This window comes from Rhipicephalus sanguineus, chromosome 1 (genome assembly GCF_013339695.2).
Source record: "Rhipicephalus sanguineus isolate Rsan-2018 chromosome 1, BIME_Rsan_1.4, whole genome shotgun sequence".
Taxonomy (NCBI): Eukaryota; Metazoa; Arthropoda; class Arachnida; order Ixodida; family Ixodidae; genus Rhipicephalus; species Rhipicephalus sanguineus.
The window spans coordinates 8,753,604-8,897,782 of NC_051176.1; the positions used below are offsets into that span (position 1 = coordinate 8,753,604).

At 47.4% G+C, this 144,179-nt stretch overlaps 1 pseudogene; it reads left to right on the forward strand.

The window, feature by feature from the left end:
* The first annotated feature begins 34,862 nt into the window (after window positions 1-34,862).
* Window positions 34,863-101,258, forward strand: LOC119379622 (uncharacterized; annotated as a pseudogene).
* Window positions 101,259-144,179: the final 42,921 nt, after the last annotated feature.

Genomic DNA, 144,179 nt, shown 5'->3' on the forward strand with positions numbered 1-144,179 from the left:
TAGGTAACCGCCTCTAGTTCTTGGAGTATTCACTAGATGGCGCTGTCGTAGCCACTTCTAGTTTTCAGAAAGACCCCTAGATGGCGCGGAGGCGCTCTCTGCGGTGCAGATGCGTGCTCTAGTCCCCCCCCTCTCTGTCGCCTCGCGACGCCGACGCTCCGCGCTCACTGCATTGCAGATGCTTGCTCTAGTCACCCCCCTCTCGCGCAGCGAGGCCTACGCAGGCAGCGTCTGCTAGCGAGTTTCTTGATTGAAAAAACCGACTGCCCGCGCTGCACAACCGTTCACTGACCACCCCATATATATAGGCACTGGATTTTGACCTACAAGGTTGTGCCTGTGTGAGATTCCTCCTGTGCGTGATGAAGCAATAAAAATTCACAGCGTACATGTAAAATTGCAGTGAGCTGCAAGTCGCCATGACTCGCATCGACCCTTTAGTATAAACGCGTCCGATCTCACGTCGTTGATGATGTACTGGGCAGAATTCACGGAAGATTCACATATGGCGCGTGTCTTTGGTGGAAGGCAATCGTTCGATTTAGTGCGGCAACGTACGCTAGGGGGACCGTTGTAATAAAATCCGCTCGCTGTTGGCGCGCTTTCGCTTTCGCTCGGAGTATTCACGGTTTACCGATGATTTCCTCCGGAGCTTCGCCCCACTCATCATTATTCACCCCGTGGATGTGCTGTGGACTTTTTAATGTAAATACGAAATATAGAGTGTTCTTGTTTCCACACTTTTCACTGTGCGTTGAACTTTTGCGCACAGCTAAAACTTTTTCCGTAATGCCCGTTGTCAGCATTGTGACGGGGTGGCGCGGTTAGTGAAGCTGCAGATAGTGTAGCTTTTACCCTGGCGTCCTCACCATAAATGGTACATACCTTTCTTTTTCTTTGTTAGAAATGTTCAGATGTTAAATAAACAAAAATAATTTCTATGGGGAATCGCAGCTACTCACGGAGGAGGAACTCTCCTTCTCACACAGCAATGCGACCAGAGATGAAGCGCTTGCGGAGCTCAGAATTCCGCCACACGTGCCCGTCGTGGCATGAGCCTGCGAAATGCGGGTCGATGGACAGGATTTTCATGTTCGAGTCTCAAACCTGCGAAATGGATAACATAACAATCCGTTAGCGCTCCACATTTGCATTGATACAATGCTTCATAATTACTACATCGATGTTTCAAACTTACCACCAGGTGTTGAAGGCGTAGTATCCCTTTCTGCATCAAAACCATACTTTCGGCGCAGGAGCGAGGCACGGGGCAGCGATGGCGATAAATGTGCCATCCACGCAACCCATCCCACCGCCGAGCCTGCCGCGCTGCAAGAAGCTTTGCTTGACGGCTGCTCGTTCACAACAATGCCTGTGCAACCCGTGCAATACATCTACTGACGGAAGGCTGAGACATGCTTATCGTCGCCTCGCTGCCGACTGACGACAGAAAGCTCCCAGTGGCGAAGAATCTGAGTGCGCAGAGAACTTGATCCTCAACACTCAGGCCTCCAGCAGTGCGGTGCTCCAGCAGGTGGGCCATCTTGCTGCACGAAACCGCACGGTGTTGTTCGACATTCGGAAATGCCGCCTAAAACGTTCTTCTGGCATGTCGAAGGGGTTACGCCACTGGTCGGGGTTGGGCCGGCACGGGCGATCAACACGGGGTTCATGCTGCTGCACGTTCAAATGACTACATAACGAAATCGCGCGCACAAAACAGCTGTCACCGAAGGCACAATGCAAAAATGTTCTCTGAAAACTTCAACTAGGCCATCGACAAAGAACACTAGAAACTACCGTCTATGACACTGGAATGCTAGACTTCCCCACCAACCGACGGTTTACGGTGTCTCCGTTTATTGCAAATATGTCGAGAGCACCGTCGAGCACAATGACACAACATTGACGTCGGCGGAAATACCAGATGGTGCCCTAACTTTTCTGGTTTGCTCAATAGCCAATCAGCGCGCACCATAGGCGATACTTTTGCGATTGTCGCCTTTTGAGAATACGGCGCCTGGTGACTTTAACGCGCATAGTATCATCTGGAGCGATTCTCGCTGTGACGCTCGAGGACGTCTTATTGAACAGCTTCTCTTTTGTCTAGGTTTTGTCCTTTGAATACGACGGGGCCTACGTATTTTGGCCTCGCAAACAATTCATACCCCTCCATATATCTTAGCATTTCATCACTGTCGATTTTAACCTATTTTAAATTAAATGTTCTTAAAAACCGTTATGAAAGTGGCCATTTCCCCATAATTCTTAGTCGCCGTACCAAAACGAACATCGTCTACAGGCTCCTCGATGGAAGCTCGACTCAGCCAATTGGGCATGGTTCCGAACTATTACTCACGTGACGTGGATTGAGATGTCCGGCCTAACGATAGAAGATGCTGTGAAGTGTTTTACAGCTCTGCTGATTGATGCCGCTTCTAAATGTATACCCGAAGCCAGCAGCACTGGTTCGAAACGGCGTGTTCCCTGAGTAAACGAATAATGCAGTGAAGCGCACAACAAGCAAAACAAAGCTTGGAGGTTGCTCCGGGATTCTCGTAGGAAGGAGAATCTCAATGAAGGGGGACATGCCGGCAGGCTTCAAGAGAGATTTGGCAGATGTTTTTGTCAGGAATAATGTCGTACACAGATTAAGGCAAAGTATGGAACAAGACGGTGAGATGGGCTAGTTGGTGAACATTCTTGTTAAAGGACAAAGCTAATAAGCGCACATAAAACGAGGACCGAAGATTTAGGAACTTGACAGGACAGCCTTTAACCCATAACTGAAATTTTTATTGAACAGAATAACATTTAAAAGCACAAGAGAACCAATTGCGCATGGGTAGTCGAACAAGAGGCCTAACTTCCGTCAGGACCGGAACAATGATAACAGCTTAGTGAAACTAACAATCTTCACTTTTCAAGAAAGTAAAACTCCTTATCGTGTGACGTGATCGAAGGTTGACTAACACAGTCACGGCTCGTTTTTCTCATATGATATGCCTCCACTATTTCACGTGTTGCCTGATCACTGTACCGATACAGTATCTCGGTTTCATGCAACACACGATAAGATCAGCATTTATGGCAATGCATTGCGAGATGCGAATGGGCTGAAGCTTTCAAGGAAGCGTGATGTTCCATAAGACGTTCATTTACGCACCTACCAGATTGGCTTATGCATGCCTTACCGCAAGAAATCGGAATCATATAAACAACTTTCAAGGCTCACTCCACATAATGGTTCGGTTTTCGATGTTTCAGGTTACAGCCACTTAACAGCTTCGGTTTGTTAACCCTAGGGCACAAGCGTGCCAACTTGTGTCTAGCTGTGAACTTCACATCCACGCTATATCTTTTTCCTATATGCTTCAAGTTGTGTGCCAGCCCGTGCACGTAGGGAATGAAAGCCGTTCTGTGATTTTTTTGAAGCGGCTTCTTGCTGTGTGCGTCCCCTTTTCCCCTTCTTAACTTCTTTGATTAAACTGCGACACACCGAATTCATCAACTGATGGGGGTAGCAAGATTTCTGGAATTCGGAATTCGGGTATACGTATTGAGTCGTCTGTCGCACCCATCCTGAGTGAAATATTTTCGAGCAAATTCGACAAGGGAATTGAATGAAGCCTCTCTGGTATTGCTAATCACATCTTTAGGTATGTGGATGATTTTCTTATATTCACACCGGGGAGGGACTCGTCCAGAGAAGTCGTGAACGTGATTAAGATTTTCAGGGAAAATAGCATGGGCCTTTGCTTCACTTCAGAGCGGCCCTCGAACAAAGAATTGCAATTTCTAGATTTACGGCTGGTTTTTAATAATGATCATGTGTGATAGGGTCACCAACCAAGAAGTGTCAAACCAGTGCTAGACTACAGGTCCGGGCATTCCAAGTTAGTAAAAAGGGGCATCGTGAAAGCATGTTTCATGGCAGCATTGCAGAAATCGTGTGTGCATCTCGTAAGCGATTGTTTCCCAAGCCAAGAAGTGAAAAACAGGAATCTGGCTACCCCAAGCAGTTGATGAATTCAGTGTGTCACAGTTTAATCAAACAAGTTAAGGAGGAGAAAAGGGGACGCTCAGAGCAAGAAGCCACTTCAAAGAATTGCAGGATGGCTTTCATTCGCTACGTGCACGGGCTGGCACACAACTTGAGGCATATAGGAAACAGATATAGCGTGGATGTGAAGTTCACAGCTAGACACAAGTTGGCACGCTTGTGCCCTAGGGTTAACAAACCGAAGCAGTTAAGTTGCTGTACCGTGAAACATCGAAAACCGAACCAATATGTGGAGTGAGCCTTGAAAGTTGTTTATATGATTCCGATTTCTTGCGGTAAGGTATGCATAGGCCAATCTGGTAGGTGCGTAAATGAACGTCTTATGGAACACCACGCTTCCTTGAAAGCTTCAGCCCATTCGCATCTCGCAATGCATTGCCATAAATGCGGATCTTATCCTGTGTTGCATGAAACCGAGATACTGTATAGGTACAATGATCAGGCAACACGTGAAATAGTGGAGGCATATCATATGAGAAAAACGGGCCGTGAATGTGTTAGTCAACCTTCCATCACGTTACACGATAAGGAGTTTTACTTTCTTGAAAAGTGAAGATTGTTAGTTTCACTAAGCTGTTATCATTGTTCCGGTCCTCACGGCAGTTAGGCCTCTTGTTCGACTACGCATGTGCAATTCGTTCTCTTGTGCTTTTAAATGTTATTCTGTTCAATAAAAATTTCAGTTATGGGTTAAAGGCTGTCCTGTCAAGTTCCTAAACCTTCGGTCCTCGTTTTATGTGCGCTTATATCCTTTGTCCTTTAACAAGAATGTTCACCAACTAGCCCATCTCGCCGTCTTGTTGCAATACATTTCTTGTACCCAGGGCTCTTTACAACCTAATGTCTTTTCGGACCCGGCTGCCATGGCTTGGGTAATTGCCGTGTGTGTGTGCAGAGCAAGGGTGGCATCATGGCACATTCGCCAAGGTTCTTGCCCACCTGACCTTCAGAGCCTCTTTGGATGGATGCAGCCTACCGTGGGGCATACTCGAAGGGTGTGCCGCATCATCAGATCTGAACTGTGGTGGCAGGTTTGTTGCTTCAAGGACCATTTGAAACTTGTGTGTGGTCAGAAGACAGGACAGAATTGGCACCGAGAATACAGGGAGTGGTGCAGAATGAGCGACATGACGGCGGAGAGCTTGTGTCGTGTGGTACTGCCTCAACTGCCGCGAAAAGTGAAGCCGCCAAGAAAAGAATGAAAGGTGTTGAATTTGTCAAAGACTACTGTGCCTCAGACATGCTCCAGTATCCTCTCCTTTGGCCCCAAGAATTGCATCGCGCCTTTGCTTAACCGCGCCGAGAAGCTTGCAACTGCGAGCATAGTTTGCAAGCACGTTCAGACGACGAAAAAGCAAGGTGTGTTTCAGAGTGCATGGATGAGATTGTGGCTACGGGTAATGTCAGTAGGAACAGGCATATACTGAAACCTGTCTGTGAATTTTTCACTAGGAATGAGTTACGTTTAGCGGTGGCCGAGGAGGGATTTGTTGTAATTCTTGATAAAGGCGCGTTTTTTGAAAACGTGACCGCAGCTGTAAAAAGAATTTTGTACTTTCATCGAAAGATAGCAAAAGTGTGATGAAAACCGCAAGGTCCCGTTTAGTCGATATAAACTTGCTGGATTTGGCTTCTGGGGTAAAAAAGGCAAAAAAGATGGAACTAGACGTGTTCTTCACCATCAAAACACACAAGCCAGAGTTGCCGTTCAGGGCTATAATTTTGGAAAGAGACACCTCGAAAAATGTGGTGTCAAGTTATTTACAGGAAAACTTAGAAACCCTCACCCTGAGTGATGCCTTTCGACTGAAGAACTCGGATCGTTTAGCAGACTTCCTTTCGGACCGCAATCATGGCTGTAGCTACGCTTTCAGCCTGAATATTCAGGATTTGTTCTACTCGATCGCGCAAGACAAATTGATGATGACTGTAAAATAATGTATAACCAGTGAAAACGGTGAAATGAGGTTTTTGGAAAAGGCCCGTGTTAACGTGTCAGCGTTCTTGGAATTGCTTTTGTTCTATTTACGGTCCACGTTTGTTTCTTGGGAAGGAAGCTCGTTCCTCCAACGATCGGGTATATGTATTGGGTCGTCTGTTGCACCCATCCCGAGTGAAATATTTTTGAGCAAATTCGACAAGGGAATTGAACGAAACCCCTTTGGTATTGCTAATCGCATCTTTACGTATGTGGATGATTTTCTTACATTCACACAGGGTAGGGACTCGTCCAGAGAAGTGGTGAACGTGATAAAGATTTTCAGGGAAAATAGCATCGGCCTTTGCTTCACTTCAGAGCTGCCCTCGAACAAAGAATTGCAATTTCTAGATTTACGACTGCTTTTTAATATTGATCATGTCTGCTGGGGTTACCAAGAAGTGTCAAACCAGTGCTAGACTACAGGGCCGGGCATTCTTAATTAGTAAAAAGGGGCATCGTGAAAGCATGTTTCATGGAAGCATTGCAGAAATCGTGTGTGCATCTCGTAAGCGATTGTTTCAGAAGCCAAGAAGTGAAATTCCAGGAATCTGGATACCCCCAGCAGTTGATGAATTCAGTGTGTCACAGTTTAATCAAAGAAGTTAAGAAGGGGAAAAGGGGAAGCACAGAGCAAGAAGCCGCTTCAAAAAATCGCAAAACGGCTTTCACTCCCTACGTGCCCGGGCTGGCACACAACTTGAAGCATACAGGAAACAGATATAGCATGGATTTGAACTTCAGAGGTAGAAACAAGTTGGCACGCTTGTGCCCTAGGGTTAACAAACCGAAGGAGCTAAGCTGCTGTATTGTGAGACATCGAAAACCAAACCAATATGTGGAGTGTGCCTTGAAAGTTGTTTACATGATTCCGATTTCTTGCGGTAAGGTATACATAGGCCAATCTGGTAGGTGCGTAAATGAACGTCTTATGGAACACCACGCTTCCTTGAAAGCTTTAGCCCATTCGCATCTCGCAATGGATTGCCATAAATGCCATGACATCCCATAACATCCCTTCTTCACATGTTTCTGTTGCTGCTGACCTCGAAATTGTCTGGGCATCAATGAATATTCACCACCAGAAGTCAATTATAGGTGTGTGCTTCCGATCTCCTTCTACCTCACCCACATTCATTTGCGAATTGCATGATATTATAAAAAATGTTATGTCACGGTTTCCATCATCTCCCCTATACTTGCTAGGTGTTTTCAACCTTCCTAACAATAAATGGGACACTCAACCACCTTCATTACAGCCTTTTTCATCTCAGGCCAAGGAATTTTTAGATTTATGTTCTATTTTTTCGCTTTCACAAGTTGTAATGCAGCCTACTAGGGACACTACTAGTGTCTGAAATACACTTGACCTAGTACTTACAACTGAACCCAAGCTAACCGACAACTTCACACTTCTTCCGCCCCTAAGTTTATCATGCTGCTATACATTTCATCATTACTTCAAATCTTACTAAAAATACCTCGAAAAAGAAGACCATACTCGACTACAGGAAAGCTAATTTTGAGGCTATAAATAACAAGTTGTGCACGTTACTCGACAGATTCCTGAATAACTTTGATGATCGTTCTGTCCAAACTAACTGGGATATTTTTGCTGATAAAGCTAACGAACTATTGCACAAATATATTCCTAGCCGTACCATTACTTCTAACCCACAAGCTCCCTGGTATAGCGCTCATATTAAGCGTCTTTCTAATCGTAAAAAGCGGGTGTACCATACAGCTAAATTTTCCCAAAGTGCTTCTCGGTGGACTGCGTACAAAACTGCTGCTAACGAATATATTCAAGCTTTAAAACATGCAAAACATTCTTTTCTTGCTGTCACTCTTCCATCTATTTTACGAACTAGCGTTAAGAAATTTCGGAAAGTAATTAAAACTTTTTCGGATAACTTGATGTTATTAGATGACTCTAATGGACAGCCCATCCCTAAAGGTGGTGCTGCAACTCATCTTAACCAAGCATTTGTTAGAAATTTTTCGTCTACTGCAAATAAACAACTTCCCGGCTTACCTAACTATGATTACGATGTAATGTTTCCACTAATATTGATACACATGGGGTTGCTAAACTTATTGATAAACTCGACTGCAATTCTTCACCGGGCTTCGACTCAATTAACACTAAGTTTTTGAAAAGCACTTCTGTATTTAGTTCTATTACTCTAGCCAAAATTTTTCAACAGTCACTCTACGCAGGTGCTTTACCTTATCAGTGGAAGGTCGGGAAGGTGGTTCCACTCCACAAATCAGGTAACAAAAACTTAGCAACCAACTATCGCCCCATTTCTCTTACCAGCACGTGCTGCAAAGTACTGGAACATATCGCATTCAAAAGCATCCTCGATTTCTTTGAAGATAACATCTCCTTCTCACCTTCACAACACGATTTTAGAAATCATACCCATGTGAGACTCAACTCGTATCTTTCATTGATCATTTGCATCGAATTTTTTATCGTTCATCATCCGCTGACTGAATTTTCTTAGATTTTGCAAAAGCATTTGATAAAGTTAAGAAAGAAAAATAGACAACGACTCGTTTGTAGCACGAAGCCACAAGGAAATCCCTACGGATTTCTCAGAAATAAAGCTTCTTAGTTGCCGAAAAATTCGTCCTGGTCCGGGGTTCGAACCCAGGACCAACGCCTTTCCGGGGCGGTCGCTCTGCCAACTGAGCTAACCAGGAAGCTAGCAATTGGCAGCGCGAGGGCGAATTCATCGACAACTCGAAGCAACTGGATACGTATTGCAAATCAGTTCTGCGGAATCCCGCAAGGTGGCGGAAGGGTTAAGAAAGGGAAAATAAAGAACCACCCGTTTGTAGCACGAAGCCCCAAGGAAATACGAAAACTGGTATGACGAGACATTTCTGTATGACGAACATAAGTGACACGTGGTAACATGAAAATCATGACATGCATGTCATGTATGACATGATTTACATGCCACGCTCATGGCGCACTCGCGGTCGTTTCGCTAGATTGATATACACCAAAATTGTTATTGTGCTCTGTGACTGTATGAAGAACATAAATAACAGGTGGTAGCATGAAAACCATGATATCCATGACATGTATGTCATGATTTACATTCCACGCTCATGGTGCATTTGCGGCCGTTTCGCTTGCATGATACACACCAAAAATTGTATTGCGTGACACGACCGTATGACGAACGTAAGTGAGAGGTGGTAACATGAAAATCATGACATGCAAGTCACGTACAACCTGATTTACATGCCACGCTCATGGTGCGCTAGCGACCGTTTCAGTAGATTGATCTACACCAAAATTGGTATTACGCGAAGTGACTGTATGAAGAACATGAATAACAGTTGGTAGATGAAAACCATGATATGCATGTCATGTATGTCATGATTTACATGCCACGCTCATGACGCATTCGCGGCCGCTTCGCTAGCTTGATGTGCACCAAAATTGGTGTTGCGCGCAGCGACTGTAGGACGAACGTAAATGAGACGTGGTAAAACGAAAATCATGATATGCATGACATGTACGACATGATTTACATGTCATGCTCATGGCGCATTCGTGGCCGTTTCGCTTGCATGATATACTTCAAAATTGGTATTGCGCGACGCGACTGCATGACGAACGTAATTGAGGGGTGGTAACATGGAAATCATGACATGCAGGTCATATACGACATGATTTGCAAGCCACACTCATGATACATTCGCGGTCGTTTTCCTAGCTTGATATGCCAAAATTGGTATTGCGCGACGCGACTGTATGACGAACGTGAATAACAGGTGGTAACATGAAAACCGTAACATGATGTCATGTATGTCATGATTTACATGCCACGCTCATGGTGCATTCGCGGCCGTTTCGCTTGCTTGATATACACCAAAATTGGTATTGCGCGATGCGACTGTATGACGAACGTAAATGAAAGGTGTTAACATGAAAATCATGATATGCATGTCATGTAAGGCATAAATTACATGCTATACTCGTGGTGCACTCGCGGCCATTTCGCTCGTTTGATATACACTAAAATTGGTATTGCGCAATGTGACTGTGCGACGAACATAAATAAGAGGTCTTAACAAGCGAATCATGTTATGCATGTCATGTACGGTATGTTTTACATGCCACTGTCATGGTGTGCTTCTGGCCCTTTTTTTAACTAGATATATACCAAAATTGGTATGGCAAGACACGAGTGCGTGATGAACATAAACAACAGGTAATGCATTGTATATACCAGAATATGCGTTTCATTGGCATGTTGTATACTAGATTGTGCATGCATGCGTGCATGGCAAACATGCGATATATGGTGGACTAGATGCCATGGCATGAATGATTTCATTTGGCTCAAAGACAAACAAGGCGATGTATGCAGCTCTTTGCTGGCTGCTTCGCATTACATCGATTCCCACAGTGCGTGGGATCTGCCGAATTTTTTTCTCAAAGTGAATGAAAACAAGGAACACCTTTGACACTCTACAATTAATAATTTGTCCACTTCTGCACTTTTTCACAGGCGTCCGGCCACGAGACAGCCCCCTACGCACTTCGTGTGAAGGACTTAGCTGAACAAATGGGCGTGCCACTTCTTGAACACCGTTTGGTGGCTCCTGCTCCATATCTCCCGACGTGACATTGGCAGCTCATAGATTGCGATACATCCTTCGTGGAAGTTACGAAGCACGCGCTTACTACACATATCCGTATGTACTTCCTCGAACTCCAGAACAAATACACTTGTCCAGAATTCTTTACCCATGCCTCAAAGACACACACTTGTGTGTCCTACGCAGCGGTCGGTCCATCTTTTGCAGATGCCGGCGTTCTGCACCCTAATACAAGCATCTTCACAGCAGAGGCTTATGCGATACTTGCAGCCATTAAACGCATCAAAGAATTAAAGCTTCAAAGTACAGTTATACACACAGATAATTAAAGCGTGGTAAAAGTTTTAAAAACTATAAAAAAAGACAGAAATCCTGTCCTTGCCTCGCTGTATTCAGTTTTATGCAAGACTTACACACTCAAAAAGCATGTGGTAGTGCGCTGGGTGCCTTCGCACCGCGACATCCAAGGAAACGGGCTGGCGGGCCAGATAGGTGCATCCGTCCATGTAAACGCTGCCGATACATCCATAGCTGTCCCTGCACTATGCATAAAACCCTTCCTGAAACGAAAGCTGAGGGCTTATTAGCAGCGCTCATGGGACAGGCTGACACAAAATAACTACACGTTATCAAGCCGCAACTTGGTAATTGGGCGCCAGTATCGAAGTCATGACGCGCAGAAGTAACACTTACCAGGCTAAGAACAGGACTCACACACAGCACACATGCATACCTTCTCGCTGGTGGTGATCCACCCATGAGTGAGAAATGTAGAGAAGCACTTACCTGTGTATCACATTTGGATAAAATGCAATGAAGTAGATCTTAATAGAAAAAAAACACTTCCATTGCATCCATCCATGTTCATAGCTAGGTAACCGTTTTTTAAATACAAGTCATGCATGTCATGATTTTCATGTTACCACGTCTCATTTACGTTCGTCATACAGTCGCTGCGCGCAACACCAATTTTGGTGCACATCAAGCTAGCGAAGCGGCCGCGAATGCGTCATGAGCGTGGCATGTAAATCATGACATACATGACATGCATATCATGGTTTTCATCTTACCAACTGTTATTCATGTTCTTCATACAGTCACTTCGCGCAATACCAATTTTGGTGTAGATCAGTCTACTGAAACGGTCGCTAGCGCACCATGAGCGTGGCATGTAAATCAGGTTGTACATGACTTGCATGTCATGATTTTCATGTTACCACCTCTCACTTACGTTCGTCATACGGTCGTGTCGCGCAATACCATTTTTGGTGTATATCATGCAAGCGAAACGGCCGCAAATGCACCATGAGCGTGGCATGTAAATCATGACATACATGTCATGGATGTCATGGTTTTCATGCTACCACCTGTTATTTATGTTCTTCATACAGTCACAGAGCACAATAACAATTTTGGTGTATATCAATCTAGCGAAACGACCGCGAGTGCGCCATGAGCGTGGCATGTAAATCATGTCATACATGACATGCATGTCATGATTTTCATGTTACCACGTGTCATTTATATTCGTCATACAGAAATGTCTCGTCATACCAGTTTTCGTATATATCCCTTCATCTTAATGGCCGCGAACGCCCAGAGACCATGTCATGTAAATCATGCTGCACATGACATGCGCGTCATCATTTGCATGTTAGGGCCTGTCATTATGTTCGTCATGAATTCTTGTCACGCCGTACCAATTTTGGTGTATATGAAATAAACGGAACGGCCGCAAGAGCCTAAGGTCGTGAAATGTAAATCATGCTATTCATGACATGCGTGTCATGATTTTCATGATCTGACTTGTCATGTATGTTCGTAATAAGGCCATGTTATGACACACCAATTTTGTTATACATCCGATTAACGAAACGGCCAGGAGAGCACAAAGTCGTAGTCGGCTAGATAGATAGATAGATAGATAGATAGATAGATAGATAGATAGATAGATAGATAGATAGATAGATAGATAGATAGATAGATAGATAGATAGATAGATAGATAGATAGATAGATAGATAGATAGATAGATAGATAGATAGATACGCTCAAAGTCGCAGAAGTTCGCTAAGAAATGCTTCGCATTTAATACAAAGGTTATGTAGGATCTCTGCAGGCGAAGCGACCACTCGTTTGATTCAACGTAGAAGCTTTATAGGGAGCTCGTGCGAAAAGCACCCGTAGAAAGACAAATGCCTAAATGGTGGATAGGGTCAAGCGTCTTCAAGGTTCTTGGCGTCGCAGATTGACAGATTATCGCCCCGTAATCTGGGAGCGTGCGTATGAGAATTTTAGACAGATTCATCAGACACTTCTTCTCACAACCCCACGGGGTACGTGACAACACTTTTAGAACATTCATTGTTTTATGCACTTCTTTTCGATATACTTGATGTGTGATATGAAGGTCAGCTTCATGTCTAGGATTAGGCCTAACATTTTATGCTCCCTCTTTAGAGACAGACGCAGACCATGCGGGCCAATGTCAGGATCGGGATGAAGGCCTCTCTTCCTCGAGAATAAGATGCAAGTGATTTTTTCCGGATTCAATTTAAACCCACTCTCGTCTGTCCATTTAGAGTCCTGGTTCAAACGAAGCTGAACTTACCGCTCACGCGTTGAAAGATTACAAGATTTCATGCCAACCTCCACAGCACCCACATACGTGGAATAGAACATGTTACGCGGGATGCGCAGTCACAGGAAGTCATTTTGGCAATAAAAAGTGCACAACTCAGGACACCACCTCGGGCACTTCAGTTTCCTGGACAAATCTTCGGGACAAAAACATTTCCCACTCAGGCACGGAACGTGCGATTGGGCAGAGAACTTTCTATTATGGTCAGCATCCATCCTCGTACACCTAATTGTGAGAGGTCTTTCAATATGCCAAAGCACCATGTGGTCTCATAGGCCTTTTCTATATCGACGAACACCGAAATAAAGAATTGCTTGTGGACAAAAGCGTAACCAATTTGTGCCTCGATACGTATCGGGTGGTCAGAGGTAGACCTACTCTCTCGAAAACCGCACTGGTATGGGTCAAATGATTTGTTTGGGACAAGGAAATGTAGCAGCCGCTGATTTATCATCTTTTCAAAAACCCAGAACAGACAACTTGTTAGAGGTACTAATAGGCCTGTAATTGAAAGCTCACGATGAATCATTGCCCTGTTTTAGAATCGGAATCATAATGGCTTCTTTCCAAGCAGAAGGAATCTCGCCGGATGACCATGCAGCATTATACAGGGAAAGGGAGCCTTTTTGGGTTTCAGGGGGAAGAGTTTCAACATTTCACATACTACACGGTTCAGAACCTGTGTGGATTTATTGCAGCAGTTTGCGATGTCTTAGCTCACCTAAGCAGAATGGTTCGCTGTGTGCCTCGTATTTTGTGCATTTGCACTCTAGTTTCTGGTTTCCTATTCTTGTTTTGTAGCGGTGGAAAGCCCCAGAGCAGTCCGACGAGCTGGACACCTGCTCCAAGTTTGCACGCAGGAAGTACGCCGGGTGTTTCAAGATGTCACTTTGTGGGTTTACCAGAGTTAGCGAATATGCTTGTCGTCCTACTACCCTACTAACCATGTTCCAGACTTTACCCTCTTGTCTATATGAACCGATCCCTGTTAAAACCTTTCTCCAACTCCCTCTAGCCTGTCGGCGTGTCCTCCTGCCTTGAGACTTTATGTTTTCCGCGCTGGGAAAATCCCGAAGCAACCTCCATGTTTTCTTTCGCTTGTTGCGCCCCTTTCGACACTCATTGTTCCACCATGCGACACGACATTTTCCAGACTGTCCACTTGTTTGTGGTATACACTTGGCTGAAGCATCATCAGAAAAGCTGTAAAGTAGCCTACAGCTGCTCCTACGCTTAAGGCACACATGGCAGTCCAACTTAAGAGTGTCACTTTTCAAAACTCTTGCCAGTCGGCCTTCGCAGTCTTCTATTTGGAAATTTGTGGAGGTCATTCATTCGTTATTGTTGTGCTCAGAGCTATTATAGAGGGTTCACCTCCGTAAGAATTATCGATATCATTCCATTTAGGTAAAGGTAGAAGCGATGGATATGTAGTGCTGAGATCTATGGACGAGTAGGTTTTGTTTGCGATGCTGTAAAATGTTGGTTGTTTATGATTCAAGAGACATGCGCCAGAAGGGAAAAAGGTACTTTTCATTTAGACGACCTCGCGCATCGTAGCGAGAGTCACCCCATAGACTGCTTTGTGCATTGAAGTTTACAAGGAGCACATACGGCCCTGGTAGTTCAAATATTAAGTAATGTAATTCATGTTTATGCCGCTGGTGATGAGGAGGTCTGTAAAGCGAGCAAATTGTGATGAGCTTACTTAAAAGAACGGCTCTAATGGTCACTGCGCCAAGAGACGTTTGAAGTGGTAAACGTATACATGCTATTCCTTGATTAACTACAACGGTTACACCACCAGATAACGTCACAGCATCATCCCGGTCCTTTCGGAAAATAAGATAATAGCGTTTAAAAGAGTACTAAGCCGGGTTAGTTGGTAAGCGTTCATAGTAAATTTACAGCGCGAAGGAACCGAGAGACAGAAGAAGAAATAATACACAGGACAAGCGTTGACTGCCAACTACAACATTTATTGCGCATAACCCGTGTTCTAACAAGATCGCTGCGTACCACGTGAAGATTAATGTGCGACTACGTGAGCACAATAATTCTCTAAAAAACCAAGCTAGCTCGCACCTATCGCTGCACTGTCGCGATTGTGGTTGTGTGCCTTTATTTGGTAACACGGCCATTCTATCGACATAGGGGGCAGAAGCAGCGGGAAATCGTGGAGGCTGCGCTCATAAGCTCTCTGTCAGATGTGTGCGTCGCGCAGGCCTTGATCAGCTTAATTCAAAAAAGAGATAGACTATCTGGGCATACGATGATAGTTAGTACGCCTTCTGTTTGTTTGGTCTTTTTGTAATAGGTTTTTACCTTTTCGTTCCCTCATGTCCACGTGGTACGCAGCGATGGTATTTAAGCAGAGGCTTATGCGCAATAAATGTTGTAGTTGGCAGTCAGCGCTTGTCGTGTGTAGTATTTCTTATTCTGTCTCTCGTTTTTTTCGCGCTGAAAATTTACTATAAAGATAAAGGCAGAAAGTTCGTGTGCGGGGATTTTAAGCGGGTTTCTTGTTCACAGAGCACTTTTAGATTGAGTTTCCAGAGCAGTTCTTCTATGTTATCGAGGTTTTGAAGAAGGCCTGGAATGCTACATTGTAATGTTTGTGTCCGCATTTTAAGCATAAAATGTCCCTGTGTATGCAGCAAGAAAGTGTGGAGCGTTCATGTGAAATATTTTCTTTTTCAGGAAATAGGACCGTCGTCTGGCCCCGTTATTGACTTTTAACACGAAAGTGTTTTGTGACGGCGTCCACCACGACTCCACTGACGTATTTCCGTCACGGATATGACGTTGTAAAATATAAACACTCACAGTGGGCAAAGAAAAAAATTCCGTCACCGGGAATCGAACTTACCACCTCTCGCTCCGCAACGCGCAGTGCGAAACGATTCGGCCACGGACGGCACGTTCTTCGCAATACTAACGGCGAGCTATTTATATACACCATTTGCCGGTGGCGGTACTCAGAGATCGGTGTTACAGCGTGTTTTCGTTATCACTAGCGAGATGGCGCGAATGGCTCGAAGAGCGCGCTTCAAAGGTCGTCCCCATTGCGACGAGCGCCCGCGTCTATAGGGCGTGATCGCTTGTGCGTGCGCTTATCTCTTGATCGCGGTGGCTTGTACGTCTCGCGTTGAGAGCATAAAAGTCACTTGGCTAAGTGCGGCCGCTTTTGCGAAAGGAGCGCGGTGCTCACCCAGAAATAAGTTACAAATGTGAGTTAGTTCGCTCTCAACCTGTGTATGTTCGTTCCGTGCCTCCTTTCTGCATGAGCAGCGCGTTGCGAGTTTCCAGCTGCTTGCCGCTCTTCGCGTGACATTACAATTTGTTGCTGTAGCATTCAGTCCTTCGCCCTTGGGGCGAACGAATGCGCAACAAACGCTCAACTACGTCTGTGAAAACACGTTTCACTTTCGTGTTATACCGATTCCTATGACAGAGGGATCAGCCATGTTTTTTTTTTCGTTTTCTTGGCGCGGTCAAGAGAACTGCGCCGGTCTTTCTGCACCTGAGGTACCAATGTTGTGTCTACGGCCTCCTGGGCGGCACTAGATGCCCGCACATGCGGGCTGGAGGCGGGCTGGAGGCTGGAGACGAGGCGTGGATACCCGACGGCCCTGGAGTAACCGGTGTCTGTTCGCGAGTTGGCGGAGTACACTGAACTACTTCCGCCATGAGGACCGGTGCCACAGCCAACGGCTCGCCCTGTGCAGGCCGGAGAAATGGCGGGGGCGACGCTGCCCCCCGGCACGCCGCATCAGCCTAGGGTGGGGTGTGAAAGGGTGAGCACTATTAACGGGCTCATTTGAATGAAAAGTTTTCTTTTACTTTGAGACTGATTACGTCCTCCTCCCTTTTTCAATTGCGACCGGCCTGCGAGTGAGCTGCGTGTTCGCCGTCACGGTTGACGCAGTGAGGTGTGCTCGTACAGTTATCAGAGTGCTGGCCTTGGCCTCCACATCTTGCGCAGGTTTGCTGGCTTGGGCAGTTCTGCAAACCATGGCCAAATCGCTGGCATTTGAAGCCTCGCCTTGGATTTGGTGTGTACGGACGGACGGCTAGTTTGATGGACTTTGTTTCAATGGTCTGTGGTAGAATGCTTGATGCATTAGTTAGTACATCATGTTTGGTTGGAATTTCTTTGTTCTTGTTCTTCACCGACTCACAAGCAGCTTGCGGGAATTATCTGAAGGGCCGTATCTCAGCCGATGCGCTTAACATTTTAAAATGGCGAAGCACTCCACTCCCATACACCTGCGTAGTATGGGTTCCAGGACACGAGGGTCTACAGGGAAATGAAGCGGCCCATGCCGCTTTCCGCGAGCACGTCAGCCGGGCTGTCCTGGACTCACAGGTTACCCGACCCGTGGCTGAAGATGTGGAGGCCGTACAGAACACCTATTCGTCGCTACTTCAACGCTGAGACTGGAGCGACGGGTGTATCCTCCACCACATCCAAAACTGACTCAAGAAGAAAGCGTGATCATCAGACGCCTGCAAAGCAACACAGACATACATGGAATATTTATGCACCGTCTCTACCCAACGAAACATAGCTTCATGTGGCCGCTGTGCAGCGCACCGGACACCCTGGCACATTTTCTCATTGAATGCCCGTGTCATGTGAACCGCGATATGCAACCAGAGACGGACGTCAATCAAGCACCAAACACGAACGACAACCACCTAACCGAAACGTGGGAGGCCAAGCTCGCCCTCGAGGACCTGGAAGACCAGCGACAACTTGTCACCGGGGCCAAGAGGGCAGTGGAAGCCAGAGGGTTCCTGAACTAGTCGAGCATCGCTCGGAACACTGTTTCGCAAATAAACGTTTATTTTTTTTCTCTCTCTCTCTCCCTCCCGTCTGATGGGGATGTGTTTTACACTGGTCACGTTTTGATCTTTCCATCCTTTTAGTAGTTCATCTTCAGACAGTTCGAGGAGGTCTGTTTCTGACACAACTCCGCGTGAGCTGTTCATTGATATCTGACATAGAAACTTGAGCGGCTTGGTACATCTTCATCACGCATGACGTGCAGCGCGACAGACAAAAGAGAAGAAGCAAAGAAACAAATAGTTCTAGGACACAGCGCTAGTCCTGTTTGCTTCTTCTCTTTCGTCCGTCGTTTCCCGTGTCTGCTGTACTTTACGCGTGATCATAGATGCGAGAGAGATAGTTGAATGCTAACAATGTGACACGACAGCCAGGCTTCTCATATTGTCGCCTCTCAGGCAGCTCAAGCAAAATGTTTCTGCTGGACATTTTAGTCACCTTACAGCCCGCTCCTATGATTTCAGTCAAAGACTTCGCTCCCACAAATGGAAAAATTCATCTTGCTTCTTTGTATTTGCGCTGTGTAGAACATGGAATTTCGGGTAGGTTGTTCTAGGTTGGTTGAAAGAGGATAGCTGGTTGGTGCGTACCCTCTTGTGAGTTTAACGCTCGAATGGACGGGGAAATGCAGATGTTCCCGTAGTAATTTTTTTATATTTTGGCAGCAGTGGCAGCCACCCACCATGGAGTCCAACTAGGGGACACTGAAGTACATATAAGGCTGCAGACGTCAGTCGTACAGTGCCGCTCTAACCTAATATATCATGTCCTCGAAAGGACACATACACACGGTTACCCGAGCCGCCTACGAAAATGGGGAGCAACAGAAGAGATTAGAAGGCAGTACCGAAGAGAAAGAAGACAGTAATGAAAAAGGATGAAGAGGGGGATAGGAAAAAGGCGACCCCCAATTTCCGCTGGGTGGATAAGCCCAGAGGTGCCGTCTACGTGAATCAGAGGCCAAATAATGAGTTGCCTCCGCCAGGGGACCTTAAAGGACCAATCGCCCGGCGTCATCTCAACCCCAAGGATCCCCCTTTTCCCGGACACGGTACAGCCACGCACAGCTAAGTGTAGCAGTAGGTCGAACCCCCCCCCCCCCCCGTTGGCTCGGCTTCGTGATGATGCCCCTCACCAAACACCTGCTTTCGCAGGCGCCTCTGCGGGAGGTAGTAGCTCAACAATACATTTAAGATAAGTTAGCCCTATCGGAAAACCCAGTGGCACTGTCCCAGTGCCATACCTGATTATTGGACCAGTGTGACGCTGTGTACTGGGACGCTGGACGCTGGCGCACTGCACGCTGCACACTGGGCCACCCGTTACGGGCCGAAATAGGGCTTTTAAATTGTTTTTAAAAACGGTGGTCATACCCAGACCGTAATTAGGGCTGATACGCGCGCACTGCGACAAAAAAAACCCTCAAAAAAAAAAAGAAAACAAGAGCGAGCGGGAGTCGAACCCACCACCTTGAGGCACCATGTATCCTGAATCTGACACGTTACCGCTACACCACTCCTGGAACACGAGGGACAGAATCTTTTTAGCTCACGTTTTAACTACGCCCGGTAGCCAGTATTTTCATTTTTCTCGTTTAGAAACGCAGATTTCAGTCTCTTCGTGCTCGCGAGAACCTAAGCGAATGTACTTAATTTGTTTTTTATGTGCTGCCTAGATTTAGAATGTCTATCTGGCACGTTTTGCCGCAAAAAATATTAGCGTAACCGCAGATGTGTTGCGGCAATCGCACTGACTCGCTAAGCAGTTAGCCATACCTATGTAAAAAACAATGTGCAACTGACCTGCACACTGAAAACTTTAGTTTTCGTCACCCGTTTGAACATATTTTCTTTCCTTTTGTTTACGTTCCGCGCACTATACATCCGCAGCACTTTATCCTAGCCGAACCGACCGTTAGGCTTAGAGCTGTACTCCGTGCGCCACGATCGCTGTGAACAACGTGGATATTCAATTACGAAGAATCTAATAACCGTTCAAATGTAATTTCGATCATACCTGACTCATGCGAGGCCATATTTACACCTTCGATTATATGAATCAGAAGCTAAAAACGCCGAGATTCGGCGTTACATTGGCTCACTGTTGCCGGTGGCGTGCGGCTTTCAGCGGTACGCGCCCATATGGAAGGACTGGCTGCTAGAGTAGGTTTATGGAATTATCAGACTGATACTAATGTCATATTGTGTTGCGAATGATAAGTTCTTTCGATGCAGTTATATGAACTACATTTACGACACTCGATCACACACTTCTGAGAAAGCGCGCGCGCAGGCGCTCGACAGATGATTGCTTTAGCGTATACGTACGTCCGTCGCTTAACTAAAAGTAAAGCTGGAGATGTGTAGGACACAGAATAGAATAATATTGTCAAGGCATTCGATAAATTTTTCTTTCGGCTTCTCGCGACCCAATACCACATCTTATATGAATTCCACCCAGCGCGCCCAGTTTTTTCCAATGTGCTGCCAGTGTTCCCAATGCGCGGGCAGACACTGTACAGCGTGGCCAGTGCCTCCCAGTGCGCTGTAAGACACTGGGCCACACTGTACAGTATTCCCGGCGTCTTCCAGCGCACTGGGCGGCACTGGCCACGCTGTACAGTTTGTCCCAGTGCCTCCCAGCGCGCTGTAGTACACTGGGACACACTGTACAGCGTTTCCAGTGCCACCCAGTGCGCTGAAAGACACTGGGAGGCACTGGGAACGCTGTTTTTTCCGATAGGGAGTATTGAATGGCATGTGTTTGAGTTGGGTACAAAATAAGCAATTGAGGAATATCTTCTTTACTAAACTCTCAAGCAATTGCGACCAACGTCACTTGCGAAAATTAAATAAATAACTATGCGGTTTTGTATGCTCAGAACCACGATTTAATTATGAGGCGCACCGCACAGGAGCAGTTCTGAAAGATTCTCAAAACCGAGGTAAATCTTAATACAATGGTGTTTTTACATGCCACCATCATCAAAGTGCAACCGGATTGCCCGGGAATCGTAGACACGCCTACACGATTAGCGGCGCACTGCCGCAGCCGCTAAGCGACTACGCCTTGTTAGGTGAAGTATTTTGAAATGCGAATGATTACAATAATTCGTTCCACTACGAGAGAAGTGAGTGAATAAAATTTTTATTCAAATCACGATTTGCATTACAAAATTGCATAAAATCAGCCAACTGCGATTTCGAATACTTGCGATGCATGCGTTATAATTTCCTAAATAATTTGAGTTAGTTTCAATTACAGTTGCAATAAGCCGCTACAGTTTACAATTCAGTTACAATTTTTATTGCAGTTACAATAAGTCATTGCAGTTTACAATTCAATGACAATTTTCTAAATCATTTCAACCATAAAGCTTATAAGAAATTGATATTTATGAATGACAAAAATGATTTATTGGCCTTCAATTTTTTGTTATATTAAAGGAGCTTATACGATACACCTTATTGATGAATTCGAAGTAGCGTACGACAAAATGGTTGATGACGCCACCGCTTCACTGGCCTGCAAAACGGGCTTGCCTGTGTTCTAAATAAGATGACCCCTAAGGCAGTCCGCATATGCTCATGACGTGAAGACCAGGGCACTTTATTGCGACGGTGACTTCCTTTGCTCTTTTTCGTAGAAGCTAGCAATATAGCTTTGGCAATGCAGCGAATTGTGTTTCCATGCCCTCTAGATTTCCTCGCTTAATTGATTTCTTGGTGTTGGCTCTAAAACAACCTTTATTTTTTCTACGGAATCATTTTCCACCAGGCTTGTGAAGAAGAAAGAAAAGTGGTGTACAGACTCATTGCTGTGCTTAGTGCAACAACTGCCCCAGGGAGTCCATAAACTTGTTCTCCGGCACACACTTCAGGTTGGTCGATCTGGATTCGGCACAGCCTTAAAAAGCTAGATTGGCCATGTTCCATGCAAAACGAGCGCCTGGACACTGGATACGAGCTCTCGGAGTACGGTCCTCTTTTTCAAGCGCAGGAAATGGGTGGTGTAGGTGCGCTTCTCCAGTGAAATACTTTCTGTGCCTGCAGTTAAGGAGAAGCAAATAAAATCAGCGGCTCGTCAGACTTCGAAACCGGAGAAACATGTGAGAACAAATTGCCTAAATAAAACAATGAATGCACTACCGTACTGTCAATACGAGAGGAAATACCGAATTTCTTTTTATCTTATTAGCAAGTGCCGAGAAAATAAGAGGCTTGCAAAGGTTGCGCGATGCCACTTTCAGCTTCGACAGAGCTGAATGAGAAGCTTAATGACCTCCCCGAGAAAGATTCAACAGCTCCATCATGACTAGAAGACAAGTCCCAAAGCAAACCATCGTTTTGTGCCTTAACACTACCTCTGCGCAAATTCGAAATAAACACACTCACCCAGTCCCGTACATGGAGATTTTCCGCACTCATGTACATTTTCTTTCATTCTTTTTTTTCCTTTCTATTTATTATTCCAGTGTCGTTCTGAAATTTTAAACATGTTACTCACGTGACCATACTGCACGTGAGCTTATCGAAGCTTTCTTTATTGGGAAAGGCGGTGATAACTGCGTAGCAAAGCCTTCTCTTGCTTTGAACAAAGTTCAGATAGAGTATATGGATGCGCACATCTGAGGTTTGGGTTCTGTGCGTGGTGAACGTGTGGTTTGCTTGGTATAAATATATGTTTTTTAAAAAAGTTTCAGTTGTTAGTATGCGCTTGTCCTGTTGCTTTGTTCTACTAGTCCCACCTTTTTTCGCGCTATTTGTTTCCAGAATAATCATGTTACCAACTTTTTCCCTGCACGAGCCAGACAGCTGAAAAATTTACGGGCAAACGAACTGTTCTATACAGCTGACTATTATACACTCAAAGAGACATCTAGCACACATAAATATGTATGAAAGTAGACATGATAACAGTGCTGCAGCAGCTGAATTGGTAACGCTATCGCACCCATCCTACCGAAATGCGAGTGCTATCCCACGTGAGCCATGTGGTTGTAGCGCCTATAATAAATTTCCTTTATGGTAAAATATAAGTTGAAGTAACTAAAACAAGCACTGCTCCCCAGGATTTGCTTGAATTTCACTGTCTCACAGCTCTCGCTTTCATGTGAGTAGGACTAACAGAATGCAAGCTCTTGGTTTTCTTTGTCGTTTGTTTACACTCATCTATCTATCTATCTATCTATCTATCTATCTATCTATCTATCTATCTATCTATCTATCTATCTATCTATCTATCTATCTATCTATCTATCTATCTATCTATCTATCTATCTATCTATCTATCTATGCGGTTGCGATAGGAGTGTCAGCAGAAAGAGTCTAGGCGTCATGAGAGGAAATAAATCTCTATAAAAAAGGAGGAGAGGTCGACAGTAGTAGGGCCGCATAGCTTGCTGCTCGACACTGGGGTAGGTGGAAGAAGCCCAAGTATGGCCATAGCGAGAGGTATATGACGAGCCACTACGGTATAGTTCAACGAGTGCGTGCGTTTTCCTGTGCAGCCGTGTCCGCTGTAGACACGCTACGCGCAGGTGTGTTCCCGTCCCACATGCGCCAGAGACGTGCGTCTAAGCATGCCTGACTGAAAAAGTTCGACAGTGATTTGAAAGAACGTTGGACGCTGTCGACACTCCCAGAAACTTCTCCTCAAAGACGGGCTGGGAGTCGAGACATTAAAGTGGCATTCGTTCTCAGCCGCATATTGGGGACGCACACAAACAATGTGATGTATTGCGCATCGAGGGTGACACACGCAACTGTCAAGTTTTCCTTTCCGTACTATTTTGGGAAGGTAACAGCCGCGTGTATGCTATACCCACCTGTAATATGCGCAGTAGTGTCTCCTGGTCCATTTGCAGCCGAATTGGAAGCCAGAAGCGCAAACTGGCGTCATGTATACGCAGGTGTCCTTGTCGATGGTCAGGTTCATCTCATGGTCCCGTCGTAGAGGTACCTGTTGAGCTATAGAGAGCAAGGTGCTGTGTTACACCGGGAAAAGTGAAGTGATATTACCACCGCATTCGTATCTTTCATATCACCTTCTGCATGACTACTCAATTCCAGCTACTGACACTGACAACAAATACACTATAGTGCGATAGGGTAACATCGAAAAGCCTCCGTCAGAAGAGTCGTAATCTGTCTCAATATTGTTACGGGCAGACGATAGAAGAACATATTTACACGACCACAGTGATCTCTGTGACAAAAGAGTGACAGAAACCTTCGTTGAAATCCTGCTTTGTGCGTCTATGACGGTGTATCCGACCATCGATTGCTATCTTTGCGCATTCCACTGCGCATAAGGAAAGAAGTGAAGGAAAAACGCGTAGTACCAAATTTCACTCGTGCTGATGACGTCACCGTTCTTGACTTGTTAGATATATCATTGTCTGATTTCAGTGATATTTACGAGTCAAGTAGTTGCTCTGTCGAAGATTTGTGGGGTTTGTTGAAAACTCTTGTTATGAAATGCGTGTCAAGTTATGTCACCTCAAAGATTATCAGAACACAATCTGTTCGCCCTTGGATGACGAGGGAAGTAGTGCGAGCGGGACGCATACTAAAGAAGACGCGCAAACTGCGCCAGAACCCGTCGTCGCCTGATGTATCAAGATTTTCTAATATGCGTTTGCAGTTAAATGAAACCGTAAAGAAGGCAAAAGACTACTTTTTCAACATATCATTGAAAAACTTTTTGCTTTCTGCTCCTGCGAATTTCTGGCGACACTTGTCAACTAGGAAGCAACAGGCATATAAAATCCTCATTGACGGAGAATTAGTCACTGACGAATCACTTCATGCGACATCGTTTACCAAATTCTTCTGTTCAGTCTACACAAATGATGATGGAAAACAACCCAATTTTCCGATTTCTCAGGACGTACCTAAAATTTCTGGCTTAATGATAACTGAACAGTCTGTTTTATCACTGCTGCTTAAAACCTACGTAAAGAAAGTTGCCAACGCGTAGCACGAAGATACCACAAAGAAATCTGGCGTCAGTGAGCCGAAGTGGTTAATGATCTTGCGGAGAGTTGTGTCATGGCGTTGCTCAGCAGAAATGTTGAAGAGGTCAGATATTTCGAGCACACATGGAATGATATCGTTCGCCGAAGGCTCTGGTGGGTCTACGGAGTACCGGTACAGGCAGTCGGCGTCCTGACGCAAGCGACCAGACTTGTAGAGGACAGTGTACATGTACTCTTGAAGTCGCACTGCCCAACGATCAAGGCGAACAGCAGGATCCATAAGAGAAGACAGCCAGGAGAGACGACGGTGAATGTTCTGCCGTACTGATAAGGACGAAATTTTCCTACGGCTCATACAAAAGCCAGGACTCTATCTCTTTCTTATGGAATATTTCCGTTCAGCTGCGGAAAGAAGGCGGTTGGCAAATGCAATAGCACAATCCTGACCACGTTGAGAGTGGCCGAGAAAAGCGCCGATACCATGACCACTAACATCGGTGTGGTGGGTACAGATTCGTCAAAATGAGCCAACACAGGGGCGAATGGAGTAGTTAGACGAGATGGGAAAAGCCGACGTTTGGGCAGGACCCGAGGAGAAGGGCAAGTCCTTTTTAAGAAGGTCCTTCAGGGGCTGCGCTATCACTGCTAAATGTTTAACAAATCGGCGAAAGTATGAGCATAGGCCAAATATGAGCAAACGTTCTTGAAAGATCGTGGAGCTGGGAAGTTCGTAACAGCGCGTATTTTTGCAGGGTCAGGGCGTATACCCGCAACGTCAACAAGATGGCCAAGCACGGGGACCTCTAGGCGGCCAAAATGGTATTTCGAAGAGTTTAGCTGAAGACCTGCGCTGCGGAACGATTGCAAAATAGCCAACAAGTGTTACAGGTGACTTGCGAACGTACGTGCAGAAACGATGATATTGTCGAGGTTACAGAGGCATTTGGGCCATCTGAAACCCAGAAGTAGGGAGTCCATCATGCCCTCCAATGTTGCTGGCGCGTTACGCAACCCAAAGGGCATGACTTTAACTTGGTAGAGATCATCCGGTGCAATAAAGTTTGGCTCCTCATGATCATTTTCACTGAGAGCAATTTACGAATAGGCTGAGTGAAGTACCATGAAAGAAAACTACCGTGCGCCAGTAAGAGAATCAAGGGCGTCTATTCGCGGCAAAGGTAAACGTCTTTCTTCGTGCTCTTGCTGAGATGCCGATGGTCGACGCAGAACCGCGAGCTGTTGTTTCTCTTCCTTACAAGCACCATATGGGACGCCCAAGGACTCGCAAATGGTTCGCTGATATCCTTAGCGAGAATCTTGTCGACTTCCGTTTGAATGACGCCGCGCTCGGTCGCAGACACACGATAAAGACGTCTATGAATGGGTCTTGCGTTCCCGGTATCAATATAGTTGGTTACCAGAGTTCCTTGGCCAAGTTGGGGATAAGCAAAATCGAAAACTTCGCGGTATGGCCTCAACAAAAGGTGTAGGTTCATGCTCTATGAGGAAAGGTCCGAGGCAATCATGACGTCAAACGGATACTTCAGTGTACCGCTAGCAGCAGGGCTTCCTGAATACGACTATGGAGCATCAATGGCGAGGGCCACAGGGTCATGTGCGTCTAAAACAGACCCGTAGCCAGGAAGTTTTTCGGGAGGGGGGGGGGGGGCGCTTGCTTAAAACCCTGACTTTTTGAGAAAAAACACGTATTTTTATTATTTATTTTTGGTAAGAACACCTCCTTCAGCAAAATGTCGGGGGGGGGGGCGGGCCTCTAGGGCCCCCCCCCTGGCTACGGTCCTGGTCTAAAGGTGATATACTGCCCAGCGTGATGTCTTCAGGAAGCAAATGTGCGGAACATCCAAAGATCATTACAGGTATGCATGTGCAGTTCGCAGAAACAGACACATGTGAGTGAGGCGGAGCTACACGTCGCGTCAGGAGAACATCAAAGGAAGGGGTAATCAAGTAGTCGCCATGACATACGGCAGGATCTGGGGTCAATGCGACATAAGTCGCCATACCTGGTCGCAGGCGAATAAACTCTGTAAGAGTGAAGGCGGCGCAATGTTGATGTCTGGCACAGAAGGAAGCTCTAAGTGTAAAAGACCATAAGAACAGTCTACAAGGCAGAATGCATGCTCAGAAAGCCGTGGCCATAGATGACGTCAAGGGGGCACTCGTCCAGAACGGCAAAGAGAACTGAGGTCTTGTGGTCAGGAAAGCTGACACGTGCAGTACACATGCCAAGAACACAAGGTGTGCCGCCGTCGGCAACATGAACGACATGTAATGAGGCTAACCTTGCAGAGATGGCGAGAAAGGTGAGAAGCCATTACAGACAACTGGGCGCCAAAGTCTATGAGCTCTGAAACAGGCACGCCATCTACTTCTATGTCCAAAAGGTTTTGTCGGGTAGCAAGAGTCAACATGGGATTTCCGGGTCGGTAGGCCAATGCAGCAACAACTCCAGGAGCTGCACTGATCAGTTTCCTGAGGATGGACGGCGAGGGCATGGCGAAGGTTACCGACGGCGCAAAGCTGACCAGGAACGCTGCTGGTTCTGCGGGGAGAGCGAGCGGTCGTATCGCGGAGCGGAGGTTCAGGGAATTAAAGTTCGATGGGCCTTCGCGGGCTATAAACGTGAGGATCGGTTGGTCTCTGCAAGGTACATTGTACGAGGAGACGATGGTCGATGATAGAGACAATGGTGAGAAATGTTGCCTACCCCGTTGCAATTGAAGCTACCGGCCTGTCATCACGTGTGAGCCACTGGTTCGGATCATGAATTTGGGATAGGTCGGTGGTGGGCGGTAGACGGAACAGTGCTGACTACGGGACGACTTTGGGCACACATGGGCTGAATGTCTGCGTTTGCCAGTTCTCCACGCACGACAGCCTGAATTAGCGATACCGTAGGTAGGGGCTCCTCGTAAGCACGGGCCTGCGGTGCGTATTAAGATGCTGCCTCGATCGCACGCCGCACAAGGCACAGGAAGTTTTCGGTACCCGCACGACGACGTGGCGGCGGTGTTGGGGAGCCGGGCAACTTCTATGGCTCGACGGCTCTTCGCTTCTTCTAATGGTCGGTACTCCCTTATAATGTCGTCAGTGGTGGAGCAGTCCTTGTATACGAGTAAATTTATGGCGTCATCCGCGATGCTCTTAAGAACTTCGCGGACTTCGTCAGCACTGGGCATTTGGTCGTCAACCCACCGGCATAAAGCTAATACGTCCTGGATGTACATGATGTACGGCTCCACCGCGGTTTGTGCAGGGTACGAAATTTTATTCTGGGCGACTCGTTGGCGTGAAATTCGCTTGCAGAAAATGTCTTTCATTTTTGCTTACACGTATCCCAACTCGTCAACGCCTCCTCGTGTGTATCGAACCACACATGTACCATAACCCTGAGGTAGTAAATGACGTTTGCTAGCATCAAAGTTGGGTCCCAGTGGTTGCTCTTGATGTCACGCTCGTAGTCAGCCTGCCAATTTTCGACGTGTGCGTTATGAGTTCCAAAGAAAGTATCAAGGCCTCGGCGATGGGTCACAGCAGCGCGGCTGGGTTCATTTGGCGTAGCCGAGGCTGGATCAACGGGCCTGCCTATCGAAATGATGTCCAAGAAGACGCGCGCTGCGAAGTTCCGGGTGCGCTCCTCCACCAAATATGTAACGGGGAGACGACGGAAGGGTGTATTTACAATACTTACACGAGTACAGTGATCGGGATGATAGCAACCAAAACGGCGAAAGAGGAACCAACCCGTCCACCTCTTCTTCGTCCCTGCTTACCTGTTCTCCTACGTATCTGAACTAGAGGTGTGCACGGGCTCCGGGTTACCCGAAAGCCCGAGCCCGACCCGGCCCGCGGGGCGGACTTGGGCGGGCCGACGTACTTTCAGTTCGGGCCCGGGCCGGGCTCGGGCTACTTGGAGTTTTATCGGGCCGGGCTCGGGCCCGGCGCAAAGCCCGACTCAAGCCCGAAATATATAGAATGAGCGGGAATTGTTTTCCACCACGCATAAAGCGCCTTTTCCGCGACCGCCCTTTACCGCTTCTTTTTTTTCCATTCGCTACTTTACACAAAAGGGGAATAGGTAAAGCACTGCCTCTGTTGCACTCCGACAAACAGAGAAGTAACACAACCTGAGCTAGTGACGGCGCCACGCGACTGTTCGCGTTAGATTTAAGGCCAAATCCCATATGAGTGAAAATACATGCGACAGCGACGAGCGACTCGACGTAGATCGCCTTCGTGCTAGCTGACGCTTGCATGGACATACCCCATACACGAGACGGCTTTGGCGAGCGAACTCCATTGTTGCTGGCATGAGGCCGTCCTTGTATAGTAAAAGTGCCGCGCTGTCGCAGGTATGCGATGCAAATAAAATTCCCAAGCTTGCCAGGCTGGCAATAAAGATATTAGCAATTCCGGCGACGATTGCAAGCAGCGAACGTAACTTCAGTTCGGCGGCCTACATTATGCAAAAGCGCCGCACTTCGTCAAAACCGGAATCGTTAGACTGATCGCTGTTTTTGCATGACAATTTGTAATCTGTGTAATAGAGACTGTTCGTCGTCTGTAGTTTGATCATATCTGATATGCTCAATAAAATGCCAAATTACCGGAAAACAGTGTTTTGTTTTCGCAGCGAACCTTCAATTCAAAAAGGCGGGCCGGGCCGGGCCGGGCCCGGGATTCTGTTTTCGTACATCGGGCCGGGCCGGGCGGGCCTTCGACAAAGTCAGCGGGCCCGGGCCGGGCTCGGGCTCGGAAATACGGCCCGTGCACAGCTCTACTCAACTCTGCGTGAACACGAACATTGGACACACGTCCACAGCACAGCACATGGATGAGAAGTCAGAGTGAGAAACAAGGGAGCCGGGGCTTTACACGAATGTCTCCAATATGAGAAAGCTCTGCCGTTACAAAAGCGCCATATGTTGACAACCCAGCCCCGTTCCTCAGACCAACTGCGAAAGCATTCTCCTTCTCTAAGCTGCAAGCAAGAACGAATGTGAGCCTCAACGACAACAGATATATTACCACGATAGTGTTTTATACGGAGGCCCACCAAGACTTTACTGATGTATTTCCGTCACGAATACCACGCTGATAAAATGGACGCTAACGGATGAGAAAGAAAGGACTGTTAGAAAATGTTCCTCCGCCGGGAGTCGAGTCTGCGACTTCTTGGCCTCGACGATAAGCGCCCGGCTCTCTACTGACAAAGCTACCGAGGCAGATGCACGCCACTCCACAAACGCGCCTTATATCTCTCACACATTCTCTCTGTCACGGTGCTCTCTGTTGGCGGGGCTAGGCGGGGCGGGGTGGCGCCGTCGTCTGTGAGTAATGCGGCATGACACTTACTAATACTTCATCGACGACGCAGTTAAAGCATGGCCTCGGAGATTGTGCACTGGCGCGCAGTCTTGAAAGTCATTGTTAAAGCGTCTCAATGCCAGCGGAAAATACTGGGCGCGCTAGCATCGGGGAGTAGCCCTAGACGCAGTTACGTTATTTGCCTTTCGCTTCGTGTTAACCTGTGACGGCTCGTTGTCGGAGTATGAATGAATGAATGAATGTTGTTTATCGCACACATTTCTTATACAAAACAGGCACAAACTGTATGGTCCCTAGCCACAGGCTAGTGCGGGTCCCATTGGAAGTATACATAACTGAAACTGTAATACTTCTAATTAAAATAAACAAGAGTAAACAATTCAAATTTGATGTTTTCATACAAGAATTAATGTTTTTCTGCTAACAATAGTCACTTGACTTCGATTTTGCAGCTTCCACATGCACCAACGGTGTTTCGTCTCCGACTGCTTCGAGTGTTAAAGCACTGACTAGTAAAACTGCTGCAGTAAGTTCTGCAGAAAGGCAACGATGTCGACGCGCGAATGTCGTGCCTTAATAGAGCGAGAGAGAGGCCAGCGGGACGTGGAAAGTCTGCGCACGTTCGCGGCTCAAGCTGCGAACTTCTGCCTCTTATGTTGCTGAAGGGCAGTGTTGTAGTGTATGCATGAGCACAGGCGTACGTTACCCTATTACTGGGGAGCGCACACCGTGCCGTTTTCCTCCTGAAATGACGACACTATGAAGAAGTGCATATCGAGTAGCAGTGTTTTTCATGTGCTTGATGATGTCATCTTTGCGTGGAATTCGTCCCCCCCCCATACGCTGTGTCCAGGTATATGTTAAAAACTTCAGCTACCACAACAGTACAATCATGATCATGGGCGTTTTTCATCGCGATGAAGACTTGTTACTACGCGTCAACGTGGGTCCATCCACGTCAAACGGTGCTATAGCTGCCAGTTTTGTAAAAATCAGCGCGAACAGGACGGAACACAAGACGAGAAGGACACAGCACGCCCTTCACGTCTTGTGCTCCGTCCTGTTCGCGCTGATCTTTGCAAACTTGTATCGTTTCCAACTAACCCACCTCTCTACCTTACTGCTACAGCTGCCAAATACCAATAGACATTGTACGAGCTCTCGTATATCACTGCACAATGAGCACTACCTCTGTGAAGGCACGCTTCACTTTCGTGTCATACCGATTCCTATGACGTAGGGATCAGCCATGTTTTTTACAATGAATCCCAATGCTCCAAGCATCTGTCAAAGTGAAACCTGATACCAAATAAAGTGCAGTTTATAGATTTCGCCCTGTAACCGGGGCTGTCAAAGCCACCTCTGAGTATCTCGTATTTTTGCCAATCACATATACAAGGGACAAGAATTGCTTGTCAAGAAAGATGTTTCAAAACGCAGATTGGCAATAGGTGCCAGCAGGCGTCAGGAAAAGTTGTATTCTTTCAGCCTGTTTATTTATACACAGAATATGTGCTCAGGAATTGCTTTTTACTCCAGGAATATAGGAGGGAGAAGGCCGGTACTTCGCTAAGCATAAATAATACTAACGATATGAGAACATATAAAGAGAAGATAACCAGATAAACAACACATGTTGTGGAACGCTATGTTGGTCTAGGATCAAGAATCAGCAGAAATGCCAGATCTACGAAATATTCCATTTGCCAGTGAAGATTGCCGAGGTGACATTTTCAAAGGCAGTTCAATTTCTTCTATATCCTCTTAAATATACCGATTAAAATAATCATTCCCTAGTACGATCCACTGTCGACCACTTCCATTGTATTGCGAACATTGTGATCTAATAAGTAAATCAATTCATTTGTAATTTAGGAAAAGTATGGACTTAATTCATCAGTCTTGGCACTAACATTCATGCACTTTTTGTCGATAGCGGGTCATTCTTACATTGCAATTTAATTGAGGCTCACAAACATCATCGCTACGCATGGTGTCCTGATGCGAATGTAAGAGAATAAAATTTAGCTATGTGAGCATAATATTTTACGTGTTTTACGACGCTCAGTGTGGGTTGCTTGATGTCCCAGGACGCTGACTCGTTTCGTACCTACAATCGCTACTGCTGGTATGCGTGAGCGCAGCGAGAAGAAACGCGCCCACTCATGTTGCCTTTTATAAACACTCCCAAAAATTTATTGAGGTCTTCAGGACATCAGCGAATATCCACGTGTCAGAAAGAGCTAAGTGCTCGTCGTCTGGTTTTTCGCTGACTTACGGTTAATGATACGTGTTCAGATAATGCACGTGACACAACAGTGTCGCGTTGTTTCCCCGAATTCAGAATTATGAGGCGTTACTTTTAGCGCTTCTCTAATATTGAGCTTAACCCGCGTTCATTTTCTGCCACAGTATGATGAACTACCGACACGCCCAAACTTTCTCTCTAGTCTAGCGAAAAGGTGCACTTTCAATAAAAAGTCGTTGAAAATGTACTTGCTGCGTTGTTCTACGAGTGTAGGACTGCAAACCGTCGAGAGAAACCGTTACTCTGAGCGCGCCGCTACATTACTACACTACGCGGCGCTGCGCCGGCGAGAAAATGGCGAGAGAGTGAAAAAAAAGCACGAAGCAAAACAACTTCTGGTCGTACGTTGCCCAGGCGACGGCGCGAGAGCCAATGAACGCGCGGAAGAGCGAGAGGAGGCCAAAGAGTTGAGCGAGGAGGTGACGGCGCGCGGCGGCGCGGGAAACTAGGCAAAGTTCCGAGAGCGCCGCTACTTTCCACGATCCATGGGATTTACGGCAACCTCGTGGTCAGCGCCGCCAGTCCCGGCGTGCTCGCGGACGCAGCACCGAGGTCTCTCCTGCCGTGCGCTGCCGGCCGCGATGCTGGCAGCGTAGCGCGATGTGCCCCTGACACGTCGCGCGCCCACCACCGGCGTCGTCCAACCCGTTGTCACCTTCCTCTCTCGCCGCTCCGCCCGCACCTTCCCGGCGCGCCGACCCGGTAGGCCTCCGCCTCTGCTGCAATTCACCATTCTATACCTGTCGACTCAATCGCCCAGGTTTGTGCCCGCACCGGCACCGTAGCCAAGTGATCGTTCCGGAAGCCTCTTCCGAAAGACGACCCACCCACGCACGCTTTGTTGCCGCACACCTTCGGCGCATTTCGACGTGCGACATACCTATCCTATCGAGCGCATTTTGTCACTTGCTAGAAACACCAGCGCCTCACTTGTCCCCTGTAGTGGATTTGCGCCAGTTCTGCGTACGGTCCTCGACAACGTGGATAGTACATGTATTTACTGCCAAGAAGTATTGTTGAACGCTCAGCAATCTTTGCGTCAAAAGCACGCCTTCTTTTTGATACGTGTGTGACTGGACCAAAGTCACCGCACCGAAAACTTTGAGTGTTCGGCCGGAAGGCTTCCCACGTTTTCTGTGACACTGAGAATTTCGCACCTCCAGAATATTTTTTGCACATCTACAGAGCACTGTCTCTCAGATATCCTACTTCTCCTAGAATTATTACACGAACTTTCGTCGAACTCTTGACCAATTATTATCTACAGTGACTCCCACGCATCCATTTTCATGAACAGTTCAGGCTGCGTAGCCAGAAGATTCCACCTCACTTGTCAATCATTGAGCCGACGACTGATGATTGTGGGGCATAAGACTAATGTTTTCAGCGCACGCTATCACCTACTGGCCGACCCATTGCTGGAGGCACTGCATCTGTCTTCCCAGGACTCCGGAATCGATTAGCTTCAGAGACTGTCGAGCTATCTCGCGCTTCAGTGCTGAAAAATAGCGTTTTCGAAGGCGCTTCCACCAGTGTGTGTGCACCCTGATAACCATCGCGTTGTCGTCGTTATCGTTCTGCGCTTGCCGCAGCGGCCGCATTAGCACGTCGGCCAACGCTTTCGCCGTGTCGCGTCTACCTTGCCCCAACTGCCAGCCGCAGCCGGTCGGGACCAGCACACCGTTGGACGGAGAGTGCTCGTGGGCTTCGTTCCGGGCTTCTGCATGGTGCTGCAAGCCGTGGATCGTTTGGGGCGCCTCGTCGTCCAAGGCTCGGCGGGAGGAGGTCCCAGCGTGCGGGCTCGGTAGCTGCCGACACGCGGAGAACAAGGCTTGCGTCGTCGCGCTCTCCCCTTTGACTAGAAGGACTGAACAGGAGCCGTACTGCTTGAGGGACGACGACCAGATGGGTGCAGCACAGAGCACAGTGGGGCACGCCACGGCGTCGTCGGGCAGCCCGGGACTGGCAGTGCCGGACAAGGGCTGCTCCAGCCCGTCTTTCCACCAGCAGCAACCGCGGCTCAGCATTGGGCGCCGGTCGTCCTCCGTCGCTCCGGGCGCCGTGCTTGCCATGGAGCTGGAGATATCCAAGCTCAAGGCGTCCCTCGAGCGCCGCGACAGGGAAATTGTGCGTCTCAACAGAGAAGTCCACAAGCTGCAGGTATGTTTTTATTTTATAGGCGTGGCCTTGATCACGAGATTCGCGGTACCTCTCAAGGGTTACACGCTGCGTAGTGGCCAAAAAGCGTTAGTTCCGTGAATGAGGTTGATATCAGCCGCTAAAATGAAGTGAATTCCAATGCGATGTGCAAAAAAAGAACTGAGCATGGGAGAAAAGGCGCGACCATGGAGTGCGAGAAAGTACGACACTTTGGGTTTCGTACTTTGTCGTATAATTACTGGCGCCGCTTTGCCCGACAAATATATATATATATATATATATATATATATATATATATATATATATATATATATATATATATATATATATATATATATATATGTGTGTGTGTGTGTGTGAGTGTGTCTGTATATATCTATAAGAGACATGATATTTCACTTTTATCCCGATCCACATCACCCCGTTATTTTACTCTAGGTATAGGGTTTTATTTGGCTTGAATGGTTTGCGCTGACCGTATTACACGAGTCATGCGATTTGGGTCTGTCATATCAATGATAAATGGTAAGATGAAACTTCTTTTTCTTAGCAATGCACAGAACTTCAGTCGCTGCGCTACCTCGCTCCCTTTTGACGTCAAAAAAAAAGAAAGAAAGGAAACAAACCTACCCGACATACGGATTATTCACGAACGTTTATGCCATTTCCAATACACTGCGCGTACTTACATGCGCCTAAATCTCCAACAACATATTCTCAATATCTTTTTAAGGTTGTTTTAAGCCAATTTACAGTCAAGTAGTTTTGTCAGTTTTCGAAATTGTCCATATATGCGTTCACTTACACATTCATGGGCCATACTAGTTTTCTGTATTTTGTTACGTTTGGGTCATAGATCGCTTCACATGGCGATCACTTTTCATTCTTGTTTTCTTTATAAAAGCGGCAAGAACAGTTGGACAGCGCGAACACGCTGCATGCTGATTTCACCAAATTGTTAACTATAATATTCAAACTGCACCTGCAGTACTGATCGAACCTGCAGAAGCCTATCAATAAGCAGACATGTTTGCCGATACTCATTTTTTACACACCTTAACCGGCACCAATCGTCAAAACGCTGTTGGATGTTTTCATTGTCATCTACAGCGAAACACGGAGCAAGTGTTCATTTGTCTGCGTGTTCGCCATGCCAACCAGAAGTTTCCGATCGCGAGTGCCGAGTTCCACATTGGATGAGTCACTGCAACGAGATTGCAACCGCGTAAACAATTGTTCTTTCTCAAACACCCACGAATACTAATGCGTTTCGTCATGTCAGCTCCCTATAACGTCACGAGCCAGTGGCCACGATTCTCGAAAAACCTCTTCCGATAGAATTATTCGTAATGAAAAATGTGAGCCAATCGTGATATCATTGGCTGACCAATGGCGAAGAGCACTTGCGAATAAAGGGTAGCCTATTGGGCTCAGTCCTGGTAAACCTCCCTGTCTTTCTTTTATCTCTTACTTGTTAATTCGGTGCCTAATACGTGTATTACAGCTAACTACCTTCCTGTAGCGAGCGGTAAGACCTGATGGCAGCTAGAGTGGCGCGTTTGATTGCGTTCACATGTATTAAATCGTAAGGACTTTTGTGAAGAGCACCAATAAAAAGCTAATCTAACTGGTTCCAGGAAATAACCACAAAACGGTTGACTGACAAGTTGGTAACACTGCTATTTCCCTGCGCTCGCAAGGCATTTTTTTCATATGGAAGAAGAACAAAAAATACAGCGCGCAGGAAATTTTGGGAAACTGTTATGCCGGCCCGTTTTCGCTAAACAGTAGACGTATTGCTTGCAAAATGTTAATTCTTACATCTTTAGACTGAACGCTTTCTAATGCGAATTGACTCTGAAACGTCAGCCTGCCCTTAGGTTATTTTTTTTTCGTGATGGCACACTAAAAAGAAACCTACGCGATATCTTTCAAGAATTGAGGCATTAAGCTCATAGGTACTTCAACCATCGAAGGAGCCTTCGTTTCCGCAGAAGAGTGTACCGCGGGGCAACACGCACAGCCGAAAGATTTTCACCGCTGCTAACCTACCGATCCCGCACACAGTGGCGGTTCCATGCATGAACGAGGATTCCAAGTGAAGCCGCTTTCTCTGCGTTAATCCCGCGTGTTTTGCCCCAATCGATTCTGTGGCCGTGTAGGCACAATCCGCGACAGCATTTCAGGGGCCTGGCTGTTTTAGTTCTCTTTTCGTCCCATGGGGACTGCAGAGGTACTTGCGAAGTGAGTCTTCGAGGCCGCAAAATCGATGACAGCGTAGCACGTGTGACTGACGTCGAATAAGAACTCCCACGACACTGTCGCTGAGAATATCCTTTGTGTGGGGCGGCCACCGCTGAGTCCAACAGATCGCAGTGACGGCCGACTAACCAATGTCAATTGCTGTAATTGCCACTGCGCGGCGGGAATGGAGACCCGCGGTGTGGGAATGGCTCTTTGTGTGCTAAGGAAAACGTCCTAATCAGGGCTCCTATGCTCTTATATATATAATATATATATATATATATATATATATATATATATATATATCTGCATGTGTATGTGTGTAATACATAATCTTCGAATTCGTTTACGGTGGCACCGGCTGCTCCTTCTCACTTAGCAGACGAAATATGCAATAAAAGAATAACGATAACAACGGCACAAAATGTCCTACAGTAGAACACAAAATGCGCAAATCCAGTACAATCGGACACCACAGGACTCACAAGTGGTCGAGCACAACTTCAGGTAGGTAAAATAAGTTCGCATGCGCACGTCCAAACTCATATTCTTTACGGCTTGACGTAGACAGGAAAGCGCACAAAAGAGAAATAATTACACATAACACGAAACACACGATCACAAAATTATGCAGTTCTGAACATATACCAAGGTTAATGTTACACATTTGCTTTTGGTATGAAGTGTACGTTGATGTTTATATAATATATTTGATTCTCCAAGAAACGTCTCGAAGGAAGGTGACAAGCGCGCTTCTCTGAAGGCCCGGTGTGATCTCTTCGTGGGATGCAAGATGTTTCGCATTGTGCTCACTTGCGCGAAGCGTGTCGCATAGTTTTTTGATTTGGTTTTTCCACACACCCCACTCGCCAGCCATGGCGGGATCGCGCAAATTAGTGTTGCCCGCGCATGGGCTTCGAGCTGGCATCGCGGTATTGCAGGATTGGACAGCTATTCGAGTCTGCATTCTCTGCTGCGTTCACACTGAAAGACTTCCGGTCGGTGACATATTCCGCGACGCGTCGCGCGATGTCGCCTGTCAGAAGAGACCCTCGTCGCGTCGACCGGTTCGAGACCGATTTTCTCGCCTGGACAAAAAATTGAGCGTCTTTTTTTGCAGTCTAACGTGAGCGCGGTATTACGAGAGACGGGAAGGGATCTCCTGGACGACCGGAAACATTTGTGTGTGAAGAGCGTTCCCGAATGCAATAGTGCCGTGATGCTAGTTACAGGCGAGAGAATACAACCTCAGAAAAAATGCCAGCTCGGTCCCTCGCACAGAGAAATGCTCCATCGAACAGCGCTTTTTGGTCACGCCACGCATCTTCTCGAGCCTTCCAGACTTTCCTATGTAGGCGCACATTTGTGTCACTGGTTTCAGGTCGGGAACTTGAACGTCCTGGCAAGTTTCGTCAGGAAAGCTGGCGTTGCTCTTCAGCGAGACGCGATGTTTTAGCAAGTAACGGCGAAACTTCACCTCCCAGTATGCATAGTGCTTACATCAGTCGACAAACAGCACTGGGAGCGGAACCCAGCTTCCACGATTGTCTTTCACTGGTGAACTCTGTGGGTGGGGCTTACATTTTTTTTTCATCTTGTAAGCAGCTATGGTTCACGTAATCACGCCAGCTTTGCGATAAGTGTGGGACCACAATGTGAAGGCGGCTGAGGTGGTTATTAGACACACTGAACCGGCGAGCGGAGCACCCAACAGTGGAAGCGCGTTCAACATGAGCTACGCGACACGCACAGCACGATGATGTTAGTGGTGATAATGACTGCAGAACAACCGGATGTGTGTGTGTGAAAAACTTTTATTCAATAAAATCAGAGTTTGCAGGCCCAAAAGGACCCTTTACATAGGGGGAGTCCTTATTGCGGGACTCCGTTGGACAACGCCGCTATCCGCGCCTGTTGGACTAGAGCCCGTTGAGACTCCAGGCCTGAGCAATTGAGTAGGGCTGCCTCCCATGCCTCTCTAGTAGGGGAATGGTTAGGGGGAATGGAAGGATTGAAGTGACATGCCCAAACCATGTGAAAGTTATCGGAGTCTTCCCCACAGTGAGGGCACCGCCCATCAACTTTCGGGTCAAAATGTTTTACTATTGCAGGACACAACAAGGTGTTGGTCTGCAGGCGCCTTAAGGTTCGTTCATCGGCTTTACTCAGGCCATTAGCAGGGACCAGGAAAAGCCGATGGCATCCGCAATAGTGAGCCAGAATTTCTTTGAATCGCAGAAGCGGTTGCATCTCTGAGCCGGAAAAGCCTGGGTGAGGTGCCCGGGGGATAGGCGCGCGGGCTGCCGCGTCCGCAGCCTCGTTACCTCTAAGGCCCTGGTGGCCCGGAGCCCAAATGATGCGTTTCGGTGAGGGGTCCGAACCTCTCACGGCTCGCTTTAGAATTTCGTAGGCTAAAGGTGAGACCTCGCCCGCCAGGTAGTTTTCTCAGGCTCTGCGCGAATCTGTCATAAGGTACCACTCTTTCGCGCCTTGCGTTATAACTACCTAATTCGCAATGCCCACGAACTATAGGTGGCGCGCCGTGCTTTTCAAGATGGCGCCAGGAGGAGGGTCAACCCGTTTGTTAGTATAGGAACAGATAGGACGTGCGGACGTACGGACCGTGCCACTTTCACCGGATGAAGTCATGAGCTGCGCTGAAATGGATATGAGACTAAAATACTTTCCCAAACCATGGAAAGTGCTAAGTACTCGCCACCTAATTATTTGCTGCGAAGTGAAAGGTTATATTTCAGCTCCGTTACCGTGCATTGCTTTGCGAAATCCTGTGCGTGCTACATGAACCTGTATGAACTAGAACAGACGTATGAGCTGAACGGCACTCCGAGGTAGTACGTACCGAGCCTGCCTCACGGATTTGCCGCTGTAGTAGGCCGCCATCGAGTAGCGCCATCGCTGCTGCGCGTGATGATGGCTTGCAAACATAAAAGTGTTCTGTGATAATACCCCGTCGTCATTACTTGCGCAGTCGGAAACGCGGAGTTACGTCTTCAACGGAACACAAGCATTTAACATGCCATTCAGTAGCGCTTGTGTCACAGCCATGCTGAGACTCTAGCCATGTGTACTTCACTCGCATGTTGCAGGTTCGATCAGCACGATCGAAACATGAATATCGAAAAGAATGCACACGTATGCTTTTCGCAACGTCGAAGAAGTTCGCCGAGAGGCGCGGATTGTGGCCGTGACTGCACGTTCCATCGCTCTAACCATTTCGCTTCGCTGGTCGAGCTCGAGCGTGTTGGCGGCATGCGGCGCTCCATAATATCCACAATAATTGATACATGCAATGCACAAGAGGAACTATGCTTTTATTATGATCTCGCTCAAGGATATTATACATTAAATACAATCAAAGTGACTTACGAGCGTAAAAGAACATTAACGCACGAGGGGACGTGAAGTGCAACTCGCTCCTCGTGAGTTAGCAGCTGGTGGTTCATCGTCGCTGTCACTCTCGGTGCTTTCACAGTCTTCTACGTCCAGTGAAAAATCCTCGTCGTCAAGTTGGTTTCTTTCAACATCACTGCTGAACGCAATCTGAAGAATTTCCTCCGCCGAACGACTTCGACCACTCCGCGTCACCACGTTTATAATTAGAGACTTAGAGAGACGACTGGGCGCGGAGAACGTTTTGCCAGGTTTTGCTCTCAGACCGGTCAACAAGCAAATCGCTTGCAGTGTGCTGCCACCTATCAACAAACGTACAAAAACAAGCGGCGCAGCGGTGGCTATGAAACCCAACACACCGGCGAAGGACGGCGTGGATGGAAAGCGTTCGCTCCACAAAAGGCGTCGAGCAGACGCGTCCTCGAATGATTGAAACGTCGCTCGCACGATTCGTAACACCGCTTCTCTGACAAAGGATAGAGGCCCTATTTTAATGTATCGCCAACTTGAGATCGCTCAGTTATACATGAGCACATCGCGAGCCCGCGCGACCTCCCTCCCGCGTACAGTGTTATGGGACTCATGCACTACAAGAAACACTGACCAATTATATATGCAAGTAAAACAGGGTGAGCTTCAACTGAATATGTCAGACGATAACATTTAACTTACCCAGGTGGTTACAGAAAGCCTCGCGAAGCTGATTGTATGTGTACACTGTGGGCTAGCATTGAAAGCGCGAGTTGCCACGTATTTTCACGAAAACTTCGCGTCTCGCAAGAACGAATCAGATTTCTCGTGTCACGGAGGGCCCGGTTTGTTCACTGATGCAGGGAACATGCAAAGTCGCAGTGTTCCTTTCTTGCCAACGCGTTAACAGTGAGGCTAGCAGAGCCGAACAAGGGAGCGACTGCATAGTGCCGCCATTTTGTCGTCTACTAACCCTCCTCGAGAGGACGCTCCTGAATTCCGCTCGGTGGCGCGACAGTCTATGGGCATTGCGAATATGATGTCGACTCTTGTATCTGTGGGTGACGCAGATCTTTTAGTAGCGTCTACGACGCCAAACTGCGCACACAAGTAATCAGAGACTGATGAAGGGGAAGCAGCTATTATACGATGTAGCAATACGCTACACAAAAATTAATAGTGAATTATGATGAGGGTTAGAAGAATTTGGTATTTGAATAGGTAGGAAGGAGTAGGCGATGACCTGACAGCCTAAACAGCGAACGAAACGCCGTTAACGTAGGCCAGAGCAGCATTACCAGGAACGCTTGCATGAACTGAAGGACTGTAGTGTGCGACATTGTTACTAAGGAGAGAGAGCGAGCGGAGGAAGATGGAGGAACAACTTGGATGTGAAAATTCTCCGTCAGAATCGCAGATGCCTCTTAAATATATGTATCTACGTAGATTATGAAGAGCCGTAAAACAAGTAGGAAAAAGGTGTACGCTTCCGAAAAACTGTTCATTTGTCGACGCTTCGATTCGAGACCGATCTTCACCAAGACCGATCAATATCTGTCTCTGCCCGAAACGTCGACAAAAAAAAATTACACCATCTCCCGCTAAATGGGACCATGAGTCGATGCGAAGCCGGAGCACTTGCACGATCGCGTTCCGTTGGCTTTCGTTCTTTCGTTGGGCATGCTACCGACCTCGCGTCGTGGAACGCGAAGAGCAACGCTACGCGCGTCGTGTCTTCCCTCTCGCCTTGCCGTTAATTCTCACAGGGCGAGCGCGGAACGCGGTCGTCAGGCGCGCGAGGGGGGGGGGCGTCGAAGAGGAGAGAAAGCGGGAGGGGACGCGCATGCGCTGGCGCTCATCGTGGCGTTACGCAGGAGAGGGGCGATGCGAGAGGCGATGCCAAGCAGCGTTTCGGCATGTCGAGCCCGCGTTTCAGAGAGGGAATGGAGAGGGGTAGAGGCGGAGGGGAGAGGGGAAGTGTAGAGGGGGACCGGAGCAGGCGTATGGAGAGGAGGTAAGTGGAGAGGGTTTACGCATGCGCAGTAAGGGTGGTCACGCCGCACAACCACCGGTTTGAGCTCCGCTAAAAGATGCTTCGCATCTAATAAACAGTTTTTTAGAAGCGTATACTTTTTTCCTATGTATGTATGTGACGCTGTATCGGACCTCAAGTTGAGCATCGTCGAGCGAGAATGCCGCTTCAGACATTTTCCGTATGAACCTTCTGCCACAGTTGATTATGACATTTCCATGGTCACAACGTGAAAGTTGGAACTTTTCTTGTCAGAGCCTATACTCATGAAAGGCGTAAACTATTATAATTTCTTTTCGGCTTCGTGCGTCGGGAACACGGTTGTTTGCGTAAAAACCAACCAATTCAACATTTTTCAGTTCTCGGAGAAACGCACTTTCTGTAAGACAAATATTTTGTCACATCACTTCAGTGTCACGTGTTTTGCAGGTACACTCTTAGAAAAAAAAGGAGCTCCCGGAACCCACTTTGTGAGAGTTTTCGCTTGTCTCGGAGGGCACTCTATTTTCCACAGTGAAAGAACTCTCTCTAGGCAGAGAATGATCCAACGCCTGTCAGGGTGTACGGTACTTCTGCATAGAGGGAAGGCACTCCTCGGTGCGAGTGAAGCTATCGCATCCAAAGAGCTTTGGTATCAAATTAATCGAATGCAAAAAATGACACTTCCACGCAACCAAAACACGCAGAGAGCTCGCAACTAAAACACGTACATTGAAACAACCTCGCCACTCCTTTAGGGAGAGATGTGAACGAAGATGTGACGTTTGGGAGCGTTTCGCTACACTGTTAGTCAAGTACTCGCTAGAATCGCCTGCACCAGGAAATCCGTTCTAATCACGGCCGCTGCAAGTCAGTTCATTATGCAACTCCGTAGACGGACCCAAGAGAAAGCACAGTAGCCTTGAAGCAGCTTTTGCAGGTGATCATTTTCCTCGCTAGGGATGTCCTACGTATCCTGTCAATAGGCAACCCTAAAGCGGCTACGGAAAAGAAGACATTTCGGCACTATAACAGCATTTCACGGACCTGCAATACTCGACTCTGTCCTGTGCTGGTAGGGACCGGGACAGCCGGTATTGCCAGAAGCAAAGCCTCCGAGAGATTTCCTCAGGGGGAAGGGCGCATGCGTCGGGGCATCGCGAAAAAGGCCGACTAGAAAATCAATGCATTTACGCACAAATGTGACATCAGCATACAGACGACGCAGGAATCCAACTCATGACCACAAGCACCGAAAGCAGTCAGCATTCTTTTCATTTTACATGAACCGCCGTGATAGACGTGGGGGAGGTGTTTCAATGCTGGTTTCAAATTCATTTACCTCTGAGCTTCTTTCTGAATTCTGTTGTACTAATCAGCACTATGACGCTGTCGTAGTTAAATGTAACAATGTATTCTTTTGTGTTTGCTACAGGCCTCCATCGGGAAATTGTTTGCTGTTTTTATCGTATTTAGATTCTCTGTTAGAATTTGTTAACAATAATAATTACCAAATAGTTCTTGGAGGTGACCCAAATATAAATATGATTACCCAGAATAAGATGAAATTAGAGTTAGAATCTCTCCTAAATATTCATCTCTGTCAAAATGTTATAACATCGCCTACGCGAGTTACGCCAACATGTGAAACTGCATTAGACTTGTTCTTGACTAACTTTGATGTGTCTTCTGTAAAACCTGGTGTTTTAGTACACGCAATTAGTGACCACTTACCTGTGTTTATTTTGATTGCTACCGCAGTTGAAAAACAAAAACAAGTACATCAAGCGTTCTCTTATCGGCTCGTAAATACTAACACCTTGAATGCATTCCGAGAACGTCTTGCAAGTGCCACATGGGATGATGTGTATAGAGAAAAAAATGCAGATGCGGCTTATGATAAGTTTATGCAATTATTTACGGAAATATACTACGCTTGTTTCCCGGTAAAAACTTTAAAGCAGACAAAGAAATGTCGCAAACCGTGGATAGATAAGCACCTGCTTATGCTTATAAATAAGAGAGACAGGTTGTACGGCTCATTTATAGAAACTAAATCACCGGAAGCATTAAAAGCACTTAAAGAATATAGGAACTACGTCACAAAACAATTAAGGGTTGCTAAGAAGCACTATTACTTTAATATCTTCAACTCACCTGCAGGACGCCCTGATAAAATTTGGAGGACACTTGCTTCAATAACTGGGACTGAGCTTGAAAAAACTACCACAGTCATAAAAGATGGCAATGAACTAAAAGGGGTTGATCTTGCTAATGCTTTTAACGATTTTTTTTTTGTCCCTTGGTCAGGCATGTGATAGTATCGGCGTTTCGTACATGAATTCACCTAATAAGCAGTCATTATTCCTAAGGGGTGTACAACGCAAGAGGTTGTTGCTTCATTCTTGTCACTACGTAACAGCAGAGCCAATGATGCATTTGGTATTCAAACAGCGCCGGTAAAATTCGTCATAGACATAATTGCATCTTGCCTAGAGTATATTTTTAATCTGTGTTTGTCAACAGACGTTTTTCCTCGTAGCATGCAGACGGCAAAGGTGACAGTAATATTTAAAAAAGGCGACAAGAATAATCTTTCAAATTACCGCCCTGTAACAGTGTTGCCTGTTTTTTCGAAAGGTTTAGAGAAGGTGATTTTAGCGCGGTTTTGTTCGTTTACTGACCACTTTGGTATCATAAGTCCTGCACAGTTCGGTTTTCGTAAAAACAGGTCAACTGAATTAGCCCTAATGACCTAAAAGGAGTTTATATTGCAAAAATTTGAGGAAGAGAAAATGGTGCTTGGAATTTTCTCGATTTTTCTAAGGCCTTTGACCTTATCAGTCATGATGTTTTGCTTAAAAAACTTGATCGCTACGGTATTCGCGGCGTAGCTCATTCTCTTATTACGTCCTACCTTCTGCACAGATCACAGTTCGTAGCTATAGCCGGGGACCAATCGGAGTTGAAATCTGTAAGAACAGGCGTCCCACAGGGGAGCATATTGGGTCCGTATCTCTTCATATTGTACATCAATGACATAGTCAGTGTTGATCCATCTGCTAAGTGCGTAATTTTCGCAGACGATACAAGTCTGTTTTTTGATGGAGTATTAGAACGTTTAACTGGGCAAGTTGGTGTGATTCCATCTCGAATGATGTCTTAGGTTCTGAAATGTCAAATCGAGCCAATAAGACGCTTGCAAGTATATAAAAGTGGGCGACAAGTAATTGTCCTAAGATTAATGTAGAAAAAACAAAGGCGGTGATCTTTCATCCACGTAACAAACAATTTCAACTAACCCCCATTAAATTAAATAATACTGAAATAGAAATACTATCGTCCTTCTAATCGCTTGGCGTATATTTCTCTGAAACTATGTCGTGAGATTGCCAAGTGAATCACTTAGTTAGTAAATTATCTAGAGCAATAGGTACTATGCGTCGCCATCGTAACTATCTTCCTACATCCATTATTATGATGTTATATAATTCAATGTTTCTTTCCCTAGTTCAATACGGAATTCTAGTCTGGGGGACGACTTCAGCTGAGAACATTCACAAGCTGATGGTATTACAAAAAAGAGCAATACGCCTTGTCTCCAGGGTGCCATATCTTTGGCATACTGCTCCTTTGTTTACAAAGCTTAGAACTATAAAAATTGAATCCTTGTACACATATAGGCTTTGCCGCATGTATAGAATGGAAAAAAGTAAGAGTGATAACGCTTTAACAAAATTGGCATCCTTACAGCAACATAATTCTTTTTATAAATTTCGTCATTTAGAACCTTGGATCGTTAACAAAACCAGAACTAAATACGGTGACCAAATGCTACAGTTTTGTTTACCTACTGTTCTAAATCAATTATACAAAGAGAATGGTCTCAGTGTATCAACTGTCGTTAAAAAGGCTAGGCGACGTATTTATGTGATTGCTTGTGCTGCCATGGGTCCATTTGTTTGTCTTTTTATATGTCTTTAACACTTCGCCTAATTTCTTCCCCTTGTTTTCATATGTTTCCACAATAACCTTGTTTATTTATTCCGACCGTGGATGTTTACTGTTTTTCTGTTTTAGTTAGTCCATTCGTTATGTATATCGTGTGTTTGACCGCTGTGAAGCCGCCCAGTGTATCACGGTGGCCAGGTTCCCCATAAGCTGCTCAATGTAGCTTTTTTGCCTGGTCATCCTCGCAACCTTGTTGTGAATAAACACAATTCAAATGCTTGATCAAGTTTGCAGATGCTTATATATTTATCAAAATCACTTGCAAACAGTCTGCTCAACTTGCGAATTCTGTTCTTGTGTTATCGGCGTGTGTTTGCGCGCATTATGTTAGTAAATGGTTTCCGCGGCATCATGAACTCAGGGAGACCACAGCAAACACCTTCCGCTCCGACTTCGGTTGGTCGTTTGTCGTGCCACAAGAGAAACGATGAACGTGTGTCCATTTGAGAGTTCACCATACATCGTGGATGTCTCGCTCGCCAAAAATTCATGGAGCAATTACGTGTCTGCAGTGGCAGCAGGTCGTTCTCAGCTGGACCATCTGCATTCGCATAGTAATATTACATACCTAGATGTCAGAGTTACAAGGTTATTTTAGCGTGCACCTATACAAACGTGTGCATTTATTGCGCGTGTTGCGAGCTGCACGCACGCGCAGCGGTAGCTTCTGAGCAGTTAGACGAACATTTCCGCAATTAGCACTAATTCGCTCCACGGCACGATATACAGTGCTTCTCAATTAGTCAAGTCCGTATTTAATTGCTGTTATGCTAGGAGACCAGCTACCTTTTACTGAGTAGCTTTTACTCTACAGTTTCACGCCGCCGTTAAAGTGAGTGTCGAATGCGCGCACGAAGGTTAAGCACAATATCCACTAATTTTGTGTCGTGAGAGCAAGGAGTTGTGTGTGTACTCCACGCCAATCTCATGCGGCAAGTACTATGCCGGACAAACGGGCAGGTGTCTCAATGTCCGTCTCAGAGAGCACCAGAAAAACCTGTCAGGGGTCGCCTGGAGTCATTTAGCGATGCACTGCCGAGACTGCGGCTGCTCCCCGCATTTCGAGGGATGCAGTGTCTTAGCCAGCCATGGCGAGCAAATTGATAGAGAGATTCTAGAGGCAGCCGAAATTCAGAGGCTGGGTGACACATGTGTCAGCAGGCCCTCCATTTCCCTCTCAAATAAGGAAGTAAGCTAGCTACGGCTCATGCCTTTTCAATTATTTTTTACCCGGTGTTTGAAATATTTCTTATATTTCATTTTAATTTTTAACGTTTTAGATCTTTTTTATCTCTCTTGTGTGGCTGCCTTGGCTTCTCTGGCTTTAACGTGTTTGCCGGTTTGTTTTAGGATCAATTATACTTTTCACTTCTTTTATATCAGGGGCGTACTTTGTGGCGTAAGAATTTTCGACTGCGCGGTTACCTTCGGTTGTTCGTCTTTTTCCGCAAGCAGTGTCACGTGGTTTTTCATCGATTCCTTTCATTATGTTATCTTTCTGTTGCTTCGATGTGTGCCTTGAAAAAGGCCTTGCGTTCGAAGTAATAAATCAGCTGTGAGTTCAGCGCCGTGTGTGTGTTCCTTCTTAAGTGCTTCGTCTTTTTGCGCTGGTAAATCTATCTTCATCAAAACATCTTACACATAATTGTGCAGTTCACTTTCTCGCATAAAGACCTGTGTTGTCAACGATATATAGATCCACCTACCAAGATCTGTAAAAGCATTCAGTAATGGACCCTTTTCTTAATCCGCAAGTACGTTTTCCTCTGCTGCTGCATACTCGCCCAATTATTGGCGGCAGCTGTCGTCCTGCAAGTGGAGACGAGGTCCTAGTTGCACGTGCTGGGGCTTGTCTGTTATTCGTGTTTACTTCAAGCGAGCTGAGTCTACATGTTCCGCATAGTAGCGCAATAAAATCGCGCTTGAACACGGTGTTTCCACTAAGCGACTAGCCGGCAGTAGCTGTGCTAACTGCATCGCAGAAAAGCTAGCTTTACAATTTTGAAAATGGTCTATTTTCACAGATATACAAGGTTGCCTTTATTCACACATATTTAAAAAAATGTGTATATTTCTAAAATTAGGCTTGGGAACTTTGCACTATTTCACAACCATGGTTCGTCGGTACTAGTATGCGAAAGTAGTACATCTATGGTTACAATATTTCCATGCCAGCTAGCGCCATCAACTGCGACCGTAAAAGTACTTTCTCATCATCTTTAATAGCTCAATCTGCGGCTCATGCATAATTACATGTTAAATTAATCCGAATAACATGACTGGAAAGTTACCGTGGAGTTAGGCAACAACATGCCTTGAAATAAAAATTGCCTATCAATTGTGGTGGTGGCTTGGCACATTAACGCCAAGAACTGGATATGCCATAAGGTTGAAAATTGAACAGGCATGTACAGAGGCTGTAAAACAGTCAGGAATTAAGCTTTCCCTGTTGAGAATTTATCCACCATGTGGAATGGTGGATTCCACCATCCATCATTTGGATTATAGTGCTGGAAGATGGTGGCATATGGTGAAAGCTGGATGCTGGCGTAGAATAACGGAGTGTAAAAAGGCTCTACAGCGTCAGGACGAGCATGCCTAGCTGTCACACATAAATAATTGTCTAGAAGGCGATGTAGAAAGCACTAGTACAAAAAAAACCGTACGCTAAATAAAAAAATTCTTCCACTGGCGGTCGAACGGGCCACCTTCGGATCCCGAGCCCAGTACTCTACCACTACGCCATGCTGACTTTTTTTTCTCTTTAATGCATGGGAATAATGCCATCAAATCTCGCACACATGTTTCGCTTTCTGTAGAACGACTAGTCAACATACTAAACACCGTTTGGCTTCAGCTTTGTATGTCTCATACTCGAGACAGACGCGATCTTCACCTACGGCTAAAATTTCCATAGTTATTAAACGCAAACTGCGGGCGGTAACGAATCGCGCGTCGATAATCGCAACAGCGCTAACTTTCTTTTACAATTCACAACGTCACTGCAAAAAAATATCAAGTGGACCGAGGAGCGGGTATAGTTTATCGGCTGTTACTGCCAAGTTTAATATTCGTTTCTCGCTCTTTCCCAAGGGCGACATGTGCTTTATGTCGACACTAATCTCATTCGATGAATACAATTGATTGAGTAATGCATGTTGAGTCGGTCGTACATCATTAAACAAGGTGCTGCGCAAAGGAGGAATATACCCGTTGCGCCCGTCCTCGTTCACTTCCTTGTCCGTTTTTCCTTGCGCAGCACCTTGTTTAAAATTGATTGAGTATTGTGATGTTTTTTGCGGGCAACGTACAGCGCGTCCGCGTCAGCGCACTGATCTGACGCTGTATCATTAGCTACAACTGCATAACAGCTGGGCCAAAAACGAGTGCAGTGCGCGGGAAAAATATGCCATCATATTGGTTCAGTAAGGCGTACGAATTGAAAAGTCTATGTTCTCGCATACGAGTCAGAGAAGTGCCGGCGAGTGCGACCGGCGGCGGTTGGTGACCGAAGACGTTTGCTGGAAGCGCGTCTCATCGATGCTCATCGCTTCTTGTGCGGACACCGTACACAAGAAAAAAATGCTTCATTTATGTTAGCCGATGCCACAGCAGTGCTATAAAGTCATTCGTACTCATCGGAATCGTGTACCCTGAAACCCAGAAGCGCCTATGACACGTAGACGGACGCGATCGGTACGCTATGCCTAACCTTTGCTGGTAATCATGGTGGTAGAATATCATGGTGGAAGTCATACTTGGTGAGGCTTATCTCAACGCAGGCCGAAGATAAAAGTTTGTGCATTTTAGCTTCGCATGCATTTTTACTGTTACCTTAAAGTGCCGCTGAGGTAAGTGAGTGTGCAAGAATTGCCACAGTTGCGTTTCTGGACTGGCGGTATGAAGCGGTGGCTGTATTCCGGTCTAGCCGCTGGAAGGGGCAATTGCGCAGCCAGAGCTCATTTACTTCTCAACAACTGCGCGGCGATGTAACGCAGTTACTGTCGCTGTTCACACCAACGCCTCTTGACTTGTAAACATCACAATACAGCAAGACATCACGGATGTCAGCCTGATAAGTACGTGCGCAAAATGTAAACATTCACGGCTGCTGTGCTCCACAAAACTTGAGACGGTTATTGACACCGCATGAATAACAAAAAGCGGGCTAGAAAGCGTAATGATTGGCGTGGGCTTCTTTGAACTGTAAACATATTTTTCTACACTTTCAACAGGAAAGCATTAGAAGTGACGGTGATTTCACATAATATTACATGCATTTCCATCATGCCACCATCATCGAGCTTGTTCACGAAGTCATCCACCAAAACATTTTTGTAGCGTGAGCTACACTTGCCTAGCCGGAGCCGATTTAGCGTGGATCCTCATGAGCCATGCTGCGCATGCGCAAGGTTCAGAGATGTCACACAGCTGGCTCACCGCACTCCGCGCTTTCCGCCACCGCGATCTCACGCGCCCTCCGCCACCGCCGCGCGCGACTCACAGCTGCTGGCCTGCGCATTCGAGAGGAATGACGTCGTAGCCATGGTAGACACACTGGCGCTAGCGCGCACGCAGCTATTCGCCTTCGCTGTGCAGTCGCCGTCTGACACAGCGCTGGAACCGCGTGATAGCGCCTCTGACTGGCGTTTGCAGCTGGGTAACGCCATGGAGAAGGAGAGCGAAAATGCTGCTCAACGGCGCAGAAGAGGCGAGAAGCTTATCTCGTCGGATCCCGAAGTAGTTGCCTGGCAATTATCGGTTCAGCGTACGAAGAATGAACAAAAGAAGGCTAATAATCCTAGAAAATCTGGAAAGCTGAAAATAATCAGCTGAGCCTTTGCTAACGCTATTTATATCCTCGCATAGCCGAGCTAAGCCACTGCATTTTTTTTCCACCGCCACCATCAGCCAGGATTTTCTACCCAACACCAAAAGAAGCTCGCCACCACCACCACCACCATCTGCCAGCATTTTTTCTACTCTCGCCATCATCAGCCATTGTGACTACCACAGCTTCCACCAGCGTCCACTATTGTTTCCACCATATTGCCACGCCCACTTCTTGTCTTGTTTTGATGTATTCGGGTTTGACCGGCAGGGACGGTTATCAACGCTCGACGCTGTCCGCGAAGTAGCGTTCTAGAAGCGTCGTGATTGTTGTAGATCGGTTTGTTAAGATTGCGAGCCGCACGCGAATGTTCCAGCTTTGTCTAGAGATAACGCCGCCACCAGCGATATTGCTGGAAAGTTCGATAGCGCCTGTATAAAAGCCGACGCGCTTGATCGCTTGTCAGTTGATCGACGGACGACGCCCTGTTCGCCGCTATCATTGTACAGCGTGTATTGCTGTAGTTCTAGTTCTCAGTTTTCTCGGCCACAAGTTCGGCCAAATAAACAGTTCCATCTCGGACGTGCTGACTGTTGTCTTCGTCGACGTCACGACCACGTGACATCTGGTGGAGGTGCTGCTTCATGATCCGGACGTCACCGCGGAGCGCTGACCCAAGCCCAAGCCGCGAAGAAGACGACTCTAAGGACAACCCGGATCCTAGAACCAGCCGCCGGCAGAAGGGACTGCAACCAGAGTACGGGCTCCTTCCCGAAAACGCCAGGCAGCCGAAGATCGTCACATCGACCGCCGAGACGATGACTGACGCAGTGCCCCCTACGGCGATCGTGATGCAGCCACCCAGGGAGCCGCCGACGTTCCGTGGTTCGCCATGTGAAGACCCCGAGACTTGGCTCGAGACCTTCGAAAGGGTCTCAACATTTAATAACTGGAACTGCGAGGACAAGCTGCGCCACGTATACTTCTACCTAGAAGACGCCGCGAGGACGTGGTTCGAGAACCGAGAATCCGCCCTACAAACATGGGATCTCTTTCGGACGACGTTCCTAAGCACGTTCACGAGCGTGGTCCGCAAGGAACGGGCCGCGGCTTTGCTGGAGACCCGTGTGCAGCTGCCCAACGAAAATATTGCCATCTACACGGAAGAGATGAATCGCCTGTTTCGACACGCCGACCCAAGTATGCCCGAAGAGAAGAAAGTGAGGTTCCTCATGCGGGGTGTCAAACAGGAACTCTTCGCTGGATTGATAAGGAACCCGCCGAAGACGGTCGCTGAATTCGCATCGGAGGCTTCCACGATCGAGAAAACGCTTGAGATGCGAACGCGGCAATACAACCGCAGCTTCTCGGCTACAAGCTACGCCGACGTTCAAGCCCTAGGACCCGCCGACCTGCGTGAGACGATTCGAGCAATCGTGCAAGAGGAGTTGCGAAAAAATTCTGCCTCCGTCGCAACCTCAAGTAGAGTCCATCGCCGACGTCGTGCGCCAGGAGATCCAGCATTCACTCGGCGCGCCTCAGCTAGCAGAGCCGCAGCCGCAAGCTATTAGCTATGCTGCTGCAGCCCGCCGTCATGCTCCTCCTCCACGCCCCCGCCAAGACGCCACACCGCCGCAGTACCGTCGCCAGACGCCGCCGCCTCCACCGACGCCCTACCGACCACCTGTCGGCCAGCGCAGCACCCCGAGGAAGACCGATGTCTGGCGTGCCCCCGACAACCGCCCGCTCTGCTACCACTGCGGAGAGGCCGGCCACACGTACCGCCGCTGCCAGTACCGACAGATGGGACTACGGGGATTCGCTATCAACGCGCCGCGCCCGCAGCCAGGCGAACGGCCGCGCGACATCGACGACTACCTCACCGGAACACAGTGGCAAGAACGACGACCTTCCCGCTCGCCGTCGCCCGGCCGCTACATGTCACCGCACCGCCGGCCGTACACTGGCCCAAACCGGGGCCGGTCGCCTAGCCCGTGTCCGGAAAACTAAGGGCAGCAACCAATGGAGGTGCGGTTGCTGTACGACGAACTACCGAAGACCCTCCGCCGCCGACGACGACGCCGCGACGAAACCTTCAGAACACGACGCGAACCAGACAGACCCCTGACGACGAAATCTCGCGGACTGAAGAAGACCCGACGACGCAAAATGGAAGCAGCGGAACACACCGACGCAGCCGTGACCCCACGCCACGACCTAACTGCAACGCGAGACGACGAACTAGCGACCTCGACGTTCTTATCGACGGCCACAGTATCACAGCCCTCGTCGACACCGGAGCCGACTATTCTGTCTTTAGTGGACCGTTCGCCACCAAGCTGAAGAAAGTAAAGACCACTTGGAGTGGACCCGAAATCCGGACAGCTGGAGGCCACCTGATAACGCCGATTGGTGTCTGCACGGCGAGAGTCACCATCAATAACCGGACTTATCCTGCGAGCTTTGTAATCCTACAAAACTGCTCCAGGGATGTGATACTTGGAATGGACTTCCTAAGTGACCACGGCGCCGTCATCGACCTGAGGTCTGAGTCGATAACACTGAACTCGGACAAAGCGCTCCCGTCCCACGCGATGCCAGGCAACCATGCATTGAATGTGACAGAAGAGCAGGTGACCATTCCGCCGCGCTCCAGCGTCATTATTTCCGTCGGCACCGAAAAACCTGCGAACCTTGAAGGCGTCATCGAGGGTGATCAGCACCTACTCCTGAACCGTCAAATATGCGTCGCACGAGGTATAGCCGAGCTGCGTGACGGTAAAGCAAAAGTAGTGCTGACAAACTTCAGCCACGAATATAGGCACCTCAACTTTGGTACGACGGTTGCCTACATCGACGAATGTGTAGCCGCCAGCGATGCTTTCGCCCTCTTCGATGCTGCCGAACCTGCTTCGACGAATAGAGGTCCCGAACCGGATTTTGATGTCAACCCGATCCTTTCGAAGGCCAAGCAAGACCAGCTCAAAACCCTGCTCTTGCAATACAAGGACTGTTTCTCGTCGTCATCGCGGGTCCGACAAACGCCCCTCGCGAAGCACCGCATTATAACAGAAGAAAATTCTCGACCACTCCGTCAGAGCCCCTACAGAGTTTCTACTCGAGAGCGCGACGCGATAAAGAAACAAGTCGACGAGATGCTACGCGACAACATCATCCAACCGTCCAAGAGTCCGTGGGCGTCACCCGTAGTGTTAGTGAAGAAGAAGGACGGGACACTGCGCTTCTGCGTTGATTATCGGCGCCTGAACAAAATCACGAAGAAGGACGTGTACCCCCTCCCACGCATAGACGACACCCTGGATCGACTTCACAACGCGACTTACTTTTCGTCGATGGACCTCAAGACCGGCTACTGGCAAATCGAAGTCGACGAGAGAGACCGAGAAAAGACTGCCTTTATAACACCCGACGGCCTCTTTGAATTCAAGGTCATGCCTTTCGGTCTTTGCTCGGCACCTGCGACGTTCCAGCGTGTCATGGACACCGTACTGGCCGGATTGAAGTGGCAGACGTGCCTTGTGTATTTGGACGACGTCGTCGTGTTTTCCTCGACCTTCGACGAGCATCTCCGGCGGCTTGAGGCAGTACTTCAAGCAATCAAGACCTCTGGACTGACCCTGAAGCCAGAAAAGTGCAGATTCGCGTATGACGAGCTCTTGTTTCTGGGTCATGTGATCAGCAAGTCTGGAGTGCGCCCAGACCCGCGGAAAACAGCTGCCATCACCGAATTTGCGCCACCCACCGACAAGAAGGCCGTGCGCCGATTTCTCGGTTTATGTGCCTATTACCGACGCTTCGTCAAAAACTTTTCACGGATCGCCGAACCACTGACGCTTCTCACGAAGAATAACGTGGAATTCAGGTGGGAAACGGCGCAAGTGCAAGCCTTTCAAGAACTTAAACGACGCCTGCAGACGCCACCCATACTTGCGCATTTCGACGATTGCGCCGATACAGAAATACACACCGACGCAAGCAGCGTAGGACTCGGTGCCGTCCTTGTGCAAAAGACTAACGGGCTTGAAAGGGTTATCAGTTATGCTAGCCGGTCACTATCCAAGGCAGAAGCAAACTATTCCACAACAGAAAAGGAATGCCTTGCCATTCTCTGGGCTACCTCAAAATTTCGCCCCTACCTCTATGGCAGGCCCTTCAAAGTTGTCAGTGACCATCACGCCTTATGTTGGCTAGCTAACTTGAAGGACCCTTCAGGTCGTCTCGCACGATGGAGTCTCAGGCTTCAAGAATTCGATATTACCGTCGTGTACAAGTCCGGACGAAAACACTCTGACGCCGACTGCCTGTCTCGTGCCCCCGTCGACGCGCCACCGCAAGACGACGACGACGACTGCTTCCTCGGAACTATAAGTGCCCACGACTTCGCCGAAAGGCAACGGGCCGACGCGGAACTGGGGGGCCTTATTGAGTACCTCGAGTGCAAGACCGCCGTTGTCCCGAAGGTATTCAAGCGAGGACTGCCGTCGTTTTTCTTACGGAACGGCGTTCTCCTGAAGAAGAACTTCTCGCCACTTCGAACCGACTACCTTCTCGTCGTGCCCTCATCATTGCGACCAGAAGTCCTCCAGGCCCTACACGACGACCCGACGGCTGGACACCTCGGTGTTTCCCGCACGCTCGCCAGAATACAGGAAAAATACTACTGGCCACGCCTTGCTGCCGACGTCGCCCACTACGTCAAGACTTGCCGAGATTGCCAGCGACGGAAGACACCGCCGACTAGGCCAGCGGGACTTCTGCAGCCAATCGAACCACCTCACCGGCCGTTCCAGCAAATCGGAATGGACCTACTGGGGCCGTTCCCGACGTCGACTTCCGGTAACAAGTGGATCGTCGTAGCGACTGACTACCTCACCCGCTACGCCGAGACAAAGGCCTTGCCCAAAGGCAGCGCCGCCGAGGTAGCCAAGTTCTTCGTGGAGAACATCGTCTTGCGACACGGCGCCCCAGAGGTTCTCATCACCGACAGAGGTACGGCGTTCACGGCTGACCTAACTCAGGCGATCTTGGAATACAGCCACACAAGCCACCGCCGCACCACCGCGTACCACCCACAGACCAACGGCCTCACCGAGCGTCTAAACAAGACTATCGCCGACATGCTGGCCATGTACGTCGACGTCGAACACAAGACGTGGGACGCCATCCTTCCGTACGTGACCTTCGCGTACAACACGGCCGTACAGGAAACGACGCAGATGACGCCATACAAGTTGGTCTATGGACGGAGCCCGGCAACGACGCTCGACGCCATGCTACCAAACGTGACCGACGAGGAAAACATCGACGTGACCACCTACCTACAGCGCGCCGAAGAAGCACGACAGCTCGCCCGCCTACGGATCAAGAACCAGCAGACGACTGACAGTCGCCGCTACAACCTTCGACGGCGCCACGTGGAATACCAGCCCGGTGACCGTGTATGGGTATGGACGCCAATACGCCGACGAGGACTTAGTGAGAAGCTTCTTCGACGATACTTCGGACCGTACAGGGTACTTCGACGCCTCGGCGCACTCGATTATGAGGTTGTCCCTGACGGCATTACGAACTCTCAGCGGCGCCGTGCGCGACCTGAAATCGTCCATGTCGTGCGCCTTAAGCCGTTTTTTGCGCGTTAGCGAGCCTGGGGACTCTATTTTTTTCCTTTCTTATTGTAATTTAGTTGTGTATGCACTTGTTTTTTCCTCTTCTATGTTCTTTCACAAGCATCGGGACGATGCTTTTTCAGAGGGGGGCAATGCCACGCCCACTCCTTGTCTTGTTTTGATGTATTCGGGTTTGACCGGCAGGGACGGTTATCAACGCTCGACGCTGTCCGCGAAGTAGTGTTCTAGAAGCGTCGTGATTGTTGTAGATCGGTTTGTTAAGATTGCGAGCCGCACGCGAATGTTCCAGCTTTGTCTAGAGATAACGCCGCCACCAGCGATATTGCTGGAAAGTTCGATAGCGCCTGTATAAAAGCCGACGCGCTTGATCGCTTGTCAGTTGATCGACGGACGACGCCCTGTTCGCCGCTATCATTGTACAGCGTGTATTGCTGTAGTTCTAGTTCTCAGTTTTCTCGGCCACAAGTTCGGCCAAATAAACAGTTCCATCTCGGACGTGCTGACTGTTGTCTTCGTCGACGTCACGACCACGTGACAATATCCACCAACAATTCCAGCATCCATCAACCCAGGATTTTCAATAGGGATTTGTAAATTAAATGAGTTCGCATTCAGCATCTTTTCAAGCCATGCAATATTTTCAAATGTGTACTGTTAATGGAAAATTTCGACACAGCATCGTGCATAATACAGGGCAGCAGTCCAAGTGCTGACAATCCCAAATGCTGAGAGATGTACAAGATCGTCAATATAGTGTACTGTAAGGCACAGGAGTGTTCGCAGAAGAGACTGTCTTGTAGACAAACAGATGGATAGGAACTCGTGCATCGTGTGTCCGGTTTTCCTTAAAGGGATATCAAATAAAGAAGTCCATTAGGCTTTCTCCATCTATACAAATGAATGTCTTACTAAGGACTAACTCGACTTCTCTTATTGCAGACGTGAAAAAAAAAGGAAACTGCAAAATTGAGATCAAGTATTTTCATGCAGGATATGGAATGGAGTGTGCAGCGACTTTTATTATTGTGATATATAGGAATGTATGGTACTGAAATACAGGTCTCGTTAGCTTGTCGATCTTTTTCTAACACGTTTCGATACACATAGCAAAAGAACAAGGTAAAATGGCTTGCGTGCAGTGTTGCTTGATGTTTGGAGGAGACAACTCCTATAAGAACAGTAATTCGTTCGTCCTAAAAACATACTGCAAGTTTTGCCAAATAAATTATTTAAATACTTGGCTAGACGGGACAGAATATAGATGGGTCGTTCCATGCCAAGTGTTTCAGAGGTGGCGCCCGCACATCGCGGATTTTGCTGATAAAATTTATACCTTATTCCTATACACCATGAAGTATTGTGGCAAAACATTTCTTCTAAAAAAATATTTTCAAGACCGTGGTGGCCGCTCAAAGTTCGGTTGGTTTTGATTAACTGTGCCTAATAGAAAAATGCATATCAAATCCATTTTTGCGTGTTGAGCTTCGAAACAGCGCTCGCACTACTACAGAGGTTCCGTTGAGTTGCGCTATTAAACAATTCCAAGGTTTTTCTGTTTAACTGTCAGCTACGTATTTTGAAAGACAATGAAAATCACCATAGTCCATGGTTACTTCTTAAGCTAACTTGAACTCTCCCTAAGCAACCTTAATATTTGTATAGTTGTCAGGAAAATGTATTTCGGTACAAAAATGTTTATCGGTGAAATAGACTTCAAATCTTCCCGATAAAATTGCGCAATCGGGCAAAATATGCGATTTGTCACATATTTCACCGTGTTTTTTGTACTGATCCGATCCAAGTAAAAGTCTTCTTGATACGGCATTTGATAGAAGACTTTAATGCTAAGTAATGAAGAATGTCTGATCGAGTCATTTTTTGTTTTAAGGAAGGAAATCATTTTCGAACGCACCTTGCATTTCTTTCTGCTGCCACTTCGCCGCGAAGCACGTGGTCGCCCTTGCAGATGACACTCGTTACAGGAGGCGGCAAGATGCGAGATTTATTTCAGTGGCCCGTGCGCGCCCGAAAGTCTTGTCGCCTTAATGTCAAGGCTACGAGTAATGAATTCGCTTTACAATATGAGCTCAAGTCGAGGCTCTGACGGAAGCCCGTATCAAAACATGAGCTTGCTTGGCGGGCCCAGTGGGAAGTATGGACGCCGGACATCAGGTTACCGTATCCTTGGTACATTATGCATAGGGCCGTCTACACAACTAGTATACACATACCGAAAGAAATCACGCACATTGCACATAATTGTACCCAAAGAACATAAAAGAATTGGGGGACGCTTAAGCTTCGCCTTTAAGAGTTTCACGCGATATGCGGCCCCATTTTCATCACGCTCCGTTTCGCTTGTCATTATGTTCAATCGCCCAGCCACACACTCACGCTCGACATAGCTATAGTAAAGGTTTCCGCCCTCTTCAACAGCACTTTTATCGCAGCAGTGCGCCCACTACATGTGTGTAAGAGAATGCGCGGACGAAGACTACAAACAGCGCTAAAGACGGGACGAGAAGAGGACACGGCGCCGTGTCCTCTTCTCGTCCCGTCTTTAGCGCTGTTTTTATTCTTCGTCTACCATGCACCACCAACCAGCCCAATCAAGCACATTGTTAAAGAGAATGCGCGCATGAATGTGTGTGCCCTTTGTAATGGGTATCCAAAAAAAAAAACGGCAGGGAAGGGAAGATGAGAAATCCGTTTTAATGAAAAAATCCGTAAACAGCTGGCTGGTGCTCGATTGGACGTTTCGACAAGTGGACTTGTCGAAACGTCCGCTCGAGCACCCGCCAACTGTTTACGGATTCTTTAATCTTTGTAATGGGTGGCATGCTCTAAACCAGCAGTAATTACGCGCGTGATACATTTTACAAGTTGCGGTGCACCCACTACGTGTTCGTAAGGGAATACAGGCAGTAATGCGTTTGTCTTTAGTAATCGGTGGCTGGCTTTAAACCGCCAACTCGTTATGCAGTTCACATGGTGTGACGCCCGATGGCAATATACGCTTGTACTACGTTTTATTGCGATGTTACATCTCGTACTGTGACGCCTGTACAAAGGACGCGTATGTTTCTGAAGCATGAATGTTAATTTCAGTGCAGTTCCAAGCATTGCCGTGGCCAATGCTTGGAACCACGAATAGAACCCACGCTGAAGGCCTGGGTTCTATTCTACCTCGGGTACATCACTTTTTATTATTCGCATCCATGGCGATTTTTCGGTCACGGACAATGATGATTTTTCGCTCACAACCCACGACGCCGACACCGGAATTTCTTCGACACGGGCTCTTTATCGCGTTAAAATATTTTGTCACGTGCAGGGTTTTCTCGTTTTTGTTTGTGCGTTTATATTACACCAGTGGGCTATTTCATTCGTGCTGCAACTTGCATAGTTCTAGTTTTTTAATGTAACCTTGTACCTGTGTTTATCATGCAATTAATCTTGATTGTTGACTGTCTTTATTATTTTTTTCTGCCGCACTATTCAGCTGTATTCAACCCAATGGCTCGCCTGCTCTAGCATAATTGCGCTTCGAAAGAGCGAGACCAGGTGGTGAAGTAACCATAGCCCTCCCATCTCTTGGTGACGTTCTTTCGTTCTTGCAATTCTTGATCCTCTGCATTTCGTAAGGTGATGCTGGGAGGCTCAAGGAAACATGGTTTAACGCCTCATGCTATTTTATCCTACGAAAGCTTCTAAAGTTTTCTATCTATTGTTTTTTTTCCCATCTGAACGACATCAGACGGAAAACCTGATAAAGCGCTCGTGTCAGTGCATATATTACTACATGTCACTTCGACGAGCTGTCCCCGCTCAACGCGAATTCTTGCAGACTGATCAATATGCTCCAGCGCTTCTTTCAAACGTGGATCACATCGCCATCACGAGGACGGCTCAGATCTGCAATTACACTCGCCAGTTGCAATGTAGCTCCTGCTGTAGTTTTGTCTACATCCGATAATAGCATGGACTGGCGGTCCTGAGCGCAAGTGAAGAGAACGTTGAGAAGTGACGCGTTTCGGCACTGCTAAGAGTGCTTGCCTAACACCTCAGTTTTATTGTTTACGTTCAGTGAGCTCCTGACAATTCTTCATTGTACATTCTCAAGTCTGCTCTTGTTTTGTGAACTTCCTAATCGAGTTTATTTTTACGTCTCGAAGGTGTTCAGTAACATGCTTCGGTTTTCTTCAAGGAGCCTCCGCAGATTTGTAGTTGAATATCAGCAACTTCCCAATTGCTTCTCGCTAACCTTTTAAAAACCTGCAGCAATTTAGCAAAACTAATTTTCTTCTTGGATGCTTCGTCTATATTGGAAGAAGTCAGCGAGACGCATTCGGCATCAAGAGGTCTCACTAATAAACTCAGAAGCATCAAAATACGAGCGTAGCGATCTTGGTGCATAATGGAAAGGCAGTTTCTTAGCGCTGGTGTAGACGAGGACACGTAGGAAGAGACACTAGACACACGGGGGCTACTCACACCAATAAAGGGCCTTCAGTTGCACGTCACAAAACCATGTGGCCTTCGTGAGGTACAGGAACCAGACAAAACCGGACGAATGAACAGAAAAAACACTACAGCGGAATCGGACAATAGATAAATGTTTACGGTTTGCGCAGGAAACTAATTTTTTTTTGTCAGACAGCGTTAGCGAAGTCTTGCTCATACAAGAGCTACCGTAATAGTCAATCTGCTCACTTTCTACTATCAGTCGGGTGACTTCGCAGTTGCTCTTTCAAACAATGACAGTTTTGTCAAACAGCGGCACACACGCGCATTCTTGGCAATGCATTGCCAGAAAACCATCTGCGGGCGTCTTATTGCATTTATAGTGGCGTTCTCGAAGACGATCGTTCACGCACCTTCTTGTTTGTCCTATATAAAAACCCTGGCAGGATAACGGAATGCGATAATCAACACCTGATTTGCACTCAACAAACTTTCTTTTGTGGTTGCTATTGCAGTTGTCATTAGTATTCGTTCGATTGGTTTTTTTACACAAACTTGAGAGTTTCTTAGGGGCTGTGAAAGCAACCTGTACATTGTCCCGAGCCGCTATTTTCTTTAAGTTGTGCGATATCTGTGGATATACGGAATTACAGCTACATTGCGTTTGTCAACAGCAGGACTTACGTTGGTTCTACGTACGGCACGACTGGCTTTTAGGTGCTGCAGTACACCTTCAGCTACCGATACTAACAAATCAGTGGGATAACCGGATGTCAAAAGTCGCGAGACTTGCTCATAGAAGCTGTTTCGCATCAGATGGCAACATGACTTATCGAGTGCATTATTAAAACATAGCTTGGCGATACGACGCTTTATCAGTTTTGAGTGGCAGGAATGAAATGGTAAAAGCGCCTTATTAGCCCTGGGTGTGTAACACCAACAGGTGCGCTGATCTGTGATCAAACAAAGATACATCTAGGAACCTTAGGGTTCCGTCAACAGGCGTTTCGACAGTCAAAACAGGGGGTTGAAAACATTTACGCATAATCAATACGATGTCATCGCATTCACGCAGGAAACGTTCCACAGCGCAGTCAATAAACACAATAAAATCAGGTACATATCTGAAGATTTTCAAGCAGGTTCTACGTGATGCTAAGCGTAGGGACAAGGCACGATCAAACTTCGCTATAAACAGGTCACGTAAAACAGGAGCCAGACAGGAGCCAATGCGAACTCCTTTCTTTTGTAAATGAGGATGACTATTCCATTCAATGAAGATTGACGAGAGGTGAAACTGAAGTATTTTAAAAAAAACCACTGACAGCGACCCCAGCTCCACAGGAAAATTTTACAGGCCGATACTCATCAATGCATTCTTTGACGCACTGTAACAGGTCATCATGCGGTAAGGAATAATATACATCTGCCACGTCTACGGAAAAAGCCTCGAGAGCCACGTTTCATGAGCCTTTGCGAAATCTGACAATTGGTTAGAATTTCTTACGAGAAATGAATCATTGATTTTTCAACCGCCTTGGCATGCTATTTAGATAGCACTCGACTTGGTTTTGCCACGTGCCTCTCTCAGAAATAATGACCCTAAAATGAATACCTTCCTTGTGTCTTTTGGCACTAAAGAATACGTTTAAAGAATTGCTGGCACATATTACAATACTTTTCCGCAAATTCTCAAGACCGAGGTTCTTACAAAGTTCTAGCGCACGGGCTTTTACCTGTGCCAAGGACACAGCACTTTTCTCATTAAAAACAGCTGATACAGCTTTTACAGCCTTTTCTAAAAAAAAGTATCGTGTGAGAATAGAGCAAAACCACCCTCCTTGTCTGCGGGAAGAACAAAGAGGGAATTATCATTCAGATATGACAAAACACGCTTCATTGGAATGCCGTCAAAGCAGGGCTTACTTCGAAGCAGGACGTCCACTCCCTCAGAGTTCAGCCTTGGTGCCTCGTCGTTCGGGAACCCGCTTTGAAACCCGGCGCATAACACTCAAAAGCTCCGCATTTGAACTTTTGGAGTCCACCGCAAACTTTGGGCCGAGTTCAAGGACACGCCTAACACCGTCTGGAATCGAAAGGCCTTCCGGAACGTGAACACTGTTGCTGGCTTTTTTGGGGAGACTTAGCGGTAAGATTCCGCAGCTGTCGCAATTGGACACTCCAAAGGTGCTCCGTGACTTGGTCCACAAGGCGCTGGAACTGCCTAAGCTGTGCGTAGGCAACGTGAGGTTCGAACGCATGGCACAACTGCACACCTAGTTGAGTTCGCAGCAAACGAGCCTGTCGGTGCCACTTAGAACCTAGAATCTTCACAATTCTACGGCCATGGCCCGTAGAAGGGATAAAATCCCCAAACAGGGCTAAGACCTCTTGAGGAATGACGCCGCTTCGAATGCAGAAACTAAGAGTACGAGCTCTGCACATGACGGTAGCGAGATAGGCAATTGTTCGACAAGGATCTTGGAAAACATGAAGAAAGGTGCCCGTTGAACGAGAAATATAGTCTACGAGCGTAGCGATGTGGGCTTGTTGGCGCATAATGGAAAGGCAGTTTCTTAGCGCTGGTGTAGACGAGGACACATAGGAAGGCTCACTAGACACAGGGGGGCTACTCACAATAATAGAGTTTATACAAAAAGGCCTTCACTTGCACGTCACAAAACCATGTGACCTTCGTGAGATACAGGAACCAGACAAAACCGGACGAATGAACAGAAAAAGCACTACAGCGGAATCGGACAATAGATAAATGTTTACGGTTTGCGCAGGAAACTAATTTCTTTGTCAGACAGCGTTAGCGAAGTCTTGCTCATACAAGAGCTACCGTAATAGTCAATCTGATCGCTTTCTACTATGAATCGGGTGACTTCGCAGTTGCTCTTTCCAACAATGACAGTTTTGTCAAACAACGGCACACACGCGCCAGCGCTAAGAAACTGCCTTTCCATTATGCATCAAAATAAATCGTGATATGCTAACGCCAGAGTGCTTCTCGTATTCTCACTTGGAGCATATTCGGACTGAATCAAGTTCCGGAGACTTCGCAGCGCACCTTATGCCTTGTGGACATGGATAATTGGGCAAACTAACTGGCTACCGCTGTCGCCAGAACGACAAACAGAGTCGTCTCAATCCTGTGCTTTTTGATGCCGGAGCAAACAAGCATTTTTTCATATCACACTTGAATTATTATTTTATATGTCTTGTAAACCCACATGTTACCGCCCATTTTTTGGCCATGTCAAAGTGATGGTGCTTTTATGTTCCTGAGATGCTCCTGTCACGGGCCCGATAGCAGAAATACTCGGCAAATTAAAGAATAATTTTACATAAGCAAAAAAAGCGCAACACCGAAACCGAAACCCAACCGAGCATACTGTCTTCGCGTGACGTGTAAGTAGGTAAAAACCGGAAATCATGCAAGGCATGCCGGTCCCGCCAGCGCGTAGTATGAAAGCTCCGAAAGCGGCGAAGAGCTGACGCTCAGGGGAAAGGTGACTCCCTCGGAAATATATCTAAGCTCCTCGGAGCTGTCGGAAATTGATAGCTGCGATTCCGACGCATTTGGAGTCCAACTAAAATCGCCATTCCATTGCTGTTTGATGAAGTGGACACACCTGTTTAGTTCTTTGCTTGCCTGGTTGCGCATTCCACCGCCAGATGGCGCCACCTGTCCAGGCGGCTCAAATTTGTGGGGCCGCGATGGGGTAAAATGCTATCGCTGAGAAGTTCGCGGATTAACTAAAGATTATTATTATTGCTATGGGAAGAGTGCATAAGTTTGGCAATAGCGGCGTTCAACGTCGCGTTGGTAGGGCCGAATGAATTTATTATAAGCCAAGTACGAGCCACCTTTTCGCACCAACGTTACTAGATTAGGCTACGTTGTTTCGCACGACGCGCACCTGTATATGTTACGGAAAGTGTTTCCGTACGGTAATGTTCACGCATGTGCATTCTTTAGCCGGTACGGTATTACCGCACTTTCCGTGCGTTAAACCGGCATTGCTAGCTCTAATATAAAGACATAGAGTAATCGTTAGGTGCGAGTGTTTCGTGACTGCCAACGGGGAATCGTGTTCAGCCCACAACGCAACGCCACTTTCCACCCATCGCACGCATTACCACAAGGAACTGAAATTCACACGCCCAGCCAACGAAGCGCTCGCCAAACACACGCGATTGTTGTCTTGCGGATAGCAGACGCTCTAGTGGCCCCTCGGTTCCGTCACTTCCGCTTTAACAAAAATGACGTCATGCACACAATGTTGCCAATATTTCTGGGATGCGGGGTGGGAAGAGTCGGGGCAATCAAAAAATTCATTTGTAATGAATCAGCGTACGTCTCAAGCTTGTAATTTGTTATAAATAACGGGAGCGTGAAAAGGAACGTACCCAGGGAAATTGATTGAGATCCACTGACCTGGAAAAATCGCCAGAGTTGGCCTTTAAGCACGTTCGTGCGACAGCTGGCCACATACCACATGTCTCGTTAATCACGACCAAAGACAAAGTGCATTGGCGTACGCAAGTTTCTCCGTAGAGCGAACACCCCCCCCCCCTCGCCACCACAACCACTGTTGGTTGAGTCCCAAAGACAGCTAGTGGATGCAAGAGGCGCAATGCAGCTATTCTCACAACGGCCTTACTTTCAGCCCCGGCATTCCGCGGTTCAAAGCGGTGGGAAGCAAAAAGCCCTTGGCCTTCATTGTCGTCAAAAACTTCACTGTCCGTAACGCTGCGCTTAAAACAAGGACAGGACAGGTCCGACCGGTGTGGGACCGACTGGTGGGGAGGAGGGGCGCCCCTGTGCGAGTGCCTACGATGAAATGCATGTAAGAAATGTATCCAGCCACAAACAGACTAACACGGGAAACGGTGAAGGAGACAGGAAAGCGGCTGTAAACGGACAAGCACCGTTTCCTGTGTTCGTCCGTTTTTTGGGGATTCCTACATGCAATGCACCAACTTGCCCAACAACGAGTTCTACTGAAATGCATGTATTGGCAGCTTCTTAACATGAAGTAAGACCCAGGTGGTGCTGTAGCATTGCTGAAAAAAGCTATATGTTCTTTAAAATAAAACATTTTCAAGCGGCGAACATTACTGATAGCACAGGTAAATAAAGTTGAAGAAGAAGACTCCGGTCAGCAGCATCGCCAACGCTCGGCTCACTCGCCTCGCGGTCGCTGGCATCCTTCTGGACGGTGCTCTGGACTGTCACGCTGTGTTTATTCATAGTCACCACAGGAACGCACCGCCAATAAACCTCAAAATCAGTATAATGAATTCCATTTATTGAACGTCCTCGTTGTGTATAAGAATTCCAGCAAAAGATCTTGCAGCTGTATTAGCAGTGCGAGAGTCTCGCTTCCCGTATCCCTTCCGAGGAATGGCTTAAAAATACGACATTTATTGCACTGTATGCTGGTCTCATAACAACACGAACGCAGTTCATGTCATGAAGTTAACCTGCCCGCATCCTGTTACGGCAGTACGAGAACAGTCGCAGAAAAAAATGTATAGCAGAAGTGGCAGTGCAACATTATATGACGTAAAATTGCGCACTCGAAAGCGATTTAAAAACTAAATATACTAGTAGGGGCACCTATCGTCGTTAGTGCTGTCGCTTGAGGTAATTCTGTTCACGAGTTGCATGTGCCATTTGGCAATGGAACTGGAGGTGACTATACATTGACGGCCTCGGGTCTTTAGCGCGCATCCGTATCGAAGTATACGGGCGTTTTGCATTCCAGCCCCATCGAAATGTGTCCGCAGTGGCCGTACCTTCAACCCGCGTCCTCATGCTTGCAGTCTAGCCGCTTAGCTGCCACGGTCAGTAGAAAAATTATAGCGTCGAGGTATAAATTACTACCATAATGACTGCGATAGAATAACAACCGTGTAATTCTTGCGCATACCAAGAGAATGCGCATTGAGTTATTTATGTATAGGTTACAGGAATACAAGATCTTCGTAGTTTTGTGACCGACTGACTTAAGTAGATTATAGAAATACTAAGTGCTGAATGCGCACTTTCAACAGAGCCTGATAAGAAGATTAAATGTTCAGATATTTAAATTAGCGCTAAGGTGAGATTACAAAGCTTTTTTATATGCGTTACTGGTAAGCTGTTGAGTGTGGGCAATTCAGCTTAAAGTTGATGTAAACAGACTCGCGATGTGCATGAATCAAGTTGCTAATACCCTAAAACTGGTTAGTGGTAGAGCGAGTAAAAAAACGCATTTTTTTCTCATTTCTAGATCGCAATATATTGATTTTTATTGTGCTAGTTACATTTATTTTTTATTAAATGTATCTAAGGAAAGGGTGGTACGCATGCGTGGCACCTCTTTTCTTGCGCAATAGTCGCAAAGTAGAGCACAAGCACAAAAATATTCAAAGGCACATATAACAGTCGCGCACTTCGATACAATAAAGCGTCGACTCAACATGAAAGTTTACAAAGCACGACTATTGACAAAAATGAAATGTCCACAGATAACATCAAAGTTCGCTAAGATGCTTCACAGCCGATCATAAGTCATTTGCAGATTGTCTCTTAAGTGCCGCACTTTAAGTGCAACTGTTATGTTTTCAGAAAAAAATTGCACACACACGCAATTACAAGAAACATGTAGCCAAGAATACTGGTTGATAATAATACTAGCACGATTTTTATCAGATCTAGTACTTTTGTGATTCCTCCAAAAACTGCATTAGTGCGCGCGCAGCAATATCTAGAAAATTTTCTGTTGGCCCAATATGTTTGCAATTGATGGGGGCCGTCTATCCAAGCCATGTAGTTCTTGGAAATGTTTTATTTTTCCGCCTTTTTATTAGTCATAACCAACCTGGCAGAGAAGCTTATTGGAGTACATTGATAGGCCGTATAAATCGAAGGTTGTGGTTCGGAAAGGGTAATCTACTTTATTTCACTTCAGTTTACGTCACAATTACTACACTAAAGACATCAACTAACGTCCATTGTGCTTTTCCAAGCCTGGTTGTCTCTTGGATTGATTTTGTTGTGTCTAACAAGGAAATGAGCCCCACCAAAAAATTCGCCTGTTTTCCTTCGTAGATGATGCAAGTATCTTATAAGAGACGTATTTATAGCACAAGATAACGCTATCAGTGAGAGAAATTAAAAGTACTAGTGGACAAAGGACGTGCCCCTTAAAAGGTCAACTCCGGCGATTTTTTGACCATGTCAAAGTCATGCTGCTTTCATGTTCCTAAGACGCTCCTCTCCCGGGTACGACAGCAGAAATACTCGGAAAATTGGACAATAATTTTAAATAAGCAAGAAAGCGCAACACCGAAACCGAAACCCAACAGAGCAGTACTGTCTTCGCGTGACGTATAGGTCGGCAAAAACCGGAAATCGTGCAAGGCATGCTGGGACCGCCAGCGCGTAGTATGAAAGCTGCGAAAGCAGCGAAGAGCAGACGCTCAGGGGAAAGGTGACCCCGTCGCAACAGCCGTATCATGTCTATTACTGACCGTGCTATGTGCACAAGCTCCTCGGTGCTGTCGGAAAATGACAGCTGCGATTCAGACGCATTTGGAGGCCAACTAAAATTGCCATTACTCTTGGATGAAGTAGAACACACCTGTTTAATTATTTGCTTGCCTTGTTGCGCATTCCACCGCCAGATGGCGCCACTTGTCCAGGCTGCTCAAGTTTGTGGGGCCGCGATCGGGTAGAATGCTATCGCTGAGAAGTTCGCGGACTAACTAAAGCTTCCTAATATTGCTATGGGAAGAGTGCATAAGTTTGGCATTAGCGGCGTTCAACATCGCGTTGGTAGGGCTGAGGGAATTTAATATAAGCCAAGTACGAGCCACCTATTGCACGACACGCAGCTAACCGTATACCGATAGGCCCGGTCACAATGTACCCTGTATACGTTACAGAAAGTGTTTCCGTAACGTTCACGCATGTGCACTCGTCAGCCGGTACCGTATTACCGTACTTTGCGTGCGGTAAACCGGCCCTGCTAGCTAAAACACTCTAATATAAAGACACGGGGTAATTGTCAGGTGCGAGTGGTTCTCGACTGTCAAGGTAATTATACGGGGAATCATGTGCAGGCCACCAGGCAACACCACTTGCGACCCATCGCACGCACGCCCACAAGGAACTGAAATTCGCACGCCCAGCCAAAGAAGCTCTGACCAAACACACACAACTGCTGTCTTGTGGATACCAGACGTTGTAGAGGCAGCTCGGTTCCGTCACTTCCGGTTTGCTAAAAATGACGTCAGGCTCACAATGTTGCCAATAATTCTGGAAAGGAAAATGGAGGGAGCCGGAGCAATCAATAAAATTCATGTGTAACAAATCGGTGTATCTCTCCAGCCTGTAATTTGGCATAAATGACGGGAACGTGAAAAAACCACGGTTGATCCCTCCGTCATAGGAATCAGAATAACACGAAAGTAAAGCGTGCCCTTACAGAAGTAACTGAATGCTTAGTGTTCATTGATATAAGAGAGTTTGCACAATGTATATTGATGTCTGGCAGCTAATGGCACCGTTTAGCGTGTATGCACCCACTTTGATGATTGGTGGTACATCTTCATCCCGACGACTAACGTCCACGTTAAATGATTAAACAAACACTTGTGGTAGCTGTAGTAGTTAACGGTGAAAGCGTAATCAGAGAACGAGGTGTGATAGCCAGAAGAGCATCGCATATTGGACGCAGAACTTGGTCGCCATCCCGCGGCATGTTAAAATGTGATTGAACACCACGGCCGGACTAGAGGGAAACACAAAGCGCGTCGTGCCACCCCGGTAGCCCGGCCACGACTTTTCTCGGGGCGAGCGCGTGAGCATGGAACGCGGCGTTACAGCCAGGTGAGGCAGGAGCGCGTCGCAGAGATATTTTTGGTTTGTATTAGCGTGATGCTATGAGCGAGGCGACGCTTTTACGACGCTTGGACAAAAGTCGCCACCTCGCGGTGTGTTAAGGCATTGACAAAATTCAACTTCTATTGAAAACGCGCCGAATGGGACGGACGCGTAACGCGTTGCAGGTGTTAGTCGCGGAGGCCACAGCAATGACGAATTACTTTAGCTTACCACTCTCAGAGGTCAACACCACCCAGCCGACCGGGAGAGTGCTAGATATAAAAGGCGCGTTCGCAACGCCTCCAGAGTCTGTGACCGTGGCGCAGTGGATAGCGTGCCCGGCATTTGTTGTTGCGGACCGAGCGGTCGTGGGTTCGATGCCCGTTGACGGTACCTTTCTTTCTTTGCCATCTGATCGTGCATATTTTTTCGACGTCATTTCCGTGACGGAAATACGTCACTGAAGTCTTGGTGGACCCCGGCATAAAACACTTTCGTGTTAAAAAAACGTAACCACGAATTTTATTGAAATCCACTCACCTCGAAAAATCGCCGGAGTTGACCTTTAAAGGGGTCTAAGGATGATCAGAAAACGCTGCCGATCGGTAGTCGAGGCCCTTGAGAACGCGCGAGCCAAATAATATAGCGCAGCACGATGCCTGGAATTTGCAATTAATCCTCAAATTCAGCTAGAAATCGTTCCCTCTTCCCTCGACAAATGATGCTATAAACCCAAGTGACCGCACCATAAGCCGAAAGTCCACGGCCGTTGTCTTATTTTAGCATCGTGAGCGGCATAGTTACTACGGCGGCCGCGGGATGCCGCTGAGTACCCGCGAGACGCTCACAATCACACTGAAGGTAAGCCACCCGTTCGAAGAAAAGAATAGAAAAAGGTGCTGAAGGTCATGACGCATGCACCTTTTTGCCCCCATGCGTAGCTTTGCGCGCGCTTGCTGGTTCGAAAGGAGAGAGAAAACGGCCGAAGCGCGCGGCAACTGCGCTCAAACTTCACGGATTCGGAAGACTTTTGCGGCAGTCGATTCGTGAGGCGATGGGCTCTTTTATTGACGCCCATTCCATGATTTCTTGGAAAATTGTTGCAGGCCGCGAAAACAAGTTTTACTTAAGCGCTTGAAATCGTTTATTTGAACAATTGCATTTCCATCGCCTCATGTTAAAGTCAAAAGAAGGTTGACAGTTTTCAGTGTTAAGCCTTTATGATGTGCCTGATTGAAAGCTTTAGAACTTTAATTAAAATTGCTTGTGCATAAAGTAGTTGCCACAAGGCCACATGAATGTATGTTAAAATTCATGCATTTGCGACAAAAGCCACTATGAGACAGCGCGTGTTGGCTGTTGAGGAGCAGGTAATTTTGATCATATAAATTGGGCTCCTAATGTAGGTGTGCATGGTGTCTTCGAGTAATATTACAGACACTGACGTTAACGACACGGATGTGTAGTTATTAGGATCTTCGTTGTCATGGGGTTTAACGTGTATACTACCAATGGTTGTTTTCTGGGAATTGGCCGTACCCAGGGGCTGCCGAAATAATAACCATTTGAGGAAAGATTTAATGGAAACTTAGTTTTGTTCTTTTACCGTGATGGCCTGTGGTAGTCTTGTACGAAAAAAATTTCGTTTGTCTCAAGCGTTTGTCTCAAACAAAACGGGAAAGGCAATGGATGGCTGCTCAATTTTGTCACTTATCAAGCTGCAGTCTTTCAGCTCTTTCTTGAGTTGACCATTTTCGTAGGTTCGAAATGCATTTGAGATTTTCTTTTTTTCATTTCCTATATGCAACGTAGTTTTGCATATTATGAAGAGCGCCACGAATTTTTTTTAGGCCTATACAACTGCAGTTGGCGTAAGGCGAGATATGCTTTTCTAGTTTTGTCGCTCTTCTCGAACGTGTGTTTCAGAAACATTGCCCAAAACTTGGTTTTGATTCTTGTGGAGTTTTTTACGTCAGAGTCAATCGTCGACTGGGCTTGAACTTTTGGTTCTTTTCCATATGTAAATTCATTCAAGTCCCTTGAGTTTATATGCAACAGATGCCAGTTAACGCGTACCGTTCAGATAATGCAGGTTTTAACGAGATCTCGCAAATATCGGTAACATCCTGCCTGCGCTGGTGCACTTAATAATAGTGCGTCTATTTCGTTTTCATCGGCGTGTTTCAATGCTAAGGAGGAGCGAGATACCTCGTGATCACGTATTCCATCCAGCAAGTAGGTCACAGCAAGGTATCGCTGCTGCATTTAAATACTGCCCGTCAAATGAAGGTGTAGCCTTAATGCATGCACGATGCAAATATACAGACAGTGCAGTACCAGCAGAAAAAGCCATTCACTTGCTTCAAGTTCAATTTTAGGATGACATCGACTTCTCGATAGCGAGATAATTGAAATCTCCTTCTACCAAGATGAATTTCTAAATATTAGACGTTAACATGTGCCATACTGCATCAATTAAGAATGTAGAAATTCGAGCCAGCGATATGGTAGACAGAAGGGATTCTTCACAGAAGCGATATTGGTCAAAGGCAAAAGGAAGACGCCGACCAAAAGAACCACGCATCTCCACGAAGTGAATCATGACGAGTGGGCGAAGCTCTGGGTATCGTATGGGCGAGTAAATGTACGTTACCCGAGCATTGCCCCATACAGTCTACATTGAGTGACATAAAGAGTCGACGACAAAGGTAGGTCCCAAGGTCTGTAATGTCCACGTTGAAGTCGCTGGCCAGTATACAGGGCTTGTAGGTTTTTTATATTATGTCACAATTAGATGGATGTTAGTCTGTTGTAAGCCTTTTTTTAAACACGAAAGTGTTTTATGCCGGGGTCCACCACGGCTCCACTGACGTATTTCCGTCACCGATATGTCGTTGTAAAATATAAAGGCTAACAGTGGGCAAAGAAAAAAAGAACAGAAGTTCCGTCACCGGGAATTGAACTTACGACCGTTCGCTCCGCAGCGCGCAGCGCGAAACGATTCTGCCACGGACGGCACGTTCTTCGCAATGCTAACGGGGAGCCATTTATATACAGCATTTGCCGGTGGCTGTACTCGGAGATCTGTGTTACAGCGTGTTTTCGTTATCACTAGCGAGGTGGCGCGAAGGGATCGAAGAGAGTAGAGTCACTGGAACATTTCAGAGTACCGCAAATGTAGGCTGCACGCGGGCAACATTGGGCGGCGGCGGCCATTTCCCTTCCGGACCGTCCGGCGCGTTGGTAGCGTGTGTTGAGAAGTGACCGATCTTTTCGCCTCGATGCCGTGTTACGCTCGGCGTAACTGCATTATATGTGTGTGTTTCTTCAAAAGGACATCAGAAGTGATTTCGAGTCATCGACAGTCATGAATCGACTGCGCGGTAAGCGGTGTAGCTAATGTAACGCGCGGCGAATGTTGCCATGTGTTCGCGAACTCTTTTCGTGGCTTCATCGGTCTCTTTTCGTTTTACGGCCGGGTGTGTTTGCAAGGTCCGGAGCTGTATAGTTGCATTAGCGTAATGACCGTACGAGATGCCCTTTACTTGGACACTTGGTGAACGTTGACTGTTTGCGCTAGCTTTGCACTCGGTGTTCAGGTTCACTTCATAACGCATTCTAGAACATTCAGCATTGCGTCCTTCGACTGATCGCTGACGCATACCTTGCTTGCGCACCATGCTTGCTGTTCAGCTGGGTGTTATCTGTAATAGAAGTGGTGTGTGTACGGTAAGTGGAAGTTGTTCGTGAAGTATTTGTCTCAGTGCGGAACGCCAGCAGCCGAACGCACGGGCGAATCGGCGCGGGGTAGGTAAGGTGCACTTTAGTTTGCGAATACATTGTCATTTCCTAACAGATACGTAGAAAATAGGCCATCAAAAATGATTGACGTCACTACTCAGTTGTTTCATTTCCTATTTTTTGTCTCCTTAATATTCCCAACGTTACAGTACATTTCCAAATATTTTGCTGCGTTCCGACAAAGTTTTCTTTTTTTTGGCGTTGCCAGCGCGTGAACAGCTAGGGTTCGGTTTCTGCACTGCTTTTAATGTCAACTTTTTTTTTCGTAATGCACAGTTATGTTTTTTTCCTTGTTCGTTTTCTCCTTGATGTGGGTCGAAGTCCCGTCAAGGAGATGATCGACGTCGATGAAGCAGGAGGCAGGTTGGAGGTAATAAAAACTTGAAGGTATATTGCAGCGAAATATTTACAGTCATATGTACATCTTGCCGAAGCACACTGATGATAGCATAGACATCAACAGCATCTTACTCTTCTACTTAACTTTTCTTAAGTTAGAGCCTAGAACACTGTTACTACATACGAAGAACCGAGTCTCATTGTTCGACCACCGAGTGGTTACGGCCCAGACGAAAGTTGCATCGTACGGAGTCTTACTGATCAATCAGTTTAGTGATTACAGCCTAGACAGAAGGGAAACGAATTCCGTCCAGTCTTACGTACCTTGCGGTAACAAAGAAAAGGGGAGGTGGCCACTGGTGGTCTGCCTCGACATTCCCTTATCCAATCCGTTTATCCTCATGTTAAGCCACTCCCTACTGGGCTGTCCCTTTATAGTGTCTTTATAGTGCAGACAGGCGTTTTGGCACTCTTTCCCATCATGGCTCTCTCTTTACCCCACGCTCTCAGGAGTTCCCACGGTTGCAATACATCTGTATCGCACACCTGAGGCATTCGCGCTGTTTCTCACGCTCATCGAGTCGAACCCCCGGTGACGGTAGTCAAGACGGTTTCGGGAAGACAATTTGCGTGTCCTCGCGTTTCCCGCATTAGGACCGCGCATTGTTGTGACTCCATCCTGCCTTGCCGTCGGCGCGCCCAAAGCGCATGCCGATCATTGTTGTGGTCAAGCATGCTGTCGCCTCAAGCGACAGCATAGAGCAGGAGATGCTTGCTCTCCGCATTTTCCCACACATTCGGGCTGTAATCCCGAAGAGCCGACCTCTGAGAACGGTCGCGTACCTGGAACCCCTGGGGGCATCGTGGGAGCGAGCTGCTCCCTCCAGTTTGCTTTCGTTGATAATTGCACAGTCAAAGACCATGCCGAGAGAGCCGAGAAAGAAGCTTTGTACGACGTACAGTGCCGCGCCGTCTCTTCCGCACGATCGACTTATGAGCGGCAAACATAACATGCACTCTTGTTAAAACTTCCTCGGCGCAGTGCTTTATGTTATTTTGACCAGAAATAGGACATACCGAACATTTTTAACGCGCATGCTACTGCAACACAGTATGTATATAGATCTAGGGCTCGCATGAAATTGATTCCCTCAATGCGCGGGAGGATAAGCCGTTTTTTTTCCTTTTGTGTTGTGACCATTTCTCACCCACTAAACATTATTGTAAGGGTACGCTCGGCGCAATGCAGCATTAGCAACATTTTTTTTGAAAAAAAAATCATCATCAGCCTGTCTACGCCCACTGCAGGGCAAAGGCCTCTCCCATGTTTCGCCAATCAACCCGGTCCTGTGATTTCTGCTGCCACGTTATACCTGCAAACTTCTTAATCTCATCTACCAACCTAACTTTCTGTCTCCCCCTCACGCGTTTGCCATCTCTTGGAATCCAGTCAGTTACCCTTAATGACCACCGGTTATCCTGCCGACGTGCTACGTGCCCGGCCCATATCCATTTCTTCTTCTTGATTTCAACTATGATGTCCTTAACCCCCGTTTGTTCCCTGACCCACTCTGCTCTCTTCCTGTCTCTTAAGGTTACACCTATCATTTTCCTTTCCATCGCTCGCTGCGTCGTCCTCAGTTTAAGTTGAACCCTCTTTGTAACTCTCCAGGTTTCTGCTCCGTAGGTAAATAAAATACGCTTAATAACATTGCCTTATATCAAGTTTATCAACAGAGTTCCACGCTTCAGTTTTGCGCAGTGGCCAATGACCACGCGACAATTGCCTTCAAGGTATACAGGAAACAGTTAATATTTTAATAGGTCTTCGATTTAGCTCTCGTGCGTGACACAGTTATAACTCGAAATGCATGCACAATCTGTTCAACAGATCGAGATATAAACAGCCAAGCAAATAGAAAAGTATGTAGTATTCGATACCGCTGTACATAGCGAACCGTAAAGGTGAAGTATCCTGTTGCATGACAGCTTTTCCAGCAAAGTTTGTGTAGTTCACGGCAGAAAGGAGTGTTCTTCAAAGGGGGCGAATTCATTCCGCGGCCAACTATGCAGCCACGTACAACGACGCTCTTTGACGTTAGTTTCCCACACGGAATTCAAAAATATACTAAATTCCCGGAGTAGCTCACCAGCAACGTTCAGTTACTGGTGAGCTACTCTCTGGCATCTGCATTACGTGTTTAAAAAAGCGACGAAGTACTTCTAGGGACCGTGGTACTGCTAAATGTCCGGCCGCGCTCTGCATTCAACGCGCCTGCACCCAAAGCGCTTGGAAGGGATATGGCGGCGAGACGTCTCGTGATGCGAGTAAGCCAATCGCGTCGGCAGCGGCGCGCGGAAAACAGATGCGATACTCTGAACTTTTTCTAGTGACTCTATAAGAGCGCGCTTCAAGGTCGTCGTCGTTGCGACGACCGCCCGCGTCTACAGGGCGTGGTCGCTTGTGCGTGCGCTTATATCGTGATTGCGGTGGTTTGTACGTCTCGCGTTGAGAGCACGAAGGTCACTTGGCTCACTGCAGCGGCCGCTTTTGCGAAAGGAGCGCGGTGCTCACGCAGAAATAAGTTACAAATGTGACGGTTAGTTCGCTCTCATCCTGTGTATGTTCCTTCCGTGCGTCCTTTCTGCTTGAGCAGCGCGTTGCAAGTTTCGAGCTCCTTGCTGTTCTTCGCGTGACATTACAATTTGTTGCTGTAGCATTCATTCCTTCGCCCCTGGGGCGAAAGAATGCGCAACAAACGCTCAACTACGTCTGTGAAGACACGTTTCACTTTCGTGTTCTACCGATTCCTATGACAGAGGAATCAGCCATGTTTTTATTCACTACCCACATATATGTAGCAACACTCTCCTATATACCGTGACAGCGGACAGGGAGAGTCGACGACAAAGCTCGGTTCTAAGCTCCATAATGTCTACGTTGAAGTGGCCGACTAGGGTTTTCCTGATAAAGGGTTGTGCTTGCAGGTGTTTTATGTTGTCAGAATTATGATTGATATTAGTCTCTTGTTAAACCACATGTTTCGCTTTTACGCGGTGCTGTGTCAGCACTGACACGGAAGCCAAACGGATCGACGGACAAGCCTCGGCCTTAAGGTGCTTTGCCCCTGAAAGAGCTTTAAAATACGAGACGTTTCGGCTCCCGTGCGGGGGCCTTATTCACAATGAAGTAATGAAAGAACGGGGTGACTATGGACGCGCAAATGAATGGCGTAAACAGCGCTCATAAACAGAAGGAAGGGTTCCGTCATTGCGGTTCAGCGTGGTATCAGTAGTTAGGTTTAGTAATGACGTGCGATGAAGTCGCGAGGTTAGATTCGCTTGAGTAGCTAGCACATGCGCACTGGCCAAGTCAATATGGTGTCCCTTTGATACAGAATGTTCGGCAAGGTCATTGGAAGACACATTCTGTTTTTTTAACATCTTAACAGTGTTCCTTGAGGCGCCTTTGAGAATTGACAGTCTCGCCGATATATGCAGGGTTACAATCTGTACAGGGAATATTGTACACGACACCAGGGAATTTGCGTTTAGGAAGCTTGTCCGCCATGTTTACGAGCACACTTTTCAGCTTCTTCGCGGGCACGTGTGACACGTGTACAGTGCGGTCCACTGTTAGAGGGAACACGCGATCGCGTGGCGGGCGTCCCGCGTGGCGCAAATTGGCGGCGAGATTTGTAAACGCGGCGCACGCGCATAAAGGCGTAAGGGCGGCGTTTGCCGCTGTTCGTCTGCTATTTTTGCGCGCCTGCGCTTGGCGAGCGCTGGACAGCGCTTCCGTTTTTCAGCGGTGCATTTCATGTAGCCGCCACTCTACCTGCGCCTCGTCGGGTAATCAGCAGGCAGAGAAAAAAGGCGTTGTTTGTTTGTTGCTCTGGTTTCTCGCCACTTTTGATGCGATGCGATTCGCGGCCCCAGCGGCCGAATTTCGACTGGGGCCCCCAGCTGTGGAATTCTGTGAAAGTGATAATGAAGCCGGCACTTGCGTAATCTAGAGTAGGTACTCATTATGAGGGAAACTGCGCAAAAAAACAAACGTCGACAAAGGGATGACAGAACAGCACAAGCGCATGCGCCTGTGCTGTTCTGTTTCGCTTTTGTCAACGTTGTTTTTTTTTTTTTTGCGGAGTTTCCCTCATAATCAATTTCCATCTAGCCCAACAGTCTATTCTTGTAAGTGCTCGCCTAGAAGTTATTGGTGAGCTTTGAACATGCTGCTCGCACCAGCCGGCCGATTTTTATAACAGACAAGGAAATTTATGCCCAATGCAAAGATCATAGCAAGCTTGTCGTTCTAACCGTAGAAATAGAGAATTTCGCTAGCGCGCGCCGAGCGCTGGCGTGAAGTAGCAGACGACGCGTGATACGAACCGCCCTTGTGATTATACGCGCATGTACAATAACGATGCGCTGCATAGGTGACCTGAGACGAAAGACACGAGAACACGAAACGAACAAGGACCTTGCGCCAAGATCCTTGTCCGTTTCATCTTCTCGTGTCTTTCGTCTCAGGTCACCTATGCAGCGCATCGTTTCACCAAGGTCTATCCAAATAGGTCGCGAAGCTTCGGGCGAAAAGCGGTTCAGATCCTATTGTCAGCGACATCAGCATGGGGAGTTATGGGAGTAGCGATTGAAGCGCGACTAGGTGTGGTGGGAACAAACACTAATAACAAAAAACCTAATTTCATTCAACAACAAAATAATATTTATATTTTATGACCGAGATTTATTTCAGAATAACATTTATTTAGATCCAGTGTACAAAGAATTCATGAAAATGTATATGCATTATCAAAAATCTTCTTATTAGCGCCCTCTAAAGAATGACACATGCCATTGCTCTGCGACGCAGTCCTTGTAGTGTTCGGAAAGGCGCGCGTAAAGTTCGTCCTGCGGCGACACACCCCCGCAGGTGTGCTGGTGTTTCGCACTTGCATGCGTGCTGTGAATTATTGTGGTGAGAATTTGATTTTTGTGTGCGCGAAGTTGCGATGTGCGTTTCATCATTGGTGAACGTGTTGGCTACGGTGTTCAACGGACAACGGCACGAGGCGGCTAACATTTCACGCCGAACGCTTTCCTCGGTACTAGCGGAAACGATGTGGTGTTCCAAGGATGCAATAGCAACACGCGTACGCCTGGCGAGCCCTCTCTTCTAGATAAGACACCGGGGCAACGGTTCGGAGTAGTGTGCTTGCTGGATTTTCATGGATCAGTATTCCTGCTGCCCGGTTTCCTTCGTGAACATGCGGTGCCTACTATATTTCCGGTTATCGGTGAGCAGATCGCTAAGTTATCTGTCGCGCTACGATCGCTACAATTCGCATGTCTTGATACGTTACACGTAAGGTTAATTTATCGGAACAAAAGGCAAAACATAGTGCACGTAGTGTACGCACCTTTTGTACTTATGACATTTGTTGCTCATTGTGTAGGGTGTGTTAAATTGCTTTATTGTGGCCATTGAATAAAACTGAAATATCATTATTTTGGCGTTACCAGGCGTAATTTCTTCTCGTTAGAACTGAAGCACGCATGCAATGCGCTCTTTAAGTCCCCTGCGCATGTGCGAAGCAAATAAGCAACGCTGCAAATATGAGATGTACGCTGCTGCCTACGTTATTCACGCTGTGGAAGATCACACGAACGCAGAATAAAAGCTCAGAGAATAAAGTTTCCTGGTAAAACCAAGGCGAATTCCACGACGGTACACTTAAACACGGCTGTTTATTCACGGGTCGATACTAGTTTAGCTAGCGTTGGCTTCAAGCGCATTCGCCAAGGGCTTGCCGGCTCGCTGTAGCGCGAGTCCTTAGTGATCAGGGGCCTAGGAAAAATATTTTGAGGTCAAATTTCGCGCTAGTGCCAACAAAATGACGTCACTTTTTTACCGGATATTGCGTCACATCCGCTTTATTTTTTGTTCCGCCGGAAGTGTTCCCTCCTCACACAGATGGCGCCAAGCCCCATGAGCAGCTGATGAGCAGCCATTTTCTGAACGTATGGGCTTCTATGGAAGCTTCGCTACCATTTACATTTACCTTGGTTTCACTTCGCAATGCCATACCAACTAGCCCCAGTGGAAGCACTACTAAACGCATGCTCCGCGTTTTCAAATCTCGCCAGCAGTTAGTGCTCCGCGGACCGCCGGCCGCGCGCTCGCGTGTTCCCTTTAGGAGAATGACCGCACTGTACATCAAAAAGACGAAGCAAGCGTGCTAGAGATTCACTGGTTCCAGGAGCTTATGGTATCGCGGCACATTTCCAACGACCAGACGCGAAGGAGGCATAGGCGGAGTATTAACTCAGTATTAACTAATTCCAGGTCTCTTTGCAAGTCTTTTGGAGAGGCACATGTTTGTTGCGCACGCTGTTTGAGTAAGCAGACGACGGAGCGTTTGTGGCAAGGGCGAAAGCCGTGAGTGTGCTGTCAAAATTCCGTCCTACACGATTCGTGTCACCACTCACTGCAGAAGAGCGCAAGGCGATTCGAAGCCTTCGTGGTAACACTGACCTGGTCATCCTCCCAGCTAAAAAAGGCAATGCCACAGCTCTTCTGAACCGCAGTGACTACGTAAACAGGATGCTGTCTTTGCTGCAAGACGAAAGCACCTACTGGCGCCTTGACAAGGACCCAATTAGCAAGGTAGAAAAAGACTCCCAAAAGCTGCTCACGGAGGTGTTTCACTTCGTTCCCCCAAGGCATAAGCACCTGTACTACCGTCCTCTCTGGCGCAATGGCACCGCTCTGGCTCTCTACGCACTGCCCAAGGTACAGAAGCCTGATGTCCCGATGCGGCCGATTTTAGATTGCAGACGGTCACCGCTTCATAGCCTTTCGAAGTACTTGCACTGCATCATATCGCCACTTGTGGGATGCGGCCCAACGCACTTACGCAACTCCCCCGACTTAAGTGCGTGATCTCAAGCTTGACGATGACGACATTAGGTGTGTTTGACGTTACGTCCTCGTTTATGGGTGTCCCAATTCACCTCGCTGTCGAAGTAGGCTCAACGACCTTCCCAGACGACGCCTCTCTTCCCGAAAGGACACCGTTTGAGGTTCAGGACTTGCACAAGCTCCTGCAGTTCTGTCTAGAAAATACGTGCATGGTTTTTCAGCACCGCTTCTATAAGCAACTTCAAGGAACGTCCGTGGGCGCCCACTCTCAGTTACCGCTGCAAACTTAACAATGGGATCAGTCGAACGCCGGCTATAGCAGCTTGCATGCCTCAACGAAGAATTTTTCTTCGATATGTGGATGACTGCTTCTCCATTGTAAAGAAGAATGCTCTCGATGCGTTTTCGTCACACCTAAACTCAATTTCATGTAACCGTGCTTCCACAGGGGCTAGTTGGTATGACATTCTGAAGTTTAACGACGTGCTGCATATGAAGATAGACGAATGGCACAAGGACCTTTCGCAAAGTCCGTTCTGTGCCATGCGTGTCACTTCATCTATATATGCATCGTTACACCTCAATTTCACTGCCATGACATCGCTACAATTAGGGCGACGAGCGCATCCGTGGATGGAACCAAGCCGATGATAACAACGCTAAGGACTACAAGCGGACAGCGAGCATGATCGTGGACGAGGCACGTCAACAGCGCCGCTCATGCGTCACCGCAACGGTCACGCCATCTGCAGCTAATGGACTACGCTACGTACACCCAGCTCGAACGGCAGGACCCTTCAGTGGACTTGGTGGCACCGACCAGAGGACGATGCTCGTCCCTACTTTTCTCGCGGTTGGTGCTAACGTCCCTGTGTATTCTATAAGAGACGATGATGTAGCTCTATTGGTGCTGCCAAGTGCACATTTCTTGACCCTTATGTTTTGCGAGTGCTATAATGTAGTTAATTACTGACATTCGGCGATGTTGAACTTAACCCAGGTCCCCACTCAGACTAGCACTCTGATACTCATTCCAGCAATGAACTTCTGAAAAATATCCTTAAAGAGCAGGCAAAAACAAACAAAACGTTAAAAGAGCTGGTTGGCAACGTGAGAAAGATGGAAGGGACTGTTGATAGTATGAAGAGCAGACTAACTGCAAATGAAAACTAAATGGCGCGATTGAAGAAAAACATGATACGCCTGTTGGAACAAGCACACGTCGACACCGAAAAACAAATTGACGAACACATCATGAAGCTTGGTGACTTAGAGAATAGCGCCTTTAGTCATGAATTATGATGCACTGTCTGCAAATGCGTCAAATTCGCATGGCATAATTCGAAGGCACTCAGTATTACATTCCAAGAAAGAAAATGAAGGAATGTCTTGTTTCGTATGAGTTTCAGTAATTAATGTTAATTTGCGTGCAACTAATTATCTCATTATTGTTCCATCAGTCAGCTGCAATAATAGCATAAAAAGAATAAGCTATTAGGCCCGAAATGCATGCACAGCTTGTTTTTTGGTTGTATTTGTTTCGTTAGTCCTGGAACACGGCCCGTCGAACGATCGTCTAACATGGTGGTGTCTCCAGCAAAGTGATCCTCTGCAGCAATACGCAGCACAGTGAAGTTAAGTGACCGCTACTTGTCCACTCAGGAAGCCACCTTCAGCGATTGCTGCACATCCGACTGCAGGAGCACAGCAACAAAGTGAGGAGAGGGAGACAGAGCTTTCTTGGTCTGCATTGCGCACAATGCGGCTGTATTCCGTTCTTTGAAAAGACGGCTACACTAGCAAAGCATCCTAACGAGAATACAAGACCCATCATAGAAGCTGCAGCAATCGCTGAAGGTGGCCCTGTTAGTAAGCCTTCGATAGCTTTCACTGACAAGGAACTCGCTTTCTTGCACCCACACATGCCCGAGTGTTCTTTTTGACAGGGCTGTTCCTGCTTTGTTGTTTTAGAGTGATGTTGGCTTCGTGTTTCGGAGGGGGTGTCATTTATCATATGTGGTTTTTATCGCATGTCCTTTTTTAACATATTGCTTGTTCTTCACAATAAAACTTTAGATGGAAGCTAAAATTGCTCTCTGTCTCGTACCTTACCTAGCGCTGTGATCACAATTTCAAATGGAATAGCAACTAGCCCGTACCCATACCTTGCTTGACCCTCGAACGGATCAACCGGGATGATCCAACACGCCCTGTGATTTTCCGGCACTTTGATTTTTCCGAAAAATCTAAAATGCTTTCCAACTGCTCTAAACTTAAAGTGCCATCATTTTCTATTTCCCAGCATTTTTCTAAAAGAGTTAGAGAACTGAGAGCTCGATTATGACAGTTTTCCGCAAGCGACACATCAAAAGGTGCTAAAGTACAGTTACCATTTGACAAGCTAAACGTTGGCGGAAAAATATTTACTTGGCATCCGATAAAAATGCCAGGATTGAATTTAAGCAACACGGCTGCCCACACTGCTTCATCCACGCGCAGAGGACGCAATAAAAACAACACGAACTGACAGCACACACACAAAAAAAAACGACCAGAGTTCTTTCTCTGACTGTTCGGAATGCCGTCAACAAATTTGGTCAACTAAAAACTTAATCTCGTCGCACCAACCTCACGTATTAGTAATAACTGAAACCTGGCTGCATCCGGGAGTGCGGGCTTATGTGATAGGTCCGGGATCGAATCCCGGTCGCGGCGGCTGCATTTTCGATGGAGGCGAAAATGTTTGAGGCCCGTGTGCTTAGATTTAGGTGCACGTTAAAGAACCCCAGGTGGTCGAAATTTCCGGAGCCCTCCACTACGGCGTCTCTCATAATCATATCGTGGTTTTGGGACGTTAAACCCCAGATATTATTATTAATTATTATGTGATAGGTCCCCCTTCATGTTCCGTAGAGGAGGAGCAAGCGTAGCAATTGAAACTAACTGAAAATGTTCAGTGTTAGACCGGACCACGAGAGCGTATGGCGCAAAATCACGTACTGTCATAAGAAAATAATCTTGGGGGAGGGGGCGGAATATGGCCAATGTGAACCGCGACAGACGTCACGGCCCTGCATTGACCAATCGCCTGCGGCTGAATGTAACGCCATGCCTCCGTGCTTACTTGGAATGCGTGCAAGATCGCACCACAACACGCACAAATATTCACTCTTTCCCTCATGTATCTCTCAATGGAACGACTTACCTAATAGCCTTGTGAATTGTATTACTGTAGAATCATTTGTTACTAAGTGCAAACCATTCATTTTTGTTCGTGATTGTCTTCTTCTTTTTTTTTTCATCTCTGTAACCCCTCCTGCAAGGGCCGGTTGAGACTGCGGCATGTTCAAATAAAGAAATCGCCACAAATTTCACAGCTGAACTGCATCGTCGCCTTCCATTTCATGACGTTTTGATGCAGCGTGAAGGGACAGGACTCAGCGTGCATCGAAACAGGACGCTAGCTCAACTTCTGTTCAACTCATCCTGCTTGCCACAAGCGCTCCGTCGTCTCCTCACTCATACAGCGCGCGCAACAAACGTGTAGCTCTCCAAAAGACTTGCAAAGCGATCTGTAATTAGCTCATACTGAGCTTTCAAGCAACGGCTACCAGGCTTCGATTGTGTATTCAGTGCAGTGCCCATTATCCCGTCCGCCTATTGGTGCCGCCTCCGCACCAATATAATTATTGTTTTACCTGTCGGAACAGGCTTAACCGTTAACCACTAAGCGCGCGCGTGTGTGCGTGCGTGTGCGTCAACGCCGGCGGACAACATTCAGAACTCTGCTCAGTAGCAAAAGATGCAGTGGCGAAATGGGCGGCCCAAGTTACAATGGAGAGCTCTGCAGATCGATAGTAATCATGCAAATAATGACTTTCAGCGTTTATGTATGGTAACGGTGCTCAAGACTAGCACATAATGGACGCGACTGCTGCATCCGTTGTCGCTCTATATCGTGCTTTAAATTCTACTTTTTTCTCCATATTTAAACTTTTTAGCGCGCACAAAAGACAAGGACAACAAAGAGACACGCAAGCGCTAACCATCAACTGTTTATTTTTGAAATGAACGATACATATAAATAACTAAAAACCCGCATAGAGCATGTGCGGGCAAGTCGTGACACACTCCCAGAAGAGCTAAAAATAATTTTAAAAAACGACCTCCTTATCTGTTAGAGCCACCGAAGGGTGACGGATGCATTTCTCTGCACACCTATTGATATAAAAGGCTTCTGTAACTTCACGTGTTAGTTTGTCTTTATCTGCAAACAAGATATCTGTATCATGAAAAACGGGTTCACAATGGCATGATTTACAATGATCAGACGTGTGTGAAAAAGTTTCTTTCCCCAGTGAGTTAGCACGCGCTTTAAGTCGTGTGTTGCTCCTTAAGTCGGCCTGTCTGTCCTATGTACATGCTTCCACAGGTTAACGGTATCCGATATACCACTCCTTTTCGGCATTTCGTTAGCTTCGATTCTTCCTTTAAGCCCAAGGGGAGAAATTCGCTCTTGTTGGTAAGACATTAGGAAGAAATTTAGCGCAGAATGACACAAGGACGAGAAGGGAGGACACAACACGTGCGCATGACATCTGGCTCCAGCATTTGAGCACCACCACTGCATATTGCCGCATCCTGTCTGCACAGCGACAACAAAGAAGGGCTCGCGCAGCAAGAGAGGAAGACGAGGTTCACGCCCGATCCCTTCTTTCTTGTGCCTCGCATAATTAAAGTGAGCTGTGCCATATCCAACTTCTGCTGTTTCTGCGTCGTGACAATATATTCGTGCTTCGGTTGAAATAAACCATTTTGTTGAAAGTTAGCGCACGTGTTGTGTCTTCCCTTCTCGTCCTTGTGTCATTTTGCGCTAAATTTTTCCTAATGTCCTTTAAGCCACGGCTTCATTTTCTTTCCCCTGCTTTAAACTATTTTTGCAATGGCCTGGCACAAATGTTCTGCCTGAAGGGGGGCGCTGAAAACAACTTCAATGTCATACCTTCCGCCAACTTTTTTTAGCCCGTGAGAAAATTTAGGAACGTATGGCAAAACCGCACAGTGCCTTTTATCTTTACTGAACGGTTCCTTGAAGGTAATGCCTGCACGCCCCTCACTATCCTTATAACTTCATCAACAGCTCTGGTGATAGCCTGTTCCGGGAAACCTACTGAGGATAGACGTGCTACTTGTTTTGAAAAGCTTTCTTTCATTGCATGATAGCAAGACTTCACCATGGCCCCTCAAAGGCAAGAGACCGCTATTCCATTTTTTACAATCTTTCAATGCCCCTACTTGTAATGTAGCAGGGGTTTTTCCAATCTAGGGCTGTACATCCAGCACATGTGGCTAGGCAAAATTCTTAGTGAAAGGTCTAAAAAGGGTAGTTTTTGTCTTTTGCTATTTCATGGGTGAACTTGAGTCCCAGGCCACATTCACGAAACACTTTCAGTATAGTCACAGCATTTTACCCATAGTCAACCCCGTCAAATATAATCAAAAATCATCAACAAAGCGGAAAATTCTTTTAGCCATGCCTTGAACGGCATGATGAATTTTTTGATCCACTCGTGCCAGAAAAATATCACTGACGTGTTAGCGCTCGTGTGTCTCTTTATTGTCCTTGTCTTTTGTGCGCGTTAAAAGTTTAATTATGGATACATACCAACTTCCCAGTTATCACTCTTGCTACATTACTATTTTCTATTTGCTCCCTAGTATATTAAACCTTTCATTCATGGCAACTGACTTGTTACTGTTCGTTGCGGTTTGCTTCGAATTCGCATTGAAGCTTTGATAACTCTGCTACGTCACAACTACCATTATTCGCCACTAGCAAAGGGAGCACCCAGAGAAAAAACACGTTTCTCGCACGCAAGACCATTGGCAAAACCGGCAAACGTCGCACTCGAACAGTTACTCAGTGCCTTTCTTTTCAGTGCCAGGAATAAGTATACACTACGGGAAGTAAGAATGCTAAGGAAACGCTCGTACTGCGGTATCTGCGCGTCTTCGTACATAAGGGGGCTTTGCATAAAGTCAGACTTGTTGCGCCACGCGTCTTCTCCGCCATATAAAAGGCCGGAAACGTCAGAAAGAGGTACTCCTCGAGCTAAATGCACGAAACGACAAAAAAAAGCTGGCAAATTGAATGGCATTGCTAGAAAGCAGATAACATCCGTGCGTGCAAATAGGGTAGTAGCGCGGTAGAAAAAAATTGAACACTCTGTATACAATGTGTTAGGAGAAGGCTGCGCTCTCGAAAAAACATGGCGCTCAGGTGCGACTCAAAGGGGAGAACAGACGACGGAAGGCACCTGGCTGCCGCTCTCCTTATGGACGCCTTTCACGCGTGCAGAATAGCCCTCCTTGTTTTACCATATTGGCACCCTGCCAGAAAGCGTCCCTTGCCCGCACGATGTTTAAGCCTGCGAACACGACAATCGCCATCTGCTGGGCTCACGGAAGAACATCGTGGACTGTAGCAAGATGACGCCATGCGTACACGCGACGTGCCACTTCTATTCGTCCGCGCTATGCATGACTGTGTGTAAATGTGATGCGTAATGTTTGGTACAAGTTGTTTGAGACGCTACACGTTGCCCTCGATAAACTGTTCCAGCTTGCCTTCATAAATTACGGAGCACCCTGCGCTTCCTTTTAGAGGCACCGGTTTGACAACCTGTACGAGATATTCCCCGAGTGTTCTAGTGGAACGAATTGATCCGGTAGTTTCTACAGTTTTAGTACGTGCTCATTCGCACCGACCTCGACGGCTAAGTGGACACGGCGTTGTGGGGGCTTTGCAAGAGTTCTTGGGCTCAATTAACGGCCGCGGCAACTTCAATTCAAAAAGCTTTCGTGGCTTTGATTCTCTTGCGTTGAAAAAAACTGCATAATAAAAATTATTGCTGCTGCTCTCAACTATACCGATGCGCCAGATTTTTAATACCAGAATATTTTGATGGCAAACTCTGGAATTTACCCACATTGCACAGTGCCTAATTGGCACAAAATGAAAACGAATTTAGCAAAACGCAGTCATTCATTAGATTGCTCATGCATCACTCTATACCATGTAGGTTGCCAGGTAAACTGTGTTATTTCGTTTTTTTAGCAAGAAAATATTTTAGACCACGGCCCACCAAGACTCAGTGACGTATTTCCGTCACGGAAACGTGGCCAGATGGCAAAGTAAAAAAGTTCCAGCAACGGGAGTCGAACACACGACCTCTCGATCCGCTACAGCAAACGCCGAAAATGCTATCCACAGCGCCACGTTCACACACTATGGAAGCTTTACAAACGCGCCTTTTATATCTCACCCATTCCTCTGACAGAAGATTACTCTTAAGGGCTCCTTTTTTCTTGTTAGACACAATATTAATGAGATCTACCAGACAGCAATGCCAAGGAAAGTATAGGGGGTGTTATTTGTAGTAATTAGAATATAAGTGTGAAGAAAGTAAAGTGGACGAAAAGATAACTCGGGAAGCAAAACGCATTCCACATAATCTCATCATTATGTGGGAAGCGATAGCGGGAAGCAAAACGCATTCTCGCGTTCACGGCTCAAGCTAGGAACCTCTGCCTCCCGCTTTCCTGAAGCCAACGGCGCGTTGCTGAAGCGAATTGTGGTAGTGTATGCATGAGCACAGGCGCAGGTGTCCCTATTACTGGGGAGTGCACAGCTTGCCGTGGCCGTCTCAAGTGGCGACGCTTTGAAGGAGTAACAGAGCTTATTATGTGCTTGTTGATGCCATCATTCAGAGGGATTCACTATACGCTGTGTCAAGCCATATGTTAACGACTTAAGCTACCACAAGGGTGAAATCGTGATCATGGGCATTAGACGTCGGGGTGAAAATGTGCCACTAGGCGTCAACGTGGGTTCATCCGTGTCAAACGGCGCTATTGCTGCCAACATCAATAGACATTGTAGAAGCTCTCATATATTATAATGCACAGTGACCAATCAACTACTTCTGCGAAGACACGTTTCGCTTTCGTGCTATACCGATTCCTATGACGGAGGGATCAGTCATGTTGTATTTTAACACGAAATTGTCTTGTGCCGCGGTGCACCACGGCTCTACTAGCGTATTTCCGTCATGGACATGACGTTGTAAAATATAAAGACTGACAGATGGCAAAGAAAAAACTGGAAGCAAAAGCTCTGTCACCGGGAGTGGAACTTGCGACCGCTTGCTCCGCAGCGCACGGCGCCAAACTATTCGGCCACAGACGATGCACTCATCGCCATGCTAACGGCGAGCTATTTATGTACATCATTTGCCGGTGGCGGTGCTCTGAGATCGGTGGTACGTCAGCGTGCTTTCGTTATCACTATCGGGATCGTGCGAAGAGGCCGAAGAGCGCGCTTTAAAGGCCGTCGCCCCACGCGTTGCAATGAGCACGCGCCTCTACAGGGCGTGGTCGCTTGTGCGCGCGCGCTTATCTCGTGATGACGGTGGTTTGTACGTCTTGTGCTCTCACCGCAAGTTTGAGTTCAGAGCACGAAGGTCATTTTGCTCACTGCAGCGGGCGCTTTTGCAAAAGTAGCGCGCTCCTCACAGAGAAATAAGTGAAAACTGTGAAAGCTAGCTCGCGCTCATCCCGTGTACGTTCGTTCTGTGCGTCCTTTCTGCTGGAGCAGCGCGTTGGAAGTTTCGAGCTGCTTGCCATTCTTCGCGTGACATTATGATTTGTTGCTATATCATTCATTCCTTCGCTCTTGGGGCGAAGGAATGCAGCACAAGCGCTCAACTACGTCTGTGAAGATACGTTTCACTTTCGTGTTACACCAATTCCTATGATAGAGGTATCAGCCATGTTTTCTTCCTCGGTCGTCGTTAGGACACGATTTCGTTAAATTGCAGCTGCGTATGCACAACCAACGAGCTTTTTTACAACCAGGAAAGGTCTTTAGGTTAACTTAATTGCTATTCAAGAGCAATTAGGGCTCTCAACATTATGGTAATAGATTGGTGCCGTATGTTTGAGATTTTCAGCTCACTTCGTTGGCTAAGACGCTGGCACAGATCGGCGAGATAAATTCTTAGAAGAGAAATTAAAATGAGCCGTTCCAAAATCGGCCACAAAATGCATTTCTTGTCTGAAGATTGAAAATAGAAACAAGAATGACAGAGCGAAGGGCAAACCGCAAGCTTTATTCAAGTGTGATAAGCTATAATTTTTTTCACGAAGTATTTCCGGTTGTTCACTTAATGACTTCTCATTTTTAATTCTTGTGCTGTTGGTTCCTGCTCTTTCTTTTTTAGCTGGCTTCCATGCGTGGAAGTCACCGCCATCTCATAAACATGGCTGATCCCTCCGTCATAGGAATCGGTATAACACGAAAGTGAAACGTGTCATCACAGAATAGTGCTTATTATGTAGTGATACATGAGAGCTTGTACAATGTGCATTCGTGTTTGGCAGCTATAGCACCGTTTGACGTGGATGCACTCATGTTTACGCCTAGTGGCATGTCTCCATCGCGACGACTAACGGCCATGATCGTGATTAAACCGTTGTTGTAGCTGAAGTTGTGAACATCTATTGGGACACAGCGAATCGTGAATCCCACATAAAGATGACATCAACAAGCTCATAAAACACTGGTACCCGATATGCACTACTTCAAAACGTCGTCAAATAAGGAGAGAAACGGCACGGTGTGCGCTTTCTAGTAATGGGTAACCGACGCCTGTCAGCAACACGGGAGGCAGAAGTTCTTAGCTTGAGCCGCAAACGTGTGCGTCCCGCTGGCCTCTGTCTCGATCCACCAAGGCACGGCATTCGCCCATCGAAATCGCGTCTTTTCTGCATTGCGTATTGCAGCAGTTTTGTTAGTCGGTGTGCTCTCGCAATCGAAGTAGTCGGCAGCGGAGAAATCCCGTTGGTGCATGGGGAAGCCACACTACTCCGATGAGACGGCGCACGCTAACTCGAAGCGAAAGGCAAAGCACGTAACTGCGTCTAGGGTGTCTCGGCGACGCCAGCGCGGCCAGTGTCCCTCGCTGTATCGAGACGCTTTAACCATGACCTCCAATAACGCCCGCAAGCTCGGGGTAAGCGCTAGTAAGTGTCGATTGTGACGCATTACTTCTTTTCACCTCTCAGAGACGGCGGCACCGTCCCGCTCTGTCCCGCCTACCCACACCGCCAACTGAGAGCACCGCGAGAGAGAGAATGTGTGAAAGACACAAGGCGCGTTCGCCAAGTGTCCAACGTCTGTGAATGTACCTTAGTCGTTTGAGCGTCGGGCGCATACCGTCGCGGCCGCAAGTCGTGGGTTCGATTTCCAGCGGCGTGTCTTTTAAGTGCGAATGCACTTTATAAGCGACCCTGAATCCGCCGTCCCATAGCAACGGCGCGAGGAGCGGAGAGGAGCGTCTGTAGCAACGGCGCAGCGACGTCACGCCCCACGTGACTGCGCGCGCTCCGCCCTCCGCTCCGTGGCTGCGCGCGCCCCGCGCATTGCCTGTGGTGATGAAGGCCGGCGGCGAGACGCCGAACGAAAGCGTGCGAAGCGAGCCGAGCACCCCGAAGCCGATCTGGCGCGGGGACGCGCGTTGCGTAAGCGAGCGCGGGCCCTCGAATTCGATCGGCCGGACGCGCACTTCCAGCGAGACTTCCTGGACCACAGCTTCGGATATAGCTGCGCGGTGTGCGATCGACTGTGGTTCGACAACAACCTGAGCCCCATCTCGGGCGTGCGCAACGCCGCCAACAAGTTGAACGCGTTGCGGGTTCTTTGGAACGAGTTCGGAAGACAGATCATCATCATCAGTAAATGTGCTTTGCACTTAAAAACGCGTGCTCTCTCGCTGCCGTCTCCTTCGCTCGGCTCTGCAGTTTAGTCGCGCGCGCCCCCTCATAACATCACCCCGTGCTTCGCACTTCCTCATACTCCCCTTCGGGGAAATGCGGGTTTTTTTCTTAGGTTTTTTCTTTCTCACCCGTTGGCGTCCATTTTATCAACGTCATAACCCTAACGGAAGTACTTGGTGGACCCCGGCATAAAACTCTTTCGTGTTAAAAAAGCGGGAATGAACCTTTAGCATTTAGGCAGATTGTAGTAAGATGACAAGAGAGCTGGCTTTACATAGAAAAACAATGATAATATTAATATGAAAGCGCTACCTACTTAAGAGTTTTTTTTTTGTTCTTGTTCGCGTGTCTACCAAAACTTATTCCACTTTTCTTTAGGCACAGTTGTGAATACTTACCACATTAATCTGGGTTGACGCCTTACCGTAGGCACGCCCACTGGACATGTGCGATAACTGGATAAGTCTTTATGAGGTGGGGGTTCGCGGACAGTCTAATCATTCAAAAATGGGTGGCGTTTGGTTTGGTTATGGGTTGAGTTGTATTGGATGATCGTGTCAGATTTGACAGATTAGACGAAGCTGCTATGGCGGACTGGCGGATTGCTATGGCGATTGGCGGATTTTTTTTCTGTTCCGTTGGCACAATCGTAGTGCTCGATGTTTACGTTTTTCAGCGTACATGACAACGACGACAAGAAGACGAGCGGCGTTCTCCAACACCATCCTTTTTTGTTGCCCTAGTCAATTGCGCGCTAACAATCATCCAATGCACTGAACTCACGACCTTATTTTCCAATTAATCAAGCCTTCAATGGTGGAAGGGTACATGCAGATTCGAAAAGCATGTTTTCAATTTGTCCTCGGATGTATTTATGCGTTTTTTTTCAGAAAATAGGTGAAGACCGTGTCAAGCGGCCTGTGCACAGAAACTGCACACAAATAAACTATATATATATATATATCTGAGTCCGAGTCTTTATTTCAGACACGCATACAAAAATACATGGCTGAGGAGGAGGAAAAAAAAGCCGCACAGTCGCCGCTTGACCTTGCTCCCTTCCTTATATATATGAATTTCGGGCAGTCTTCATTTTGTAGTAGAAGGACGCACTCGACTATCTGCAGTTTTCACAGCCGGACTGTTTAAACCTTCTCTGTTCTTTTGTTTTTCCTAGTAAAAGCCAGACTAACTGCTCTCACCTGCCTTTCGCTTGTTTATCCGGGAAGAGTGATTCTTGCTCGAACTTTCATTAACCGACATCGCGAGGCACCGTTGAGTCTTGGCGGAAGTTTTGGTGGCGAAATCGGCAGTCAAGGATTCGTTGTGATGATCGTTCGCACAGCTCCAAAAACGCGCGTGCCTCTCGAAGGTACAGGCGCGTCAACCGCTAATGCTCGCCACCCAGCTTCTGATTGCACGCCCTTCGCTTTTTTTCTTCCTTCGCCCCTGTTTCAATTCCCTGCTGTTTTATCTCTGACGCCACCGAAATGCCATACGCGGGAGAATCGATTTCGTGGTCTGGGTACTCGCGCATCGGGGATGGAGTAGCGTCAGTGGGCGCCAATCGGCGCTAGAGGTGTCCAGCGTTCGAAGGTCGGGACACAGTGCGTGACCTTATCTTCGCATTGGGCAAATGGACCGTTTTTTAAGGGTGGCCTCTACGAAAAACCACAGCATGGAAGGGAAACAGCCGTGGATCTTTACACTTTCCTTCGCGGCTTTGACGCTAATGGTATTCTCGATGAGATGGAAATGGGGCGATATGTACCGGAAACAAAATATATAGTAATGGCACGAAAGCCTCGCGGTTCGCTTTTTGCGCTTAGGAAGGACGCGGCTATGGGTAATTCGAAGATTTTACGCCACCACATGCGCTCGTCTTTCAAGGTTGAATTATCCGGCGGCCAAATGTTTTTCAGGCATTTGAAAAACAACGCATGTATTTAGAATCTTGATTTTTTATGGTGGGAAGGATTTCATTCTCACACGCGACCACATACCAGGTGAAAGCAAGAATTGTTTCGCAATTTCCTGCGTCACTCGTTCCGGCCATTTATGCGGCCTGTTCCACAATGTAGCAATGTCGCCTTCAATTGAAAAATATACCCTTATGCATGGCCGTATTGTCCCTTAACTGTCTCAGCCACAAACTCATATGCTGTGTGAACACCAGCATCCAGTCTTATTGTTCAGCCATTCTACATTTTATGTACCACGTCGCAAAAATACCAGCCTCCACGATTGTTGTCTACCTGCGCGCTCATCGAAATCAGCAGTGAGATGCATGGGCGTAGCAAGAACGCATCTCCACTTCCGTGTCCCCCCGCCAGAATTTAAAAAAGTCCCGGCGTCAAGCACTGGTGCGATGCAGCAGTCATGTCTGCTAAAGCATTTTTTTACATCGATTGCGCTATTTCCTGCTGTATCGTTGAGGTACGCACTTGTATGGCACAGTGAAGCGATCATAAATTCGCACCTCCGCTAATTCTCCTAGCCACTTCTAAAGCCTCTGGTCTGGATAATGAGTTCCTTTGCGTAAGCGAGTAGCTCAGCCGCGAGCTCTGTGTGTTCTCGTCCACACAGACGAGCTTCTCGTTGGTAAATAGAAACGTTTGTCGTCGCTGGCAGCGCGCATGCTCGGAGAATAAAATGGAAAACGCATTCACGTCGATGCACTCGAATTCACGACTGCAGTGATGTCCGTGTGAGCTTCTCCTACACTCTCACGACAAGCAGACAGAAGATGAAGCTCACGACGGCCAGCGCAAGTGCAGCGTGGTTTGCCCAGGAGCCCTACACTGCCGGCTTACTTGAGCGCTTTCAATTTATTGTCGTACGAGTAAGGATGTTTCCTTCGTGTCCATTGCATCAACTCTTCCTTTGCTATCGTGGGCCGTCGTTCTAAAAGTCATACCGCGGTTCACAAATTCGACGAGAGGCAGACCACAGACCCTAGACTAGAGGAGCTTCGCGAGGCGTCTCCTGCATATTTCTTCACGCGCACTTTATCCTTATGCCCCCCCCCCCCCCCGGCTGCCGTTACGCAATAGACGGGCGATAGAGCGACGAGCTTCTTGCCTCGAGAAGCTTCCGTTCGCTTGCCTTGTGTTACTAAAATACTGCCAGGCGCGCTTCTTTGCTCTGTTTGTGTAACTGGTCCGTGTGTAACTGGTCCAGCGAGAAGGCTCGAATGTTCGATGCCGCACGTATAAAATGCCGGCGCGCCTTGCCGCGGCTCAGTTTATCGACGGCCGACGCTCGGTTCGCCGCAATCAGTGTATCGCTGTAGTTTGACTTTCCGTTTCACGGCCACAAGTTCGGCCAAATAAAGAGTTTCATCTTTGACACGCCGACTGCAGCCTTCGTTGATGTCACGACCCCGTGACAACACGCTAGAAGAAAAAGCGCAATTTTCATTCGTTTTGATGCACTGAATCTTTGCGCGAATAAACAAACCATGTTTTTATGTTTTTATCAAAGATTAGCGCAGTCCAACACTAAAGCATATCAGCGCACCTTATGACACTGCAGAAGTGTTCAACAGCTGGGTTCAGTCACCAACGGTTACATTGCCTGGGGCTATAGTTGTGAACTTCAGTAATATGTTCTGGCGGCCTTGTTGGTTTATTGCTGTCAGACGTTCTTAAACTGCGCGAAATGAGCAGGACACAAACAGGTAAACACAGAGAACACCACGAGCGCAGAACACCTCGTGGTGTTCTCTGTGTTTTCTTGCTTGTGTCCTGCTCATTTCGCGCAGTTTAAGAACGTCTAAAGTACACTGTAAAAACAGACCGTTATTTTTACGCCCAATATTGCGTAAAAAATGCGGTGTCGCCATCGCAAACGTAAACTACGGTATTCTCACTGTATACCATGCCACGCGCATGCGCATTGGCTTGTAGGAGAGAAGAAAGGAAATAGTAAAGAAGAGGCGTCATGCGCGCGCCTTTCGTTTCCCGCCGCTCGTGCACCCGCATAGACGCTGCGACGAATACTTGGCGCGCCGGAACACCTTGTGTTACGGTCCGCGCGAGAAACCGGGCATGACCAGGATTTGGAGACATGTCCACGTAGCGCCATCTCTGTTCGATGACAGCAGTGGCCTGCCGTAACTGAAGGGGCAATAGGCGAAAAAAATCATATCTGACGAAAGAAGCTAGTTATCAAAAACGACTCACGGTTCTATACAGCAGATACCTATTTGAATATTCTGGTAAAATTACAGTATCACACTACGAACCGCGTGGCTTCCCAGAGCGTTTAATATTTAACAATGGGGCCCCATGTGTTTCTAATGGGCGGTGTTCAATTGTCCTGGGAAGCCACACGTTTTGTAGTGCGCTACTGCAATTTTGCCAAAATGTTCCAATAGGTCTCTGCTGTATAGAACCCGGAGTCGTTTTTGATTACTAGCTTTTTTCAAGAGATATGATTTTTTTCGCCTATTTGCCGTTCAGTTATGGCAGGATGCCGTTGCTGCCGCCGAGAGATGGCGCTACGTAGAGATGTCTCCAAATCCTGGGAATGCAGGCGCAGAGCAGCGCAGATACGCCAAGGAAACGCCGGCGCCCGATGCCTCACCAGTCTCGCCATTTTTGAAGGCTCTGCAATCGGTGCTGATATGGAAGCCGTTGGGCCACGTTTTGTACACCCGCTGCAGGTGCGTCGCAATCTTTGCTCAAAACTTAATCGCGCAGTGACGCATACGAATATATGTGCTCTGGAAGTATCAGAAAGCCACTTCGTTTGACAGGCTGGATTTTGTGCACTTGCTGGCTTCTTGAATAGACGCTTTGTGTTTGCACCGCATGCACTGCTGTATACTTCGCCTAGCATGGATACGCGCCGGCTTAGTGCGCGATTCTTTTTGTTGTATGTGCCAATGCAAAACTGCATGTATGTGAACCTTCGAGTTATCAGGTGGCGTTTGACCAGAAGCGGTACCACTTGTGCCGGAAACACACAGCACGCCGTCAATATTCGCTACATTCAACAGGTATGTAGTTATTTTCAACGGCGTGTTGCGTGCCAGCAGTAAGATGGTTTCAAGTTCCCACATGTGCGCACTATCGGTGCGCTGCAGTTTTGAGTTCGCGCTGTTTTCATCGCGAAAAGCAGCCTGAAACGGTACTAGTTGCGGAAACATTTTTTTCTTCGTTGAAGTGCTGTAATATCTGTTGCTTCATGTTGTATAGTTATGTCTATTAGCTTTTTCTGTGTCAGCAGCTGAAGGAGCATTGAGTTTCCACGAGTGTGCGCGTTTGCTGTGCCACGGTTTCGAGTTCTAAACTGCCTTCTAGACTGAAACAAAAATCCGGTCTTTACACAGTTGCATACTCCACATACCCAGGGGTACATAAATGTATAAATATGTACTCCATGCCCTGAATACTACCTCATAGGCTGTTGCAGTAAAGAGACGTTTTTTTTTTAAATATTATTGATTATGCCTTCATTGAGGGGTGTCGGCGGTGTGAAGTCCCAATGTGACATCCCACCATCCTGTAGCGCTTCTGCTTAAGGTCTTTTCATCCACAAATTCAAGTTGGCAGATGGCGCCAGTGAGCGTGCGTGCAACTAGTCAGCAATGTGGCAAGAGTATAATGCTGCCACTGATGACGAATAATTTATTGGTGCAAAGGCAACTTTGGCCAGAGAGGACTATGGCTCATGATAGTTGACATATAAGGCCTGTTTTCCAAGTGTTCTCAGATATACCGAAGATATGCCGAGCAGCAGGCCAAGGGAAGCTTGTACCCGTTGCATCACTGGCGGGCGCCCAAATGCACTGGGGATCGAACCTCCCACCATCCATATATGAGCAGATGCTTAAATCTCTAAGCCACTGCTGCAGCTAAAAAATCAATACTGGTGGAGTGAAACTTTGCTGCAGATTAGTGGTTAACATCTATGCTAGATAGGGTGATTTCTAAGAAGGAGCAAACTCTGTGTAAACAACATTTATGGATAGCCTTGAGACACCGAATTTCAACATCTAGAACCTGCATAACTTCTTGAATGTATTTTGGAAATTACTACAAATCTGGGTACAAGCTCATCAGTAACTTCATTACTGCAATATTTAGCATTGTTTTTTCCTGCTTTTGGTACAGGGCACATTTTTTGGTATTAACCCAGACCATGGAAGCAAGGCTAAGAAATAAAAGCAAGCAAAGAGAACCCACAAGTCTTCAGTTTGACAAAAAAAATGATGGATTCTGAATGGAATGTTTAGGTGAGCAGCAAAAGTCCTCACTGCATTTTCTTGAGGTAGAAGTATTGACTACAACGGACCATACCAGTTGTCCATCCCACTACTACAGCAAGTGAACTTCACATGGTAAACCTTTTGGCTAAAGTCTAGCTTTATAGGTGCACAAAAATAAAGCCAACAATGTAAACACATTTTTTCGACAGCTTGGTTCGCTTTATGTCCGAGTAGCTTCTGCTGGAGATGCCACTTGTGCATTTTCCAGGAGTTCTGTATGGATGCACAATGTTGAAAGTACAACCTAGCCTAAAACTATCTTGCTGGTCAATGTTGCTATGAAGAGACCTCTAGTTAAAGAGAGGGAAATGTTGGCTTAGAGGAGCATAGAAACCGTGAGGGATCAGCTAAGTAAGCCTGTGCGAATTTGTTCTCGGACATTCACATTATGGCTTTTATACTGTTATACTACTGATGGGCGCAATGATTACTTTGTCATCTGGATAGCTTTCCTAGATTCATTAGTTTTTACTTGTTATTGTTAAATTTAATTTTACACAGTCTTGTTAGCGTCAGTCCACCTACTTCCATTTCATTACACGCATCAGAAGTCGACAGTAGTTGATGTGTAGTGACCTGAGAGCAGCTTCGTTACCCGTTTAGGAGGCAAAATGTTTTCTGGACTTCATACAATGTAAATAGGGGGTCATCGTTTTGCAACTAGATTGCAGATGAGGCATATGCGAAATATCTATTCTGACTGTGTCCCAAGCTAAGTTCCCCTTATAAAAGTGGTAAAATTGCAATTAGCAAAAGTGTCAGGTATAGATCGCGTACATATGCAATAGTATTCATTGTATGCTTGCAGGATTCATCAAAGAAATGGAATAGCAGATCTTTTTCAATAAAAATTTATAGCGAATTTTTAGCGATTTAAAATTTTGTGATAATGTTTTATTATTTGAATCACGAGACAACTTCAGAGCATGATGGAGAAACAAAAAAAGTGAAGCACTATGGTGGGCCTAACAAGGAGTTGGAGGAAAACCTAACGTTCAACTGGTAACGGACAGAACATCAGTTAACCATAAGATCTGAAAGAATAGAACTGATAAATAAATACATTTGCTGTGGCCTTGCAGTTACCATTAACCCAGCCAATAAGAGTGAAATAAATAAGAAGCTAAGAATCGGGTGAAATACACTTCGCCGGTACTCAGAGTCGCAGCTTTCCAGTATCGGACAAAAGCTTGCAAAAGCTATATCTTACCACTACTCACCTATATAAAACAGAGGATAATAAATTGGGTTGAGATTAAAATAAAGATTAACATGAACGGGCTGGAAAAGAACCGAATTAACTATGGAATAAATGCTAGTAATGATATAGTTGCTGAAAGGAAGAAAAATATATCGATGGGCAGTGCATGAAGTGTAAAAAAATAAACAGATCGTCACTTTGGATGAAGCTGTGGATTCGAAGCAATAGAAAGTGTTGTAGTGGGGACAAAAATGACATGGGAATCTGAAATTATTAAATCTAGGGCGCTGAGGCTGGTGCAGCTACTAGGTAACGGTTAATAGAAGGAAAGTTGGAGATGCCTTGTCTCAGAGCGGACATGTTTAGGCTGATGGTCGAAGTAAAGCACAAAATGAGGTTTCCGATTTCTTCTTTCAAATAAAGGGGCCGTGAGAAGATCATTGTCTGAAATCACTCTAGTCTCTCAATGCTGTATTCTGCTGTGGCCGCTCATTATATACTAACAGCCTGAGTACTTTAATTTAAACCTCCATAGCCTAAAAGTCACATCGTAGGTAGTGCGCTCTGTGGGCTCGGCGGCTGTGCACCAACGCAGACCGCTAATCCATTCACACTTATCATGCAGGTTAGTAAAACTTGCAGTCTCTTTACTAAGAAGTCTAGTAATTACCTGCTGTTTCAGCTGCCGAGCGCACACTGCTGCGTTCTTGTTGCACTTGTTGCCTTGTTGATGATGTCGGGCGATGTGGAGAGCAACCCGGGTCCTACCTCTAATGCTGTACTAACTGAACTGCAGAAATTATCTGCCGGTCAGACGGAATTAATCGGTCAGGTGCAGGACCCTAAGTCTCATCTGTTATCTACAGGTCAATCAATCGCAGATCTCACTAGACGCATGACTGATCTAGAATAGCACTGCCAAAATATTCTTTCCTTGCGTTCTGACGTGGAAGCGCTGAGAATAGGCACCGCTCACGTGACTGACCTATTGCACAAACTTGAAGCGCGCGTGGATGATGCTGAAAATCATTCTCGGCGCAATAATCTCATCTTTTATGGGCTTCCTGAATCAACAGGGTCAGTGGCGTTTGCCCATGTTGTACAGCTTGTCATCAATCACTGCCGTGACCATCTGGGTATATCTATTGAACCAAAAGAAATTGAGCGCGCGCATCGCCTGGGTCGCCTCAGGGATGTTAACCGTCATCGTCCCATAATAGCTAAGTTCACCTTCCATAAAACAAAAGAAGTGATTCTTTCTAACGGACGGAAATTTAAGGGATTCACTTTCAGCGTTGGTGAAGACTTTTCTCGTCCTGTCCAAAACATCCGCCGGCATCTGATTGCCTTCGCTAAAGCCAAATCGCTGCCTTTCTCCATAAACTACAAAACACTGCTAATGGGTCACAAGCGCTACGTCTACAACGAGCAGTCACAAACTGTCAGGGAAGCGTCATAGCGATTACCTCGACGTAAATCCACCCGGCACACCGCCACGCCTCAATCTAACCTGTCACTTTCTGTAGTCTTTGCCAACGCACGTAGTTTTTTTCCTAAGCGCGACGCTTTTTCTGAGCTTGTTTTATCGTCCAACAGTAATGTAGTGATGATAACTGAGACAAGGCTCACAAAGGATATAACCGACGCAGAAGTACTGGATAGTTTACCCGGTTTTCACCTTTATCGGAAGGACCGTGCGGGCGCGCGGGGAGGCGGTGTTCTGATCGCCGTGCACCAACAGTTATCGTGCTCGGTGGCCAGGACCAAATCTTCTGAGCTCGTAATTCTTTGGATCGTTTGCCGTGCTTGCCCTCATACCGTCCTTATAGGCGTTTGCTATAGGCCTCCTAATAGTATCCCAGATTTCACATATAAACTTAACAATAACCTGAGTGACCTTAGCAAACAGTACTCACGAGCAGAGATACTCCTTTTTGGTGACTTCAATTTTCCTCAAATAGACTGGAATAGTAGTGTCCCGTCAGCTGTGGGCAGTGAGCCCGCCAGAGACTTTGTAGACCTCTGCCTTAATTGCAACCTAACCCAACTTGTATCACAACCGACGAGCGTTACGGAGAGCAATTCCAGCATTTTAGATCTAATACTAGCTAGTTATTCAGAGAGCTTATCATCAATTACATATCTGCGCGCGATCAGTGATCACAAGGTAATCCGCGCAACTTTTTCGTTTCGACCTGTGAGACGAGACTTAGTCACTAAGACAATCCGTCTTTACGACAAAGGCAATTACAGCGCAAATAATAACGAATTAGCCGATTTCCTTCCTGAATTCGAGAGAGTAAGCCGCACACGCCCTATTAATGAAAACTGGGACATATTTAAAGATAAATTAGCCACTCTTGTCGAGGAGTTTATTCCGAAAATCACGTTCACCGCAAACCGCAATAAATTTACAAATACACTTAAAGGAGTACTGACACGATTTTGAAGTGCAGCAAAATGGACGTTTTTGGTTTCCTTGGCATGTAGTGCTAACGCTCTCCCCATACCGCATCCGGGAAACACGTATAAATATTTAAATTTGATTTTAAAGTTTTCATCTCCCAGCATATGCAAGGCAGCTTCACCGCATGGAGAGCCCTATGACGTTTCAAGTCAGCTCACTTGGTTTGCGAAATCTGGGTTCTGCATGCAGCCTAAATCACAGAAATCGCTGTCGGAGGCACTGGACGACAGTTCACTCATCATGAACCACGTTCGACTGACAGCAAAGGACATCAGGTGCATATTTCGTGGGTTGTAGTCTGCCCGTGACGTCACGGGCCGACTTGAAACGTCACTATGAAGCCACCCTCTCGAAACCGAAACCGAAACTGCTGGTTGAAAGAAGCGGTATTTAAAATATATGCAATGCATCCCCAGGCACCACGACACTCTTTTTAGGGTTCTCGACACCCGTGCTTTCATTTAGAGCAACAACCCGAAAAATTTTTAAATTCATGTCAGTACTCCTTTACACTTAAAAAACAAAACAACAAGAAGAAACGTCTCTTTCGATCAGCCAAACAATCTCAACTCCTGGCTGCATGGAAAAAATATTATGCCGCTGAACATAATTATCTTAGGGCTGTTCGTAACGCCAAGCATTCGTTCTTTCACGATAAGCTACCTAAAATGCTCGCAACCAGCCGTCCTAAATTTTGGCAGATTCTGAAACCTCAGAAGATACGCACCATTAGTGTATTAAATGCGCATGGCGATGCAGTCAACAACAGTGAATGCGCGAACATTTTTAACAATTAGATTTTGTACAGACGGAATCATTTCGATCATAGAAAATATTAAGCTTTCATCTTCTGCAGGCGTGGATGATATTAACTCAAAACTCCTAATAAATATTAAAGATGTGTGTGCCGCGTACCTAACATTGTTATTTTCGCAGTCATTATTAACAAGCATCCTGCCACCAGAGTGGAAAGTGGGCAAGGTCGTTCCAGTCTTCAAATCAGGTAACAGAGACTCGCCACTCAATTACCGTCCCATATCATTAACTAGTGTCCCCTGCAAAATGATGGAGCATGCCATATATTCCCATATCATCAACTTCTTGGACTCAATACACTTTTTTCACCCTTGCCAACATGGGTTCCGCAAAGGTTATTCTTGCGAAACGCAGCTGGCCATTTTTCTTCATGACGTGCATTCTAACCTTGACTGTAACATTCAGACTGATGTCCTTTTCCTGGATTTTTGCTAAAGCTTGTGATACTGTCCCTCACAAACGCCTAATTCTAAAATTATCTCTGTTAAACTTAGATCCTAACGTACTTGCATGGATAACATCATTCCTGACTAATCGCTCTCAAATCATGTTTGTTAATAATCACTCTTCTAACCGACTACCTGTAACGTCAGGTGCCCCGCAAGGGTCTGTCCTAGGACCTCTTCTTTTCTTAATATATATTAACGACCTACCAATGCAAGTATCGCGTAACTTTCGAGTGTTTGCAGATGACTGTGTACTTTACCGTTCAGTAACCAACATTCATAACCAAACATTAATTCAGCATGACCTTAACAATATACAAACATGGTGCAATCGTTGGCTAATGAACCTTAATCCTAACAAAAGAAAGCTCGTTTCCTTTTCTCGCCGCAATAACCCTTTTATGTTCACCCATTCAATCGATAATACTCCAGTGTAAGTTCAATCATTCAAATACCTCGGTTTCACATTGTCCCATGACCTTTCCTGGCGTCATCACACTACTAACATCATTTCGGCTGCTAATAAGTCATTAGAATTTCTTAGGCGACACTTACGTCATACTCCGTCAAATATCAGAATACTAGCATATAAATCATTTGTCAGATCGAAGCTTGAATATGCATCTTCCATCTGGAGCCCCCATCAAACATATATCATAAATGACCTCGCATCGCTTCAAAATCGGGCTACCAGGTTCATTCATTCTGCATATTCATATGACATCAGTACTTCATCCTTGAAGGCGGAATCGGGTTTGCAAACACATGCCTTCCGCCGACAGGTTGCCGCGCTCTCTCTTTTTCACATGTTTTATTTCAGCTCAGTCAATCGTCCACCGTACGTCACACCCCCTTCACACACATCTCATCGCAGTGGTCATCCTCTTCAAGTGGCACTGCCACGTACCCGGACCATCACACTCCAAGCCTCCTTTTTCGTACGAGCAGCAAAAGACTGGAATGGCCTTCCTCACGAACATTTCTGCCATCACTAACCCATCTATGTTTTTGAAGCTATTAAAAACACCCTTGTATAGTTTTATTAAACACCACCCCTTATGTAATACCCCTCGATGGAGGTATTTAAGGAAATAAAGTGAAGTGAAGTGAAGTGTTATATAATCTGTCCACGAAGAGCACAAATATTGTATTGTCTTACGCTCTTTTGTTTGTTAGTTTTTTGCAGATTTTTGAAGACCTAAAAAAGCACAAGATAGATCAAACTGTTACAAAGAGATTATGGTAAAGTTATTTTTTTTTTGCCTCGAATGTACATATGCAAATAGACACTTTAATAAATACCAGTGTTGCCAATTTCCATTGCATTGTCTTCCTGCACAGCATATTTACACTTCCCATTTTAGAGCAGTGTCCCAATGCAAGCATGTAATTCTTAGGCGTTGTCTGAGTGTCATAGGTACCAGCATAGTAGAAATACAGCAGGGCTGCAACTGTGTAAATCAGGTCGAATGATTGTCGCACCATGAAATAGCGTGGGCATTGACGATCGAGAATATCTTTTGCGTACATTACAAATCCCCTAAGTTGACAAATCTGCATGACTTCCTTTCCAGTAGTATGGGTAGACAGTTACCTATACGTAAAAGGGCTGTTTGTCCACATTTTTCACTGCAAAAGCTACAATACCAGCAAAATGTCATTGTGCTCTTTTCACAGGCCATGTCATATATTACTGCGTAAAGGTTACAAAGTCAGAACATGTTGGTATGCATGTTTCATAGTGCACTCCATGTTTTACAGGCGGCTACAACACGAGAAAACATTGCTGCTGAGGTTTTACATATCACCGTGTAACGATGAATTTACACATTATCGTGTTTTACACCCCACCGTGTAACGATGAATATACCGTGTAACCACCGTATATTTAACGGCTGAAACACTAGAAAGCACAAAATTGGTGCAACGTAGATTTTACGGGCTGTGGTTTATGTTTACTGGAAAAATACTGTGGAGTGAAAAAACAGTGGCTACATTTTTTCTACGCGATATCATTATATGGACGGCATGCATGCCGTAAACTTGAAATACGGGCCACAATTTTTTTACGGTAAACGTCTGGCAGCATCAGCTGCCGGTGCTCTTACCGTAAAACTAACGGTGAATTTTTTACAGTGTAGTTGTGGCCATCACATGGTCTTTCCCGAGATGCCTTTCGTGTACGCCTGAGTTGAGCGCTGAGTATAACGGCTGCTTGAGTTCTCTTCCTTGTAGCACACATAAAAGACAAGACAGCCAGCGCGAGCCTTGAAGAAGACAAGTCCACTTGTCGAAACATCGGCCGGAGCACACACCCCATGTTTAAGAATTTTTTCATGGCCCTTGTATCTTCCACTTCCTGCGAGTTTTTTGTAGGACAAACATATAGGCACACATATACACACGGAGCGCTAACTTTCAACAATGATTTAATTTCAGAAACCAGGGTACACTTATGCAATCGCCTCACGAGTCACAGCCACGTGAGTTTGGTGAACAAAGCGAAAAATGCATTGATATCCCCAGGAATACGCAGATGTTCTAGTTATTTGTCTGACAGTGCTTGCTGATGCACATATCCCCAAGCGCAGCTTTGATTATTCGTCCAGTTAGTCCACAATTCCTACTGCATGTTATTTTGGTGGGCTAAAAGAGAGGATAACAGTGATGCTGACTACAATGGAGTGCGAGGAAACCAGCAGATGCGATTTTTCCAACTTTATTCTTGTGTTCACGCAGCCTATCATTGATGCATGTTCCTGACGTAACACTTCCCGCACGTTAAGGGGAGGCGGTAGATGACCCAAGTCTTGCATTACACACATTTATTTCTGTCTTTTACTTGGCAGCTTTCCTTCTCTGGTTTTGTTTTTCTGCACAGGCTGATTAGTTTATGAGGTGAGAAACAGTATTACCTCGCCGTGCGATTTTCTTTAGGCTGTACGAGAACCGGTGGATGTAAGCAATTACTGCCGGTCGTATGCTGCTCTCCCTGGCAGAAGTGTATTGCACGCTTTCAGGGTTACATGTTTTTCGCGCTTGATTCAGCGTTTGTTCTGCCACCAACACTAAGAGCTGCCTGGGATAATCGGGATCTTGTAGACGCAAGGCGTGCTTCCTGAACACTTGGTCGGTAAAGTGAAAGCGAGCGCGTTAGTAAAATACATTTTTGCAACACCCCTTTTAACTAATTTGGAATAGGCTGAGTGATAGGATAAGAACGGTTTAATTGCCCTAGAACTGTAGCACCAGCATCAGTGAAGCAAAAATTTACATCTAGAAATTTAGTATTTCCTTGTAAGGGAACCTTGAAGGTAATTTTTAGCGGAAATGCACTCTAGCACAACAGTAAAAACAAGAAGGTTCAGTGTCAATGTCGTCTAACAAACACTAAAAAATCATCAACAAATCTAAAAGTTCTAACAACCTTTGTCTCACTGAGGCGGGCAGACAGGTCTCTGTCTAGCTTTGCAAAATACAGGTCGCTCAAGACTGGGGCTAAGCAGGATCATATTCAGATCCCTTGTTTCTGCAGGTACGGGATGTCATTTCTTTGCACAAAGGTTGATTTGAGGTACAGTGCGCGTCAAATTGAACCCGAACACAGGCAAGCCTTCGCATAGTCCGCGCCGTCAAGTTATCAGGATGGACTGGCGCGCATATGCGCTGTGCGGTCAAACCGGATGCGTGCGCCTACCAATGGTGATGACAGCACGGTGCGCACTATACCATGCGAAGGCTTGCCGCTGTTCGGGTTTCATTTGAAGCGCACTGTACATGTGGAAATGCTCGAAAAATGTGCACTGCTAGCTCCTGCTTTCGTACTGAACCTTACGTCCCCCAATTCAACTACACATGATTGAACACAACAATTCATTTTGCGGCAAAGAATAACACAGGTCCTTCACATCAGCTGAGAAGGCATTAAGTTATTTGTTTGGGTTAGCCTCTACCAACGCGAGAACTTGTGAATTTTTCGTGATGGAGGGATCCTTAAACTCGAGTAGGTGTAGCTTGTCTAAAAAATAACATGCAACGGCCTTCTGCCATGTGCCCTTCTCAATTACCATGACGCCTTCTTTATGCGTTGTGGCGCTAAAAGATACATCGAGACTGGTATTGTTACTTTTCCCAATTCCTTTCAATACGCCCTCTAGCTTCATGTCACGGTAAAATCTTAAGGCACTGAAATTTCTTTGTCTTAATTAAACACGGCGTTTATGGCATCACTTGCTTTTTCCTCGTAGCTGCCACGTGAAAACACTGCGAATCTCCCTTCTTAACAGCTGATACTACAGACAGTGCACTTTTAAAAAGGTACGAAGCAACGCTTTTAACAGGTAATTTCGAACGCTGAAGCTTACATTTCTTGAGAACGTCAACACCCTGACAATTCGTCTTCACACCTTCTTCCTGTACACGTCTGGAAATCTGGCGCACCAGAAAGAGTAGCGGCGGTTTTGCGCTACAGTCGAAACCCGCGATAACGAAATCCCGAGGAAACGAAATTCTCACCGCAACGTAATATTTTCGGAGCACCGGCGAACGCCCATAGGAGCTTTTCGGAACTCGCGACTACGAAGGATATTCCTACCGCAGTCCCTCATTAACGAAATTTTTGAAACACGAGTGCGCAAATAATCTACTCAGGCAACATTAACTACATTCGAAAACTGCTGAAATACATTCATGCAACACTTAAATTGTGCAAAACTATCGCTACACCGCACTCGAGAAGCAGCCGCCATCATTGTTTACAAAAAACCATATAGCTGGCTACAATGATGATGATGATGGCTTGCCGGAACACCTGCTCGTTAGCGCGGACTACGTAGCCAAATCCACATTCCTCATGGAGTTTCGTTAGTTGGCTTGGCTCTGTGCTTCGCTTTGTCGGCTTCGCGCGCACAGGGTCGCGAGTGTGGAGCCATTTGTAGAGCGTTTGCTTGGTCGCTTTGTGCAAAGTGAACTGTGTGTTGCGATTGCTTCGTCCGATTTCGCTGCCTGCGAAGATGCCGCCTCCTACTAGAGTCACTCGAAAATCAGAGTACCGCAAAGGTAGGCTGCACGCGGGCAACATTGGGCGGCGGCGGCCATTTCCCTTCCAGACCGTCCGGCGCGTTACTAGCGTGTGTTGAGATGTGACCGATCTTTTAGCCTCGGTGTCGTGTTATGCTCGTCGGAATGGCATTATGTGTATGTGTTTCTTCAAGAGGATATTAGAAGTGATTTCGATTCATCGACAGGTATGGAACGACTGCATGGTTAGCGGTAGAACTAATGAAACGTACGGCGAATGTTTCCATGTGCTCGCGAACTCTCTTCATATGGTTTCATCGGTCTCTTTTCGTGTCACGCCCGATGTGTTCGCTAGGTCCGGAGCTGTAAACATAGTTGCATTAGCGCAGTGACATTGTGCGAGATGCCATTTACTTCGACATTTGGTGAAGCTTGACTGTTTGCGCTAGCTTTGCAGTCGGTGTTCAAGCTCGCTGCACTCGAGAACGTTATCGAACAACATCCAGAACATTCAACATTGCGTCCCTCGACTGATCGCTGATGCATAGCTTGCTTGCGCACCATGCTTGCTGTTCAACTGGTTGATATTTGTAATACAAGTTGTGTGTGTACGGTAAGTGGAAGTTGTGCGCGACGTATTTATGTCTTGATTCGGAACGCCAGCAGCCGAACGCACGGGCGAATCGGCGTGCGGTAGGTAAGGTGCATCTTATCTTGCGATACATCGAAAATAGGCCATCAAAAATGATATACATCACTACTTAATTGTTTCATTTCCTATTTCTTGTCTCCTTAATATTCCCAACGTTGCACTGAATTTGCAAATATTTTGCTGTGTTGCGACAAACTTTTTTTTTTTTTGCGTTGCCAGCGCGTAAACAGCTGGGGTTCGGTTTCTGCACTGCTGCACTTTTTTTTTTCATAATGCACTCTTATTAAAACTTCCTCGGCACGGTGCTTTATGTTCTTTTGATCAGAAATAGCACATCCCTGAATTTTTAAAGCGCCTGCTACTGCAACAAACTATGTATATAGACCTTGGGCTCGCATAAAATCGACCCCCTCAATGAGTGGGATCTGCCTTTTCTTTTTCTGTGACCATTTCTCACCAACTAAACAGTATTTTAAGGGTACGCTCGGCGCAATGCAGCATTAGCAGTACTTTTTTTGCAACAAATTTAAAAATACGCTTGATAACATTGCCTTATACCATGTTTATCAAGAGAGTTCCACGCTTCTGTTTTGCGCAATGGAAAATGATCATGCCACAATTGCGTTCAAGGTATACCAGTAAACAGTTAATATTTTAATAAATCTTCGATTTCGCTCTCGTGCGTGACACGCTTATAACTCGGATAGCATGCGTAATCTGTTCAACAGATCGAGATATAAACAGCCGAGCAAATAGAAAGATATGTAGTTTTCAATATCGCTGACCATAGCGAACCGAAAAGGTGAAGTATCCTGTTGCATAAGATCTTTTCCAGCAAAGTTACTGTAGTTCACTGCAAGAAGGAGTGTTATTCGAGGGGGGGGGGGCGAATTCATTCCTGCCAACTATGCAGCCACGTAGACACGGCATGCAAAAATAAACGAGATTCCCAGGTTAGCTCACCAGTAACCTTCGATTGCTGATGAGCTACTCTCTTCTGGCATCTGCATGCAGTGACGTAGCCAGGGGGTGGCGCACCGGGCCCGTGCCCCCCCCTCTCCTCCCGAAAGCTTTAGCACGAAATGACACTCGACCAAATCTGCATGCCAGGCCCCCATATCAGATCAACGAGATGCCCCCCCCCCTCCGAAAAAAATGTATGCTTACGCCCCTGTCTGCATGACGCGTTTAAAAAAGCGACGAAGTACTTCTGGGGGACCGTGGTACTGCTAAATGTCCGGCCACGCCCTGCATTGAACGCGCCTGCACCCAAAGCGCTTGGAAGGGATATGGCGGCGAGAGGTCGCGTGATGCGAGCAAGCCAATCGCGTCGGCGGCGGCGCGCGGAAAACAGATGCGATACTCTGAAATTTTTCTAGTGACTCTACCTCCAACGAAAAAGCGAAAGTTCATCACGCTGGAAATAAGGCTGCAATCATCAGTGAGGTGGGAAAGGGCAGGAAAAAAATGGACATCGCCGAAGAATTCGGCTAGCGTGTACTTGAACAGGGGAGTGCCCGGAACGAGCTGCGAAAAGTGAAGCCCAAACAGGGTCATTCCGCTTGCGGCGCTGCGATCGGTAGTCTGCAATATGTCGTTTTTTTAAGAGTTGCGCGCGGCTCCGCCGAAGTGCTGCAGGGGTAGAATGCCCGTTTCTCACTCAAAAGGCCCGGGTTCGAATCGCAGCTGTAGATGGTGGGTTTCGATTCTTAATATCACCTTTTATAGCTGTATTGGTCTTCCTTTGTTTCTTAAAACTACCTTCAGTTGCTACGTGTTCATTCAAAAAGTAACGCAAAGTGTGAAGTAAAATAGAAGAAATTTGACGTTGAGCGTAGTTATTTGCAGCGGCACCGCCCGGGATTGAACAAAAACGTAAAGTAGGGCCTCGGAGATTTTAGCGAATATGAGATTCGAAACAAGAATTCACACTTCACGTTACTTTTTGTAACAATACGTAGCAACAGAAGCTAGTTTTATGAAACAAAGGAAAATCAATGCACTTATAAAAGGTGACACTAAAAATAAAAGCCGCCATCTACAGCTGCGATTCGAACCCGGGCCTTCTGAGTGGGAAGCGGGAATTCTACCCCTGCTCCACTTTGGCGAAGCCGCGCGCAACTCTTAAACGACGACACATTGCAGACTACTGATCGCAGCGCCACAGGCGGATTGACCCTGTTTGGGCTTCACTTTCTGTACATTGGTGCTGCGGCCATTCCGAGCACTCCCCTATTCTAGTACACTCTAATTCGGCGTTGCGTGCAGCTCGCTGTCCACGATTCTGCGCTCATCCACGCTGATCCAGCCGAGCAGGAAGAAGGTTCGCCTGTAGGTGCACTTGATGACGGTACTGGTGACAGTGCAGTGCCGCCGTCACTGACCAGTGCATGGGGCGAAGTTTGTGCCGTGGCAAACGAGATTCCCGATCGAGAGGCATGAAATTTCTGCATGGTGAGGCCCGCCAAAGCAAACTTACTGACTTTTGGAAATAAAATGTGTTTTTTTGTAAATTTCATGTCTTTCCTGCCGCATTCTCGCGCCAACGAAATTCCCGCAAGAGCGAAATTTTGTGCTTTTCCCGCCAATTTCGTTTTTGCTGGTTTCAACTGTGTTGGTTTCAGTGGCGAACTTATTCGGTGGCGAAAATTTGCATGTGATGGTTTGCTCGCACTCCGTCGTAATCAGCATGAATGCTCGCCTCTCTTTCAGTCCACCAAAAAACCAGCGCCGTTCCAGTAGCCCCAGCGTGATACCAGTACGTTTCTTGGCGCTGGACCGCACTGGGAACACTGGTACACGCTCGAATTCACTGGGACTCTGGTGAAAGCACTGTGAAAGCGCTGGGTCGCACTGGTAGAGCAACTGGCTTTGCCGCTGTGACGCTGGCGCTCACTGGGAAGCGCTGGAGACGCTGCAATTCTCACAGGCGTGCGCTGGCATATACTGGAGTCTGCACTGTTCTGCCAGTGCCGCGCGCTGCTTTCAGTATCGTGCGCGGCGGAATGCTTTGGTATCGTTGAATATCGAATGTCTGATTCGATGGTACCGATAGATGCTATCCTAATGGGTCCCAAACACGTGTCACAAATTCTAGCTTGGCAGAAAAAGACCAGGAGATGCGCACTATTTTCATGGTATACGTGTGATATACATGTGCACTGACGGTCACTATTAATGTTTCCCTGTCGAATCTGGAGAAAAACATGTTAATAACCCAAAGCAGCCAACACTGATCATTTTGCTTTCTACCACGCTTTTTTTATTCATGCAGTGCCAATTGTCGTTAATTTTTGTGGAGCACGTACGTAGCAGCAATGAATACACATTTTCTGTATGCCGCTCATATATATATATATATATATATATATATATATATATATATATATATATATATATATATATATATATATATATATATATATCAGTTTTGCATCCGTGATGTGTGGCGGTAATGACTTCATATTGTAATGTATATACGTCTGGAGGCGTTGGTCTAAACATACAGAGCAAATCGTTACATCGCCGTGCAGTTGGCAAGAAGTAAATGAGCGCTGGCTTCGCGACCCCTCCCAACGGAGGCCAGAAAAACAGCCGTCGATCGATATCGCCACACCGGAAGCGCATCTCGGGCAATTCTTTCACTTCCACTTACTTCAGCCATACGTTAGGTAACAGTTAAAAAGGTTTCGAGGCTAAAATGCAGAAACTTCAACCATCGCAACTCATCTGCGCCGAGATCGGTTCTACCCAGTGCGGCTCCCAGCGAGTGTTAGGCCTAGCGTACCGGCCGAGTCCGTCTACATGCCACCGGCGCTTCTTGGTTTAAGTACACGCAATTCGAACGTGTAATATTTACTGTAAAGTATAGTCTGGACATCCGTTAACCTAAATTGACCATTTTTTATTGTGTACGGTGTCCGCACTAGGAGCGATGACCATCGATGCGACGCGCTTTCAGCAACAAACGCACTCACCGAAAGCAGCCGGCCGCACTCGCCGCTACTTCTCTGACTCATACGTCAGAACACATACCTGTCAACAGGTACACGTTAGTCAACTAACACACCGGCATCTTTTTTCAACTAATTGTATTTCTTTTTGCGGAGCGGTTTTATAGATGTACGTATCGATAGAACTGCAAGTCAGAATACAGACACGCCCGCCCCGCAGTAATATCGTCGCTCGCGCGAGAAAACTACACTCTAAGAAAAGATCGAGTAAAAAGGGCGTCTTTTTGTCCCACAACAATAATCGTCATCTGGCTTGCTTGCGTTTCCTTTCTTGAAAACTCGGCGCTGGCCACTTTCCTGCCAAGAATGCTATGTCACGCTGATAGCGCGCATGTCGTTCGTGACCGGAAAGTGCCGGGCGCGCGGCGATAGTGCAAGGAAAGGAAGGCAAAATAAATGACGATTATCGTTGTGGGACAAAAAGACGCCCTTTTTACTCGATCTTTTCTTAGAGTATACTCAGTATGAATTCATGTAGGCGCGTGTTTATCGAACGAGTCATCATAAAGCTTCTGTACATGTTCATCATTAGCAAGGGCGAGAAACGGCTGTTAAAAATCGGCAGTAACAGCCGTCAAACTGTACCCTGCTCCTCGATCCATTTGATATTTTTCGGAGTTAAAACGGGAATTCTTAAAGAAACCTAGCGCTCTTCCCAGTTTGGGCATTTCATTCGTTGCTGGCCACCCTTTGTTTGTGTATAATACAGAAGAAAAGGGACGTCAAGGACCTGAAAAATTACAGGCCCATAAGCTTACTGTCCGTTGTCTACAAGCTATTTACAAAAGTAATTGCTAACAGAACTAATACGTCATTAGAGTTCAATCAACCAAGGGACCAGGCATGATTTCGTACAGGATTCTCAACAATAGACCATATTCATACTATCAATCAGGTGATAGAGAAATGCGCGGAATACAACCAACCCCTATACATAGCTTTCATAGATTACGAGAAGGCATTTGATTCGGTGGAGATATCAGCAGTCATGCAGGAACTGCGGAATCAAGGCATCGACGAAGCCTATATAAACATAATGGAAGAAATCTACAGCGGATCCACAGCCACTATAGTCCTCCACAAAGAAAGCGACAGAATCCCAATAAAGAAGGGCGTACGGCAGGGAGACACGATCTCGCCAATGTTATTCGCCGCGTGTTTACAGGAGGTTTTCAGGGCCCTAGATTGGGAAGAGTTAGGGATAAGAGTTAATGGAGAGTATCTCAGTAACCTACGATTCGCTGATGACATTGCATTGATGAGTAACGCGGGAGACGAATTACAGCTCATGATCACTGAACTGGATACGGAAAGTAGAAGAGTAGGTCTGAAAATTAATATGCATAAAACTAAAGTAATGTGGAACAATCTTGGCAGAGAACAGCGCTTTGCGATAGGTGGCGAGACACTGGAAGTTGTAAAGGAGTACATCTACTTTGGACAGGTAGTAACCGCGGAGCCGAATCATGTGAGTGAAATAACTAGAAGAATAAGGATGGGTTGGGGCTCATTCGGCAAGCATTATCAAATCATGAATGGTAATCTACCGCTTTTCCCTCAAGAGGAAGGTATATAACAGCTGCATCTTACCGGTACTTACCTACGGAGCAGAAACCTGGAGACTTACAAAGAGGGTTCAACTTAAATTGAGGACGACGCAGCGGGCGATGGAAAGGAAAATGATAGGTGTAACCTTAAGAGACAGGAAGAGAGCAGAGTGGGTCAGGGAACAAACGGGGGTTAAGGACATCATGGTTGAAATCAAGAAGAAGAAATGGATATGGGCCGGGCACGTAGCACGTCGGCAGGATAACCGGTGGTCATTAAGGGTAACTGACTGGATTCCAAGAGATGGCAAACGCGTGAGGGGGAGACAGAAAGTTAGGTTGGTAGATGAGATTAAGAAGTTTGCAGGTATAACGTGGCAGCAGAAATCACAGGACCGGGTTGATTGGCGAAACATGGGAGAGGCCTTTGTCCTGCAGTGGGCGTAGACAGGCTGATGATGATGATGATGAATACAGAAGCAAGCGTGATTTGGAAAGGAAGATCGCGTCTTCCTTGAATACGCGACACCGAAATATGGAACGAAACGCTGTCTTACTGTATTGACAAGCCCTTTTAGAGCGACGTCGACGTGTTTCAGCGTGGCGCAGTGGTAGAGTACTCGCTTGGAGCTTGAGAGGTGGCGAGTTCGAATTCTCGTGGAATAGTTTTTTTTTTTCATACGGCTTTTTTTTTTCTATTTGTGTTGCACTAATGCTTTCTATATGACTTTCTTTACTAATATATTTATGCAGGGAACGTAGGCGCCGCGGTTTTAACGCTGTAGAGCCGTTTTGCGCTTGAGTACCCAGCGCCTCCCAGTAAAACGCCGCTCCTGCGGCCCAGTATCCAGCGCGACGTTGGGCCCATAATCAGGCATGGCACTGGACGCTGGTACCCAGTGGCGCTGGGTTTTGCAATAGGGAAGGTAAGATGTAGTAGCAAATGTGAACTAACTGGGCTTATAATAGAAGCTGCGCTTGGAGATATGTGCATCAGCAAGCGCCGTCAGACAAAGAATGAGAATATCTGCGCATACCTTGGCATATCAGTGTATTTTTCGCTTTGTTCACCATGATCACGTGGCTGTGACTCGTGAGACGAGTCCATTAAGGTACGCTGACTTCCGAAAATAAACCATTGTTGCAAGTTATGGCTCTCTGTGTCTGCCTTTTTGTCCTGAAGGAACGGGGAATGTTTAAGGGGCTCGTTTTTCTTTGTTAGACACAATATTATTGACAACTATTTTATGTGCGCTACAAGGAAACCTACTGAAAGTGTGCTACCAACAAGCCCGCATCGCATCCCTCATGAAAACGGCTGCGAACAGTCTGTGGAACGCTTTCTGCGCAACTGTTGAAAATTGTTAAGCTGTTTATTGGACGGCACTCAGCGACAATGCGCAATGGCGACAGTCAAGGCAAAAGCACCGACTCTGAGCGCGAGCGGCGTTCAGAAGAGGACGACCCACTAGAAGCCGCTGGATAGCGCAACCGTTAAACAGTACCAAGGCTTCGCCACAATTACCCCGGGTATAAAAAGGGAGCTGTCTGGCGACCTAAGAGCTTGCCACTATGAGTGGGTCATAGTAGGCCTTGAGGCGCTCCACGTTGACTATGTTGCGCCCTCCACGGCGCATGTCCGAAGATGGTTCCATGGGTTCGATCAGGTAGTTGACCGGGGATGTGCGCTCGACGACCCGGTAGGGGCCCTCGTATTGCGGCAGTAGTTTTGAAGAGAGGCCAGTTGCACTGGTAGGGACTGAGAGCCAAACGAGCGCTCCAGGGAGGAACGTGGACTCAGAAGTGGTGGCGCCACCGCGAAGGCTCTTCTGCCGCTCTTGTTCGTGCGTTGTAAAGGCCTTTGCAAGCTCGCGACACTCTTCAGCAAGCCTGGCTGTGTCAGAAATAGGCGCACATTCAGATGGATCCGGCTTGTATGCAAGTATCGTGTCCATGGTGTGCGACGGGTGCCTTCTGTACAATAGGAACACGGGTGAAAAACCACTAGTGCTCTGAGGGGCGGTATTTTAGGCGTAGGTGACGAAGGGCACAATGGCATCCCAATTTGTGTGATCGGCAGCGACGTTCATTGAGAGCATGTCGCCGAGCGTGCGGTGAAATTGTTCGGTTAGGCCATTCGTCTGCGGGTGGTAAGCAGTAGTTTTGCGGTGAACAGTACGGCACTCTTTGAGAATGTCTTCGACGACTTCCGACAAGAAGACACGGCCTCTATCGCTGAGAAGCTCCTGGGGTGGACCATGACGCAGCATGAATCGGCCTAGCAGGAAGGAGGCAAGATCGCGCGCTGTAGGCGCTGGGAGGGTGGCGGTTTCGGCGTATCGCGTGAGATGGTCAACAGCGACGATGGCCCAGCGGTTACCAGGCGACGTCAGGGGAAGTGGTTCATACAAATCGATGCCCACGAGCCGAAACGGACGGTTTGGGCAAGGTAATGGTTGTAGACCGACTGGTGACACGTGCGTTGAAGGTTTTCAGCGTTGGAAATTGAGGCAGGAGCGGACGAACTTCTGCAGGTAGTGGCAGAAGCATGCAGAGCTGCCACGTGCACTGCGTCTGGCTTCCCTTGTCGTAACGGGGCTGTGAGCGTTTCGCTTGGTTCGCGGCGCCTGCAATGCAGAGTGGTGTGCAAAGCACTAGGAGCGCTTTCTGTGGCAATATGTAGCGATTATTTCATTGCTACAACTGCGGATAGCCCGAACTGACTGTGCTACATGCTCATGCAAAGCAATGAAAAAAATCCTTAGGTGTCGTTGGAGCCAAGGTTGCCTCCAGCGCTTTTCATCTTCAAGGCTGCAACTGCACTTGCAGCATTGAAGAAGACCGCTTGTCGAAGCATTGCCTCCAGCACTTTTCTTCTGCAAGGCTGCAAGTGCAGTTGCAGCCTTGAAGAAGGCCGCTTGTCGAAGCGTTGCCTCCAGCGCTTTTCTTCTGCAAGGCTGCAAGTGCAGTTGCAGCATTGAAGAAGACCGCTTGTCGAAGCGTTGCCTACAGCGCTTTTCTTCTGCAAGGCTGCAAGTGCAGTTGCAGCATTGAAGAAGACCGCTTGTCGAAGCGTTGCGTACAGCGCTTTTCTTCTGCAAGGCTGCAAGTGCAGTTGCAGCATTGAAGACCGCTTGTCGAAGCGTTGCCTCCAGCGCTTTTCTTCTGCAAGGCTGCAAGTGCAGTTGCAGCATTGAAGAAGACCGCTTGTCGAAGCGTTGCCTCCAGCGCTTTTCTTCTGCAAGGCTGCAAGTGCAGTTGCAGCATTGAAGAAGACCCCTTGTCCAAGCGTTGCCTCCAGCACTTTTCTTCTGCAAGGCTGTAAGTGCAGTTGCAACATTGAAGAAGACCGCTTGTCTAAACGTTGCCTCCAGCGCTTTTCTTCTGCAAGGCTGCAAGTGCACTTGACGCCTTGAAGAAGACCGCTTGTCGAAGCGTTGCCTCCAGCGCTTTTCTTCTGCAAGGCTGCAAGTGCATTTGCAGCATTGAAGAAGACCGCTTTTCCAAGCGTTGCCTCCAGCGCTTTTCTTCTGCAAGGCCGCAAGTGCAGTTGCAGCATTGAAGAAGACCCCTTGTCCAAGCGTTGCCTCCAGCGCTTTTCTTCTGCAAGGCTGCAAGTGCATTTGCAGCATTGAAGAAGACCGCTTGTCCAAGCGTTGCCTCCAGCGCTTTTCTTCTGCAAGGCCGCAAGTGCAGTTGCAGCATTGAAGAAGACCGCTTGTCCAAGCGTTGCCTCCAGCGCTTTTCTTCTGCAAGGCTGCAAGTGCAGTTGCAGCATTGAAGAAGACCGCTTGTCGAAGCGTTGCCTACAGCGCTTTTCTTCTGCAAGGCTGCAAGTGCAGTTGCTGCAATGAACAAGACCGCTTGTCGAAGCGTTGCCTCCAGCGCTTTTCTTCTGCAAGGCTGCAACTGCACTTGCAGCCTTGAAGAAGAACGCTTGTCGAAGCGTTGCCTCCAGCGCTTTTCTTCTGCAAGGCTGCAAGTGCATTTGCAGCATTGAAGAAGACCGCTTTTCCAAGCGTTGCCTCCAGCGCTTTTCTTCTGCAAGGCCGCAAGTGCAGTTGCAGCATTGAAGAAGACCCCTTGTCCAAGCGTTGCCTCCAGCGCTTTTCTTCTGCAAGGCTGCAAGTGCATTTGCAGCATTGAAGAAGACCGCTTGTCCAAGCGTTGCCTCCAGCGCTTTTCTTCTGCAAGGCCGCAAGTGCAGTTGCAGCATTGAAGAAGACCGCTTGTCCAAGCGTTGCCTCCAGCGCTTTTCTTCTGCAAGGCTGCAAGTGCAGTTGCAGCATTGAAGAAGACCGCTTGTCGAAGCGTTGCCTACAGCGCTTTTCTTCTGCAAGGCTGCAAGTGCAGTTGCTGCAATGAAGAAGACCGCTTGTCGAAGCGTTGCCTCCAGCGCTTTTCTTCTGCAAGGCTGCAACTGCACTTGCAGCCTTGAAGAAGAACGCTTGTCGAAGCGTTGCCTACAGCGCTTTTCTTCTGCAAGGCTGCAAGTGCAGTTGCAGCATTGAAGAAGACCGCTTGTCGAAGCGTTGCCTCCAGCGCTTTTCTTCTTCAAGGCTGCAAGAAGACCGCACGTCGAAACGTTGCCTCCAGCGACATCCCGTGCCCCAAGAATTTTTAACGCGACAGCGTTAAAGAGCCTGTTTCGGAAAAATTCCGGCGTCGGCGTCGTTGGTTGTGAGCGCAAAATCAGTGTTGTCCGTGAGCGCAAATTCCAGATAGAGGGAAAAAAATAAATAAAAAATTCGGTAGATCCCACGCGTTGTGGGAATCGGTTTCATGCGAAGCAGTCGGCGAGTACTTCTAAGCTGTATTTTATGGTTTCGAACCAAGCGCTGCCACGTGGATCGACGTGTTTTTGTTAGTGTAGTAGCTGTATGCACATCGTCGGTTTACCAGGCCCTTACGTTAGAGTAGATACGTCAGTATTATCGAAACTAAGTGCACTTTATGGTGCAATCATGTGAATATCATACGCAACTTTCGTTGACGTATCCATCCTGGACCGAACAATGAATCATAGGAATACAAATGTAACGTTTAATACACTCCTCTAAAAGCGGAGCCAACCCTGGAACCACCGACTTTAATCTGATATGAGGCCTGTACCGTAGGAGTACATATGTAGTGTTTGTTGCTTTCTTGTAAAACTAGATAGCCAGCACCACAAACGCAATTGACGTTGCATCGACAGTACGCCTGCATAGGCTGTTTTTCCAAACCAGTTTATAGACCTGGCGTGGCTCTGCGGTAGAATACCTGATTTCCACGCAAAATGCTTGGGTTCGATTCCTGCTGGGATTGCAATTGTTATTCTTTCTAATAGTTCTGTCAAAGCTGCCGATGTCGGTTTTTCTTAACGCTCTCGCATTTAAATTACCTATGTCTGTTCATGTTGTTCCTGGGTTGATATGAACTGTCAATCACCTGTGCCGTATACCCGTACAACGCGGTCCGTGGTAAACGGGTATGTGCCAGACGTGTCTGGAGGAGAGGGTTTGACGACATACGCGACAGGGATTTTCACGTTATTCATATCATGAACCGACAGTCATATTTGTGAAATATTCTTACCCTCCTATGCCAATTATGGTCTACACGAAGTTAAAGAGGCGATCATGAGAGCACCCAGACGTAGGCGGCTAGATCGATAGATAGATAGACAGATAGATAGAAACGCTCAAAGTGCCAAAGGTCCGCTAAGAAATGCTTCGCATTTAATAATAAAACTGTTTGGCACGGGTGCGAATCGAACCTCGGACTTCTGCGTGGCAAGCAGGTGTTGTACCATAGAGCCACGCCAGCGCTTGAAAGTTCTTTGTAAAAGAAACGCTGTAAGAATGTCATGGAGTGGGTGCAGCATTCTTAACGCATGTAATATTGCTTCGCGGAATGGCACCAGGCGTCAATACAAACGAATTGCGCAACGAGTTGGTGGTGTAGAGCTGTCCAACCATTACCAAGCGTGCAGTTGCGCGAATCACCTTGCGGACGAGTAATGGGTACTCGGCCAATCATATGCAGCTAATATGTCATTGAAAGGAAGGAGAAGGCAAGCTAATTGTAGAAGGAATAGGCTACTCGCCAATGGAACTGCTTGCCGCCGGTGGTAGCCGAACCGACAACCTCCGCACTGTATGTGTGAGTTGCAGTCTATGTCGTGATACGCCGGTCACTGCTCCTCCGTCCGCACATTACTCGATATTCGTGTTTGTGTACAAGGTTATATTCCTGGAGAAGTTAGCCAGTTGATGCTCCCACAGTTCTGTGGAATTGCCACACGTCCATAGCTTCTTAATTGCCCCAAGAAGCTTTCATGCGCGTCGCCGCGTGTTTCTGCTTACTTGATCGCAAGGTCTTCCCAGCTGCTGCAAATACAGCACTCTGGAGTTGGCCTTGGACGACGATCTCCAGCCGCCTTCTGACCTCTCTGCTCTTCGTCTTTTTTCTGGTAGCAATTTCCTGCCTTGTCGCTCAGCCTGGTGGCGTGCTCGAGTGCCCGCCGGGACGACGCAGAAAGTAGCCGTTGGCAGCGTCTTTGCTATTGTTCGATGAGGAGCAGCCGTTGTTGCTAACGGTTGGCCAGTCTTCGAGAAGGCACTTACAGTAAGCCCAAGCGTGACACTTGTTTGTACGAAACAGACAAGGGAGTCTCAAGGGGCCGAACTCGATTTGACACAGCCCGACGTGGTCGCCGTTACACCAATTCTTTTCTGGTATGCTGAGATTTTTAAGAAGACCAATCGAATACGTGTGACGTACACGGAAAGAAAATTTTTCGCGCGTACTTCCGACGTTTCTGTAGACCCTTCGCTTGACGAACGCAGCGCGACGTGGTCTGAAACCGAGGGGCGAAGCGGAAAAGTAGAGAGGGAAGAGCGAGAAAGCTATCCATTCCGCTTTCAGGTTCGCAGTGGATTGGGTTATTCCTTTCTCGGACCACGCGATTCATTGCAAGTGTTCTGTAGATGTTCATCAAGAACCAATTGAAGACGGCTCCACGCCGTGGCAATGAGCCCTTCACATTGTAACTTGCCAACGGCTGTGGCGTTTCTTTGCCATGGAGCAGGCAAAGAAATGAAAGTGTAACATACACAATACAGAGGAGTAACATAATATCGTAGAATAAGAGCTTGTGAGCACAAAATTTATGACGCATTTTAAAGAACATGGATCTTGGCTCAGCCTACGTAGATCTCTTCCTATCCAACAGTAGTATAGCAAGAAGCATTATTGTTTTCCCAGTCAGAGCTGTTTCATCAATGGCATGTTTCGCTGTGCTTGTCCTTCGTAAAGGGAAGTACGCGTGTATGTGTTGTGAGTTGTTGTTGCCTTATACGCGAGAGAGGGCACAGTTTCGATGTAACGACGAACGAGATTTCAGTCAGGGTGAGAAATTGATACTGTATGCAGAATTAAAAAAAGAAGCCAATGAATATATTGGGTGCATAGAGACGAGCATGTGTGCAGGTGATTTTTCAGGCGCTTTATTTATGAGCAGTCGTACAGGGATACGACATTGTCGTTGTACAAAGAGCCAATCGGTAACACTCCTTAGTACGGCATGTGTTCCTACTCTTTTTTTTAATGCGAAGCATTTCTTAGCGAACCTTTGGCACTTTGAGCGTTTCTAGCTATCTGTCCACTATCTAGCCGCCTACGTCTGGCTGCTCTCATGATCGCCTCCTTAACTTGGTGTAGACAATAATTGACATGGGAGGGTTAGAATATTTCACGAATGTGACTTTCGGGTCATGACATGAATAACCTGAACTGTCGCGTACGTCGTGAAACCCTCTCCCCAAGACACGTATGGCACATACCCGTTTATCACGGGCCGCGGTGTACGGGTATACGCCGCAGGTGATTGACAGTTCCTGTCTACCCAGGAACTGCGTGAACAGACATAGGTAATTTAAATGCGAGAAGGTTAAGAAAAACCGACATCGGCAGCTTTCACCCAACGAATGGAAAGAATAACAATTACGATCCCAGCAGGAATCGAACACAAGCATTCTGCGTGGCAATCAGGTATTCTACCACAGAGGCACACCAGGTCTATAAACTGGTTGGGAAAACAGCCTATGCAGGCGTAATGTCAATGCAAGGTCAATTGCGTTTGTGGTGCTGGCTATCTAATTTTACAAGAAAGCAATGAACACTATATATGTAATCCTACGGTACAGGCGTCATATCAGATTAAAGTCGGTGGTTCCAGTGTTGGTTGCAGTGTTGACTGCTTCGCATGAAACAGATTCCCACAACGCGTGGGACCTGCTGAATTTTAACACGAAAGTGTTTTATGCCGGGGTCTACCACGGCTCTACTGACGTATTTTCGTCACGGATATGACGTTGTAAGATATAAAGACTAACAGTTGGCAAAGAAAAAGTTCCGCCACCAGGAGTCGAACCTAGGACCCCTCGCTCCGCAGCGCAAAGCGCGAAAGGATCCGGCCACAAACGGGACGTTCTTTGCCATGCTAACGGCGAGCTATTTATACACACCATTTACCAATGGCGATACTCAGAGATCTGTGGCACTTCGGCCTGTTTTTGTTATCACTAGCGAGGTGGCGCGAAGGTCTCGATGTGCGTAAAGTCACTGTAACGGGAAAAGTACCGCATTCTTTTTCTCTTCGCCGCCGCGCCCCTTCGGCGGCTTCGCCACATAAATGGTCCAGCACGCTCGCCTCGCTAGTGTCTCCCGGCCGCCTACGCACGGCGCTTTGGAGGGCGATTGTTTTTATAGCCTCAGAAAAGCGTGCAGGAACATTACGACATCCCGTCTCGTTTTGACACTTCATCGCAAGCCTGTCGAGGCATCGAAGAATGCCTGGGTGCTGCGCTTTTGGGTGCAGCAACCGGCGGGAATCGGGCAAAGCTCTCTTTGCTATTCCCTGCGGGAAAAAAGGATGCCAAGCGACGGGCTGTGTGGCTGCACAGAATACGGCGGGAAAAACTTTTTTCCCACGACTGACACCCGCCTTTGTGAGGTAAGCATTTCACTAAGAATTCGCGAATGTTATTTCGGGGAATGTTTGCGTCGCGCAATGCCAAAACTGGCATTGCGCGACGTGACTGTGTGACGAACACAAATAACAGGAGTGAACACGAAAATCATGAGACGCTTGTCATGCACAGCATGACTTACGTGCCACGCTCATGGTGTGCTGGCGGCTGTGTCGCTAGCTTGAATGACACCAAAATTGGTATCGCGCGACATGACTGTGTGACGAACACAAATAGCAGCAGTTAATATGAAAATCATGACACACATGTCATGTACAGCATGACTTACGTGCCACGTTCTTAGTGCGCTGGCGGCCGTTTCGCTAGCTTCATATACACCAAAATTGGTATCGCGCGACGTGACTGTGTGGAGAACACAAATAACAGGTGGTAACATGACAATCATGACACGCATGTCATATGCAGCATGAGTTACCTGCCACGCTCATGGCGCGCTGGCGGCCGTTTCGCTAGCTTGAATGATACCAAAATTGGTATCGCGCGACATGACTGTGTGACGAACACAAATAACAGCAGTTAATATGAAAATCATGACACGCATGTCATGTACAACATGACTTACGTGCCCCGCTCATGGTGCGCTGGCAGCCGTTTCGCTAGCTTTATATACACCAAAATTGGTATCGCGCGACGTGACTGTGTGACGAACACAAATAACAGGTGATAAGATAAAAATCATAACATGCATGTCATATACAGCATGGGTTACCTGCCACTCTCATGGTGCGCTGGCGGCCGCTTCGCTAGCTTGAATGACACCAAAATTGGTATCTCGTGACGTGGCTGTGTGACCAACAAGTAACAGGAGTTAACATGAAAATCATGAGACGTTTGTTATGTACAGCATCACTTACGTGCCACACTGATGGTGAGCTGGCGGCTGTTTCGCTAGCTTGATATACACCAAAATTGTTATCGCGCGACGTGACTGTGTGGCGAACACAAATAACAGGAGTTAATATGAAAATCATGACACGCATGTCATGTACAGCATGAGTTACGTGCCACGCTCATGGTGCGCTGGTGGCCGTTTCGCTAGCTTGATCGACACCAAAATTGGTATTGCGCGACATGTCTATGTGACGAACATAAATAACAGGGGGTAATACGAAAATCATGACATGCATGTCATGTAGGCTATAATTTAGACGCCACTCTCATGGTGCACTCGCGGCCGTTTTGTTAACTGGATATATACCTAAACTGGTACGGCATGACATATGTGCGTCACGAACATAAATAGCAGGTCATGCATCGTATATATGTAGCTGAATGTATATTTCATTAGCATGGCATATACGAGATTGTACACGCATTCATGTATGAGAATCTCGCGATATATAGCGAACTAGACGTCACGACATGAATGACTTCATTAGCCTCAAGTGACGAACAAGACGATGTATGCAGGTCTTTGCTGGCTGCTTCGCATTACATCGATTCCCACATTGCGTGGGATCTGCCGATTTTTCTTTCTCGCGTTGCTGCTCTTGCGAGGTAAACGTGCGGGCGAGCTGGCGGCACTATTCGCCTTGTCGAGCAGCTTCGGAGACAGGTGGACACTCGGAAGCATCACGAAGCTAGGGAAGTAGACTGTCGATAGTATGTGAAGGCTCGCATCCGTAAAGGAGAAAGAAAGGCGAAAATCCCGTAGTTGCTTGTATCGCGGTGTTGTAGGCGAGTGTTCTATAGGGGAGAACACGGTCCCAGTTGCTGTGGTCAGATGCGACGTACATCGAGAGCATATCACCCAGCGTGCGGTTAAACCGTTCCGTGAGCCCATTAGTCTGCGGGTGGTATGCTGTGGTTGTTCGATAAATGACGTGGCACTCCGACAGCAGAGCTTCAACGACCTCTGAGAGAAAAGTGCGGCCTCTGTCACTAAGGAGCACTCGAGGGGCGCCATGACTAAGGATAAAGTGACGTAAAATGAAAGAGGCCACATCACGAGCTCGGCAAAGCGGCAGTTTTGGCGCAGCGTGTCATGTGGTGGACAGCCACTATAATCCACCGATTGCCATGTGGGGTCATTGGAAGGCGACCGCAGAGGTCAACGCCGACGTGATCAAATGGTTTGGCAGGGCATGGAAGCGGCTACAATGCGCCAGTCGCACGTAAAGGTGGTAATTTGCGTCATTGGCAGTCAGACAGCACTGCACGAATTTCCGCACGAAATTGTACATGCCGCGCCAGTAATCGCGTATGTCTTGAACACCCCGTAGTCGCCACATTGCGGATCGTCATGAAGAGAGGCGCATACTCGTGATCGCAAGCTGCGTGCAATGACCACCGGCGGCCATCGGTACCGTAGTTGCGGTGATGAAGCAGTTGTTCGCGGATGATGAAATTGAAAGCTTGACGTAGGAGGGATCGAGATACAGGAAGGGTGGATGTGCGAGATAGATAGTCAAGAAGAGATGCGATCCACGGGTCACGGCGTTGTTCGGTGGCAATGGAGTCGAGATCGAGAGATGACAAGGGGTGGGCGAGAGTGGTCCCGCGCGCTGGGTCAGGAGGTAAAGGTGAGCGGGAGAAGGCGTCAGCGTCAGCGTGCTTGCGTCCGCAGCGGTATACGACGCGAATGTCGTACTCCTGGATGCGGGGTGCCCATCGCACTAGGCGGCCTGAAGGGTTTTTCAACTTGGCGAGCCCGCAAAGCGCGTGGTGATCGCTTACTAGATGGAACTAGAGTCACTGGAAAAATTTCAGAGTATAGCATCTGTTTTCCGCGCGCCGCCGTCGACGCGATTGGCTTACTCGCATCACGTGACCTCTCGCCGCCATATCCCTTCCAAGCGCTTTGGGTGCAGGCGCGTTGAACGCAGAGCGTGGCTGGACATCTAGCAGTACCACGGTCTCTAGAAGCACTTAGTCGCTTTTCTAAACGCGTCATGCAGATGCCAGAGAGTAGCTCACCAGCAACCGAACGTAATCTGGGAATCTCGTTCATTTTTGCATTCCGTGTGAAAAAAACTAACCTCAAAGAGCGTCGTTCTACGTGGCTGCATAGTTGGCCGGAATGAATTCGCCCCCCCTCGACGAATACTTATTTCTGTGGCGAACTACACAATCTTTGCTGGAAAAGCTCTCATGCGACAGGATACTTCACCATTTCGGTTTGCTATGTTCAGCGGTATAGAAAACTACATACTACATACCTCTATTTGCTCGGCTGTTTATATCTCGATTTCTTGAACAGATTGCGCATGCATTTCGCGTTATAAGCGTGTCACGCATGAGACCGAAATCAAAGATTTATTAAAATGATAACTGCTTACTGGTATACCTTGAAAGTAATTGTGACATACTCATTTGCCATTGCGCAAAACAGAAGTGTGGAAGTCTGTTGATGAACTTGGTATATGATTGTGTTATTAAGTGTATTTTTTTAATTTAAAAAAATGTTCCTAATGCTGCAGTGCGCCGAGCGTACCCTTACAATAATGTTTACTGGGTGAGAAATGGTCACAGCAAAAAAAAGCAATAATAATAATAATAATAATTCGGCAGATCCCACGCTTTGAGAGAATCGCTTTCATGCGAGCCCGAGGCCTATATACATACCGTGTTGCAGTAGCATACGATTTAAATGTTTCCGAGATGTGCTATTTCTGATCAAAAGAACATAAATCATTGTGCCGAGGAAGTTTTATTAAGAGTGCATAATGAAAGAAAAAAGTTGGAACAGAAGCAGTGCAGAAACCGAACCCTAGCTGTTTACGCGCTGGCAACGTCAAAAATAAACTGTTTGTCGGAACACAGCAAAATATTTGCAAATGCACTGCAACGTTGGGAATATTAAGAAGACAATAAATAGAAAATGAAACCATTAAGTAATGATGCCACTCATTTTTGATGACCTGTTTTCTACGTATCTGTTAGGAAATCACAACGTATTCTCAAAATAAGATCCACCTTACCTACCGTACGCCGATTCGCCCGTGCGTTCTGCTGTTGGTGTTACGAACCGAGTCGAAAATACGTCACGCACAACTTCCAATTACCGTACACACACCACTTTCCCGGCCGCTTCTATTGTACATAACACCCAGTTGAACAGCAAGCATGCTTTGGAAGCAAGGTATGCGTCATCGATCAGTCGATGGACGTAATGTTCAATGTTCTCGATATTGTTCGATAATGTTCTGGAGTACGCTACGAAGTGAACTTGAACATCGACTACAAAGCTAGCGCAAACAGTCAAGATTCACCAAGTGCCGAAGTAAATGGCATCTCGCACGAAGTGACTGCGCTAATGCAGCTATGTTTACAGCTCTGGACCTACCGAACACACCCGGCCGTGATACGAAAAGAGACCGATGAAATCATGAAGTGAGTTCGCGAGCACATGGCAACATTCGCCGCACGTTTCATTAGTTACACCGCTTACCGCGCAGTCGATTCATAACTGTCGGGGACTCGAAATCACTTCTAACACCTCTTGAAGAAACACACACACATATTGCAGTTCCGCCGAGCGTAACACGGCATCGAGGTGAAAAGATCGGTCACTTGTCAACACACGCTGGCAACGCGCCGGACGGTCTGGAAGGGAAATAGCCGCCGCCGCCCAATGTTGCCCGCGTGCAGCCTACCTTTGAGGCACTCTGAAATTTTCCAGTGACTCTAGATGGAACGGGCGACAGTATAAGTACGGCCGCAACTTTCTAGGCGCCCATACCAGAGCCAAACCCTCTTTTTTAGTCACGCTGTAATTAGTTTCGGCTTTCGTCAGCCTGCGACTAGCGTAGGCTACGACGTATTCTGAATAGCCGGGCTTTCGCTGAGCAAGGACAACGCCGAGCCAGAGCCCGCTGGTGTCTGTGTGTACTTCGGTAGAAGCATCGAAGTGAGGAAGAATAGGTGGGGAGGTGAGCAGGCGGCGCAGTACAGCGAAGAACCAGGAAGAGAGGTTGACGTCGCCGCAAAGAGGCTGGTTTAACGGTGACATGATGAATGCAAAATTGCGAACAAAGAGCCGGAAATACAAGCATAGGCCTACAAAACTTGGACGTTTCTTCATTGTCGCGGGCTTGGAAAATTCCGCGATTGCACGAAGTTTTGCAGGAACAGATATTACACCGTGCTTGGACACGATGTGGCCTAAGATGACGAGCTCCCGGGCAGCGAAGCGGCATTTCTTGAGGTTAGCTGAAGGCCCGCGTTTGTGAGACAAGTCAAAACGTGCCTGAGGCGAAGGAGGTGCATAGGCAAATCATGCGAGAAAACCACGACATCGTCGAGGTGACAGAGGCACATAGACCACTTTAGACCACGTAGCGCATTATCCATAAGTCGTTCAAACGTAGCAGGCTCGTTACAAAGCCCAAAGGGCATGACGTTAAACTCGTATAGTCCGTCAGGTGTAATAAATGCAGTCTTCTGGCGATCGGCTTCAGCAATTGGAACTTGCCAATAGCCAGACCGCAAGTCCAGCGACGAGAAGAATTCTGCTCAGTGAAGGGTCTCAATGGCGTTCAATGCGCGGCAAAGGATAGACGTCCTTGCGAGTGATCTTATTCAAACGACGGTGCGGCTGGTAGTCAGGGCGGTGAGTAGGGGCATCGCGCGGTGATTGACCAGGAACTTATTGAGGGAAGGGCTCGCTGCCGGATTGCGACGACCGGGCACGGTGGCGGAAAGTTTGACGGCGGGCGAGGTGTCCGGGAGTGTAGCCGGAGTAGCAAATCGGTCGACTAACAGGCGTCCTCCACTGATTGGCGATTGTCGGTGCTGCCCAACATGCAGTATAGGCAGGCGGCTCTGTGAGTGCGTGGTGTAAGGTGGTTGCGGAAGCCTACGCACAACGTCCGCATACGTGAGAGGCGCGGCCACAGGCTGCACGGCTTGCGCATAGGCGACAAGAGCGGCCACAGGCTGCGCTGCACGCGCGTAGTGAACAGGTGGCGCGTGGTGCGCAAGGGGAACAGCGTGGGCAACCTCCGCCGAAATAACAGAGCGGAGTGGGGCGGGCAGAGGGGTGGTGGGCTCGTGAGTAAATGACCTTGAGGAAAGTTGGCGGGCAACTTATTCGCGGACGAGGTCTCGGACCTGCTGAAGCAACGTCGAATAATCAGGCATGGTGTCGAGACTGCAACGCGACTCGCCACCCCGCGGAGGCTGCCGAGTCCGAGCGCGCTGCTTCTTCAATTCGTCGTAGCTCTGACACAAGCTGACGACTTCTGAAACTGTGCCCGGATTCGTAGCCGTAATTTCACGTTTGAAGTACCGTGGGAAGGTGCTATTCAGTTTTTAAACTTGACTATTCGTTTTGGTGGTGCTCACACTTGTTGGCTGTACTGCCCGCGTTCAGTGAAGCCAATTTTAGACTTCCAATCAAGCCATTCTAAGGTAGTTAAAAATGCTGTTGCGATCTCTTGTTTGACTTCCGCTTTGAAGAAAACGTGCCCGCACCTGTTGTGGAAAGTTTCGATAAGTAACTGCACAGGCTCCGAGAGGCGCGCTATCCTGCTGCTGATTTGGGCCGCCTGTGTGAAAGAATTCTCGCGACCTTTAAATCTGATCTGAAAGGCTCGGTTGAGAATGATAGGTTACGTGAGAAGAAGCCGCTCGCAAGTACCCCTTTCTTGCACGGTGTTTCCCATCGTCTTACCCATATATGCCCAGTGTCCTACATATATGACGCTTCTTTGATGCACTCTGACATGGTCATTTCTTTAGCTGATGACTAGCGCCACCTAGAGCACATCAAGCAGACCTCATTCTCAACGTGTGCAAGCCTAGACATTGCTTGCTTTTCATGCTGCAACGTACTGACCGCTTTCTCCAGGCATACGCGTGCTTTGTGTGAAAGACGTCATGGAGAGGAACAAGTGCAATGTCGGTGTGGAGGTGAAATCTTTCAAGGCTTACTACACCCGCACATAGCACCCCTAATGGCCATTGTCGTGTATGTGTAGGACGGCTTGAAAAACAGTGTTGCGTTTACCTGGAAGTAAATAAAGAACTTGTGCTCACTTTAGAGGGTAGAAGATACGCTTTTTTGTAAAAAAAAGTTTTTTGTTTTGTCAATTTTTCTGAGTTTGGGCATATATGTGTTAAGAAGGTTGGTGCTAGATATGATATAAATGTTGTTTTTTCGGCTAAGAATAAGATTGGTCGAGTATGCGCCGCTGTTGAATGGAAGGCGGACGGGACTGCGCGGAAATGGCATGAATGTAAGGTGAAACACAGGGACAGCCCTTCGGTTTGTGGCAAGGGAGTTGTGTATCAGGTGCCATTCACGTGCGGTAAATGCTATATAGGACAGACAAGCCGCTGTGTGAATACGCGCCTGCAAGATCACCGTCGGTCTTTGAATGGTCAGCCTTCGTCGAATTTGGCCCTGCTCTGCCGTGAATATACGTGCACTCCTCGCTTGTCTGATGCCAAAGTGCTCGCACGTCATAGGAACCAGACGGCACGTGAGCTCGTTGAAGCTTTTTTCGTTTTGAAAGCTGGAGATTACTGTGTGGCAAAGCCTTCGCTTGCGTTAAATAAGGCAGAGATAACGTACCTGGATGCGCACATCTAAGGTTTTCGGTTCTGTTCGTGGTGAACATATGGTTTGGGCTCCCTATATATTTTCGTCTTTCTAATAAATGTTCAGTTGTTAGTATGTGCTTGTGCACTAGCCTTCTTCGTCTTGTCTTACGTTTTTTCGCGCTTTTTTTTTCTGTCATCATCAATTACCATCTCGCCCAACAGTCAATGCTTCTAAGTTTCTTCTGGACTTGTAAATGACGGTAATGTCAAATTCTTGAAGCCTCAGACACCACCATGCGAGCCGACCTGAAGGGTCGTTCAAGTTAGCTAGCGAACACAATGCGTTGTGGTCGCTCACAACTTTGAAGGGTCTCCCGTAGAGGTAGGGGCGAAACTTTCACGTAGCCCAGATGATGGCAAGACATTCCTTTTCCGTTGTGCAATAGTTAGCTTCTGCCTTGAGTAGCGACCGGCTAGCATAACTGATGACCCTTTCCAGTCCGTCAGTTCTCGGCACGAGTACGGCGCCGAGTCCTACGCTGCTTGCGTCGGTGTAGATTTCCGTATCGGCTTATGCGTCGAAATGCGCGAATATTTGAGGTGCCTGCAGGCGTCGTTTCAGTTCTTGAAATGCCTCGACTTTCGCCGTTTCCCACTTGAATTCCACGTCGGTCATCGTCAGGTGAGTTAGTGGCTCGGCAATCCATGAAAATTCCTTTACGAAACGTCTGTAATAGCCGCAAAAGCCGAGAAATCGGCGTACGGCCTTCTTGTCAGTGGGCGGCGGGAATGCAGTGATGGCAGCTGTTTTCGGCGGGTATGGGCGAACGCCATCCCTGCTAATCACGTGACCCAAAAACAAGAGCTCCTCGTACGCGAAGCGACACTTTTCAGGCTTCAAGGTGAGTCCGGAGGTCTTGATCGCTTGAAGTACAGCTTCAAGGCGCCGGAGGTGTTTGTCGAAGTTTGAGGAAACCACAACGACGTCGTCCAAGTACACGAGGCACGTCTGCCACTTCAAGCCGGCCAGTACTGTGTCCATAACGCGTTCGAAAGTCGCAGGTGCGGAGCAAAGGCCAAGGGGCATGACCTTGAACTCGTAGAGGCCGTCCGGTGTTATAAAGGCAGTCTTCTCTCGGTCTATTTCGTTGACTTCGATTTGCCGATAGCTGGTCTTGAGGTCCATCAAAGAAAAGTACCTCGCGTTGTGGAGTCGATCCAGGGTGTCGTCTATCTGTGAGAGAAGGTACACTTCCTTTTTGGTGATCTTGTACAGCCGGCGATAATCGATGCAGAAGCGTAGAGTTCCGTCCTTCCTTTTCACTAACACCACAGGTGACGCTCACGTACTCTTGGATGGCTGGATGATGTCGTCGCGCAGCATTTCGTCGACTTGTTTCTTTACGGCCTCCCGTTCTCGCGTCGAAATTCTGTATGGGCTCTGAGGGAGTGGTCTGGCATTTTCCTCTGTAATGATGCGATGTTTTGCGACAGGGGTCTGCCAAATTCTCGACGACGATGAAAAGCAATCCTTTTATTGCAAGAGCAGGGTTTTGAGCTGTTCTTGCTTATGCTTCGGGAGGCTAGCATTGACGTCGAAAGCAGGTTGAGGAGCTTCGTGCGTCGGAGTAGGCTCCGAAGAATCGGTGAGGACGAAAGCAGTTGTCGCTTCCATGATCTCTTCGATGTAGGTGATCGTCGTACCTTTGTTCACGTGCTTGTACTCGTTGCCGAAATTTTTGAGCATCACTGTTGCTTTTCCGCTCCGCAGCTCGGCTATTCCTCTGGCGACGCAAATCGCGCGGTTAATCAACTGGTGCTGGTCGCCTTCAATGACGCCTTCCAGGTCTGCTGATTTCTCAGTGCCGACGGAAGTGATGACAGCGGAGCGAGGGGAAATGGTGACGTGGTCTTCCAGCACATTCAAGGTGTGCTTTCCTAGCGGTGTGTGCGGCGGTACTGGTTTGTCTGCGTATTGTGTTATCGACTCGGATTTCAGTTCGATGACTGCACCGTGTAGGCTTAAGAAGTCCATACCAAGGATGACATCGCTTGAGCAACACTGCAGGACTACGAAGCTTACCGGATAAGTCTGGCCGTCAATCGTGATTCTTGTCGTGTACATTCCAGTGGGTGTTATTAGGTGGCCTTCAGCTGTCCGGATTTCGGGTCCTTCCCAAGCGGTCTTTACTTTTTTCAGCTTGGCGCCGAAGGGGCCACTCACAACGGAGTAGTCGGCTCCGGTGTCGACCAGTGCGGTGAAGTTGTGGCCATCAATAAGCACGTCAAGGTCGGTGATTCGTCGTCTAGCGTTGCGGTTAGGTCGCGGCGTCGGATCACGGCTACCTTGGTTTGTCCCGCTGCTTTGACGTTGCGTTGTCAGGTCTTTGGGGCACGAAGTTTCGACGTTCAGCTTGCGGCGTGTCCTTTAGGTTTCGTTGCGGCGTTGTCGTCGGTGGCGGAGGATCTTCCGTGTTTCATCGTACAGCAACCGCACCTACATCGGTTCCTGCCCTTATTTTTCCGGATACGGGCTAGACCACCGGCCCCGGGTTCGGCCAGTGTGCGGTCGGCGTTGGGGAGAGACGTAACGGCCTGGCGACGGCGATCAGGAAGGTCATCAGGGTGCCCATTGCGCTCCTGCGAGGTAGTCGGCGATGTCGCGTGGTCGTTCACCTCGCTGTGGACGCGGCGCGTCAATGGCGAAGCCACGCAGTCTCATTTGTTGGTACTGGCAGCGGCGGTAGGTGTGGCCGGCTTCTCCGCAGTGGTAGCAGAGTGGATGATGGTCGGGGGCGCGCCAAAGGTGATTCTTCCTCGGGGTGTAGCGCTGGCCGACAGGCGGGCGGTATGGCGTCGGAGTTGGCGACGGTACTGCGGCTGTGCGGCGTCTTGACGTGGGCGTGAAGGGGGGGGGGTGCGTGGGGCTGCAGCAGCATAGCTCAAGCCTTGCGGCTGCGGCGGTGCTTGCAGAGGAACACCCAGTGACGGTTGCATTTCCTCCCTCACAACGTCAGCGTTCGAAGTCTCTTCAGGTTGCGGAAAAGGTGCAAGCTTTCGCAGCTCTTCTGCCACGATTCGCGCAAATGATCAGTGCCGAGGCCGTGAACAGCTGTGCTGTCTTGGTTTGTGCAGCGATTGTACTGCCTGGTGCGCATTTCGAGAGCCTTCTCGATCGTCGTAGCCTCGGGCAGGAATTCCTGGATGGTCTTGGGCGGGTTCCGCATCAGCCTAGCGAAGAGCTCCTGCTTGACTCCTCGCATGCGAAGGCGAACTTTCTTCTCTTCGAGCATGGTAGGGTGCGTGGTGGAACAGCCTGGTCATTTCGCCCATGAAGAGCGCCACGTTTTCGTTCGGCATCTGCACGCGGGTATCTAGCAGAGCCGCAGCCCTCTCTTTGCGGACGACGCTCGTAAATGTGGCGAGAAACCTGGCGTGAAAAATGTCCCATGTTGTCAGGTTTCGCTCTTGGTTCTCGAACCATGTACGAGCGGCGTCTTCCAAGGCAAAGTACGCATGTCGTAGCTTGTCTTCGCTGGTCCAGCCATTGAAAATGGCGACTCGTTTGTAGGCTTGGAGCCAGCTTTCCGGATCTTTGAATGACGACCCGCGGAAGGTTGGCGGCTCCTTAGACTGCCGGAGAAAGATCGGCGCGGAGTGCACGCGTTCGGTCGTCCTCGCTGCGGCCGATGCTGGGATCTGGTGCTTCCTGTTTTTTTCGGGAATAACCGTACTCTGGCTGCAGTCCCTTCTGCCTACGGCTTGTTGAATGATCCGGGTTTCCTTTGCCGTCGTCCTCGTCGCGGCTTGGGCTTGGGTCAGCTCTTCGCGGGGGCGTCCGGGTCATGAAAGAAGCAGCACCTCGACCAGATGTCATGTGGTCGTGACTTCAACGACGACAGCAGCCGGCGTGCTCAAGATGAAACTGTTTATTTGGCCGAACTTGTGGCCAGGAAATGAAAACTCAAACTACAGCAATACACGCTGTACACTGATAGCGGCAAACAGGGCGTCGGCCGTCGATAAACTGCTCATGGCTAGGACGCGCCGTCTTTTATACATCACGCATCGAACTTTCCAGTCTTATCACTGGTGGTCGCACAAGCTCTGGAATAATATAGTCAGTTCGCGTCCTGCGCGCAATCTTAACGAATTGATCTACTACAATCGCGAAACTTCTAGGACACTGCGGCGCGGTCTGCGTCGAGCGTTGCTAACCGTCCTTGCTGGCCCAAACACGAATACATCAAAAACAAAACAAGATGCGGGCGTGGCAATGTAATTCCTATCGCAATAAAAGAGATTAAACGATAGCTAGAGAGAGCAAAACGAACGATTATTTTCTTCACAGCAGGTTTAGGAATGGAAATCCAGTGGGGATATGTCGATATCAGCCAGATTAACTGCCGTGCCGATAGCTTCGCCTATCTTTGTTACAACCGTCACTGGATCATTTCCCATCGGCGCACCCTTTATCTCAAGAGTGTTTAGGCGCTGATACTGTTCCAGCTCATCGCATTTTTGTGGCAGTTCTTTATTTTTCGTTTTTAGTTCTATATTTGGTCTGATGAGCTCTTGCATTTCAGCTCTCCTATTCTAAATGTCAGTGGCTTCATCTTTCACCTCACTACAAGTATCAAAGCAAATGACGATGCTGTCTTGAATTTCCCGAATCTGAATTATGAAATCGCGCTTAAAAATTTCGAACGCTTTTGACAGCTCTCTTAGATCTTTGACGCCTGCAGCATTCCTTTCTGCATCTTTTCCGGCCCTCTTTGCGGAATCCTTTGCAAAGCAAGAACACTTCCCGCTGTGTTCGGCAGCAGTGCAGAGGAAGGGTAGCAAAATGAAATGCAAGTAATACTGTTTTTCACCTGCAAGAGCAGAAAGAATGTTACGATTTGCACGGTTCGTGCACTGCCGCCGAACTGCGTGGCCCGCTCGGTGAAGCCATCCTTTTGAGCGTTTTCCAAGTCCAGCTGGCGTTGCGGTTACGTGAAGATCCAAGCGCAGGTGCAGGGCCACGGTGACCAAAGTAGCGGCAACGCGTCCGTCCACCAAGGCGATAAGGGCAGTACTAAGAGCGGTAATAAGGTGATAAGGGCGGTAATAATGACACGCAGCTTTCGAAGCACAGATTATGAATCAATATAAAGGAACATTCAGTCTGTCTCCGGGAAATAATACAACTTGCGTGTGCGCTATGCAGGTTATCATGGAAATGAAATGCACAGTTTAAAAATGCGCATATAGCACACACGCACGCACGCACACACGCACGCACACACGCACACACACACACACACACACACACACACACACACACACACAGCGGAATGAACGATGACCGGTCGCGGGATTCCATACTGTTACAAACCCCATTAAGTAAAACGTACCTATTTCGATGTTTCCTTTTGAGGTCCCTTTAGTATTTTTCTAAGTTAACTATCCGAGAAATACATAACTATTAGAATTTGCTTGCCTTACGAATCTCCTGCGAAGAAAAAAGAAAAAAAATGCTGGTTCTCTCGTAATCGTGAGTAAGCATGAAATGGCTACCGGCAAAGCAGGTTGGTTACAGATAATGCGAGCCACAAGCTTATATGCAGTGCATGTTCGCGAGAGCACACTCCACCACCTTACCATACGATGCCCTAGTCCAAATCGACGCAATTCGTTTCACTTCATTTATTGGTACCCTCAAGCGAAAGGCCTCACAGAGGGGAGTGAATAAAAAATACAAGTAAAACGCAAACAATAAATAAAAATACAAGTTCTTCGCCTCGTATTTGTTTGTTTTGTTGTAATCAGTTGGCGGTCTTCAAAGCGGGGCGGTTCCACTCCTGTAATGTGCGCGGAATGAAACTACCATAAGAGTAATCAGTGCGACAGAGAATGATTCCAACTTTGCGGGAGTGTTCAATGCGAACATTCCGGAATGGTTGGATGGTTTAGCGATTAGTTCATTACGGAGATGGCTGTGACGGAAGTAAATTTTGTGAAAAAGGCAGAGTGGAGAAAGGCAACGGCGAGAAGCAAGTGATGGTAGACTGAGAGCTTCATGAAGGAGATGCATGCAGTTCGGTATTGAATCGAGTGGAGTTATTTTGAACGAGTGAATCTACTAGCTTGGCGGTATTTGGGTCCCATACAACGGAAGCGTACTCAAGTTTGGAGCGGATTGAGGTTTCTTAAAGAAGCAGTTTTAGTGATACGAGGGCAGAAGAGAAGTTGCTTGGTAGGTATCCGAGCACACGGTCAGCGTTGTTTATGATATGGTTAATATGAAAGGACGAGGTTAAATCTGATGTGTACTCCAAGGTAGCGGTAAGATGTCGACTCAAGGATCGTGTTATTAAGTTGGTATGCTGCTGGACTAGACGCAGTAAGGGAAACGCGCAAGATTTTGCATTCATTGCTGTTATGTGTTTCAGCCAGTCGTCGCACCACTCAGAAATTGCGTTAAGATGAGTTTGCAGAGTGGTTACGTCCTGGGCGTTAATGATTTGACGAACCACAACACAGTCATCAGCAAACAAATAAATCATACAGAACATCGTTTGTTCTGTAACAAATAAATAGGCGTTAACAGATAAATGTTACAGAACAAATTACATCTAAAAGTAACAGAAGAAATGATTGCTAGAGGACAGTGTTTCCTGCGAGGTCTAACTCCTGAGCTTTGCTTAGCGTACGCGGCCACGACAGAACGCAGGCGTCCGACGCTGGTGCGCCGAACAACCCGCGGCGCGAAACGCCTGGCTGTTCTCATTTTGTTCTTGCACGGATATTCTTGCCTGAGGCTCAACGTTGGTCGCTGGTAACGGGAGCTAAGAGCATTCCGTTCTCGCAAGTTCGGCTCGTCCGTCAACTGTAAGCGGACTTGTGGCCCCATCCCTCTTCTCATTCAGAGAGAGCTGGAAACTACGCAGAACGAGAGGGCGATGCGCCGCCCAAAAGAGACATGGCCGCGCGTCGTGGCCTCTAGCATTTTCTCACTTCGTACGTAGGCGGCGCCACCGCGTTCTCGTGCCGGGTCGCGGTACTGCACGACGCGGCGACAGGCACTCACGAAATCAGCCAATACCTCTCAGGCCCGCTGGCTGCGTAGTTGGTGACGTGATTGCGGCAGCGAGAGCAGGCAATTTTTGGCTATTTGGAAAAGAAACTGCAAGTTCCCTTTGAATTAATATCTCACTGCTGCGTTCACATGACCCGTAATTACTGATCGGCAACGTTTCCTCCCTATGTGCAAAAAGTGTTGCATGACCTTTTTTAGTGCGGAACATGGGTTTAACGATATCACAAAACATGTCTTTTTCTATCGCAAAATAAGCGATTTACGCAACTTTCCACCGGCGCCCTACCAAAACAGCTTCTCATCGGATGAAAAAAAAAATATCACAGCATATCCACGGGGTGAATGATGAAGAGTTTCGGGCGAAGCTCCTGAAGCAATCATGGTTACACCGTGAAATCTTCAGTGGCTTCGCTCAGCAATAATCTCGCTGCGCACGTTTCGCAGCCGCTTCCCGCTCTCGCAGTCCCGGGTCCGCTTCTCGCTGCGCACGTTTTGCAGCCGTAGCACGAGCCCTCGACATCTCCGGGTCCGCTTATCGCTGCGCACGTTTTGCAGCCGTAGCACGAGCCCTCGACATCTCCGGGTCCGCTTCTCGCTGCGCACGTTTCGCAGGGGCCTCCTTGGCGCGCACCTTCACGGGATCCGCCTGAGGCCGTGCGCGCTTGGCGGTGGCTTCGCGGGCGCGCACCGCCTCGAGATCCGCCTGGCGCCGCGCTCGCTTCGCGGCGGCCTCTCGAGCTCGCACCTGGGGACCCTGCCGACGAGCACGAGCCGCAGCGGCCTTCCACACCCGGCGCTCCTCGTCGTCCATGGTCCACCAAGCAGCACCATCCGGCAAGCGCACTCGTACGGCGACAATCCAGGGAATGAGAGATCCCCGCGCAGCCCGCGCAGCAGCCAATCGTAGAGCAGCTGCACCGCCAACACCATCTAGCGCACCTTCACCCAACCGCCATATTGTACGCATGTCTATGGGACAGCGCCCTCTCGGAAACGAGACGAGGAATGGAGATTACGACACAAAATGCGTACAGCGCCATCTAGTATATCGTCACCCAACCGCAGTTTGCATGCATCTCTATGGGACAGCGCCCTCTATTGTACGATAAGGGAACACTACGGGGTACGCCGGTTGGATCGACGATCGACAACCGACCAGGTCTCGCTATAAGGAGCTTTGCCCCTAAAAAACAAGCAAAGAGCGCTTCTCTTCCTTTTTTTATAGAAACAACCCTGCCATAGGGCCCCCATTAACGCGCTCAATGAATATCGATTGGCATACCAACTTTCTGTGTGCCCAGGCGTTTATTTTTGCCGTTACCGAAGTAATTTCGCGACGTACGCCTAATACCAGTCGCCAAGCTTTGGTAGAGAAGGGTACAACCTTTACAAAAATGTATTCAGACAGTCTATAGATTGTCTAAATTCATTTTTTAAGGAAAGGCACCTACGCCTTGATGGAAAAAAATTGTTTGCTGTCCAGTACAACGCATACCTTTTGTTTACAACATTTACGCTTTGCCGTGCGATAGATTATGATCTCTCAAAACAAACTGGCAATAAATAAGAGGTGTCAGCTGTATGTGCGTGTATTTGGATTCGGAGGCGCATAGAAATAGGGCGGTCAGCCAGTTCTTAGACCGACTGGCTACCCCGTGCTGGCATACAAGAAGCCCATCGACAACGCGCCTGGGGCCACTCTAAATCGCAGATGTGTCGCGGGACGAACGCGTCCGCATTATGTGGGGGTTCCCTATTTTCTGTCCTCGCCCTCTTCCGTCATAAATAGATCGATAATGTTGCGCCGAGGGCAGATTATGTTTGCCTGAAGTCACCGAACGCCCATCAGAATGAAGAAATTTTGATTTTATCAAACTCAGCACCGGATCAGCGTAAACAATCGCGCCAGTTGAGCTTTGTTTTCTTTTTTTTCCTTTTTTTCCACATTCACGCAAGCGACTGAGAACCATGTGTAGTTTAACGAGTTTCTTTTTTTCCTCTTTGTTTTGCAAATACCGAAGAGCTGCGTTTGACGAGTTTATCTGCGGAGGAAAGTGATGACCTAGTTAAAACATTTTGTGCCAGCACGACGCAGTTCCGGGAAACCTAGGCGTCCCGAGAAATTTGACACGGACGAACCAAGTTTGGAAGAGTCCGTATAAGTTGACACTGAAATGAGCCACCGAGAGAGAAAATGGGGTTAAGGTGCCGGTGAAAGAAATTCAATAGGCTGGCTTAGTGCTCTCGGAGCTGCAATCGCTGATGCGGATGACCTTTTGCACGCAGGGTCGTCTGTATCTATGATGCGAAGATTGGTGGCACAGATCGATAAGGGCGGGGCGTGCAAGAAGATGGTGTGGTGTCGAAGGAAGCGCGAAGCTTTTGCCGTGACGCTGCACGCAATGAAAATTCGGACAAGCGTCGCCTCTTACGAGATGCCCACGAATTACGCGTCGGCCAAAGTCGATGACATCGTCAGTAATTGATTTTTCCCTTTCACCAACCATTCCTATGTAGACGTGTGCTACTTATTGCGGAGCTGCCCAGTGCGCGTAGAGCGATGTTTGTGATCACGTTATGCTGACGACGCATGCAGCCATACACAAACACACTCACGCTCGCCCGCACGCGCGCGCACGCACACACACCATACACAATATGAGTTGTCTCGGAAGCCGTTAACGGCAACTGAGAACAATGATACATCCTCCACTCGCAAGCGGCATCGCTGCGAGAGATGATTTATTTGGCTGGGAAATTGAGTTCAAGCGCGTTTGCCTGAACATAACTACGAGTGGCTTACTGCTTTCCTCCTCCACATTTTTGTGTGCCTCTTTTCAAGAAATTGCAATACGATGCATCTGAATACGGCAGGAAATAAGACTGCAGAAAGTAGAGTGTATTTTTGCACAAAGTGGAGCGAAATCAGCGAATCGTGCACGATAGTCGTGCGAGAGAAGGAAGAGCGGGTGGGCGGCTGCATAGCAAAGCAGTATGGGAGACAATCCACAACTGTTATTTCTCGTATATGAACCAGTCGAGAGTGAGAGTATGTACCCTGATAATGTCACGTGAATCACTCTTCTGGCATCACGAAGTGCTTCAAAAGACAAGAAACGCCAAGAGAGAATAACGCGCTCGTTGTTTTTGTTTTATTGCGATAGCAATTATATGGACAGTCTCGGCTGGATTTTGCCGTCGCCGTCGCCGTCATGCACCGTATATGTATAAGTATGTATATATATATAAAAGCCCCAAAGAAAAATAATTCAGAAAAATGCTTCCGAAGCGCGGAATCGAACCAGGGACCTCTTGTTCCGCAGCGAGTGGCGCTATCCACTACGCCACGAAACGCAGATCCTCCACGTAGCTAACGGCGAGCGTTATATACATACCCTTTACCGCTGGACGGACTCGCAGACGGCAGGCGATAATAAGCTTTCTTCATTACCAGCGAGATGGCGCTAGCAGCGCAACGGGCGCATTTAAAAGTCGTCGTCGAGCTCGCTCGCTTCTTATATTTGCGCAGCGAGAACATTGCCCTTCCGTTGTCTGCTCGCGCGGTTTTCTCGCGGTGAGGGGAAGAGGAATGTTTCACGCTTTCACCGTGATGTCCGCGCTCATGTTACCCAGCGTACGAAAGTCACTCGAGCTGAAGGGACGCCGCTAAACGAACAAACAGAAGATGAGCGCGAACTATCAAGTGTCACAGCTCGACAGTTGAAGCACGCTAGTTTCCTTCGCTGCTTCGGCCGCCTTTGCAGCAGGAACGCTGTTCAAACTGAGAGTATCCATTGGCGAGCCTCACTTCGTATAGCATTAATTTCTTGCTATCGCATTCATTGCTTCGCCCTTGCGGCGAAACTGTGACTTTTTTCGTTGTATTTTCAGGCTGTTAGGCGCCCTTTATAAAAACAGGGCGTGCAAACACGGGCACAGGAGAGTAGTCAAAACACCAGAAACGCTGCTAAAACTGAAAAATCACGCAGCGGCGGAATCGAAGCTGGACACAAATATTTATCTGCGCATTTCCACGTAAGAAGCCATAAGTATAAATCAAGTGCGAGTAGTGGTCTACGTGAGAGATAGCTGTTCACTCTTTCGACTTTTCTCTTATGTCCGTGTTTCCACGTCATGTCTTCTTAACATGAATACCTACCAACTAGCTTACCTATATTCTTAATGTGCCATTGTCTTTACTTCTGTATTTATTTATCAATTTATTCGAGTAAGAATGAAAGGAAAAAGTGTGCTAACGCACCCAGATATATATATATATATATATATACCGGGTGTCCCAGCTATCTTTAGCCAAGGGTTCAAAAATACAATATTAGAGGCAGGCGAGTGAAATCACTCGCAAATTGCTGACAGCCACCTTGCGCACTACAGACAATTTTTTATTTTGTAATTAACTAATTTTGTTAATTAGGACGATTTAACTAAATTGCCAGATATTGCCTTTAGGCAAGAAATTCTGCTTGCAAAGTTCGAGAGCGTCTTCAGAAACCCCTATTGCATTATTTGCGATAAAGAAAGTCTCACGTATACCATTTTTTCCAAGCTGTAAAGAAAGCCCGCGAAATACAAAAAGAACCACGTGACTAGCGCCCGCGCGCGCCGCGAGTATGCTGCCCTCAGCCGTGGTTTGAGCGAATTAAATCAGCTGAGGCCGCGACTCGCCGTCTCCGTTGCAGTGGTAGGCCGATAAGTTAAAGGTGGTTTCTTGGCCCGCGCTCGCTACAACTTGCACCGTCACGCGCGCCAACTGGCCGGCAACGGGCCAAGAAACCACCGTCCACTTATCTGCCTACCGCTGCAACGGAGCCGGCGAGTCGCGGCCGCAGCTGATTTCGTTCGCTCAAACCACGGCTGAGGGCAGCATTCACGCGGCGCGCGCGGGCGCTAGTCACGTGGTTCTTTTTGTATTTCGCGGGCTTTCTTTACAGCTTGGAAAAAATGGTATACGTGAGATTTTTTTTGTCGCAAATAATGCAATTGGGGTTTCTGAAGACGCTCGCGAACATTGCAAGCAGCATTTCTTGCCTAATGTCAATATTGAGCAATTTAGTTAAATCGTCCTAATTAACAAATTAGTTAATTACAAAACAAAATATTTTCTGTAGTTCGCAAGGTGGCTGTCAGCAATCTGCAACTGATTTCACTTGCCTGCCTCTAATATTGTATTTTCAACCCTTGGCTAAAGATAGCTGGGACACCCTGTATATATATATATATATATATATATATATATATATATATATATATATATATATATATATATATATATATATATATATATATAATGTAAGGAAGGCAGCGCCGCTCGCGCAACGTCTTGTGCTAGGCAAGCGGAGGAAGACAACGACGAAGCAGCAGGATAGAACAGCCGGCCTAGTGAACAGGCCTTGTGTCTATGTCTCTGTTCTCTTCCCTGACAATGGCGCAGTCTACGCAACACGAACCTTAAGTGCGTCCTCGTAGGTCATCGGCGCTGCGGGCCTTCCATCGAAGGAACGCCCACGGTCATGCAGCTCGCGTCCCAACTGCCGGAACAACCTATGCCACCACTCAAGGACGGTGTCCAGGCCTCCTCGGTGGCCCCAGGGCAGGCATATCCCGGCGACGCCAAGACAGCGCACGACCTCCTGTTGTCCGGGACCACCATTCACGCTTCCAGTGGCGACGCCGTCTCACTCGAGACTCCATCAGCGCATGAGCCGCTTTGGGATGCTGTACAAGCTCCCTCCGACAAGCATCCTGCCGCCGTGAGCACTGGAGCACTGTATCCTCCGCAGATGCCGGCCCTGTCTCTCCAT